We start from the raw sequence: 128822 nt of genomic DNA on the forward strand, positions 1-128822 counted from the left end.
ACAGTAAAAAAAAAAAAAAAAAAAAAAATCACTAGTCTCTCACATGTGTAAGCATTTAACAGCCCACATAGCTCTTTCATACCAATTATTTCCCTTAATCTTTGCAACAGTCTTGGGAAAGATGTAGGTCAATTTACCCATTCTGTAGATGAGGAACCAAGTTCCAGACAGATTAAACAACTTGCCCACTGTTACACGGGAAGTTGCTGCTTCGGGGTCAAATGCTCTTCCTGTCATTTGCTCCTACCAGTGATAGAACTAGGCAGGAGAAGGGTGAGGAGAACAAAGAAGATAAAAGAATATGCCAAATCCTAGGTTGAAGGAAGTTTGGCCTTTCCATCTTGAGGCAGCTCAGTGAAGGGCAAAGAGCATGAATTAGGAGTCAGGAGACCAGGTTTGGGGTCTCAGCTCAGCCTAGCCTTCCCAAAGCCTTCTCTGAGGTCCTTAGCTGGGACACCACCCACACCATCCTGGAAGGGCAAATGGAAATTGCATAGAGTCTTTGAAGCCAGTCAGATCCAATTCATTCATTCATAAACATTTATCAAATTCCTACTATGCACCAGGCACTCTTCTGGGCCCTGGGAATATAATGGTGACCAAGACAGACATGGTCCCTGCTTTCTTGCAGCTGACATTCACCTACTGAGATCTACCAAGTACCTCACCTCCGTGAACCTTGATTTTCCCATTTATCCAATGAGACTATGTAAACCCTTCCTCGCAGGGTAGTTACGAAGATTAGAGATCATGATAACTACCATTCATCAAAGGCCAGGTGCTATGAAATAGGTATTGGTATCCCTGTTTTACAGATGAGGAGACCGAAGTTCAGAGAAGTATAAACTTAAGCAAGTCACATGGCTAGTAAGTGGCAGAGTTCAAACCCAAATCTGTCTGACTGCTGTACAATTTTGCCTGTAAAAATCTCAGATGGTGCCCCCTCCCCCCTCCAAACCACAGGTGCTCAGGAAATGGAATCCTTTCTCAATCCTTGGATCTTGCTGGAGACCTGCCTGAGTCTGGACACTGCAGGGTTAAAAACTGGGAAGCACCAGGGAGCTCACCCTGGACTGGGGGTTCGGTTGGCCTCACCCACCCACCTGGAAGAGAGGGTCTGGCATGGAACTGGTATGGAGCAGTGATTGGAACGCTCAGCTGTGCTCTCGACCACACTCACTCCATCCACGTTTTCTGGATGAACTGTACAGTGACTTTGTGCCTCACTTTCTTGATTTGTAAAATAGGGTCCCTTCCAATTCTGAAGTAGGTATGAGCTGTGAGTTCTAACTCCTAAATAGCTCTGAAATTTACCCCCTCCTCCCCATGCCTTTTTCTAATCTTCTGCTCCCCATGAGATCCATTTACTAACTCTAGCCTAGATTATTAAAAGAGCCTCCTCAAGATATCAAGGTCTCTATGTGAATTTATGGAGATATATATATATATATATATATATATATATACACACACACACAGAGAGAGAGAGAGAGAGAGAGAGGGAGAAAGAGAAATATAGATGCATATTATGTGCTTAATACATATGCATGACAATAAAATGATATATTCAAAATAATGATAATTCCAAATGAATTACGATAGTAGTGGATTATAACTCATTAAAATAAGAATCCGTGACTCCACACTGATAGAAATAAATAAAATGAGGGAAAAGGGAAAGCTCTTCCTTCAAAGAATGATGGAGTTAGAAAATCATCAATAGATGCTCAAACTTTTTCCAAATAAAAAAGCAAACCCTGAAAACGTAGCTATAACACTTAGTGCCCAAATCTTGGTTCCTAGATGCCATCGTCAACCAGGCATTTCCAGGTCTCCTTGGAAAAAATGGTTGACTCCAGGGCTGGGGCAGGGAAAGTACAAGATGAGCCTGGAGCATCTTGTGGTGCCAGAAAACAAGGAAGTGCTCAAGGAAAGATGGAGACCTGCCAAAAGGACACAGGAGCCAGCTTGGAGGGCCTCTTGCTGGCCAAATCTGGGACATTTTGAACATCAAAATAAAGAATGACATTAATGTGTTATAACTCACTGAAAATGATAGACAAGCATGGTCCATGAGAATATAAATACATAAACATAGGAGAAGGGAAAGCTCTCCTTTACACTGGAGGGCCAACTAATCCATGTCAAAAGAATGATGGCATTGGACAGTCACCATTTGGCAACCTCAAGAATCATCAGCAAATGCTAAAACTAGTGAGTGAAAGTTTGAGGAGTAACAAGACAGTTACATAATGCCAATGCATCTCCCCTCAAGATACTGACTAATTACAGAGGGAAAAATAATAGCTTTACAACAGAGACACTACGTAGCCCAATGTGTCACCTGGTCTTTCTTCAGCTTCTACGGAGACCCCGGAGGCGCGAGGCCTGGGTGAGAAAACCTGTTGGCAACAGAGGAATGAGGATATGGGGGCTGCTCACCTCTGCTTTGGGATGTGCCATGCCCACCATCTGGGCTGCCCTCTCGCATTCCTTTCTCATTATTCTGCTAACATTACATACTCGCACACCTCCAGGCTTTTGCACATGCTGCTCCCTCTGACAAATGCCCTCCTTTACTGGGCTAATTCCTACTCACCCTTCAAGACTCAGCTAAAGGAGCGGTTCCAGAAACGCTTACCTGACCCCTGCCCCAAGCTGGGTTTTCCCTTTCTTTGTGCTCCCACACATGCTGTGCTTCCTTCTGGGACTGCACTTATTACTATATTGTATTGACATCATCCCCCCAGGCTGTCTACTTCTGAAAGTCTTGTCCTGCATTGTCCAATATGGTAGCCAGTACCCACATGTGGCTATTTAAATTTAAATTTAAAAATTCAGTTCCTCAGTTCAGTTGCAAAGAGCCACATTTCAAGTGCCCAATAGCCACATGTGGCTAGGGGTTACCATACTGGACAGCACAGGTATAGGACATTTCCATACTCACAGAAAGACTTATAACAGGACAGCACTGGTCTAGATAAAGATAAGAACTCCGTGAGATTCTAGGACCTTTGTCCTTTGTTGTGTGTCATCCCTCCTCATCCACATTGCCAAAGAGATTGGCAGTAGAACGTTTGAGGACAGCCAGTGAACTCCTTGTCTTCAGGTCCTCAGGGAAGTGGGGAGGTGAGGAGCCCAACACCCCTCCACAGTCTGGATGGTGAGCCTCCAGGGAGAGGGGGAGGGTCGAGCAGGGATGGCCCAGTGCTGGGACTGCAGTGAGGAAGGGAGGAGGAGGAGAAGGTAGGAGAGAGCTGAGAGAAGCATGAGGGGGGGTTCCAGAGGGGCCTGAAAGCTTGCATCAATCAATAAATCAACCAATGCCAAGACACTTTAAGATTTAGCTTAGAAAGAACTATTCATTCATTCAAATCAACAAACATTTTAGTGTCATCTGTGCTGTGCCAAGCACTGTGCTGGGCAATACTCTGGACAGAGGTGATTCAGACCAGTGTCATATCTGTGCCAGCTATGGCCTAGTGGGGAAGATAGATAATGATGTGAGGGATCTCAGAGAATGTGATCAAGGGCACTTTGTGAGGGATGGGTCCTTTAAGGCCAGCTCATAAGAGTGAGAAAACCTTCATCAGGGATGTTAGGGGAGTACATCTGGCAGCGGGGAAGGCACAGGTAAAATACTGAGTTTGGAAATTACACACAGATCTTCTCAGGGAGTGGTGAGTGGATGGCCAAAGTGTAGGCGAGAAATGAGAGGATTACAGAGATTGGCCGGGGCCACGTGGCGGAGGACTTCCAACGTCAAGGCAAAGGAGTTTGTACTTGTTTCTGTAGGTGGCCGAGAACAGCTGACTGTGTGTCTGGCAGGAGGTAGGCATTTCACATCCATCTATTAACAACTGCCCTGTAAGACTATTATCCGTATGCTACAGGTGAAAGACCAGGCTCTGAGAAGGTGACTTGCCAAAGGCAACAGTCAAGTCTGACTGAGTACTAAAAGCTGAGCTTTGGGAAGACAAAACGACCATCAAGCTGAAGGTGGGAGAAGTGGGAACAACCAAAGGCAGTCCAGCTTGGTCCACCAGGGAAGAAACAAAAAAACTGCTGACTGGACTTGATTCTGGACCAAATGCTTAGATGGCCCCAACTGCTGCTTTTGCTTAAATGTGCGTATGAGGAAGAAAACAAAGACATTGATCCCAGCTGCTTAAGAGTGGGGCCATCCAAACTGCTCCCTCTTAGAGGCCATTCCACACTCTAAGAAGGCCCTCCAAATATTTACTGACTGCTGCTTCTGGGGACCCTGCTGACCCTAACCAAGAGCCAGTGTCCCCCATTCCTCCTAGGCTCTGCCGAGACCCAGGACATGATTAGTGGTGCTGGAAACATGTCCATTTTATAGGGAGGCAGTTTTGGGCACTGGAAAAGGGCCTGGACTAGAAGTCAGGAATGCCCCATCCTGACTTGCTGTGTGACCTTGGGAAAGACCCTTCCATTCTCTGGGCCTGACCCTTCCTCTGTAAACTAAATAGAGCTCAACTATTTGTTATCTAACATCCCAAGTACGTACACAGAGCTCTTAAAATGGATGTATCTAGCCCTCACTTCCTGGCCCAGGTCACCATCCGCCCCGCCCCCCACACCCTTAAGGACACAAATGTGGCCCAGCTGTGGGGAAGGAGACAGGGCTCCAGGGCAAAGCCTGGCCAGTCACAGGAAGGGTGAGAATAGATGCCACAAGAGTAGAGGAAGTATCCAACCTGTGAAAGCAAGAGAAGGGAACTGACTTGCTGTGCACCTACTCCATGCCGGCTGCTGGACATTCGTTACCTCATGCCTTCATCACAATCCCACGTGGCAATGGCTTATCACCCCAAGTTTTCAACTGAGGAAACAGAGACTCAGTTTCCCGAGGGCGCTAGGAAGGGGAAGCCCCAGGATCTGAACTGGATCAACTCCAAAGCCCAGACCCTTGCCGCTCTGCTCTGTCATGCAGATCGTTAATGAAACGAGACAGGAAAACCTCCCTCACCCCCACCTCCCACCCAACCAAAGCATCTCACCCACCCAGTTGCCTGAGCTTCTACCATCAGCGCCTCACCTCCCTGGGCTAAGGCCTCTCTCCGGGGTCTCCACTGTGGGGGAGGGGGCACAAGTAGGAGGCAGAGGCGGGAGGTGAGCACAAGGTCTTTTATGAGGCATCAAATATACATTCTTATATACAAGGAGGAAAAAAGACAATGCCTAAACCCCAGCTCCTCTCCATACAGCCCCTCCCGCTGCTGCCCTTCCCCACCCCCAAGCCCTGGGGTCCCTGGCCCTTCATACAGCCAGGGTCTATCTGTCTGTCTGTACTGCAGCCCATGGTGGAGAGGGGAGAGGGAGGCAGGAGCTGAGAAAGGAGCTGGATATGCGGGGCAAGAAGAGGAGCTGGGGCTTGTAAAAAATATATTTATAATAAATAAACAGGGCTGTAAAAGGGCTGGAGAGGCAGCGGAGAGTTTGACGGACAGAAGGACTCAGGCATCCTGGCTCCCAGCCCCCACTTTGATGGCTCCAATCTCTGCCTCAGGAAGGACATCTCAGGCTCACGGTGGCCCTCTGGGAGCCCCTCTCCCCAGGGCTGATGCTGGGTGCCCCGCCCCAGCAAGGTGTGTGTGGGCAATATCTATAAAGTGCATTGTCTTCAGCTGTAGGTGGGGTAGGTGTGAGGGAATGGGGGGCATGCAATATGGGTGAGGGAGGGCAGCGCCCTTCTCATCCCAGACCTGAGCCCCCCCCGCCCCAAACCTGTCTGGACTTTGATCAGGATAAGAACGTTGCAAGGAGAGGCAAGGTCCTGAAGCTGAAGAGGTCTGGGCTGGGGCCCACTGGAGAGAGGGCAGAGATTGGCTCCAAAGAGGATGCACTGCCCCACCCGGGGACCAGCATAAGTGGGGGCCCACCCACCGCGTGCACTGACACTCCATGTCCTCCAGCAGGTGGAGAGACACATGGAGGTGCGTGGCCAGGCCCTGAGGTCAGAGAGAGGGCCGAGTCAGCTGAGGTTTGGCCACAATTCTACAGAGCTCCCTCCTGGCCCTACGCGGCCAGAGGTGCCCTGGGGAAGCCTTCACCCTCATTGTTCCCGACACCTGCCCTTCCCTACCAGCCAGAGCTGACAGGGAGCTCACACTGGCCCGGAGGTCTGAGGCCACCCAACTAGACCTCCAGGGAAAGGGAGGGGGGAGGGTGAAGAGAGGAAAGAGGACGAGGATCTCTGAAAGGTCCTCACCACTCCCCAGAGCTTGAGAGCCTTGCGTATAGGCTTCAAGTGGCAAGGAGTCTCGAATCTGGAAGGAAATCCCATGGAGACTGTTGGGGGTTAGAGGAGGGGTCCCAAGGCAGGGAGGCAGTGGGGAGGAGGACATGTCTATGTGTATATATGTTTTGGAAAAACTGAGGAAGCAGAGAGGGTGTGAGGCCCCTCTCCTGCAGATTCCCCAGACCTCCCTAGTCCCCAGCTCACACTCTCCCTTCATCAGACCACGGTGCTGATCCGGCTTGGCTTGGCCTTGGGGTTTGCAGTGGGTGGGTTGGCCGTGCCAGGGGGCCCAGAGGCGTGCAGTGGGCCGTGGGGGGAGGTGGGCGGCAGGGGCGAGTGTGGGGTGTGGGGTGAGGGTGGGGGCAAGGGTGGGTAGGAGGGGTGGGGTGGGATGGGTGAGTGCGGTGACAATGGTGACTGGGGGTGGTGGGGGTGGGAGTAGGAACCCCCTGGTGGCCGGGATCCAGGGCCCCCAGCGGCCCCTGCTGCTGGCATCATCTGTGGGTGGTGGCTGAAGATGAAGTGCTTGGGGCCCTGTTTGTGGGCTGGAGGGTGCTGGGGGGCAGGACTGTACAGGGGCAAGGGGGAGGTGGGCTGGTGCAGGGGGTGGCGGCCATGTGGAGCAAACTGAGGGTGTCCTCCAGCCCCCCGTCTGGGAGCTCTGCCTGGCCGGCCCAAGGTATAGTGCTGGGGGCCTGGGACTGGGCCATGGGCATGGAAGTGGCGATGCGGCCCCACGGGAGGAGCTGAGGCAGGAGGCGGTGGAATGGAGCCCAGCTGCGGCAGGGGCGGGGGCTGCTGAGGAGGTGGGGGGAGAGGGGGCTGCTGGGGTGGGAGGTAGGGGGGCGGGGCCGGGCCCGGTCCTTGGCAATACTGGGCATGCAGGGCCTGGAGCTTGGACTGCCCATCAGGCAGCACCCCCAGGCCGCCGTGGCTGTGACCGTGGTGGTGGTGGTGGTGGTGGTGGTGGGTGGAAGAAGCAGATGAAGAGGAGGCAGAGGCCTGGCCTGTTGGCGGTGGTGGCATCTGGAAGGGCCCCTTGCCCCGCTTGCTTCCAAATAGGGAGCCCAGGAAGGATGAGGAGTTGGAGACGGGCCTCTGGCTCTTGTACTCCTCTGGCGGCGGGGGTGGGGGCGGAGGTGGCATCCTCTGGTGAGGGCGTGGACTGCTAATAACAGACCCCTGGAAGGGGGGAGGGGTGGAAGTCAGGCCGGTCTAGATGTCCTAAACCCCCAACCCTAAACTCCACCCGGTCCCTGAGGGCTGGAGCTGGGGAGACAGGACCCCCCCACGGCATAATGAAAACCAAGTCACAGTCCTGTACTTGTACATGGAGCACCCCCAGCTTGCAGAGCTCTGCTGTCACATCCACTATCTCATCTGAGCCTCAGCTGGGAGAGGAAGAGTTAGCAGTACCTCCTCCTCATCCCCATTTTGCAGACAGGGAGCATGTTAGGCCCAGAGAGACAGAGTGACTTGCTCAGGGTCAAAGAGCAGGACTTGGAGGTAAGAGCTTCTCTGGGCCCAACTCCAAGGGCATCACTACTTGGAGTCGGCCCTGGGGTTGAGACGGGGCTTGGGAGAGTGGAAGATAGACTGAGAGACAGGCGGAGTGAGGACAGACAGAGTTGAGGACAGATTGAGAGAGTGGTTGGCTGGGAGAGGTAGCCACAGGGTTCCCGGCAGGGAAGAGGGGGAAGCAACAGGTCCCCTCCTCTTCTGGGGCTCCGCGGGCGGCGGGGCAGGGCTCATGCAGAGGACAAGTGGGGCAGGAGCTGGCACTTACTTCGATGGTGCTGTCCAGCGATCCCACGCTGTTACGCCGCCCCCGCTTCCCTGCACCCACAAGCAAGGAGCCCAGCGTCAGAGCAGCAACCCCCCCTCCCCACCCTGCTGGGCTCCAGAGCTGGGCACCAGGTCTGGGCCCCTCCCGGGGACAGACACCCCTATTCCCTTTCCCCTGCTGAAGAGGGGGAGGTGGGGAGGAGGAGAGGTGGAGGACGAGGAGCGAGAGGAGGAAAAGATGGAGGAGGAGGAGAGGTGGTGCTGGACAGACAGAAGAGGAAAGAGAGGAGAGGTGGAGCGGCGAGAGAGCGGGGCTAAGACCGTGGCCCCATTCGCGCTCCCTGGCCCAAACCCTGGGCTCCGCCTGTTCTGACCCAGCTCCCAGGCCCCCTGCGGCGCGGCACCCAGGGCTCTGGATGAAGGCAGGGTGCGTGCACATGTGGCGGGTGCAAGGAAGGCTGGCAGTCAGTGATAGGAGGCGAAGAGGACACCCGGTCCCACGGCTCCCCAGCCTGGGCAGGGGCCCCGGGAGACTTGCCTGCATCAGAGAGGTCTCGCAGGGAACTGCTGAGCGCTCCCCGTTTGAGCCCATCGCCTGCCCCATACGTGTCCTCCAGGCTGCTTCGGGCCAGCGTGCCGTTCACCGAGTCCTTGGCCCCTCCGGGCTGTGAGGCGTTAGGCCGCATCATACCTTTCTGCTTCTCCAGCTCCGCTGGGTGGCAGGTGGGGAGACAGGGAGCGAAGGTCAGGGACAGGAGCGAGAGGCCACCTGACTGACCCCAGCCCTCCGTGGGCCTTCCCCCTCCTCACCTGCTCTGTCCTCAGGCCTCTTGCTTCACCCCCTGGACAGCCAAACCTCAGCTACATCTCCTAAGCACTGCGGCGCCCAGCCCGTCTCGTGCCATCTCCTCTGGCTCAGTCTCCCCTTGTCCCTCTCAGTGTCTGCTGCTCCGGCTCCTCTCCCCTTTCCTGCCTGGTCTCCCAGACCACCCCTACCTTTCAAAACTGAGCTTTACATTGGCTGCTTTGTTCCCAGGAGGGGCAGAAAGGCCCTTCGAGCCTATGGTGAAGGGCACTCACTCCAGAGCCCTCTCCATTCTCAGATACCTTGTTCCAGAGCAGAGGGCTCCTGGAAGGACAGGAGCAGGAAACCAAAGGGAATCAAATCATCTATCATGTGCCAGCAGTATGCTGGGTGCTATGCGTACTCGATCTCTCTCAATCCTTACACCAGTTCAGAGGTAAGTATTAGTAGCCAGTTTTCAGAGGAAGAAACTGAGGATCCAAGAAGTCACAGAGATTGCCCAGGGTCATACAGCTGGAAGTGGGGGAGGCGACATTCTGGAAGCAGGTCTGCCTGAGTACAGAGCCCATACTCTCAGCCTTACACTCCTGCCTCCTTGCGGAGGTCACGGAGACTTCTGTCTATCACCCTCCCCTCAGCCTGGCATGCTCACCCTCTCTCTGAATGCCCCCAGGGTCTCAAGGATCTGGAGAGCTGAATGAGTGACCCTGCCTTGCTGAGGAGCACAGCAGATCCTGGAACTGTGAAGGCCTCACCGAGGAGCTGTCCGCCGCCTCTGTCTCTGTCTCTGTCTTTCTCTGCCTGCCTCTTTCTCCTTAACACCATGTTACTTAACTGTGACTGCTTAGCCTGGAGAAGAGAAAACTTAGAGGGCATTGGGAGGAATGAGATGTAATCACTATTTTCCATCATATATGATCAAAATGACTTGATATGGCCCCTGGAGGCTGGGGGAATGGGTCACCAGGACTCAGCTCGGGAACTACAATGTGGGGAGAGGAAAGGAGAGGCTGGGATGGGGGCTGACATTTGTCGGACACCTAGGATGTTCAACACTCATGTCCTACGAACATGTAGGACACACATTCCACCTTATCTCATTGAATCTCCACAACTCTGCGAAGGAGATTTCACCACCCCGATTTCATGTATGAAGAAATTGGGGCTCAGAGAGTCAGGCACCTTGCCCCAGTTTACCCAGATAATAAGTAGCATACCTGGCATCTGAACCTAGAGTCCTACCTCCAATACCCTGATTCTTTTCCCTGCTGCCTTTCAATAGAAGGAAGAGTTGGCTCATAATTAGGGCTTGGAGTAAGAATCTGAGGCTGAGAGGTTAATGAGCCCCTTGTCACTGAAGCTATTCAAGCAGAGGCTGAAGTGTTCCTGGAATGAGGGTAGGAAGGTTGGACAAGCTAACCCTCAACTCTGAGCTTCTCAGAGGACAGGATTCTTAGTGTTTGCAAGGCACTGTATCAGGAGACGGGGAAGGAGACGTGGCTGGGCTACTCACACTCCACGCGGTATTTCTCCATCTCCTGCACCTCAGCGATGGATTCTCGCAGGTCGGATGTGAAGCGCAGCCGGTCCTGGAGGCTGGGGGCATTGAAGATGATGAGGACTTTGCGCTCCCCGCCAGGTACTGCAGACAGCAACTTGATCCCAAACTGGTAATCTGTGGGGAGAGGGGAGGTCAGGCACCTCCGTCAGGACTGAAGCAAGGTGGCTCATATGTAAAATAATTTTTTTCTAATGTCCAACTCTGACCCAGCCTCTTCTCTGCATGAGCATCAGCAGCAGCTCCCCTTTGCTCCAAAGCCCCCAAACTCCTGGTAATCATGGCCCTGGGTTGTAAAGGCAGACTGAACTCTGGCTGCTCTCTAGAACCCCTTTTCTCATGCCTCTACCTCTACTCACATTGCTTCTGCTGCCCAGAAGGCCACCCATCAAAGCTCCTCTGGTTTAGTCCTTCAATGCATACCATGATCGCCATGCCTCTGGCCCACCAAAAAACATACATGCTGCAGTTCTCTGCCAGACCATGAGCTCCCCAGGGCACAAGTCATACTCCACCCTGGCCTGTCTTACATCCGGGGACCAAGTAGGTGCTTTGGAGACCTTAGCCCAGTTGTAAAGGAGTCCCAAAACTGGAGGTTGGTGTGGAGAAAGGATGAGCATGAGGGCCACGGCAAAGACTCTTGGGATGCTGGGATCCAAGAAGGGACTCACATGAATTCTGGAAGAGCTGCATGTGCATTTCCACGAGGGGAAAGGACTGACGGAAGCTGTACGTCACCAAGATCTTCTTCTTCTGGAAAATTTTGGTGACCTTCGGCAGGGGTGGGGAAAAAGACAAGAGGCAGGGTTTGGGGTGGGGAATTTCCACATGGCACCTATTGCTTGCAGCTGCCCTCCCCTCTACCCCACTGCCACTAACAGACATATACACACAAACACACATACCCACAAGCTGGGGCGAACTGAAGCTTGTGGAGCAGAACAGGAAAGACGGGAGCAAAATGCAAGTTCCTGATGTAATGATGATGCACAACAGGCACTTTCGATTTTTACAGGAACTAACTGAAGGCTGCTCCCTCCAGGAAGCCTGTTCTAACACCTCACATAGATTTCCCGCCACTTTCTGAGCTTCCAGAGTGCTGGTTCAGTGCCTTTCACTGCTAGGCTTTAGGAGAGTACTCTGAGTGTGTGATTGCTGGACTGGGAGCGCCAAGAGGAGTCTGGTTTTCACGTATCTTGCCCACCTGGACCAGACCCGGGGCACATTAGCAATCTTCAATAAAGCAATGTATAGAGCTAACAAGTCTTCTTCTCAACAACCCAAGGTCTTTGTCAAGTACTTGGGCACTCTGGACTGAGCTAATATAAGTTGTAAACACCTCAGACCACCTGCAAATGGTGTTTAAAAGCACATGATTTGATTTCAGGATGGTTACAGTGCACAGTTATGCGAAGCATCTTTTTAGCCCTTCAGACTGTGAGCTTCCCGAGAACGAGGACCGAGTCTCCTTCATCTCTGGGAACACAGTGCCTAGCATGGGGCTGGGCACCCACAGGTTTCAGCACGTGATGGATGGTGAAACATTTACTCAATACCTGCGTGGGCCAGGCCCTCCTCTGGGTTAGGCTAGTCCGCATCTAACCTCTTATTTCATCCCCATGACAACCCTGAGATAGGGATTAGCTCTACTTCATAGAGGAGGAAATAATGGCTCAGAGAGGGCACTGGAGGAGCTTCATCTAAAGCAGCAATGCTCAACTAGAGGTGACTTTGCCTTTCAGAGGACATTTATCAATGTCTGGAGACATTGTTAGTTGAGGAGTACTACTGCTACCTAGTAGGTAGAGACCAGGGATGCCGTTAAACATGCTGCAATGCACAGGACAGCGCTCACAACAAAGTATCCCACATCTGCCCCAAATGTCAATAGTGCCGAGGTTGGGAGACCTGCTCTAAAGGACAGAAGACCAAGGGAGGACAGGTCACTGTCCTCAAACCCCTGAGGAGCTGTCTCAGAGCAGAGGGAGAACACTTGTTCTCTGTGATCCCAAGGGTTGAGTGAAGATTATTGAAGGAAACCCACTGGGAGACAGATTCTAGCAGTCAGAGCTGTCTGAATGGGAAACTGGCTGCCTTGGAGGAAGGCAGCCTTCTGTGCCTGCACTCATGCAAACAGAGGGCCATGCAGGAAGCTGGCTCCTGCGTGGGGTAAGAGGTTGGACAGGAGACCCTGAACTTCCCTTCCCACCTGCAGAGTCCTAAGAGTCCTAGTTCTAAAAGACACACGTCTACACTGGTGATGGGCTCGGTTTTAAGAATCACTTCAAGTCAACCGACCACCGGAAGGTTTCAGACTGACCCCAGGGTCACAGGTTCACTTCCTCCAGCCAACTCACTGGGCTATTGAGGTGGGCAGGGACTTTTTCTACCACTTCCCAGATTGTAAGCCTGTCATCTGCCCTGGTCCTCACATTTTCTGCCCCCGTGTGGCTGCCACTACCTCCAAATGGATCCTCCAAATGGTGAAGTAAAGGAGGGGCTGAGGCACTCAGATCACATGGCAGAGCTCCTTACCTGCCAAGCCTCCACCCACCAATGTTAATATGGTTCACACCAGACCCGGGGTCCAAGCTCACCACCTTCCCTCCTTCTCCCTTCAGTGCTCATACCACAAGGAGATCGTTGAAGAGGAAGACCTCTCGCTGATGCAACCCTAGCCTCTGTGGGCGGTTTGGATCTGGCACCTCATAGAGCTGGCAGCAGCACACCAGTCGACGGTGAGGAAGAGACAGGACCTAGATAGGCATGAAGAAATAGGTGTCCGCAAGGCCAGCCCACCAGCTTCAGGCATCTTAACATTAACTGCAAGAGGAAGTTCACCTCTGGTACATATCACTGTCACTCTGACACACGAGTCTAAGCAACTAAGCCTCGGCTTATCTTTGTCCCGGCAGCTCCCTGTGTCTGGAATGCCTTTCTTGCCCAGCTCCCTATGGCCACATTCCATCCCTCCTCCAAACCCCAGTTCTAGGGTTCTCTTTTCCAAGAAGCCATTCCTGATCTCCCTGGGCTGAAAATGACCTCTCCCTCCCGTGTACTCCCCTAAATTAACCTAACTATAAGGTGAAGGTATTGTGTCTTTGTCTGACACCTCCCCACCCGGTCTGGGAGTGCTTCCAAGGACAGAGATCACATCTTATTCATATCTGTGTCCCCAGTGCCAATCGAAATGCTGGGCTCAGTGGAAAGGCACCTGTAGATGTTTGTTGACTAAAAGACTAGAGTGTGTTCTTGGCTTTGGTCATCAGCTAATTATTATCTTGGCTGCTCACTCGGGATGGACAGGCAAAACCAGAGGTGTGAAGGATGCTAATGTTTATACAGCACCCATGATGTGCCTTGCCATGTGCCACATGCATTCCCATAGAGCATCTCACTCAACCTGCCCCACCACCCCTGAGGAATGCATCACCACCCACTCCATTAGGCAGTTGAGGGGAGCCTGGGGCTCAGAAAGGGGCATGGACTCACCTCCCAAACCCTGTCCCTTCTGCAGTCTCCCAAGGCGCTTACCGGTTTCTTGCCCACAATCATGCGCTCCACGGCCTGCACCTGGGACACGTGGTCGTCGTTGGTCCGCAGCTCACGCCCCTGGATGCGCTGGTAAATACCCACCAGGAGGTCTCGGGGGATGTCTTCACCATTGTCAACCCCTGGGTGGAGGGAATACACAGGAATATATAGTATACATGTGGGGAGTGGGTGGCAGGGATTCTCCACAACACCCCACACCCAAGCGTGCGCCATAACAATGGCCAGGACTGGAGGGAGTGGGCACCCTCGGTCCCTTGGTCAGGATCGGGCCAAGAAAGGCGCCCTTCAAGATAGTCAGTTGCTTTCTTCCCCAAGGTGGGGATTTTATCTAAACAACTCAGAGTACAGTGTGACTAAAACAATCAGACACTTTTTTTTGGCCTTTCTAACTAGCAAAAATAATGTTAAATGATAATATCCAGTGTTAGTAAGAGTTCAGGGAAGCAGGCAGATATACTGACGTTAACTATTTTGGAAGGTAATTTGGCAAGCCTAAGTATTCAGTGATTCCTCTTCTAGGAAACTACTCTAAGGAATTACTCAGAAATATGTGCAAAGATATATGTATAAGTACAACTTATGGGAAAAATTTGAAACAACCTAAGTTCTAACAGCAGAATACTTAAGTAAAGTTGAGTATACCTGTTTCATAAAATAATTTACAGCTATTAAAAATTTGATGTTTATCAAAAAAGCATGAGAAAATTCCTGTAGCAAGTTAAGTGAAAAGAGCAAGATAATAAATTGCATGTACAGCCTGATCTTAACTGTAGAAAAAGTTACATATGCACAGGAAAAAAAGACTGGAATACACCAAAATATCAACCATGGTTGCCTCCAGGGGGCAGAATTTTGGATGGTTAAAATTTTTAATAACTTTCTATATTTCTAAAATTTCCAGAATGAGCAGGTATTTATTTCATTTGTTTGTTTGCTTATTTATTTAATAATTGGAGGGGGAAATATATACACATATACACACATATATAAAATATGTATATGTATATATGTATACATATACACACATATACATACACACACACACACACAAAGAGAAAGAGAGAAAGAGAGAGAGCTAGAGAGAGAGACAGCGAGAGGGGAAGGGAGAATGGATGAAATGAATGAAGGAACGAACGAACGACTAATGGCAAGATTCTGGGAGACAGCTCCAGATGGCCTCTGATCTGTCTAATTCCCTCCTCTCAAGTCTACCATCCTTCTGATTGTCTGCTGAGCGAAACCCACTCACTCTTCTCTCTAAACCTTCCGCTAAAGAAAATGTTTTCTCCTTTGGAAATGCCACACCTCCTCCTTGGACACCAGGTGCTAAAGGAACAGCCTTTATCACACCGCCTTTTTACCTCAGCTGCCAGAGAGCTCAGAGCCCAACTGTGCAAACCGCGACAGTCAGCAAATTTGTCTTGTCTGTTTGTTTTTCCTCAATTATACTTCCCTCTTTCATTTCTGTCTAAATAATCCTAACATCTGTGCCATTTTTAGTAGGCTGCTCTTTGGTGAGAGGCAGGGCTTGACATCAATACAATAAACTGAGAAAAAAGGTGAAGGTGACACCTTTCATCTGGCACTCAAGGCTGCTGGATACTGCTTCCAACTGACCTTACCAACTGGATTGTCCACCCCCTCTTGATTGTTCTCCAAACAACTTAACGTTTTCCTACCTCTGTGCCTTTGTTATTCTTACTGCTAGGTAAGCCTCCTCTATCACTGTTCCATCACATTATCTGTGCCTTCAAGAACCACCTGAAAATGAAAATACTGCTTCCTCCAGGAAGCATGTTGGAGGTAGGCTCTCTCTCCCCTGAGCTCTGACTGTACTTTTGGCCTGACATCACAGTTCACTTCCTGTCTTGTGCTGGGTATCTCTCCCACAAACCGGGAGCCCTCTTAGGGCAGGGACTGTGGCAGATGCCCCTCCCCAGTCCTTAGCGCCCACCACAGGGACTGGGACACATGAGGCACCCAGTGTCAACTGCCTGGCTGGTTGGTGGAGTGAATAAATGAATGCATAAGTGGAGGAAAGGGTACCTAAAATAAACGAGCCTTTATGGGCATAAATAAACAAGGGAGGGAAAGAGGGAGTGATGAGTAAACAGACATGTGAGTGAATCAGTGTAAGTTCCGTAAGAGCCAGGGCTTGTACCTCCTGTTCAGGACCTCCTAATCAGTCAGTATTCAGTGTGGGAATGAATGGATGGACAAATGACTATTTGAGTGAATTAACAAGTAAATGCTGTGGGCACATCCAGCCTTGGCAGAAATTCAGGTTAATTTCCAGGGAGGAGATGTGATCTCCCTCTTCCTTCCCCACCCCTGCCACCCAGCCCACTTTCCCTTCCCAGGTAAAAGATAGGGAAAGCTGATGGGGAGGTCTGGGGTCACCTCTCAGGTTCTTGATGAAGTCATCTAGTTTCATCTTGCGTTCAGCCTTGACGCTGGGACTGTACATGTCGGTATTGAGGAGGATGATGGCAAAAGCAAGGATGAAAATGGTGTCTGGATTCCGGAACTGGCGCACAAGAGCTGGGTTACACACACAGTACCGCTGGCTGCAGGACAGGAGGGGTCAGGGCCAGGGTCAGGCACCAGTAACCTCCACCTACCCACTATCCTCCCATCTGGCACCACCAACTCCTTCCTCCAAGACATACTCCCAAACCCTTTGGGTCTCTCGTCTTTCTTCAGAGTTTCCTCAAGACTAGCATGTAAAAATCACAACCGCTACCTTTCATGGAGTTTTGCCAGGGGATTTATGTACATTATCTCATGTAATCCTATCACAGTCCTGCAAGGTAGCTAGTAGCAGCCCCATTTTACAGATGAAGTGACTGAGGTCCAAAGAGGTAAGGTAACTTGCCCAAGGCAACAGAGCTGATAAATGGTGAAACCAGGATGAAAATGCAGATCTTTCTGACTACAAAGCAAATCCTTCTCCCATGTTGGGAAACAAGCTCTCAGTAACTCTTCTGTTTCTCCTCTAAATACCTCAAAGTGGTGGAGCCAGGGTTTATACCCAGGTCTGATGCCTGATCCCCGAAGCATTCGCAGAGGAAGATAATAGTTAAGGGCATGGGTCATGGAGTCAGACACACGAGTTCAAATACTGGTTCCACTGCTTATTCACCACATGACTCTGGGCTTGTTACTTACCTTCTCTAAACTTCCTATTTCTCATCTGCAAAATGGGAATAATAAGAGAAGCACCTACCTCACCAGGTCGTTGTGAGTATTCACTGAAATAATCATGTAAAGTGTCCAGCTCAGCACCCAATATCTGGCGAGCACAGTATCAGCTCAGTGAATATAAGCTGTTGTTGCTGATGCTGTTGTCACTTGTTGGATGCCCATGTCCCAGATGCTGAGCTGGATACTTTAGGCACATTACCTCTGATCCTCACAACTGCCTTGCAAGATAGGATTTATAACTTCCATTTTCTGGTTAAGAAAGTATAATGCTCAGAGAGGTGATTTGTAGACACATCCTACACTGCCCCCCAAAGTAGGGAAGGGCAGCTTCAGGAGTGGGAAGTGGGCACACCTGAAGGCTTCGATGAGTCGTTCCACTTTCTGGGCCTCACCCTGAACCCGGATATGGGATTGGAACTTCCGGAGTGCATCATCCAAATCCATGGAGGAGAAATCCATCTCATCCACCACACAGCTGAGGAGCAGAGAAGGGTGTGTGAACTCTCAATTTCCCTGCAGAAAACCCCTGACCCACCCTGACCTGCTCCAATGAACCAACACCCCCACTGATAGACTTCCAAAATCTGGACCTGTGGCCTAAGCAAGTACTTATGAGGATAGAACGTCTGAAATGGAATCCATCCCAAAAAGTCCAGGCCAGACACATGGTTACTAATGGTCTGTTCCGTCAACCCACTCATATCAGGGATGGGAAAACTGAGGCTCAAAGCAGGCCAAAGGACAAGCATGCCTTGCCTGGGGCCACCCAGAAGACTTTAGGACTAGTTCCAAGAGAGATCAGATCTCTTTGCGGCAGAGAGGTATGGGAGCAGGAAGGTCTATTCATCCTGTTTTGCAAAGTTTATCTCCCTCCTGCCCTCCTTTTCCAGGGACCCCTGGCCCAGTCTGCCCCAGCCTGGGGTCCTCACTCCAACACATCTCTGTTGAACTGCTTCTGCCGGTTCCCTAGGAATTCCCCTATCATCTGTCGGCTCAGGCCTTTCCGTTCCAGGATGAAGTGAGCCACTCCCACCGGCGTGTCTGACAGGAAGCCCCGCTCGATCAGATACTGGATACCCTTCTCTGGCTTCCTGCAGAAAGAGGGGAGGTAGATGAGATGACTGTCCTCCTGGAACTCTGCCCCCGTCCCATTTCTTGAACTAATTTTGGGCCCAACCGTGTCCTCAGAGAACTAAGGAAATCGAATATATAACTTGGTCCACTCCCTTCATGGTACAGGTGAGAAAACTGAGGACCAAGGAGAAGAAGACAGTTTCCCATTTCACAGTGCTTCAAAATTCCAAGGTATCCTCAACCCAACTTCCTCCTGCACTGGAGCCACACTACAATTGAAAGAAAATTAAGATCTAATGAGAGCCTGCTGTGTGCCAGGACCTTTGATATTCCTCACAGGCACTGAGGAGTCCTGGGAGAAAGCCTGAGTTCCAGGCTAAGTCCTTCTCCCTGAGTCACAGACCCTCAGAGTAGGAGAGAAGTGAAAAGATTACTTTGTCCTCATCCCACATCCCACTCAGACAGGTATCACCCAGCCTCTGTGAGTGTTTCTATAGACAAGCTGCTCCCCATTTTCCACTAGGCCATATCTGGGTCTGAGCTATCCCATATTCAGAACCCCAGAGCCTTAGGGTCCTACGAGGCTAGAATTTGGAAGACTTTGGTGCCACAGGAGTCTCAGATCCATCACTTACTACGCATGACTTGGGACAATTCCCTTTACTTCTCCAAGCCTCAGTTCCTTCTCTATAAAATAGGGACACGACTGCCAACCTTCCTGAGTTATCCTGAGAACTAAATATAGAAGGCCGTGTCTCATAGGCTATGAAGATGTTAAGCATTTGTTTTCTAATTATTTTCTAATCAAACGTCACACTCCCATTCCATTGCTAAGCACCTGGCACAAGACCAGGTACCTAGAAAGAGCTCGGTCCTGGTCACTGACTAGTCCAACACAGCACCCTGCCCCCAACACCTCAAATATCCACACCCTGCTAGTTAATAGATAGAAACACTGAAGCCCAAGGAAGGGACACACCTTGCCCAGGGCTACCCAGTGAGTCTGGCCCAAGTCTCCCGTTTCTGAGAACAGGGTTCTTTATACACCACATCGCTTCCCTACCAAAAATGGAAGGTGGGCAACCCAAAGTTCAGAATCCATCCTATAGACAGAGAACTAGGGCCCAGAGAGGGAAGCATCTCACCCAAGATGACACAGCCAGCCAGAAGCAGAACTAGGACCAGAACTGCCTCTCATGGGGGTGGGGGCAGCTTTCTACTATTGTCAGCCTATTGCCAATTCTTTTCCCTGAACAGCTGAAGAGAAACACCATCCACAAAATGAGAGGATAGTGGCAGCAGGATCACTGCCTCCAGGGGTCAAAGTGTCCGCAGCAGGGTAGGAAGGGGTGAGGGAGTGGGAACGGGAGCACGTACTTATTGAAGAGGTTGAGGCCGATTCGGTAGTGCCGCCTCTGCACCACGTCATTGTTGAAGGCTGGCGAGTCCCAGCTGTGCCTGGTCTCCCGCTGGTAAGTCTGCTTGCACAGGCCGGTGGCTGGAGGCTCCCTCAGGCTGTCCCGCGAAGAGGAGCCAGAGCTGCAGTTGATGGTCTCGTTGGAATTGCTGGAGCTCTCAAGGCTCTCATTATCTCCACCATCAGAGTTCTCGCCTGCTGCCTCGCACTTCCCCAACCTCCGACCCCCAGCCACACCACTGGGCCCAGTGCCACTGTTGGGGGCTGGTGGCAGGGGCCCTGGCGGGGCTGGGGCTGGGCCCTCCGGGGCTGGGTAGTGGCGGTGTGGGATCGGGGCCCTGCCTGGTGGCCCCTTGTGCTTCAGGGTCCCATGGGGGCTGCAGCCATCAGCCTCATACACGAGCTGACGGTGGACAGAGCCGCGATCTGAGCGGTCACTCAGGTCCACGGAGCTGTCACTAGGAGGCTCAATAGTAAGCAGGGGAAGGTGGGCAGCTCGCAGCCGGAAATCCCGGCATTCCAAGCACCCAGGACCCCTGCGAGTGCCTTCCTCACGGCTACCATCTTCCCGGGTCCCTGGTGGCACTGGTGGAGGAACTGGTGGGAGAGGGGCGGGTGCCCAGAACTCAGGCCGGCCCTGGGGTGGGGGCTCTGTGCTGGGCAGTCGCTCAGGGGATGGCGGGGGAACTGGGTCATCCAAGTAGAGGGGAAGGTCACTGAAGGATGTGGCCGAGCTGTCCTCTTGCTGTTCCTTTGACTCTCGCTTCTCCAGCTGGGCTGACCCTGGCTCCTCAGACATGGGCCCCGATGGGTGGCAGTTCAAGGCCTCGTCAATGGATTCAGCCAGAGACTTTACCTGTATGGGAGAAAAGGGGAGGAGGGAAAGGGAGGAAAGATGAAGGATGGTGGGATGGTGGAAGGGTGGGAATGAGGGAGGGAGGGAAAGAAAAAGGGGGGAATCTTCCTGGTGGGGCAGCCAAAAAAAGGGCTTCCCCTCCCCGACCTCCACAGATTCTCTGCAGCATATAAAATAACTCCCAGGGAGCCACTGTGAGCTCACAGGAGCTGGAACTAATGCCCACAAGTTCCCTTCTCAGATATCCCAATACCTCCTTCATGTCCATGTAGACCCAAGCCAAATGCCACCTCCTCCCTGATCCAAGCCACATTCCTGCCTCTGCCTTCCCTTAGGGTAAACCAAAATCCCAGCTGCCTCTGGGCTCCCAGAGCCCTCTGTCTGGTTCTCTCTTAGGAAATCCATAATATTTAGCCTCGAGAATCTGGACCATGGCTGGTAACTCTGCCTATGGTTTTCAGCCTCCAAACTGGCCCCTAATGATCCCTGCCTCCTGGTATTCACACCCTCGTGTACCATAGTATCCCTGGGTTGGTCTATGGGACTGACAGCATCCGGCAGCAGTGATGGGATGTCACTTCTGAGATTAGGTTATGAAAGACTGCAGCTTCCATCCTGAGCACTCTCGCTCACTTGTGCTCCCTCTCTTAGACCCCTCACTCTGGGGAAAGCCACACCGTGAGCAGTCCTATAGAGAGGCCCACGTGGTAAGGCCCTGAATCCTCCTGCCAACAGCCAAGAAAGTGAGCTTGGAAGCAGACCCATCAGCCCCAGTCAAGTCTTCAGAGACTACAGTCCTGCCCTACAGCTTGATCACAGCTTCATGAGAGACCCTGAACCGGAACAGCCAGTCAAGCCACTCTGAGATTCCTGGCCCTCAAAAACTATTTGTTGTTTAAGCTACGCCTTTACATTCAGTTTTAAGCTGCTAAATTTTGGGGTCATTTGTTATGCAGCAATAGATAATGAATACACTTCCCCATCAGATTTGAATAGCACTGAGAGTTGGGCCCAGGCTGGATTGTGAGCCCAATGCTCCATTACCCCCTTGAGGGATGGGTCCAGGCCAGGTTTCTCTCTTTTTAGCTCAGCTCGACACACATTGCTTGACACAGAAGAGATGTTCAATTAAATGTGTTGTATGAATGAATAAATGACTGATTTAGATCTTCCCTTTAATACTTCTTTCCTTCCCTCTACCCGCCCCTGCCACCCCCCCGCCCCCGCCCCGGCCCCAACACACCTCCAGGGAAGCATGCCCAGGTTTATGGCAGGGCCAGATCACAGAGGTTAGAGCAGAATAATTTCTTCTCTTATAAACTTTCTTTTATTCAGTCATTCAACAATTTCTGCCAAATACCTCTTTGGTTTTAGGAAGGAAACTAACATGTACTTAGCAGCTACCATGTACTACGTGCTTTCAGATATACTACCTAGCTGAACTGAACCTTCCAAACAGCTCTAAAAAGAAGGTCTTATCTCCATTTTATTGATCATGTTTCAGTGGGGTTAAACAGTTTGCCCAAGGTCACATAGCTCGGAAATAGCAAAACTGGGATTTGCAGCTGATCAGCTATGCTGACATACCACAAGCCTAGAGTGATCTCCTACCACTATCACTGCCGGTTACATTCCCACCCTTTCCTGCTTTTGCTGATGCAACGCCTATGCAAGCAACACCCTCCCGACCATCTCTAACTTGCTAACTCTTAACTGTCTGCTAAGGCCCAGGTCCAGTGCTGTTTCCTCAAAGAAGCCTGCCTGGTCCTCCCAGAAGAAAGTTTCCTCTCCCTCCTCTGGGTTCCCATGTGATCCCTTCTCATGGCTCTGAGCACATTCTTTCAGGAGACAGTCCTGTGCACATGTGTCTGCTATTTCCTACTGGCTTGGGGAGATCCTTGAGAAAAAGAACCCTGGCCGGTTCATCTGTCTCCCACATGGCGCCCAGCACAGAGCCTGGTCCATGGTCGTATGGTATAAGGGAAACCTTTGGAACCAGTCAGAGCTGAGTTCCAATCCAGTTTGGAAGTCACTTCACCTCTCAGGGCCACAGAGCCTCAGTCTCCTCCCCTGTAAAACCAGGATAACAACACCGGTCTGGAAGGTCATTATGAGGCATATACAGCACCTGGTACAGGGTAGGAGCTCATCACCTGTTAGGCCTTTATCTGATAGTGGCTCACGTTCCCAAGAGTGAGAACTTTAATTTTCTTATGTGTTCTAGACACCCAGATTTTTAACTTGCTTGTTTAAACGATATAATTTTTCTCTTGCCAATCCTTTCTCATTATTCTCACAGTCCCTACGCAGAAGGTAGCTATTCGTTGTTATCAAAAGCTTGTTGGGCAACTTCTTTCGGTTTGAAGTACAGGTAAAAAGGCGTAGGAGTAGCCAGAGCACAGGGATGGGGAGGAAAGGCTCTTTTCAGGGATGCTGACCTGTTTGGAGAAGGAGTCCTCAAGCTCTGTGATGTCATTAGAAAACTCTCCAGATGTGGTGACGGAGCTTCCCCCACCATCGATGCCCCCTCCACAGGAGCCTCCATATGGGAGCCCCCGTTCAAGCCGGTGGCTCCGGGCACCAGCCATGGCACCCTCGTCCAGCGAGGCAGGCTTGCCCTCGAAGTACGCGGGGTTCTGTGCCTTCTCATATTCCTCAAAGGAGAACTGCATCCGCATGTTGGAAAGGATGATGCGGCGGGACATGCGGCTCTCTGAAGCTGAGCTGCGGAGCCGCTCAAAGTTCTTGTTCATGCGGTACTGACGGAAGGCCGTCTGGATGGTCCTGGCAGCCCTGCGGCTCAGGAAGGAGCCCCCATACTTCCTCTCCAGCATTTCCACCTGGCAGGGGAGGGTGGAGGGGAACAAGGTCAAAAACTCACTACAGCCTCCTCATCTCCCTGGGCCTCAACCACACCACCGCTCGAGTCACAGCTAACTGCTTACAGCTGCCTGGATGCGCCAGGCTGGGCTCTCAGTGTCGTGTTCTCACTTTAATCTCAGATAGCACATGTCACACGGGACTGAACTGTGGTTTTTTTTTTTTTTTTTTTTTTTTTTTGCGGTACGTGGGCCTCTCACTGTTGTGGCCTCTCCCGTTGCGGAGCACAGGCTCTGGACACGCAGGCTCAGCGGCCATGGCTCACGGGCCCAGCCGCTCCGCGGCATGTGGGATCCTCCCGGACCGGGGCACGAACTCATGTCCCCTGCATCAGCAGGCGGACTCTCAACCACTGCGCCACCAGGGAAGCCCCTCTTTTTTTATTTACAAGAAGTAGACATTCAGTATTTTAAAATAAGGAAAGAAAAAACACAGAGAAGCCAAAAAAGGAAAGAAAGGAAGACATAAATTGAAAACAAGAAGGAGGAAGAGAGAGGAAGAGAGGGAGGGAAGAAAGGAAGGAAAAAAGGAAAGGAGGAAGGAAGGAAGGAAAGAAAATTGAAAGAGAGAGGAAGAAAGGGGGGAGGACAGGGGAGAGGGAGGGAGGGAGGGGAGGGAGCAAGGAAGGAAGGGAGGAAGGAAGGAAGGGAGGAAGTTTGGTTCACCTAAAGTCCCAACACCTGGCATAACCACAATTACATTTTGGGATATGTCCTTCCAGTTTTTTTCTTTTGTACATAGTATTTTGTGTCCCCTTTGTAGCTAAACAATACCTTGTGTGATACATGTGATATTTTGTAACACACTGTTCTGAACTTGTCAATTTATGTGTGTGCTTCTCCCCTTACACTGAGATTTTTGAGGACTAGGTCCAGGTGTTTCATCTTTACATCTCCAGTGCCCAGCATGGAGCTCCCTCAATGTTTGCTGAGTGAATACAAGACTCAGTGGATGGATGGTGAATGGGTCAGTGAGGCCCTAGTAGGGTGAAGGGTTCTGGAGCCAGTCTTCTCCTGTTCTAGTCTCACTATCCCTCCCTGGACACCACCTTTGAGTGCCACATTCCAATCCCTCCCTTGGTCCTCTCACACCCCCACCCCCACCCCCACTCCCGGCCAGAGCCATCTCGTCGTCGGCACCTTCTTGTCCTGCAGGTCTGTGGAGAGTTCATAGCTGTCCGACAGGGCCTTGGAGCGCTTTATCTCCTCTTCTTCCTGCTTCCTCAGGGCAACACTGGCTGGCTGGAGGCGAGCCCGCTGAGCCCAGGGAAGGCCCACCCCAGCAGGGGGGCCCCCCATGTGGCTGCTGGTGGGGGGCAGCTGGCTCAGCCGGTAGGGGGGTTGGCTCCCGGGACTATCAACCGCTGTGCTCAGGTCACTGCCTGGGGCATCACCCTCCACACTGTGGGGATGAGATAAGATGAGCCAGGATGTGGGAACAGGAGACAGGCCTGCTGGGCCAGACTGAGAGTGGGTGGACCAGATCCCTTCCCACAACCCCATCCTCCCCAGCGTCCTCACAGATACAAGGACCCCAATACTTAAAGGCCAGAGGGGAGTCCTACCCCCCAAGTAGTCTCCTCACTGCCCTCACAGTCCTGTCCTCGCCCCTTCAGCCCTGTCCCCTCGCAGCTCCATCCTTTTAGACTCCTTTCCCTCCAGCCATGTCTTCTCACAGTCTTGTCTCCAGTCCTACTCTACTCTCACAGCCTGGTCCCCTCGTGGCCATGTTCCCTCACAGCCTTATCCTCAGACCAGTTTCCTCCCACTCTTGTCCCCTCAAGTTCCTTTTTCTAATCATCTCAGCCCCTAACAGCTCCATCCCAAAACCCTTCCTCCCCCGAGGGACCAATTCCCTTGTATCTCCACCCCCCCAGACCTCTTCCCCTCACAGCTCTGTCCCCAAGAGGAGACAAGACGAGACATGCATCCCTCCCAGCCCTATCCCCAGCACCATCCCCGATCAGCCCTGTCCCCAGGCCTGAGGCCCACTCCCACATCCTGCACATCTAGGCTCTCCCCTGCTCGCCCAGCCCTGCCCCCTACAGCCCTGCCTCTGCCCTCAGAGGCCTGGACTCCGGGCTTGGCCAGTTCCCAGGGTTCCCTGGCCGCCAGGACATGGGCTCAGTGACAGTGGGAGGCACCTCCCATCCAGCATCCTCACAGGTAAAGAGCTGCCCTGCGGGGCAACTTCCTTGTTCTCCTCATGGCCTCCTCTGTTCAGCTGGGGGAGGGGCACAAGGGTCTCAAGGCTGAAGAGTGGTAGGAGCTGGGCACTGGGTCTTGCCCGCCCTGGTTACCCGGAGCTGTTGTTCTGCCACACCTGCTCCCACGGTGCCATGGCAACCAGGCTGCCAGGGAACTCAGGTGGCGACAGAGCCCAGGCGCCCTGAGCTGGGCAGGCACGATGAGCAGCCGCAGAGACAGGAACACTGGAGGGGGGTTGGGAGGGGGCGACAGGCAGGGGGAGGCATGGGGGGGGTTGTGGGGAGAAGAGATGTGGCGGAGGCCGGCAGGCACGGGGGTGAGGGGGCTCTTGGCTGGCGAAAGGGTTAAGGGGCCATTCCCCAGCCCCTACTTGCAGAGGCCCAGGGCGCAGAACCAGAACGGGGGCAAGCTGGGGTGGGTGGAGGGGGGCTCCATACTGTTTCAGGAGCTTGAGCTACAACGGGCCTGCCAGCCTGGCAGAGAAGAGCACTTTGGTCTGGGGGCTGGGTGCGGTGGGTTACAGCGTTGGCGCTGGCTCTGTCCTGGTGGGGGCTCCCGCCCACTGCTCACCCTCTACCCTCCCAAGTGTTAATCTGCTACACTGTCAGGAGCAGGGCGGAAACAGACTGAGGGGCTGCCCTGCCCAGATGCTCTCTCCTTCTGGTCCTCTGGGGCCTGTGAAGTCCCCCTTCAGGGGTCAGACCCAGCCCAGCGCCCCCCAGGCATCTAAGATGCTCCTCTTCGCCCCTTCAGGACTGCAGGATCCTGCCCACCAACCTCTCAAACCTCTCCCCTCCCAGCACGTGGCTCCCAGTTTTGATCAACTGTCGTCTCCTTTGTTCACGAACCATCCATGGTTCCCACTGCCCACAAGAGATAGCCCAAGTTCCTTATTGTGGCATTTGAGGCTTCTCCAAGATACTGTAGCTAATGTTTAGTAAGGCACTGTTCTTACCACCTCACATTTAATAACTTGTTTACTCTTCAAAACAACCCTATGAGGTAGGTATTGTTATTCGTCTTCATTTTACACATAAAGAAACTGAGAGGTTAGTAATGTATCTGTGGTCACACAGCTATTAATGATAGAGCCAGGATTCAAATCCAGGCAGTCTGACTCCAGAGCTCACAGTCTTAAACATTAAGCCATACTGCAGGGTTGGCTGCCAGTCCCCCACCCCATGAACCCTTCCCTCCAGCCAGCCCAAATCCTGTTTCTCCCCAATACTCCTGTCCTTTCCACCTCCCAAACTGCTCATACAGTACTTTCTACCTGCAATGCCATCCCTATCATCTTCTGCCATCTGCAATCTGAGAACCCCCCCACACCCTAGTGCCATCAAGATTCAGGTCATATGCCACCACTAAGAAGCCCTCCCGAAGCCCACCTCTAGCCAGAAATGATTGCTGATCCTGTTCAGGGCTCCCACACACAGCACATGTCTGTCCTTCTTTTTATGGAGCAGGTTAGCTTTGGCAAAGCGTGACAGCTATTTGTGTTCCTGACTCCCAGAATCCCAGCACAGGAAGAGAATTTGGTAATCTCTCCGCTAGCACAGAGCACAAGGCCTGGAACAGAGTAGGTGCTCAATGAAAGCTTCTGGGGGGAGGAAGTCAGTGAATGAGCTCTGGCGGCTGCGGTAATATATCCTCTCACCTGAACTTTGACCTCAGCCTCCAGTCTCCTCTTCCCAATCCGTTCTCCATCCTGTGGCCAGAGAGAGCTTTCCAAAGTAGAAATCTGACCATTTTGCTCCCCCACTAAAACCCTTCCATGGCTTCTCATAACTCATTCAACAAACAACAACTGAGCCCCTTCTACATGCCAGGCACAGTGCTAGGTGCTGGAAATACAATTGTGAGCAAGACGTGTAAGATTTGTTCCCTCGTGGAAGTGACATTCTAGTGGGAGAAGAAGACTATAAATATATACTATCATTTCAGGTAGAGAGAAGTGCTAGGAAGGAAAATACAGCAGGGTGATTAAAGGTGCTGTTTTAGACGCGGTGGTCAGGGAAGGGCTTTTTGAATAAATGGCATATAATCAGAGCCCTGATGGAAGTGAAGGAGTGAGCTGTGTGGTTATCTGACACAAGAGCAGTCAAGACAGAGGGCAGAGCCAGTGCAAAGGCCCTGAGATAGAACTGTGCTTGGCATGTTTGAGGAACAGCCAGGAGGCCAGTGAAGCTGGAGCAGAGTAAACGAGGGGAGAGTGATAGAAGATAAGATCAGAAAGGTAATTGGGGCAAAATTGTGAAGGGCATTGAGCCCACGAAAAAGGCTTTGGCTTTTCCTCTGATTGAGATGAGCAGAGGAGGGGCGTGATCTACTTAGGTTTTACAGGAATAATCATCCATAGGATAACCTCCAGCTTCCTTACCATAGCTGAGGATGGTTCTCCTGACCGGACCTCTGCCTCATATACCTTCTGCCCCTTTACCCCAACCTGGCTACCTCCTGCTCACCCTTCAACATTTAGCTTGGGTGTTCCCTTCCATGCCTGCCTGAGCCCTTCACACAGGATTGCTTACAGGCTCCTCCTCTGTGCTGCCATAGGACCCCAGAGTCACCTCTATCCCTAGGGCAAAGGCATTAATTAGCTCATTGAAGCCTTACAATTTACTGAGGCAGGCACCATTAGCCCCATTTTATAGATGAGGACACTGAGGCAAGAGGTGATGTAAACTTGCTCAAGGTAACACAGCTATTAAGTGAGAAAGTCAGGATGCAAACCCAGGGCCCAGGCTGTCTTCTCATGATATAACATCTTGTTGCCTATCCCCACTTCTAGCCCCTTGCTGCCCCTGGCCCTCTACCCTTTGGCAGTTCTCCTCTCCCTTCTGTTTTGGTTGCAAAGGTAATAGTGGCAGGAAGGTCGGGCTGTCAACACAGCCCCCCAAAAAGGACAGAGCTGGAGGGCATCATATACACTGCTAAAGAAATGGGACCTGGGGACGTGGGATCCCTTAACTCAGAACTCCCAAACACTCAGCGCACTTACAGCGCACCTTCCCTGCGTCAGGCACTTTCTGCACATTATTTTAACTGCGTGGCAAATGCTGATCACATGGAAAAAATCTCTCTTCTCTTTCTTACATCTCACAATAGACTCATATTCATTCTCTCTCTCTCTCTCTCTCTCTCACACACACACACACACACACACACACACACACACACAAACACACACACAGAGAACATGTTGTGCAATAAGAAGCTGGGCAGACCTAGGTTCAGGTCCTGACAGCCATTTATCCGCTGTGTGAGCCTGGGTGTGTCCCTTTACCTCTATGCACCTCAGTTTCTCATCCGCGTGGAGCTCAAAATGCAATTCCCTCTTTGGATTCCTGCACTTCAGAAAGGGCCTGGGAGATCTACCTCTCTGGGACTCCTCCCAGCCGGGAACAGGAGCAAAGAAAACACACACGCGCGCACACGTGCACCCATGTGTGCTGTCTGCTGGGCTATTCTGTGAGGGAAACTGGGGAGCATCCTCTGCAGCGGGGGGAATAAATCACGTTACACAACTAACCACAGTATAAAGCCGAAAGTTCTCAGGGCTGGGGAACAGAGGAAGTGCTAGGAGAGCTCAGGAGAGATTCCTCCTGCTGCGGGGTGGGGCAGGGGTGCTGAGTGGAATAAAAATAAACTCGCACTTACAGCGCACCTTCCCTGTGTCAGGCATTTTCTGCACACTATTTTAACTGCATGGCAAATGTGAAGGAAGAATTAGGATTCCGATTTTGCAGGTGAGGAGAAGGCTCTGAGGGGGAAAGTGATGCCAAAGGTCTCAGGACTAGCAAGTGGCAGAACAGGGATTCAAAGCCCAGAGCCTGTGCTAGTTCCTCTGCTGCCTCGAAGGCTTCATGGGGCAGTGGTGGGGTGGGGGAGCTACTGAATAGGGCCTTTCATAGGAGGAGTTGGTAGAGAGCAGGAGTGAGGGACCTTGTGAGCCAAGGCATTACGATGGGGAGAAGCGGGGCAGAACGGGCAGTAGGGATTTGGGGTGGCCTGCCCTTGGCGGGGGCACTGACCCACTCTGGCTGCTGCTATTAATGGGAGGTATCTCTCTCTCCTTCCCTTTATTGGCACTGACCGGAGCCAGGCAGCCAGCAGGGGATGGGATCAGGATGCAGTTGCCATGGAAATGAATGGGGGCTGTTGCTATGGATACCATAAGATGAGGGCAAGAGGAAGCTAGGGATGCTGAGGACTATCCCCATGACAACTTGGGCTGAAAGCGGGGTGGGGGGGACCGGAAGTGAGAGACAAGAAAAACAAGACAAGGAGGTCAGCACACCTAGATGAGGCCAGGGGCATTGGGCTCTGGAGGAAGACTGGGCAAGGAGACCAGACCGAGCGGGGGGTGGGGGCAGAGGGGCAGAGGGACTCCAGTCACCTCCCTCTCCCCCGACAGCTTTTCAACAAGCTGTTTCTGCTGTCCAATCCCAGCGCCACAAAGACTCCAAACCTGAGGCCAGCCCGGCTTGGCACAGGGACTGGCAGGGGAAGAGGAAGCCATCGGAGGGGCTGATTTGGTACCCAGCGGGCAAACATAGGCTTGGGAGCACACAGATCAGGGTTTCAATCCTGGCTCTGCTTCCTTTGCAGCCCTAAATATAATAGTTGTCATTTACTGAGGACCTACCTTTAGCTAGGCCCAGCAACTCTGCAAGGTCTGGGTTGTTCCCCTTGAAGGGGATAACACAGATGAAGAAACTGAGGTACAGAGAGATGAAGTAATTTGCCTAAAGTCTCAATGCTCAGCAGTGGTGGTGCCAGGAGTCGAATCATCGCTCATGCCTGTACCCACCAGCCCAGCACTGAGCAGTTCCTCTGAGGCAGAGTCCTTGCATTCTCCAGCTCCCTGTGCCTTCCCACAGTCGCACACAGAGGGCCAGATGCTGAGTAAATATTTGTGGAGTGTGTGAGTGACGAAGCGATCCAGGAGGAAGCAGGAAAGACTGAGGTTAGATGGAAGAAGTACCTGACTTTGAGAGCAATGACTCACTGGTTTGGCTGGCCAAGCGTAGAAGATCCACAGAACTGGGATGGACTTTTCGAACCATCTAATTCCACAGATTCAAATTAAGGCTCAAAAAATCTAAGTGACTTGCTTGCTCAGGGTCACACAGGACAAGAACCCCAATCCCCTATCTTCCAGGCCAGCGTAACTTTTTAGCTGAATCCGTCCAGTCCCCACCCCCGCCCCCCGGCACCTTTAAGCTCCTAGATGTTGGTGGCAGCAGGCTCCTTGAACTTTCTAGGCAAGGTAAGCTGATCCACAGCACCATGCCTGTGCCCAGGCTCTTACTTTCTTCTGCCCAGGATTTCCTCCCTCTCCCCTCTACCTGCAGCCTTTGTCAGTCTGGCTGAGCTTTTCTGAATCTTGTGGCGCCCTGTGCACAGGCACACACGTTTCCCTCACAACAGATAGAAACCTTCCCCTTTCCCATAGCACAGGCCCTCAGCCAATTCAGTTGCCTACACAGGAGTCTACACCCCCATGGTTCCCACAATGGCTATCTGACCTTTAGTTGAGCCCCTGTGCCCCCTAACCTCTTTCTATCTCCAATCAAATGAAGGGTAGAATGGTCTCCCCCTCCACAGCCACAGGTCACCTAGACTCACACGCCCAGCTTGAACCGAGCAATGTATGTATCATTCCCCAACACAACCCCTGGGGCTTTCCACCAGGTTTTGGTCCATGCTGTCTCTGATTCCTTAATGCCTCACCTCTCAAACTATCTATCCAAACCCTTCCCGGCCGTCTACTCCTGCCCCTGTTCCTCCAGCAATCCTTGGACACCACCACCCCCAGCTCATCTTGACATCTCCCTACTCTTTGGGCCAGGAACATATTTTGCTCATTACTGAAGCCATATCTGCTCAATCACTTCTGCCCTTCACACCCTGCCTACTTTCCCAAAGGAATTCTTATCTCCCCTGAGAGATGGAGAACTTATGGAGAACACAGCCACTGTCTTACTTTCGGTCCCTCACTGTATTTAGCTTGAAACCTTGTACACAGTAGGTGTTTGAGCAATGCCTTCTGGAAGAGTAAATAAAGGAGAGAGAAAGAGAGAGGGAGGGAAGAAGGGAGGGGAGAAATAAATGAGAATTTGAATGAGTGAGTAGCTGAGTTGAGTGCCTAAGTGAGTCAAGCAACAAGTGAAGAGTGAGGCGAGCCTCTGGAAAACTACCAGGGCATGTGATGGGGATGCTGAAGGGAGGGGGGAAACAAAGGAGAGGAGGGACTCTCACCTGGGCCTTAATCAAAACAAGAGCCGCCAATCAGTACACACTTGGCAACTGTGCTCTAGACCCTATGCTGAGCTCCTTGTGCTTTTTCTTGCTAATCTTCATGACAACGCAGAGAGGTAGATCTATTCTCACTGTACTTGGGAAGAAAATGAAGCTCAAGGAGAAGAAAATACTTGTTCAAGGTTATACAGAGAGTAAGTGGCAGAACCATAAGGTAAACTCAGATTTGTCTAATGAAAAAAAAAAAAAAGGCTCAGAAAGGGAAAGCAGGGGTATGAGCCCACCTGGGAGTCTCCTGGCTTTGCTCCTAACACAGACTCATCATGGAAGGTGTGGGTTCTACAGCGCATAGAGGACACCTTCTGCCTTCCTGCCAACAGCCTCTGGGGATTCTTAGAACTAGCTTTTGGCAGGTGCAGGAAATACTTAGGGTTATTGCATCTGGGGGCAGTGGCTTTCCCTCAGACTCAGAGATCCCTAAAGCTGTAGAATCAGAACCTTGAAAGTACAGAATCAAGGACTATTAACATCACAGAATGTTAAAATCACACCATCAGAATTTGTTCTAAATGGTAGAATCATGAAATCTTAAAACCACAGTATTGTAGAATCCCCAAATCACAGCATCATAGAAAGAGAAACCACAGAATTGGATGGAATGTGTCACTGAATTATCCTCTCTTAAAGTCATGCAATCATAGTTTCTTAAAATTGTACCATCTCAGATTCACAGAATGTCAGAGCTGGAGGAGCCCTTGGAGATCCTCTGGTCCAGCCTCCCTCCTCCTTTTACACATGGGGAAACTGGGTAGCAGGGAGGCCAAGCAACGTGTCCAAGTTGACCAGCTCGCACCACCTCAGGCTGAAGAAGGCGCTAGGCTTGCACATGGTGAGAGCGCCACATCATTCATTCATTTACTGAGTGCCTTGTGGGTGTTGACAATAAAATCAAACCCTACTCTCTCTCCCAGCCCCTGTTCCCAGTCCTGGATAGGAAAGAAGGTAAGACCCTGGTGGGGATGGGGAGAGGGAAATGGGGTGGGGTGGAACATACATCAGACAGAGAGAAGAGATCAGCTTTTATTGATGGAAATTCTTTTGTACACAGCGACACGCACTCTGAAAGGCCTTTTCCTCCTGATCATATTTACAGAGCGCTATGGGAGTGGCAGGAGGCACGGGACAAGGCCTCCAAGCAGTAGAAGAGATGGCAGCAATGGCCACAGCGAGGGAATGAGCAGGCTGGGTCCCGACCCCGTCTGGTCCTCTAAGCCCTAGGCACCCTGCATCTCTGTTTGTGCTCACAGAGGACAGAGGTAGGTCCTTGGGATGTCATTTGGAGACCTCTCCAGGAGTGGCAGGCTCCAGGGTGCCTGGGAAGTGGGGTGCAGGTATGGGAGGGTCCAGGTTTCAAGCTCCAAGCTCCAAGCTCTGCTGCTCCCACATTTTAGTCAGACCTAGGGCTCCAGCCTTTATAATTTGGGGGCTGGAGTCCAGGGGAGACAGCAGTGAGGGTGGGAATTCCAAGAAGGGGGTGGGTGAGGACGGGGCACTATGCCTGCCCATCTGGTTCCTGAAGCAGGGACGGGGTCCCATGGGGGATCGAGGGGGCAGGGGGCAGGGGGCTGGTTAAGGCTTTTGCTTCTGCATAGAAAATGACCCTTGTCCTCTCAGTTACCGAGAGGAGGGACTACTGCACTCGGAGGCCGGACAGCAGAACTGATGAGCGTCTTCCTCTTCCTCTTCCTCAGTCTCCTCCTCCTCCTCCTCTTCCCTGGGGCCAGGAAGGGCAGGGTAGAGGCCACAGGCGGCGGGTGACAGAGAGAGGCAGAGGCATTAGTTTGCAGAGCAAGGGAGACACAAGAAGGGCTGGAACCAGGGAGGTAGGGCTAGGATGGGGGTTGGAATGGGGAGGCCAGTGTGACCAATGGGGCCACATCCATCTCAGTCTCCAAGGAGCCTGTTGCCGGTCCCCCTCCTGGAACGGCCCTCCCCCACACTCAGGCTGGGCTCAGGCTTAAGGTTACACCCAGAGTATGTAAACTCCCTTTCTGACCTGACAGGTGCCCAACCTTAATTTTAACATAAATAGTAGCAACCAGCTCTCTGCTGGCACTTTGCATGCGTCATCTCATTTAACCCCTGCAACAACTGTGCAACATTTTAAAGATGAGGGAATTCAAGCTCAGAGAGGTCAGATATCTGCCCAAGGTCACACAGCTGGGTGAGCGGTAGTCAGGATTTAAACCTGGAAGTTCTTGGAGCTCCAAGTCTCAGACTCTTCCCAGCAGGTCCTTTGGGTGAACTTGGTACTATCTCTAGAAATCCACTGTGCCCTTGAAGGACAAAGATTTGTATTTCCTGAAGGCTTCAGCGTCGGGAATGTAGGAGATGCTTAGAAATGGTGCGTGGAAAGTCCACAGCTTTGGAAGCAAACAGACCTGGGTTCCAAGGCCAGCTCTACAAGTGCTTCTAGGCTGCGGCCCCAGGCATGTTAATGCCCCTCTTAGAGCTTCAGTTTCCTCATCTGTAAAAATGAGGCTTATGATGCCAACCCCACAGGATTGTTCAAAGGACTGGAATACATGTCAAATGCCTGGCAAACAAGAGTGATGGGAACATGGTGGTGGTTATTGTTAACTGCTCATGAACTGAACCTAATTACCAAGGTGGCCGTTTGCACCCACACAGAAGCGCCACAGCGGCGGGGAGGAAACATTGCAGGAACAAGCACCTGTTCCTCGGGTCCTGCGGAGCAGTACCGGGGCCAGTCTGCATGTGGCAGTCACTGGAGCTGGACTACATTTTCATGGGGTGGATGGACAGGCAGGAGGGCTGGGGCGGGACCAGGTGTCTTGGGAGTGAAAAGGCTGATCTTCTAGGGATTTCCAAAGAAACAGTCTCAGCCCACTCCCAGACCCCCTTGGCTCAGGAGATGTAGGAAATATGGAATCCAGGATGCTGGAGGATTGGGAAGACATGGGAAGGAAAGAGAAGGCAAGGGAAGGCACTGCTGTCCATCTGACAGACAAGCGCGTGCAGGGGTGCGCACGCGGGGACACACACACACACACACACACACACACACACACACACACACCCTCCTCATACTCAGAGCTCCCTCTGACACATTGTTCCACAGAGTCACTGAGTCAGCAAAACCACATGAACCAGTGCTCAAGTCCTGGGCAAGTAGCTCCTCCTTTCAGAGTCTCCCATTCCTCTTCTATAAAAGGGGAAGGAAACTCCACACCTCTCAAGGCTGTCATGAGGAACAAATGATCTTCCAGTCCCCCTGCTCACTCCCCTCCTATCCAGGCCAGGCCCCTGCTACCCTTCACCCTGACACTGCAGTCACCTCCTGATTTCTTCTCCCTACTCTTTTGGACCACATTAGCCTTCCTAAAGCCCACCTTTGAGTGTGAATCTCTTCTGCTCAGACACCCACCTTGGCTCCCCTTAGCTTCCTGGATAAAGTTCAGATTCCTCTACTTGGCATTCAAGGCTCCCCCACCATATGGCCTCACCTGGCCTTTCCTGTCAGGTGGAAAAAGCCCAGGCTTTAGAGTCAGACAGACCTGGGTTTAAATAACAGCCCCACAACCTACTAGCTGGGTGACCTTTAGTCCATTTCTTCACCTCTCTAGGACTTATTTTCCTTATCTGCAAAATGAGGAAATACCTATTCTCCAGAATGTGGTGGGGATTAAATGAATTCAAGTATGTAAGGCACCTGCCACAGGGTAGGTTTGGTGCCTCATATATGGTAACTATTACTGTTACTGTCAGCATCAGTGCCATCAGTGTTATACCGCCCAGCCCTCATCAAACTAGCTTGTTCGTTATTACATCAGCACGTCCAGCCTTTTCACGCCTCTATGCCTTTGCTGACTCTGTTTCTTCCTTCTGCACAGAGCTTTGCCTGTTGAAATCCTGTCTGAACTTCACAACCCAGCTCAAATGCTGCTTCCTGCAGGAAGTCCTCCCTGACTTCCAACCAGAAGTATTCTTTGCTTCCTCCTAGCTCCAGCATCCGTGCTCTTTGTCAGGGACCTCCATGTGTTGCTTTGAACTTTTCTGAAGCATTTCTTTCACTAATCCCCTCAGCGCCCTTGAATTCTCCTGACCACCACTATCTCTGCTTTCCTTCCCTGTGAGAAAAAGAGGGCCCCTATACTATTTAAGGCCAGTCCCTACACCCAGGCTCTGGAGCCCACCCCTGCTACCACCTCCATAACAATCATCCCCTCTCGCTCCAGTATTTCAACCTCTCCCTCTCTGTTGCCTCCTTCCTACCAACATTTATAGAAGCTCAAGTCTCTCCCATCTGGGAATAAAAACCCTCGATCTGCCCCCACATCTCCCTCTAGCAATCAGTGTCCCTCTCTCCTCTTCACAGCTAAGCTTCTTGAGAAATTCGTCTACACTGGCCATCTCTACTTCAGTACCTCCCACGGGCTCTTCAACCCACTGCAATCTGCCTCGTGCGCCCACCAAGCCACAGAAACTCTTCTTAGTAAGGTCGCCCAGGACCTCCCACTGGGCAAAGCCAATAGACTCTCTCCCACCCTCATCTTACTTCCCCCAGCTGTAACATTTGCCACTCTTAACAAGCCCCCCCGTGCGCAGACGGCTCTTTCCTTCCTCTGCTTCCGTGAGCCCACTCCCTGCTGGTTTTCCTCCTACTTCTCAGACCACCCCCAGCTCCTCTTCCTTTCTCCATTCCTTATGCGTTAGTACCTCTTCCCCAGTTCTGCTCTGGTCCTCTTCTCTTTCATTCTACACTCTCTGTCAGTGATCTCATTCCATTCCATAACTTCAGGTATGGCTGAGGACCCCACATCTCTCTCTCTCTAGCATGGATCTCTCTCCTGGGTCCCAGACCCATCAAGCCTAATTAATGCTTGCTGGAAGCTCCACCAAGATGGCCCTTAGGGCCTTCAGAGTTCACAGGGACCTCTAACGCAGCATCTCACCGCTGCAAACCTGTCCTCCTGCATTTCCCACCTTCGTGAAAGGCACCACCACCCAGTGGCCCAAGCCCAAAACACACCTGGAAGTCACCCTAGGTTCTTCCTGTTCCCTTACCAAGTCAGCCACTGAATCCTGCTGATTCTACCCCCTAAATAGCTCTAAAAGACTACACATGATCTGGCCTCTGCTAACTCATCATCTACTCCCCTTGCCCCTCGCCCACTCTTTCTCCAGTCGTACTGGTCTCCCTGCCGTCCCTCAAACATAACAAGCACACTCTTGCCTCAGGGCCTTTGCACTCGCTGGAACATCATCCCCCAGATAGGTGTGGCACCAGACACATTCTATATATTTAGTTGCTTATTTATTTAGTATCTGTCTCACCCACCGTAAGATCCATCAGGACAGGCATCTGTTTTGCTCAGTGCTATATCCTTAATGCCCAGCACAGTGTCTAGCACTCGATAAATATTTGTTGAATGAATGAGTCCATTGCCAGGCCTGAACACAGGCAACTCACCGTGACCACCCTCAGTCATCTCCACCCCCCACTTCCACCCCCATTATCTATTCAGTCTCTCTGACTCCAGCCCTCTCTTCTACCCCATCACCTCTCAAATCCACCTCCTCTGCTCCATCCCCACAGCCACTACCTCAGCTTACCTCTCGGATTACTGCAAAAGCCTCCTCCCTAGTCTCCCTTCCTTCTAAAATGCTAATTTGATCATGTTACTTTCCCTCCTCAAGAACTGCTCATGGCTCTCCAGCTGCCTACCATGAGAAAGGACCCTGGGCTCCCCAGACAGCTGTTTGAGGCGTGTCTAACCTCCGCATCAGTGTTCAGCCTTACCATTTCTCACCTCCAGGCCTCTGTGTTCACTCTCAGAGCATCCTCTCCCATCTCTACCACTCAAAATCTTTACAGACCCTGGATGACTGGCTCAAACACGACTTTCTTCAGGAAAATACCTGACTCACAAACCAGAAGTAATTCCTCCCCCAAATACATAGAGAAATAAGTGTCTCCAGTGTCACTCAGAATCTCCGAGAACCAGGAGTAGGATGGAAGTTAGTAATTATATCTGAGACCACGGACTTTGGGTGCTGGGCGAGCCTTAATAGAGGTTCCCTCCTCCTCCTGCACTATTACCCTGGACTCATGTCCCTCTGGCCCTCTGCTAACACTGATCCATCCTTGCCTCCTCCCTTTCTCTCACCTGCTGTTGGGTCTATCTCTCAAAGAATTTAGATTCCATAATTTGAAATTAAAATGGTTCTTTGCGAATGGTGCCCACGGGAGTAGTGCAACATAGTAGCCCTGCTCCAAGCCACTTCTTCTATGCCAATATCCCAGTGTAGGCCTTCCAGCTGGCCTCCATGCATACGATCCATTTTTCATACCGATTGCTAATGTGATATGTCTAAAACACAAATTTTACCAAATTTCTCTCCTATTTAGAATCCATTCACATGATACTTCATCACCAGCAACATTGGTTCTTAACCTTTTTTGGAGGAACCCAAAACCCTTTAGGCATTTAATGAAAGCCACAAACCACCTCCCCAACAGAAAATGCACACAACTAGACACACACAACATTTTTCATTCAATTTCAGGAGGTTCATGGGCCGCCTGAAGCCATTTGGGACCCATGCAACCCAGGCTCGTAACAAACCTCTGGCTCTTCCCAACAACATCCAGGTTCTTTTGCATATGCTGTTCCTTCTGCCTGGAACATTCTGCCATACTTCACCCTTCTGCCCCTGACTGCCTCTGACTCATCCTCTAAGACTCAGCTCTTAGGCTGAGTTGGCCTGCACCAGCCCTAGGTGGGGCCAGATCTCTTCCACTGGGCTTCCACAGCAGCCCCCCACCCTGTGCTCTCCTCTGTCATAGCCCTCCTCAGTCTCCCCAGCTGACTGGGAATTTGTGGAAGGCAAGAACCATTACCCAGCATAGGCCCTGCCATAGCAGAACTCCCTAAGTGTCTACTGAAACAAACACTAATAACAGCTGCCCTGTTTTGAGTACTCATTATGTGCCAGGCACTCAACAACATGAATACTATTTATGATCTCTTCTACTCCTCAATAAATAAACCCCATGATGTTGGTATTCTTTTTAACAGATAAGGAACTAGGCTCAGAGATGTGAAGTGAGTTGTTTAAGGTCACCCAGTTAGTGAGTGACAGAGGTGGGATTGAATTGAGACATGTTGACATCAATGCAAGTATTGGTCCACCATGCTTCCCTGCCCTGCACTGTGAGATTAGGAGATGGTATCAGTAGCAGAATAGGACCAAGAACCAGGGCCAGAATGCCCTCTGGGCTCCATTTCCCAGGGCCGCCTACTCTTATTTTCCCTCCTGTGTCACCTTCATGTCAACACCAGGGACCTGGCTCTCTCTTTCTCTCTCTCTCTCTCTCTCTCTCTCTTTTTTCTTTTGGCCATGCTGCGAGGCTTGTGGGATCTTAGTTCCCTGACCAGGGACTGAACCCGGGCCCCAGCAGTGAAAGCACCAAGTCCTAACCACTGGACTGCCAGCGAATTCCCTGGCTCTCTCTTCTTATGGTGTGATCCCCTCCATCCCATGTACTACTCTCAGCCTCCTCATCCCAAAGCCCCAATGTGGTCCGGCGCATCCTTTGCTCCAGAACCATCCCTAGACACGTACAGCTTTTAGATCCAATCCAATCCAAGGCTACATATTAGCTACGAGGAAAACAAGACATGGGTAGTCCCTGCCCTTCAACAGTTGATAGTCATCCAGGAGTTTTTACATGTACCTTCTCCAATCCTAAAATCAGCCCTGAGAGGTAAATAGGCATTGTCCTCATTGCACAGATGAGGAAATAGAAGTTCAGAGGCTTGCCGAAAGTCGAGCTTGGAAGTAGCCGAATTTGGACTTGAATAAAGATACTGACCCAACTATTTTCCCCCATTAGGTCATCCTGCTTGGAAGAGCCAAAAAGTAGGCAACCATTTCCGGCAGGATTGGGGGATAAAGGAAAGCTATTACTTTTTCAAGACTTAGTACACATGTCCCCTCCTGTAGGGGACAGGTGGGGTTAGGTACCCCTCCTCTGGCAGCCCTCTGGGCCTACTTCTGTTCTATCCCAAACCACACTATGCAGTCATTGTCTATGTGTCTCTCTCTCCCTTCTAGACTTGAGCTCCCTGACTGTAGGACCAGATACAGCTCATTCCGATATACCACCAAGGTTCAACACAAGGCCTAACTGAGAGCAGGCAGAACAAATGCTTGCTGAATGAATCAGGTGGTATTTGAGCAAGTTATTAAAAGGAAAAACAACAGGTGGATACAGGAAAAAGGTATAGAGGAGGAAGGAAACAAGTTAGTAAAGGCAAGGAAATGGGACCAAGAAAAAAGGCCAGTAATTTTAAAATTGTGACAGGGTATGTATAACATTTTTTTCATTGTTGTTATGGGGGTTTTCTTTTCCTTACAAAAATGGGATCATACTATAAGCCCTGTTCTGCAATTTGCTTTTTTCATATAACAATAAGTCTTAGAGGTCTTTCCAGGTGAGTATCTAGAGATATATCTTTTTCTTTTGATCTGCTACAGAGTATGGATGGATCATGAAGGAAAAGCTGTTTCCTACTGATGGACATGTAGGTTGTTTTAATTGCTTGCTATTATAAACAACACTGTAATGAACATCTTTGCATATGTCTGAAAGTAGTTTTGAAGGACTCCTAAAAGTTGAATTGCTGGGCAAAGGGAATGAACATTTTGTTTAAAGTGTAGATAAAAGGTATTTCCGTGGCTTTAACATTTTAATAAACTGGCTAAAAATAAAGATTATTCCTACTCATATAATCCTGTCTTTATTTAAGAAGCATATATCATGCAACCTTTTCATTAAGAGTTGGTTGAGAATGCTACCCTACAAAAGGGCGTGTGATAGAGTTGCACAGTATGTCTTATGTTTGCAGCTGGGGTTGGGGCATTTTAGAAAAGGCCTCTGGCTGGCCAAATTGGGGTCTACCTAGTAGTAAAACTCTAGAGAAACCTAACTCTAAGACATAGTTCTCAGCTTGGAAGTATATGCACATTTAAGTTTCTGGGGGCAGCTAACAAACTGGTCCCATAATAAAATGAAACCAATCCGTACTCTTATCAAGGAATATGAGAGATTCTGTTTCGTCACAACCCTTTCAATCTTTTAAATTTTGGTACTTTAAAATTAGTACTTCGCTGTTGTTTTAGTTACATTTCTTTGGCTATTTGTAAGGTTGAACATCCTTTCTCACTCATTAGCTGTCTACTTCTCTGAATTGTCAAATCACGTTATTTCTCCACTTTAAATGGGTAGGGCACCTTTTTCTTATTGATTTCCAGGAGACGATATAGACAGAGATATTAACCTTTGCCTGATGTCTATGTAGCAAATACTTTCTTCTAGCCTGTTGTTTCTGTTTTAACTTTGTGTATAGTATCTCTCGCCACACAGAAGTTCTTAACTTTAATGTAGTTGAAATTATTGCTCTTTACTTTATGGCTCCTGAGTTCTTAAACCCTGATCAGAAAGGCTTCTCCACCCTGTTATAAAAATATTCTGGATTTTCCTCTGGTACTTTTACAGCTTTATTTTTTGCATTTGTTTTTGTACAAGGTAGGGATTTAACTTAAATTTTTTCCAAATGGTAGCTAATAGTCCCATCCTATTTACTGACTTCCCACTGATCTGAAATGCATTCTTTGTCACAAATTAAATTCCCATATGAATATATGGGTTTGTTTCTAAATTCTCTATTTTGTTCCATTTATGTATTCCTCTATTTCTGTGATGATATAATATTTGTAATTTCTGTAGATTTATGGTAAGTTTTTATATCTAACGGGGCAAGTCCCCCCTCATTGTTCTTCTTTTACAAAATTTTCTTAGTAATTCATGGGCATTTACTCTTCCAAATGAACTTTAAAATCCAATTGCACAATTCCCAAAGAAAATACCACTGAAATTTTAATGAGAAATACATTGAATCTTTTGATCAAATTGGGGGGGAAAATGTCATTTTAAACCATACTGAATTCTTCCCGTCCAAGAATAGGATATGACTCTTGATTTATTCAAGTCTTATAGCCTTTGACGAAATTTTAGTTTTCTACAGAGAAGTATTTTAAATTTCTTATAAATTCGTAGGAATTTTATCTTTTTTTTTTTGCTATTGTGAATGGGAATCTTTTTCTATTATGTCTTCTAATTAGTTATTGATGGTATTTAGAGAAGTTGATGGTTTGGGTGTATACTTATCTTGTATCTACCCATCTCACTGAATTTTCTTACTAGTTCTAATAATTTTTCCTTTTATTCTCTTTGATTATCTAAGTAGACAACTATATCATCTTCAAATAATGCTAATTCTGACTCTATTTCTGATATTTATACCACTTATTTCTTTTTTTAATCCCAATGATTAAAACTTCCAGAAAACACTGGTTAGTGACAGTGATAGTAGTCATCCTTATTTTGTTCCCAAATTGAATGGAAATTTATCTAGCACGTCATTGTTACATTTGATGATTGTTTTTGGTTTCTGATAAAAATTCTTTCCAAGTTAAGGAGGTTTTCATTCATTCCTAGTTTACTGTACTAGTTATCTATTGCTGTTTAACAAATTACCCCAATGCAGCAAGAGATAACTAAGGCACTAAGGGTTTTTAAATCAAGAATGGATGTGTGATTTTGTCAGATTATTTTTTCAGCATTTATGGAGATAGAGTAAAAAGATTGTATAACTATTAGTATAATCAATTACAATAACAGCTTCCCTAATGTTGAACAATCCCTGCACTCCTGGGACAAACCTTCACTTGTCACGATACAGTCTTCTTTTAATATACTGATGGATTCAGTTGGAGAATCTGTAATTTAAAACATGTGTTGCTCTATTAATATGTGAGGCTAGACTATAGTTTTCCTTTTTTTTGTCTAAACCTGTCCAGTGATACCAGCCTTCTAGAATGAACTAGGAAGCTGTCCATCTTTTCCTATTAGCTGATCTTTCAATATTGGATAGAACTTCCATGATACCTGAAATTCCATAATACCAGCTGGGCCCGGTACCATTTCTGAGGAGAAAACTTTGACCATCTTTTAAACTTCTTCTATACTGTTCCATTCTATTCAGGTTTTCTGCCACTCCTTAAGTGATTTTGGTAATTTATATTTTCCTAGAAAACCACCCATCTCATCTAGATTTTCACATTTATTGGTATAAAATTACACAAAGCATTTTCTTATGACTTTTTCATATACTCTGAATCTGTGGTTAAATCCCCTTCATCATACCTTATTTTATTTATGCTTTCTTGCCTTTTTCTCAATCATAACTGCCAGAGGAGGGTCTGTCTAGTTTGTTGGTCTTTTCAAAAAACACCTCTTAGCTTATCAAACCTTTTGTTTTCTATTTCATTAATTTCTGGTTTTATATATAGTAATGACTTGATTCTGCTTTCTTTTGGTTGTTCTTTTTCTAGAACTTTCTAGACTCTTGATCAGAATAATTCGTTCATTTAAACTGTCTTGTTCTCTAATAAAAGCATTTAAGACTACAAACTTTCTTCTGGGAACCCCCATGGTCATATCCCATAGGTTTTGATCTATGACATTCTCAATTGACATTTATTCTAAATAGTCCATAAATTCCATTCTTATTTCCTCTTTAACACAAGTATTTTTAAACTTTCAAATGGACCTAGCCTTTTTGCCATTGCTATTAATATTTTATTTAATTGCATTATAATCAGAAAATGTAAAATGTGTTTTCAAATTAACTTGGAAATAATCTCCTTCCCCAAAAGTATAAGCAGATTGTTCTCTCTATCTAAACACCCTTCCTCATCCTATCCAACTGACAAACTCTTACTCATCCTACAAAACAGCTCAAATGTTATATATTCTAGGACCAACCACTCCCACTTGGCGGGGGCGGGGGGAAGGTATCTAGAGAAGGATTTTTAAGGAAGGACAAGCTACAAACAGGCTGTGAATGTCCTCTTTGGTCTTCTGGCCTGGTCCCCCAGTCACTCTCCTCACACGCTCAGACACCCATTCCACAGTCACTCCAGAGGCTAGAGGGAGATGGGGGAGGGGCTGGCAATGATATTGATATTTGTCTGGAGGGGTGAGGGATTGGGGGAGGGGTGGGTCTAGCTCTTACCTGCTCTCTGCCAGCCTGCCTGAGGGGGTAAGCTTCATGGAGTCAAGGACCTGAGTAGGACAGCAATACTGGTGTAGAGTATGAGACGCTGTGGACCTGAGAGACAGCAAGAGACAGAGAGAGAAAGAGAGACAGAGAGAGAGACAGGGAGGGAGGGGAGAGGCAGGGTGGGGAATGGGGACAAGGAGGTGAAAGTGAGTGGGGTAGGGGAAAGGGGAAGACTGGGAGGAATGGGTGGTGGAGGATAGGGAATGGAAGAGGAGGGGTGGGAGGGAGGGAGGGAGAGGGGGAAGGCAGGCAGGCAGGCAGGCAGGAAGGAAGGAAGGAAGGAAGGAAGGAAGGAAGGAAGAAAAAAAGAAAAAACCACAAAGTCAAGAAAGAGAGGACGGCACTCGAACCACAAACAGAACACAACGACAACAGGGGGCAGCAGAGACGAAAGAGCTGGGCTGGGCCTCCTGTGTTCCAGGTGACTCCGTGGGGACCTCGGCCTCAGAGACACTGGGACACCACAGTAGGGAAGGGGGAAGGGAGCCCTCCTCACACCAGACGCCACGGGTAGGGAAGAGGGGAGAGGGAAGGGTGGATGAAAGAGAAAGGGAAAAGGTGTATGGGGGGGGGTTCCCCCTTAGAGAAGACCCCTCACAAGAAAGGAGGGAGGGATGGGGAGAAAAGAGGCTCTGGGTCCAAAGCGGGGGAAGAACCCAGGCCAGGGCGGGGTGGGGGTGGTGCAGGAGACACTGGAGGAGGAGAGGGAAAGAGACAGAGAGAAACCGAAAGAGACAAGACAGAAAAGGAGAAAGAGAAGGAGGAAGACAGTGAAAGGGTGAGACAAAAGACACAGAGAGAAGACGGGGAGAGGCAGAGAGTGCCAGAGCAAAGGACAGGAGAGGCGAGGGCGGAGGAGAGCTGACAAGGTCTCAGTGGTCTTGGTGACAGGATGGGACTCGGGCTGAGTGGGCGAGTGGGGCCCAGCGAGCCAGAGGACAGGGTGGTTCTTTGCTTCTCAGGCCAGTGCTGCGCCCCCAGCCTGGGGCAGGGCCCAAGCTCCGCCCCCCAGCGCTGTGCTCCCACCCTTAGCGTGGGGTCCAAAGGCCCCTCTGCCTCCTGCTTCCCACGATTAAAGTCCAGAGAAGGGGAAGGGGGAGAAGAGACAGCAGGGTAGTGAGGCCGAGGGCCCTGTCCCTGCCCTACCCAGCACAGGGCAGATACTGGGAGTGAGTGCCAGGTCAGCCAGCCCCTGCCCCCCACGAGCCCCTGAAGGCAGGTTGTGGTCAGGGCCTGGCCATTCAAGAGCCGAAGTAAAGGCCAGGAGATGTGGCTGCAGGCCAGGCCAGCTGCCCACTATCTCGCTTGCTGCGAATTGGAGAGGATGCCTAAATCTTAGAACCTTAACAGAGAATCCTGGAATCTGATACTCTTCTTATCAGAGCCTCTGGAATAATTGTCATCAGCAGAACGACTGTTTCTCAGGTGCCATCTAAGTGCCAGTCACTGGCCCAAGTCCTTGACTCATTAAACCTGAGACTCAGAGACCCTTAGGCTGCTGGAATGTTGGTATCAGAGAGTCTCAGCTGTTGTGGACAGCCCCGCAGCGCCAGGCTAGGTGCCAGGGCAGCCACCAATCACACCCCTCACAGGCCACCGACTGCGCTGCTCAGGGCTCCAGGGTTCTTACAGAGCTGGGCACCCAGATGCCCCTGGGCTCACCCACTTGAGCTGGCTCCCTCCCCCAAGCCAAAGGCCTCCAAGAATCCAAGAGGAGAGCCAGGAACCAGGAAGCCAGGAGGCTGCTGAATCAGCAGCCCAGGGACCAGGTCCAGGCCTGGGCAGGAAGGGAGGGGGTCGGGCTGCAGGGTTGGGGGTGGGGGCCAGGTTCCTACCTGCTACTCCTCCCGGGGGGCTCCATGGGTCTGGACCTGTCCCGAGGGCAGGGCCCCTGGCCAGGGCGGTGCCTCCACCGCTGTTGCCACCCCCTCCTCCCCAGCCCTTCCCTAGAAGGAGGAACCAAGGAGGCGGGGCCAGGCCTGCTGGGCTATAGGCCAGACTGCAACTGGAAACTTTGCTCCTTCCCCTGCTCCCCCAGGAGGGCTGGGAACTCCTAGTACGAGGAAGCAGCTTTGAGAGCTTGAAGTGACTCCTCTCGGCCAAACCTCAGGCTGTGCTCACTATATGCACCTCTGTTGGAATCTCCCCAAGTACCCTGTCAAGTACATGTCACTAGCCCTATTCTCCCGAAGAGAAAATTGAGATGTAGAAACATTAAGTAACTCGGCACAGGTAATAGAGCTAGTAAGTAGCAGAACCCCAAGATCAGGACCTGGTTTGGCCATTCCCAAATCAGGACTCTGTCCCCTTGGCCATATTGCTGCCCTGTGAATACAGAAACCTTTCTATAGAAGCTTTTCACAAACATTCTCATCTTCCACAGAGTTAAAGAGACTCTGTGTGGTGGTTATGCTGGGATGCTCCAGTTCAAGTAAAATTCAAATCACCCATCTGGGGAAATCAAGATGAGGGCCCAGCCGATATTCTTGACCATTGCAATAAGCTCTCACTTTCTTCTGCGTTGTTTTCTGAACTGGCTAAGAGAAATGCTCCCTAAAGAGAAAAGCAAAAATCAGAAGACACGCCATTCACAATCTAGAGGCTGTTCTTCCAAGGAAATTGGCCCACCTGATTTTACAGAGGGGGAAATTGAGGCCTGGAGAGGGGAAGAGTCTTACTAAAGTTCATACAGCCAGTCAAACTAGAATCCCCATCGACCTACCACAGTAATCTCTCTCTCCTCCTTATGTGGGGGGCTGGAGAAAGGAGACAATTTGGAGGATTTGAAGGGTGTGGGGTTCCTGAAGACCTACCACAGTAATCTCTCTCTCCTCCTTATGTGGGGGGCTGGAGAAAGGAGACAATTTGGAGGATTTGAAGGGTGTGGGGTTCCTGAAGAGTACCCCAGATCCAGCTCAGAGGGCTCCTGTCCTTTCACAGCCCCAGAGCCCAGGCCCCTGGCTGTTCTGAGCAGAAGGCATCCCTGGGAGGGGCCAGGGGGCCAGTGATCTAGAAGGAATAGGAGTTGACAGGCAACAGGCCAGCCTTCCTGCCTTCCTGCCTTCCTGCCTCCCTGCTGGGGCAGCTGGTTCCTCTCAAGAAAGCCAAAGCTGCTGAGAGAGATAGGCCCTATGGACCACCGCAAAGTTGGCATCTATGGGCTCTTCATGGCCTCTTCTCCCTCTGCTCTGGTCTCAGCCCCTGCTTTTCTTTCTCTCTCCCTCAGCAACTCTCTTGGCTCTTGTGGCAGCCACACCTTGTGCCCATTTGCAGTTATTGTCCTAAGGGTGGCACCTGTGGCCCAAACCTTCACCTTGGCCTGGCAGAAGTTGAGAGACAGAAATTCTAGTCCTGGCCCTAAGGCTGATGCTGTGTGACCTTAAGCAAGCCCCTTCCCCTCTCTGGTGAGGCAAAGAGCTTACATTTTGGTGCCTGGCAGAGCTGGGTACAAGTCCCAGCTCTACCACTTTTCAGCTGGGTAACCCCTCTGAGGCACGGTTTGTTCATCTGTAAAAGGTGAGTGGCAACTCCTATCTCACAGGTTCTTGTGAGGTTTCAATGAGACACATATGCACATGCTGAAAAGTCTCAGTCTGAGCCTGAGAGAGTATGATCCTTCTCCCAGGGAGGTAGGGGAGACTCTTGGGAAACCTGTTTGTTTCAGGCAGGGGAAGATTTCTAGGAAGATACCTCTTCATCTGGGCCACTCTTGGAATTCAGGCATATCTGAGCCTGTTGGGGCGACTCATGTGATAACCCTCTAGGGGCTGAAGGGAAGAAGGAGCTAAGGGTGAGGAGCCTGACCCAGCCGCAGGGCACTGGCAGGGCCTTCGTTCACTTACACTACAGATCCTGTGAGCCAGGCACTGAGCTGGGGGACAGATACGGCAGTGACTAAGGGCAGTCAATGTCCCGATCTCATGGAGCTCATATTCAAGTGAGAGGAGACAGACATTATTCAACCACTAATGGAATTAAGCTGGGCAAAAAGTGGAGGTAGTGGGGGAGAGTGTTCCAGGCAGAGGAAACAACTTGGGCAAAGGACCTGAGGTGGTATTTCCAGGAACTACAAGGAGGCCAACGTGGCTGAGTGGAAAAAGCAAAGGGGAGATGAGCGAGACTGGAGATGTAGGCGGGGGCCCAATCATGCAGAGCCTGGAGGTCCTGATAAGGTTTCAGTATTTATACTAAGAGGAATTTGGAAGCCTGTGGTTCACGGATAGGCCTGGGGCGGGGAGTGTCTCTGAAGCCCCTAAAGTTGTATGAAAAATATGAGTGAGTATGAGTGCATTTCCGGGGAGAACATTGCTTTCATTAGATCCTCAGATGGGTTTGTGATCCCAAAAGGGCAGGGAAACTCCTTATATGAGTCCATTCACTAAGTGCTGACTATGAGCTAGTGTCAGGCATCCCAGGACCTTCTGTGAGCTGCCCCTCCCCACCACTTCCCCGTGGTCTCAGCCTCCCCCCACCCCACCTTCAACCTGTGCTCCACCCAAACAGAAGTGCCTACATTCTCTGCCATACTCTGCTGTCCGCCCTCACCTTTGCCTCTGCTCAAAAGACCGTTCCCCACCACCCTGCCCCCAGTGCCACCTCCCCACCTCGTTAGCTCCCCCTTGTTCCTCACAAGTCTGCTCAGAGGTGGTGCCCTCTGGGAACCTGACTCTGGGATCCCTCCCCTGTGTCCTTCCCACCCTGCGTTTCTCCAGCGCTGTCTATTCACATGCCGTTGCCCCTTCTGGTCCAGGAGCTCGGTGGGGACAGACACCATGTCTTATTCATTCCAGTGTCCCCAGCATCCGGCACAGGGCACCTAGTCAAACAGGTCAGCAGGTATTGAGAGACAGACAATCCACACTGAGGTAGAGGCTGCAAGATGGGCTGCTGGACACTAGAGGGCACTGTGGCCACTGGAATCCTGGCCTGCCGCTGGCACTAGCCAGGCTGGCCCAGGCTGGCCCCTGGGACCAGGCAGGCGGGGGAAGCATGGAAACTCTGCTCCTGGGTCCTGCAGCTCCTTGGCTCTGGGTCCAACTGACCGGGGTCCCAGTCCCAGCTTCCCAATTTACCTTCTGCCTCCTTTCCAGATTATCTCTCATGACAGCGTCATCCCACTGCAGATCCAGTTACAGTTCTTCACGAATGCAAGTACCAAACACTGCTCCACAGCCCTGGCACACTTTTTTGCTCTGTCTGCAACACTCTCCACTTCACCTCACACACACACCCCCCACCCCTCACCAGGCTAACTTCTACTCATCCACCAAGTCACAGTTTAGATGTCAGCTTGGAGAAGCCTCCCTGACCCTCAGGTTGTGTTGGGTACACTTCTGAGGTTCTCCCACAGCACCCTACACTTCGCCTGTAATTGTCTGTTTCCTTATCTGCTTTCCTACCAGACGGTGAGCTTCCTCAGAGCAGGATTCTATTATTCATCATTGTATCAACCACATTTAGTTTAGCACAGTGCCTGGCATGTTGTAGGTACTCAAGAAATTGTCCCATGACTAAGTGAATGGATGGATGGACAGATGGATGGATGACCTCGGGCAAGTCACTCTACCTCTCAAGGTTTCAGTTTCCTCCTCTGTAAAGTGGATCCAATCACCCTTACTTGGCAGAGCTGCCAGAAGGATTAAAGATAAGGTGTGTGGAATGCTCCTTAACAGTACCTGATACATAGTACACATTTTCTGAATCAAAGCATTTATTAAGTTGAAGGAGGCTTTGCCCTGAGCCTGGGATGATCTCTCCCACTCAGGCTTACCACCTATATGTGGAAGATGGACTTAACAATAATAAGAAAACTATCATTTTTATTAAAAAATAACAACAGCACCTGCTATGTGCCAGGCCAGAAGTAGGAGCTCCCTAAGGAGGTGGGCAGTCTCCAGTCTCGGCCAGAGGATGCAAGGCCCGGGCCGAGCTCAGAGCCATGGGCATTGCCCCTACATCTGGAGAACAGTCATTACGTGCACAGCTGGTTCCAAACTCTTTACTCATAGGTGAAAACCTGTCTAAGGTTCCCTCTGTAATTAATGTAAAAACTGCAGGGTTTGTATTAATGGAAAAGTAAGCTCGAGCGTCAAGTTGATAATATTGATAATGTGTGCTTGTAATTCTATACTGAAGATAACTATAAATTCAGTCACTGCACTAATAAAATGTGAAAATTCCTGAAACAACCAAGAACTTGGTAGCAGCTGTACCATGAGTAGCATTATGCCAGTTGTTCTGAGACTATGAAAATCACCGCACACTGGTGGCGATGGTAATATTCACTGTGCACTTAAAGGCTGTTTGGGCACAAAATAAGGGGAAAGTTTTAGATAAAACAGGGCATTTTGATGCAAGAGCATGGAACTTGAAAGCATAGTGAGCAAAGGTCAACTTGCATTAGAGTAGGAACCAAAACCTTGATGGACGAGCAAGCTTATAATCGTGGGCCTCTGAGCAGACTACTCCCCAGGCTCTGACCTCGCTTGTGAACACATAAAAGCTGTGGGCACTGTAGAAGAAACACCAAGTCCAGAGTATTTGACCTCTACCCTCACCCACTTCTAAGAGAATCCACTCCCACCTACAGCCCCTTGCCACCTCGTTTACCACAGGATGGACAGAAACGGTGCTGTTCCATGGGGGTGGGCCCTGAAGCTGGAAGGTCACATAGCTTCTAGGTTGGCGGCCACATCGGCCACCTGAGAGCAGAGGAAGCCAGTCCAGAGAGAGGAGTCAGTGACAAAGAGATGACAGGGACCAGGCAAGTCATGAAAGATGGAGAGAGACAACGCATGAGCCAGGGAGATGCAGAGAGAGAGAGAGAGAGAGAGAGAGAGAGAGAGAGCGCAATTTTCCTCCTTGACTTCTTGGTCCCACTTCCAGTTGGCATGAGGCCTGGCTATACATCATTTACTGCTCTTAGATTCTGTAAGATGTAGCCTCACAATAGTTTCCCCCCCACCACCCTTTATTCTTGAGTGCGTTTGAGTGGGTTTCAGTTCCCTGCAACAAAGTGTACCCAGACTAAGACAAGGGAAAATTGGGGATATAAGTGCAGGGCTTGCATAAGCAAAAACGCATAAAGAACACTTAGGTAGGGAGGGGTGAATGCAATTATAAAGCGTTTGTGTTTGTTCACCCAAATGCTCCCTCATTTCCTGACAGTTGCGACCACAGATACATGCTACAGTCGCACACTCACATACACTGACATTCAGTGGACACCGAGACAAATGCAGCAACAACCAGATCTGCTTCTATGGAGACACCCTGCCGTGCATGGACACCCACCAGCACGCAGCGCTGCCCCTGCGTTCCTCACACCCGCACAGATGTGGAGCCACACCAAGAACACAGTGGTGCTGCCCGGGAGGCTCGGGCCAGGAACCGAGGCTCAACTGGGTTCTGAGCAGCCTCCCTCCCCAGCTGCCAAGTGACTCATCCCCAGGGCTGCTAATTAAAGCCAGGACAGAGGGGACAGAGAGGAGGGGAGGGAAAGAGAGAGAAGGCAAGTTTATTTTGGTGCCAACCAGGCATGCAGCCAGCTTAGGGGTCACCCACTTCCTGGGGCTGGGCCAGGCCGGGGCAGGGGAACACTAACAGGAAGGGGAAGGAGGACCCCCTTACCCCTTCTTGCCCCTCGTGAGCTTCCTGGAAAAAGGTAACTCCTTTGGGAAAATTACCCATCTCCCTCCCCCCCCCACCTCCCTCCTCCTCCATCCCACAGTCAGATTCAAGTTCTACCCCCTCCAGCCTCTTGTCCTTACAACTGGCTTCTCCTCATCAACACACTCCCATTTGGGCTTGCCAGAGCTGGCTCATCTGTGTCTGTAGCCCGCTTCCATCTCCCCCATGGATCACCCAACACAGGCCTGGTACATAGGGAATGCTCTGTTCGTGCTTCTGGAAAACAACTGGGTTAACCCCGGTATAGCATGGTGACCGCAACTCTGATGGTCTGGAATCCGATCTGGGCTCTATGGGGGGGGGGGGGGGGCGGGGGTAAATTATTTTAACTCTGAAAGCCTCAGTTTCCTCACCTGTAAAGTGACTAGAATATATACTCTATAGGATTATTGTGAAGATGAAGTGAGAAAACACAGGTAAAGTGCCCGGCATGGTGGCCAGCATATATGGGCTTTAGCTATCACCCAGTATGTGCTGCTGCCGCTGATAAATTATGCCCTGCCTCAGGCCTGGGGTAGCAGCAATTATACAGAGCTGAGTTCCAAGCCTGGCTCCACCACATAGGACCCAGGGGAACTCAGACAAGCCACATAAGCTCTCAGAGCATTGGCTCATATGTAAAATGGGGATTCACAATATGACACCATAAATTTACTGTAATGATTTGAGCCTGTCAAGGGGAACCCAGCTCTCAGAAGTGGCTCCATGCATTGCAGCAGCGATTACTAAGGATAGCAGGAGGAGCGCAGACCTGTGGGGCCAAAGAAGCCCAGGAGCGAGGAAGCAGTCAGGGAAGGCACCCCAGAGTGCACAGGGCTGGAGTTGGACCCACCAGAGCCAGAGAGCATTCAGCAGGCGGTAAGTGACAAGGTTCCAGGAAAAGGAAGTGGTGGGAACAGAGAGCTGGGCAGGGCAGGCAACCAGGCTGCGCTGAACAGGAGGCAGCACGCGAGGGAAGATTTGGAAGCAGCTGGGGCAGCTCTGGGGACTGGCAGTGTCTTGGACATGTGGATGCGGGAGCCACGGAAGGTCTGTGAGGTCTCAGCTACCCCAGATTGCCAGGAGGTCAAAACAAGAAAGAATCTTAGAGATTACCTAATCCAAACTCCCGTTGGACAGATGGGGGCACTGAGGCCCAGAGTGGGAGGCCTCCTCTGGGAACAGAGCCAGCATTGGCTCCTCCTCCCACTTCTCCTCCCGACAGCAGCGGCTCCTGTTGCCATGGGGACGTCCCTGGCTCTGCGGGTGTCAGCAGCTCCCCCGCCTCCTCCCTCCTTCCCTAGCAACAGGCCACCTCCTCTGGCTCTCATCCTTGCGTGCCTGTCAACCCCGGCCTGGTCCCCAGGGCCCCCAAGTTCCAGCCAGACCCTCACTGCAGCGGTAGCACCTCTAGGCCTGGGCTCCCTCCTCTTCTGGTGGTGGAGGTGTCAGCCCCTCCTGCCCCTCTGTCTTCAAGTTCTGCACCTCTCCACATATCTCAAGCTTGACTGCCCCATAAATGACAATGCATTGGGTTAGGGGATGGCGGAGGGCACTACAATATGTTGAGCCACCATTTTATGCTGAGCATTGCTTTAAGTTCTCTCATCAACCCAAAGAAGTCAGAATTATTGACCTTATTTTACAGATGAGGAAAGTAAGGATCAGAGAAGCCAAGTGACTTTGCAAACAACACACAGCTAGGAAGCAGGCTCTGCTGAGAGCTAGTTTGTGACCTTGAGCCATCGCCAGTCCCTTTCTGGACCTGGATTTAAGGCGCCTGTAGGTCTGACAACTTCTCATGGATCTACAGGAAGTCCAGGCACCTTCCTCTGGCCACAGCCCTTTAGCAACACCAGCTGTTCAGCTCTAATTAGACTCCACACTTCCTCTGGCACCCCATACCTGGAAGCCCTCATGCCTGGGCCCTGCTACGGGGGGTTTTCAATCCACCGACCCTGCTCATTCCTTCCCATTCCACTTCCACAACAGCCGAAGTCTAGCTCCTTTCCTTCGTGTTCCTTCTACCCTCCTAAACTTTCCCCTCCACACACACAATGTTTATTAGATGACAACCCTGGGGCTCCAGGGGGGAAAAAGATCTGTTCAAAGTCACATAACTAGAAAGCGACCTGGCCATAAATGGAACCCTTTGCCCAGATCCAGTTGCTGCCCTTTCTGTGCTGCAGAGCCCCACCTCTCTCCTCCAGCCTCCCCCAGCTCCCACTGATGACAGAAGGTATCTGTGACCCAGTCCCGACCAGACCAGTTCTGAACTTTAACACTTGCTCCTTTCCTGCCCAGATCTGTTTTAGCCCGACTGACTGCCCCCACCCAGCCCCCCTCACCTCCGATGCCTGCTGGTTTCATTTACAGGGATGCCCTCCTTACACAGTCTGCGTGTCAGTCCTCCATGACCCAGCTCAGACACCACCTTCTCCAGGAAGCTCTCCCTGACCCCTAACTGAAGTGAGCTCAAGAATTCACATGCGGGTCCTGAGAGCATCCTCAGATGACCCCACCCAGCTCTGGTTCCAAGTTAAAGGATCTTCCCACCATATTTGCAAGATTTTGCCCCACAAGTGCTATTTTAGGCCCCTTCCACAGTCCAAGTTTGACCCTTGCTTCCACAGTTGCTGAGTCTGCAAGGTCCCTGTAGCCTCCTTGACTGTAGGTCCAGGGTGGATGTCGGGAAGTACATCTCAGTAAAACAAATACCAGCTTTGGCAGCAGACAGCCCAGGGTATGAGTCAGAGTGATGCCACCCTGCCCCATTGCTCTTATTTCCTTGGGCAAGGCACTGACCCTCTGTGGAACCTCATTTTCCTCATGTGTAAATCAGAGATCCCAATCCATGCCTAATAGGGCTGTTGTGAGCATTAAATAAGATCATATTCAGAGTTCTTAGTATGTGAGGAGCAAATGATAACTGCTATGATTACTAATATTAGGATGAGGATGAGGATGATTATTATTATCTGCAAGGCTGTCGAAAGCTCCTGCAGGGATGGCGTGGGCAGGGCTCTGGGCTTGGTGCCAGGCAGACCTGGGTTTGAATCCTGGCTCAGCCATAAATAAGTTGCATGGCTGTGGGCAAAACTCATAACCAGCCTGAGCCTCAGTTTCCTTAACTGTAAAATAATGATGATAAGGGCAGCCCAGGTTCCACCTACAGTGTCACTGGGAGGATCAAACAAAAGAAAGCCCCTGACAACTTCTGTAAGTTGTAAAGGCCCAACGTACATCATCATATGATTTATGATTATAATAACTATTAAAACCCTGAGCTATAGGTCCTAGGAACTCCCCTGTCGGGAAGAGCTAGAGACGCCTTCAGTCGCATTCCTTGACAAGTCGCAGGCATATCAACGGGGATGCCTGGGGGCCTGTGCTCAGAGTCAGCCCAAGCTGTCTTTCTCCAAACCCACAGTGGGGCACTGGGATCAGTGTCCTTTGCTAGACCAGTGCCTTCCTAAATGCTAGGACAGGCTGTTCCCAGGCCATACTCCTTGGCTGCATGCCAGGACTAATTGCATCTCATCATATACCCCTTGCCTGGACACTAGGCCTGACTGTATCTATCACACTTCCCCTGCTTTCCTGCTGGCCGAAGTGTGCTCCCATCCCACATCCCCTACCTTGGCCCAGGGCACCAGTGTGCTCATCCCATCCCCCCTGCCTGGGATGCAAGGACACAGCATGTCTCATTACGCACCTCCGTCTGGATGCTGGGATCCTCTGCCCCCCTCCCATGTCCACTGCCTGGATACCAGGACCTGGGCTGCTGCATATGGTTGGACAAGCAGTGCCTTGCACAAGGGTTCACAGCCGAGAGGGCATGAGTTGCGGCTGAAGTTCAACCTGTGCTCTACTCACTGAGCCGGGAACCCTGGTGAGGGGCTGCAGGAGCCCTGTGGAAAGGGAACATTCCTCCAACTGATCCACGCAGTGGGTTCTACTCTTCACATAGGTGTTATATATGTTAGTTGCAGCCCTGGCTGGAACCGAGTGAGCCCATCTCATGCCTCTGCTGCCTGGACCCATCTCATTTCAGAGGCTCACTGCATCACCCCTGGCCTGGATGCTCTCTGACTGGGCCCTACCCTGAGCCCCGCATCATTCCCACATAGTCCCTATCCTTGACACTTGTGTTTTCACGAAGCTTCTGTTGGGTTAAGGCCTGGGAAATGCACTAATAGTCCTTGTCCCTAACCCCAGTTTTACCCCCAAATGGCAGATTGATCACACCCTGAAAACTTACTGATTGATGCTTGTAAACCTTTTTCACCAAGCATGCAAAAAAAAAAAGAGGGGGCGGCACTTGTTACACTTAAATATAAGGTATATTTAAGTGTAACATTACCTTAAATATAAGGTATATTTCTAATGACTGGAATGTGTCACATCAAAAGTCCATCCAAACCACACTACTCAGGGCTAGTGCAGGTCAGGGTGGAGCACAAACGCCAGACCAGGGAAGCCCCATTTCTATCGTGTCCCCTTCTCCCGGGAGGGGAGGGGGAGAAGGTCCTGGGTCCAGAGCTGACCTCTCTGCAGGTCAGCTTTCCCATCTAGGTAGCTCCCATGAGCCCCTCCAGTGTTCAGCCGAGCCCCCAAATCAGCTAGGGTCAGAAAGACTAAGGAAGAGTTTTCAACCCCCTCCCTACGCTTGCCCCCTCCCCACCCCTAATACCAGTGGGACAAAACCCCTGGAGTTGGCCCCCGCCCCTCCCATGGATCCCGAAGTGACAAGCCAGAGGCCCCCACCCCAGTCCCTGCCCCAACTCCCAAGCACTACTAAAGAAAGGAGGTACTGACCTGACTGTTCTGGAATTCTCACCATCAGATCTGAAAGAGAAACAGAGAAAAAACCCGACAGTCAGCATATGCCCTCTACTGCTCTCCTCCCTCTGCCCTATGCAGCAGCCCTGACACCTAGCACGCATCGTGAAAACAAAGGGTAGGGCATTTCGTGCAGAGAGAATGGCCAGTGCATAGGCCATGAGGTGGCGGAGGGCCTGGCCAGTTGTTGGGACACGGAGGAGGAGGACAGTGTGGCCGGGGTGGAATGAGTGAGGGGAAGAATGGTTGGAGGTGAGGTCGAGGAGGTGCCAGGAACCAACCATGTTCTAGCCTAGTGGATCATGGTGAAGAGCCTTCCTCAGAGTGGCTGAGAGGCAGCCTGCAGCTGTGGCCAGGGGCAGAGCCCGAGGTTTAAACACAGAGAGACCAAGCCTCAGATACTGGCTCTGCCACTTACCAGCCCTGTGACCTGGGCAAATCACCTCCCTGCTTGGAATCTGAGCCTCAGTCTCCTCACTTGTAACACGAGGCCAATCCTTGCAGGGCTGTTGGGATGATTAAGCCCTTTGCAGCCCAGCAGACAAATGCCAGGTATTATTAACAACATAGAAAAGGCTTTGCCAATTGCCTGGTCCAACCTGCTTATTTTCTGGATGACAAGAATGAGGCTGAGAGGGGTGAGTGAGTCAGCTGCTGGGCTCCTTTCTACTACATTGGTCTGCCTTCTTCATTGTGAGGCCCCCTCAGAGGCAAAGGAAGGGCAAGAGAAGAGAGTGGCACTGGGGAGAGCTTTGAGGGGACTGAGAGAATGAGTGAAACCCGACCCACACCCCCTCCGGCTGTTCCTCCCTAAAAGAATGTGTGTGTGTGTGTGTGTGTGTGTGTGTGTGTGTGTGTGTGTGTAGGAACAGTGGAACTGTCCTTGGGGGTGGGGAAAGGGAGGAAGAAGGACCAGGGCACTTGGAAGAAGCGGGGAGAGTGTGTGAAGTGGCTTCCCTGTCCCCTCTGTCCTCTTCTTCCTCCTTTTCTCCCCTCCCTCCCCCACCCCCACTCCCACTGCAAACTTCGGAGGAGACAGACATGAACACATCATAGGCTCTGTCCTCAGGTGAGAGAACCAAGAAGGGACCTTAGTGAGGGGACCTGAGTTGGGGGAGAGTAGTCTATACTGATTGCAAAGTGAGAGGGACACGCGGGGAGGGGAGAGTGAGTATTTGTTGGAAGAGTGAATGGAGCACCCACCGGCCAGGTGGGGCAGGCAAGCATCTGGGTGCAGGAGCGCAGGCAGTGGGTGAGGCCAGTGCTTCCAGTTCTGCTACTTACTAGCCATATACTCCTAGGGAAGGCACTCCCCGATGTCCAGCCTCAGCTTTCTCACTTGTAAAATGACATGACAGGGGAGGGGAGGGGGGCAGGAGGGTGGGGTGGCCGTGAGGTTCAGCCTGGCACAGTGGACAACAGTGGGTCCAATCGTTAGCCTTTGCAGCCCCCTAAAGGGACAGAGGAGCAGGGCCACAGAGCACCTTTTCACATTTATTAAAACTTTCCATCTCACTCTGCAGCAACAAGATTTCTTCTCAGGCCTGGCTCAATTATTCACAGGTACCAGATCAGATGGGCTTAATTCAATGACTCCCCAGCTGTCAACAGAATGGAAGTTAAGCCCCTCAGCCTTTCTCCCTAACACAAACCCTCTGCTCCAGGCAGGCTGGTCTCCTCGCCACCCCACCCCAAAACCCCCAGCACACACGTATTCAAACTACTATATACCAGGCCCCGACTCAGGAATATAAACCCTCAAGTTGCTCACAGACTGGCCCCTTGCCTCAATCTATTATACTTCAGAGCATAAGCCACATATATAATCATCTCCATTGGCATGTGAACAATCACCGGGCACCTACTATGTACCAGGCAGGGTGGCAGGCTCTTTTGGTACATGACCTCCTTTGATCCTGCAAAGTGGGAATTACTCATGCAATTTTAAGATGATGAAACTGAGACTCCAAGAAGTTGAAATGATTTGCCCCACGGCACACAAGTAGGGGCAAAGCTTGGCCTGGACCCCACAGCTCGCGCTCTTACTACCACGCTCCACTGCACCAGCAGCTCAGTGCTGGGCACTTACGCATCGTTAAGGTGAGTTTCCTTATCCTCGTCCCCCAAAGTCAGGACAGGCACTTCCTGACAGGCTCTTTCTTAGGAGAGATTACCAGATGTGTACTTCTGCTCCAAAAGCACTTCTGTATGATGTTACAGTCCTCAAGATGGCAGCTACGGGGAGCAAAAGAGCTCCACGCCATGAGGCAGAGTGAATTAGCCAGCTCTCCTCACTGTGGACTGATTCTTACTAGTTCGAGGGTATATGGCATCTTATGACCCTCAATGCGGGGGTGCATGCCACCTCAGGGGTTTACAGGCTCTTATGCGTTTAGTATACAAATTGTTATTTACATCTAGATAACCATCATCATTAACACTGTGCTATCCTACACCTCTTCAGGACTAATGCCCAGCCCAATGGTCAATCCACCCCTTACTCCATGAAGCTGGACCGCCATTCTTTTGTGAAGTAGCACAGACGTAGAAAGAATGCTGGGCTCTATTATGGCTCATTCCCTAACTGGCAGCATAGAATTGGAGAAATCACTGCTCTCTGGACCTTGGTTCGTCATCTATAAAACAAGGGGGCTGTGTTATTTGAGTTCCAATCTTCAGGCCCTAAGATACTTAGTTTCTTCAGAATCCCAAAGTTTCTCTCTTTTATCAATTGGGTTCAGCTACCTATGGGTAGAAACAAAGACCCAGGGTACCAGACCTCCCTTTATCAATCCATGTCAGGAAAGGAGATGGATTTCTTCTGCTACTCCTATGGCTTTCTCCCAATGGAAGGCCACTTCAGACCCCAGGGTTCTCAAAAGGCTTGTCTAAGCCAATTCCCATCCTCAAGAGTAATGCTCAATAAACAGTAACTGATTGAAGCCTATGAGTATAGTGACCATATTTTCTGAACCAAAAACGCAGGCATGTAATGAGACCAAGGATTCTGACGTTGCTGCTTCCAGGTACAAGGGGCAGTCTGGCAGATGGGAGAATAAATGGCAAAATATCGACAGTTCTTGAACCTTTGGGGGACTTATGGTGACAACAGGGCAGAATAACTCAAAAGAATATAAGTCTTTGAGTTGCCATACTGGGGTTTCTGCTTTCACCTCCTGACTGGATTCCCTGCCTCTCATTTTGACCCTCCAAGCTATCTATAAACAGTGCCTGGGAACACAATACGGTGCCTCTCTCCCAAGAACCTGGAATTGGATAAATAAGGTTGTCCTCTGAGACCTAAACTAAGAAACAAAAAATGCATCAGAAACGAGATATGCAAAGTTACCTGAGAAAGAGAGACTGTTTCTCAAGCCAGCATTTGAGCAACATGTCTACAAAATCAGGTGTCCAACAGAAAGGAGATTGGACACGAACAGAAGTACATTTTTTAAAGGAGACTTGAAGAGCTGCTATGTACAGGGCTCCTCCTAGAAGTGTCCTGAGGAGAAAGAGGTGGGTACCCTGGCCCAGGGATCATACAAGTCTCTAAAAGCTGAGAACCAGCCCCGGGGCAGCCAGGCAACTGATCTCCCAAACATCAACTTGTCTAACTGCAAGTCTCTTCAATGGGCAACCACCTTCTCTCACTGGCTGCTAAAGGGACATCTCTCAAGCACAAATCAGTTGATGTGGTTCTGCTGCTTCAAACATTCAATAATTTTCTCACCGATAGTTTTCCCACAGACGATTTTCCCACAAACTTCCGTGCCAGTCGAGCCCCAAACTCTCCAAAGCTCTAAATCTTACTCCGCCCTCCCATCTACTTTCTTAAACATCTGGTATTTGTTCCCTGGAACACTCTTGCTCCCCTTTATGTTTTTAAAAATTATTTTAAATTTTATTAAAGTGATATGTAAACTAGTTTAAAAAGTCAAATTCTGAAAGGATCTTAAAAATAAAAGTTTCCTTTTCAACTCTCTTAGTTACCTTTTTCTGAGTTTACTTTCATATTTCTAAAGTATACGCTTATATTGCTAATCCATTTTTGGCATTTGTGTGTGTGTGTGCCCTTTAAATATTTTTTTTAACCAAAGTAATACACGCATATAGATTTTCAAGTCACATAGTACTGCAAGGATTAAAACAAAACAAAACACACAAATTCCCCACTCTACCCCTCCTCACCCCCAACTCCCACTCTCAGAGACAAACTGTTTTCAAGTCTTTTAACTACTTTTTCGGGTATTTACCTCCTCATTTCTAAGGAACACATGCGTACTTCTATTTCTTGATTTACTTTTTTCAGTTCTGTATATCATGTACTGAATTCTTACCGTGCAGAGAGAGGGTGGGGCTCCCTAACACACACAACCACCTCTAGCCCCCAGTTCTTATGCGGGTGCACTGTCCTTCCTTCCCATTCTACCACTGTAGTTATAGCACAAAGTTTTGGTTAAATCAATATTGGTGGCTTACATTATTATGACTGCATTGATATTAATAATGAGTAAATCATTTGCTATAATTACATTTTCCTTCCCATACAACTTTTTCTTTTCCCTGGTGTTGATGACTATTCTTTTTTTTTTTTTGCTTGCTTAGTTTTCTTCATGTATATGATCAATTCTCCCCAAACTCTGTGAGTAGTGCATTTCTCTTCTCAATGTGTTCTGACACATCAGGTAATCCATCAGATTTTTTTTTTCCTTTGAGACATCATTCTCGCTGCAATCCAGACGGGTTGCTCTCCAGGCCTGCACAAGGTTGCCCATAGATCTGCTCCTTTCTCCATCACTCTGGGATTCCCTTCACCTGTCTTCTGTGTTAATTTCCTGTTTCCTGGATTCCTTGGCCTTTTTTCTGAGTTTATGCCTGCATTTTGCTGGAGCACATTCTCCAGTGCTTCCTGAGAAAGGAGGCCTAGGACATAAAATCTTTAGCTCTCCTTTGTCTGAAGATGTCTCTATTGCACCCTCACCCTTGATTGATAATTCAACTGAGTATAGGCTTCTAGGTTGGAAATTATGGTCTGTCAGAATTTTGAGAACACTGCTCCATTGCCTCCTAGCTTCCAGTGCTGCTGTTGAGCAATGCCATTCTTTTTCCTGATTTGTACATGATATATTTTTCTTCTGGAAGCTTTTAGGATCCTCTCTTTACCCCTGGTATTCTGAAATTGCGCTGTGGCATACCTTGGTGGGGTTTTTCTTTAATCATTTATGTTGCTGGTTACTCGGTGGGATATTCATTCCTTTAGTTCTGGACTTGTTCTTGTATCACGTCTTTGATCCTTTCCTTTCTGCTGTTTCCTCCATTCTCTATTTCTGGAACTCCTATTGTTGGATGTTGCAGTTCCTCAACTGATCCTCCCGTGTTCTCATCTTTTCTCTTCTGTTGTCCATCTCTTTGCCTTGTTATTCTGCTTCCTAGGATATTTCCTCAACTTTATTTTCTAATCCTTCTCTTGAAATCTTTATGTTGGCTCTCACTATCTTAAATTTCCCAGGTTTCTTCCCCTCCCTTCATTACCTCTGTTCCTTCCAAGTTTTTTGGTTTGTTTGTTTGTTTGCTTTTTGGGTCATTCTTGCAGGTTGATGGGCTTCCTCAAGTACCCTTGTACTATCTGATCATCTCTGGCTACCTAAGGCTTGTTTTTTTTTTAATGCCAGTTACACTGAGGTTTAATTTACATAAAATGAAATATACCTACCTTAAGGATCCTTGGCTGGTGAGCCCTGGCAATCAGTTCCCATGATGGGAAGCTCTGTGTGTAGATGGAGCTGGCCAGGTGATGGGCTTCACTACAGAGTTTATGGGCTGAGAGCCTGTTCTTTTGTTGGAGGACTCCCACATGTCATCTTTTGGAGTTCTCTGTCTGGGGCCTTTCAGTTTCCCCAGAGAAGAATCTTTTTCTGTCTCATGTGCTCCTGACTTTGGTGTTCTGGAAGTAGGCAAGTGGAAGGAGGCTGGGGTTCCACTGCTTTAGGGTACAGATCCCTTTGCTTGCAGCCCTGTTTCACCCCCATCCTCCACTGTGCCTGGTGTCCCCAAGCCTGGAGGCTCCTACTTCAATTTCTCCAAAGAATCACCCTCCATCTATAGAGATGGAGCTGGGGAGGGGTGTCACGACTGAAAGGGATCGGGGAGGGGCCAAGAGGGTCTGTTCACAGACTTTCAATATTCTCCTTGCTTTCTGCAGTTCCATGCCTCATCCTGCCTTCTGTGCTTCACGGTACCTCTGATTCCCAAGCATTTCTGGGGCTTGCTGGGTGGAATAGTTCACTTCTGGTCAGCACCCCAGACCTTGTGTTTCTACCTTTTTTATTCCTTTACTCATATTTCAGTGGGATTTGGGGAAGCAGCAAAGATAAATAACTTTACTCAATTAGTTGTGTTTAACAGGAAGTTCCCCTTCGTATTCCAGCCAACTCTTATTCATCCTCCGTGACTCATTTAGGCAAGACCTCCTCCAGGAAGCTTATCTTAATGTCCCTAAATTGGATGAGGAGCCCCTCCTCTGTTCTCCCACAGGATCCTTTTCTTGCCTCCATCACAGCTCTGATCAAACTGTTTTGAAAGTGTCCGTTTCCATGCCTGATTCTCCCTGCAGACTGAGGCCTCCTGGCAGTCTGGGGCCATGTCTTAGTCATGCCTGTGCCCCCAGTTCCCAGGGTCTGGTCCACAGGGGTACACAGTAAATATGTGATGCAGGGCTTCCCTGGTGGTGCAGTGGTTGAGAGTCCGCCTGCCGATGCAGGGGACACGGGTTCATGCCCCGGTCCGGGAAGATCCCACGTGCCGCGGAGCGGCTGGGCCCGTGAGCCATGGCCGCTGAGCCTGCACGTCCGGAGCCTGTGCTCCGCAACGGGAGAGGCCACAGCAGTGAGAGGCCCGCGTACCGCAAAAAAAACAAAAATAAAAAAGTGATGATGGATTGAATTAATAAATGAATGACTATACGTATGAATCAGACCCAGCCAGAGGGACCATCTAGAAGGGGAAATAAGCGGAATACAATTGTTCTTATACGAGGCCAGTTCCCTAAAAGCTCTAAGTTCCCTAAAAGCTGTATGTGCAAAGATGCCTACTGCAGCATGATTTAAACCTGTGAAGGACTTCCCTGGTAGCACAGTGGTTAAGAATCCACCTGCCAATGCAGGGGACACAGGTTTGAGCCCTGGTCCGGGAAGATCCCACATGCTGTGGAGCAACTAAGCCCATGCGCCACAACTACTAAGCCTGCGCTCTACAGCCCACGAGCCAGAACTACTGAGCCCGCGTGCCACAACTACTGAAGCCCGTGCGCCTAGAGCCCAGGCTCAGCAACAGGAGAATCCGCCGCAATGAGAAGCCTGTGCGCTGCAATGAACAGTGGCCCCGCTCGCTGCAACTACAGAAAGCCCGCAGGCAGCAGCAGAGACCCAGCGCAGCCATAAATAAATAAACAAACAAATAAATAAAAACCAGTGAAAAAAATAGGCCCAGCATGTTGAGAGGATGGTTAAGTACATTATGGTATATCAGTTGCCATTAAAAATGATGCTTCTGAAGAATATGCAATTACATGGGGAAATGTTCAAATGAACAAAGCAAGAAAAAATTGTATGTGCTGTATTATTTCAATCAGATTAAAAGAATGCAGAGAACAGGGAAATACATCAAATGTTCAGAGTAGCTGCCTCTGTGTGTTGTAATTATGGGTAATGTTTTTCTCCTCTACTCTTCTAAGTTTTTATAAATTTTCGAATGGAAGAATGCATTAAGTGTATACTTTTAAAAATTTCCTAAGAAATGAAGTATCCTGAGATACTTATGAACAAAATATTGTGAAGGGGACCCAAGGGTCTGTGTACACTTCTAGCGGCACTTGCTGGGAAGGCTCCGTTCTTCACTGGCCAGAGACCCGGAAGGCCCAGGCCCATGGAACACCAGCCCCACTGCAGCCCCCACCCCCACTGCAAAGCAGGACCTAGTTCAGGAAGCCAAAGGAGGAGGATCACAGAGCCCAGCTTTTTACAAATTGCAATATCATAGGCTGTACTGGGAAACAGAAGGTTTACCCTACACTGGACATCACACTTCAGAGGCCTCTCTCTGTGAGGTAAAGGGTCTGTGGGGCCAAGAGAATAGGCCCATCAGGATCTCTGGCCCTCTCCCTTCTGGACTGCACTCAGGTACCTGGAACCCAGAATTCTCTGTCCATATTTCTTGAGCTTACTTGCAGGAATTGTGTGGTCTTATTATCCAGGTCCATCTGCTAGGCCCAGTGGGTGGTCAATGGGAAGGGAAAATAGACAGGGTTTGGATGTGGGCTGGGGTATCCATACACATCTCAAAGCTCCATATGAACTACAGGTGGGAAGAGAAGGGGGAAGGGCCAATGGCCTCAACTGGTACCTTGCATGGGCTGCACAAACATAGAGGCAGGCAGGTCCATAGGTCCCTAGGCCTCAAGGTTGGTAGAAGGGCCTACCTTGAGTGTTAGACAGATCTAGGTTCAAATCCATTTATTTGCTGTGCAACCATGGATGAGTCCATTCCCCTCTCTGAACCTCAGCTTCCCCAACTATAAAATAGGTATAATAATTCCAATCTCAGAGAGTTGTTGTGAGGCTTGCTGGGGGCACAATGGCTTAGAGGTTATGAGCACAGGCTTTGGGTCAGACAGGCCCAGGTTTGAATCCCAGCTCTGCCCTTCCTAACTATGTGATTTACATCTCTAAGGCACAGTTTGCTCACCAATATGATAAAGAAAATAATAGCACTAACCTGATAAAGTTGTTGGAAGGATTATGGTTGTAATGAGCATGTAATAACATTAGAAAATGCTTAAATGAGAAAAGGCTGCTTTTATTAATGGGCGTGCAAATATTGGCTATGGTAGGATTGACCAGACTTCTGCACTCCCATCCTCCTGCCCAGCTTTATTTTTCTCCATAGCACTTACCACTATTTGACATATTTTTGTATATTCTTGTTTATTTGTTTCTTTTCTTTCCCCACCCCCTACATTCACACACTAGAATGTCAGCTCAGCGGGAGAGAGGTCTGTTTTGTTCACTGTTTCCAAGTGCCTGTATCAGTGAGAGACTGAAGATGTTCCTCAACAGTCGAGTAGATATCTGCCATGTAGACAGGGGTAAAAGGTATTCTTGGCTAAGAGAACAGCCAGAATATAGGCATGGACCCATAAAGAAGTCCACTTTGCCGAGGGTATCCTAGATACTTCAGTACAACTTGAATGCAGGTCAGGAAGGGAACAGAGTGGCTAGAAAGATGAGTGGGGAAAGCGGGAGGGGGGAGGGCAGGGGGGGGCAGGGGGATGAATTGGGAGATTTGGATTGACTAATATGTATAATATTGTATAAAATACATAACTAATAAGAACGTGCTGTAGAGCACAGGGAACTCCACTTCGCTGTACAGTAGAAATTAACACAACATTGTAAAACAACTATACCCCAATAAAAAATAAATAAATAAAAACTAAATTTAATTGAAAGGTGAGCGGGGCTGTGGCCTGACCCAAAGGAGCATGCGAGAGCTTCCCTAGACCACAGTTGGTGTGAAAACCAACTTGTGACAGCCAGGAAGTGGAAAAGCACTAGGGGAGAGGCAAAGATGCCTCCCAAGTTCAACTGCCACCTAAATCATGATGATGTGAAAGGCCAAAGTTAAAACCTTTTGAAAGATAATTCAGGTGGAGGGAAGACTCCTTTCTAAGGGGCCATCTGAGCCAAGAATCAGACCTAGAAATGACAAACAGGCAAGTATAGAAGTCATGTGGATGAGGTAATAGTGACATGCAAAAAAATCTTATAAGGTTAATTAAAGAGAAGAAAAACTAGATGAACCACAGGGCAAATCAGAAACCTTGTTGGATAATGTAACCATTTTCAGCATTTTTCACATGATATTGAATGGATCCACATGATCCACAGGCCAAGATCGTGGTGGGGAAACAAAATGAAAGCCCATGGTGGTTTCAGTTGCTAGTTATCTTTCTGTTGATGATTACTCTTCCTCTAGTCCTTTGTTACCACTACTCATTGAAAAGTCCTGGGATGACAATGACGATGATGATGATGATAAAGATTGCTGCATCAGAGGAAATATCTGTCTATCACTTTTCAAATTTCTTTTTCAGAAAATAAAGAGGCAAGTATCCCTTCACATTTTTATTTTAAAGAAAAGAAAGACAGGCAGAGACTACAACAAAAACAGCACTGAACACCAGGCAAGAGTGTGAATCTCATTGTATAATTGCCAGGAAGCCCCTGGGGGTCTCGAACCAAGCAGTGACAAGGTCAAATGCTGCCTTCCTAACCTCCCGCCCCTTTCAATCACTAAAGCGAGCTTTATTTGGTCCTTAGCATTTCCGCCTTCTAATAATCCAAAAAGAATAAAGTGATTATTAAGCACCTACAATGGTCCAGGACTTGTGTTATCTTCATAACAGCTGTGCAAGGTCATTATTATTCTTCTCATTGTATAGATGTGAGAACTGGGGCTCAGAGTAGCAACGTGATTTACCTAGAGTCACACGGCTAATAAGTAGTGGAGCCGAGACTCAAGTCTAGGTTTGTATGATTCCAAAGCCAATGCTTTTCACTGCTACAGCTGTGGCTTCCTTCTGTCATGCCAGAGCTAGGCAGCACTTCATCTCCCACAGCTTGACCTCTCTCCCTCACCTGGCTCCAATCTCCCCTCCACACCATGAGCATTCAGGGGGTGCTTCTGGAAGAGACAATCATTCAAGGATGGAAGGCGGGGCACCAAAAAGGGAAGGTGGGGTTAGGCACAGGTACTGCAGCCCAAAGCAGCTCAGCACTATCACAAAGAGAGAGAGAGAGAGAGAGAAGGAAAATGGAACTGGCTCTTCAGCCCTCCCTTCTTGCTTCCCTCTGCTGGCGGCAGAAGGATGGAGGTTCAGCCATGATGGCAGAGAGAGTGGGCGGAAGGGGAAGCAGCAAGAGCAGCCTGCTATTGCAGAAGCCTCAGCTCAGCCTCAAAGCCCCCTCCTGTGTGCTTGGGGCCCATCTCTGGCCCACCTGCTCCCACTGCCTAAGCAAAGGAGGCTAGGCTGTTCTCCAAGCACCCACCCAATCCTGCCAAAGCACAGCTTACAGCAGACCCAGACCCTCTCAAGTCACAGTGAGGGCACCCTGAGAGGTGGAGGGACTAGCCCGGGGGTTCAGAGGAAGGCAGTGGCAGGATGGGGGTCAGAACCCAGGTCTCCAGTCCCTCAGCTGAGGGCTCTCTTGATTGCGTGGTCTAGATGGCAGAGGTTGAGGAAAAGGGGTGCTCAGGAGGCTGCCACAGGAAGGCTCATGACAGGGCTGGAGCCAGAGGCAACACATGCCAAAATGAGGCCATACAGGGTTGGGTATTTTGGGGGTTGACTAATAATTTCCATTCTCAATCTGGATTGAGAAAGCAAAACAACCATTTTTTAAAAGTAGCTTTAGCCTTAGTTTGGACCTCAAGAGCATAAATCTTTATCTCTCTCTTCTGTCAGGACCCTGCTGAAAAGAATGTGAAGGAATAAAATAAGGTAAGAAATCATAACAGTGAAGAGGATGGGAGAGGGTGATATCAATGGGTGAGAGATTTCAACCAATTTCTGGGAGCGAAAAACAAAGAGAAGAGTGTTCACAGTTGAAGGAGAGCCAGCAACGCCACTCAGGGGGTTGCAGCTGGAGAGGGAGCCAGTCAGGCCAGCAGAGGCCCAGAGAGAGTCCAGACTTGAAGATGGTAGGTACAGGGGAGGGTAGGAGCAATCGGGGGCTGAAAACGGGGGGATAAGCTGAAGGTAAGTACATGAAATCCTTCCCTGTGCCCCCACTGACAACTCCCAGGTCCAAAACACAAGCTGCCTGGCTTTCATCCTTAGGCAAAATATCAAAGGAATTAAACTATCTGGGATTACTCAGGGCACCTAGTGGCATGTTGGTGCTCCCAGAATAAAGTGCTTTTCATTCTGGCATTTGGGGGGCACCCATTACAACTGCCAGCTCCCCGGCGGCTCACCTAAAATAAAGCCAGCGAGTGGACAAGTCAGCTGGATATACAGACATCTCACTTTGTATCAGCTCCTTCACAAACTATAAAATAGAAAATATGAGAGAAAAGGTGAGCAGCCTAGAGGATCAATCCAGGAAGTTCAACATCCAACTAACAGACATTCCAGAAAGAGAAAACAGAGAAAATGAAGGGCAGGAAACTACCAAAGAAATTATGTAAGAAGAGACAAGGTGCATCAAGTTGAAAGGGCTCACTGAGTACCAGGTAGGGTGAATGAAAAACAGACCTTGAGCTGAGTGTTGGTTTTACAGGCGTGTTTGGCTTGTGGAAACTTGATCATGTGATATGAGCACTTTTCTGTATACATATTTCAGTATGAAGTTTTTTTAAAAATCCCCCTCCTAAAAAATTTTCAAATAAAATGTCCCCAGAAGATGTGCTATGATTATCCTGTGGTTTCAAGGAGCACCACACAACAGTAAGTTTAAGTAAGTACATAAATAAATAAATAAATCGATCGATAAGGTGGAAAGCCCTGATCCAAATATGAAACAAAGTAAAAAGCGGCATGACTTTGAGCAATTCGTAGAGCATAAGAAATGAAAATTCATTTGATCTTGATGCTAGGAAAATTTTCCTGGGAGTACAGAGGTTGGGACAGTGGACCTGTGGGAAGTGAGGTGTAATTATAGTACACTATTTAGCCCTGCAATTAATAATATGACATAGTCATAATCACATAAACACCGTGTATTGGTGGTCAACTTTTAAAGTCAATCTGTCCAGAAAATCACTGAAGACCTAATTATTGTTACATAACAGAATGCAAATGTAGTCAACCTTGCTGGATGCAAAAGTACAGAACACAGAAAGTGGGAGGTGGAAAGGTGGAGGAGAGATGGAGGGAAGGATGGGGCACTAATAACTATATCTTACAAACCGAGTGGTCAAGAGATACTGTGGAAAATTGATGGAATAAGAAATTACAGTCTAAGTAGTATCTAGAAAAGTTACAAAGGCAACTAATAGAGGAACCAAAATAGTAATATAATTATTAAAGCTTGGAAGGGGGAAAAAAGAGTCAAGTGTTGTAAATAAGCTAAATTCTCACTTGTCATAGTAGAAAGAAGTCAATAGATGATGTTTAAAGTTGATAAGTGAAGAAATAACCAATGTTTATTTGGAGATACGAAGTCACCATCAGAAAGCCTCAATGGTAAAAGTGGTCACCTCTGGGGGCTGGGAAGTGGGGGGCAGGGAGACATTGGCTTATTAGTATGCATGTCCTTGTGTACTATTTGCCCTTTTAAAATTATGTATATGGGGACTTCCCTGGTGGTCCGGTGGGTAAGACTCTGTGCGCTCCCAATGCAGGGGGCCCAGGTTTAATCCCTGGTCATGGAACTAGATCCCACATGCATGCCACAACTAAGAGTTCGCATGCCACAACTAAGAAGTCCACATGCCACAACTAAGGTCCCGAGTGGTGCAACTAAGACCTGGCGCAGCCTATATAAATAAGTATTTTAAAAAATAAATAAATAAATTATGTATATGTACTGCTTTGATTTAATTTTTCAAAACAAGTCCCTCCTCTTTCTTTGGACCTCAGTCTCCCACACGGTCCATACAAAATGGGGAGGTTGATGACTCTAGGTGATGTGAAGTCTTGTTCTCCAAAATCCATGCTTCTTTCTAGAGCAGAAGCAAGACAGGCCAGTGAAGGACCGACTCTTTCCTAACTAACCCCTCGACTCCTCACAGTATCATAAACATCCGTTACAGATGCCTTCTCAGGTGCCCCAGCCTGCACCACCCTCTGGTCGTCTTCAAACCCCACCATCACCAGTCCAGCCTCACCAGCCTTCCATTCATTCAACTATTTACACCCATTAGTTATTTATACCTGCCTGAGTCACAAAGGAGTTGAGGTGGCTTACTCTAATAACACAGATAAGGAAAGAATAAAAATTGAACTAGAAAATAAGAGCTCAGAGAAAGAGATCAACAAAGATGCTAGAGATGTACTTCAAATTAACTGGTAGCTGAGGCAGAAAGCAAGATACAATGAGCCATGACAGCCTCATATTAGGAAGGAGGAAATATACCAGTTATCAGGGGAAGCAAACCTTTGCCGAGCACTGAATTCTTCAAGTCATTGTCCATTGTCCATGGGAGATTTCATGAAGGAGAAGGAAATGACTGTTTTTGATTTGTTTTTGTTTTATTAAACTTCAAGTTGTCCTATTGTAATGATGTGCTATCCAGATCTGGATGACTTATCTCCTATAAAAACTGAAGAATCCTAGGTAATATCATGATTATGAAATGAGGTATAAGAGCATATGTTTTGGCACAATCATGAATTATGTCATTGCTTTTCTTCCCCCGGAAATGACTATTTATTGAGCACCTACAATTATCAGGGAATGCCATTCAAATGATCTTGGCCAATCCTGAGAGATGGGCATTGTCATCCCATTTTACAGATGAGGAAACTAAAGCTCAGAGAAGGTAAAATGACCTAGCTGAGGTCATCCAGTTGGTTGGGGCAGAGCCGAGATTCAAACTTAGGTCTGTCGGTCTCCAAAGCTCATTCTTTATGTATCATACCGGGGGCCTCAAAACAAAGCCACCCAGGCTAGAGACACCCTGCCTAAGGCAATGGGGACACAGTGATGACACAGGCCCGCCCTCTTCCATGAAAACAGAAAAAGGGGGATGACAGGCCTTGCTGTCAAGCCAGAAACTGCCTCTGAGCTGCCTCAGTTACATTAAATGAGGACCTGCAAGGCAGAAAGCAGCAAAAAGAAAGCTGGGCCTCGGTGGAGAAACGGAAACCACAGACCCCAGCTATGAATCTACCTGATCTGATTTCTGAGGGGCTGAACCAGAGCAGAGGGTCTGACTGCCACTGAAGCAAGAGATCCTTTACTTAGGTGATGCCTACTCTTTACCGTTTCCTCCCCAGCAAATCAGTCAGCCTCCTGGAGGCCTGGTTTTCTCATCTGTAGGACAAAGATAATGATCCCTACAACCTTCACAGGATTTCAAGGCATAAAATAGCACATTTAAGGAATGATGCTTTAAACACTGGCATTAACACTAGAGTGGCTTTTCTAATCAGAGCTCTTCTGCTCACACGTTGAGTGGCCTCCTACAAGTCCTTTCTTTAGGCTTCAGTCTTCTCATCTGTAAAATGAACATCCTGATTTTTAAGGGTCCCTCCAGCTGGAAGGTTCTTCACGTTTATGCTGATATTATTAAAACCCTACTGGTCATGAGTGGCTGCACTCCCTTCTGTCACAGCACTTATCAGTGTGTTGCCACTGTCTTTCTCCCCCAGTAGATTCTCTCTACTCCCACCACCCAAGTTCAGGCCTTATCACTTCTCATCTAGACTGTCGCACAGCCTCATCACTGAATGCCCTCCAGTCTATCTTCCAAATTGCCCTGTAGTAGGATCTCTCCAATACACCGCTCTCAACACGTCACCCCATACTCTACAATACACACCTCTTCCCTCAGCTTAGAACTCTATGTTGGTTCCCAATTTGCAACAGAATAAAGCTCCTTATCCCGCTACTCCAGTGTCCTCATGATCTGCACCAGCCAAGTCGTCAGACTCTTCTCTGGATCCTCCCTGCCTCCCTGTTTGTGCTCTAGTTTGTACTGACCTGGTAAAAGTGTTCCCCTCCTCACCTCCACATACCCTGCTGGTCTCATACTTCTGTACATTTGGTCGTGCTGTCCCCTCCGTCTTGACCTCCCTTTGGTTCCCAATTCCCACCGACCCACATGCCGTCCTTCTTCAGCCAGCTAGCCCCTACTCATCCTCCAAGCCTCAGATCAGGCATCACCTCAGTCTGGGTAGATGTCCCTCCTTTGGGCACCTGTGGCCTCCCGTGCTCCCCTCTGGCATAGCACACAAGACACCACGTTACATTTGTCTTCTCCACCCAACTGTGAGCTCCCTGAAGCCAAGAAGCATATACTATTAATCACGGAACTCCCTGCCTGCAATAGCACAAGCTGTGGCACATCCCAGGTGCACAATATTCACTGGATGGCCCTCTATCTCTCAGAAATGTGATGAGCTCCCACATGACCTCTCGCTCCTGCCCTTCCATGGCACGGAAGTTTGCAAAATTATTATTGTTAATAATAAAAATGCCTATCACCAAGTAAACACACACTCTCTGCTGAACACTTCTCTGTCATCTCACTGAATTCTCACAACAATCGTGACAAGATGGGTCATTTATGAATTGTCTAGCATATCAGATGTACAGTTGTGAGGCATGCCTCCCAGTTTTGTAAGGAAATTTGGGGGAAAGAAGAAATTAGGTACTTTTTATCACAGATATAATGACAATAATTCTAAAGTGGTTCTATAGAGGAAAATATTGGTTCTATTCAGGTGAATGCAGTATATTGCATCTGGAATCCAGTAGAAAATCACAAGGCCCAGCCAGATATGCAATCTTATTATCCCTTAAAAAAAAATATATATATATATATATATGTGTGTGTGTGTATGTATCATCACATAGCTACAAAGAAATACATTTGATATTAGTGAAATGGTACATATCAGGTGATAATTGTGATAAATTTCCCTCTAAAATGTTAGAGGAATCATCGTGATCTGTCGTGTAGCCCTGGCTTGTCATGTTTGTTTTAAAAAGGATGTGATGCGACAATCTTGGCTGGGTTGCTTTGTCTGCTACACTCCACCTCTAGAGGGCAGGGCAGCCTCACATATTGTTTTCCACCCTTATCCCTCGGTTTTTTCATCCTGATCAGGACCTTGCTGGGTGTGTTTGGCAGCCAGGAAACTTTCTGATATATTTTTGTGGGGCTGGGGGGAGGCGGGCAACAGGAATCGCACCCATCAGAAAATACAGTTTTATCCCCATTGACTACTTGAGAAAACGGAGGTTCTGAAAGTTAAGTGACTTGCCTAGAGTCACAGAAATTCCTCCTTCCCACGGCACCACATTTTTCTCCAAATGCGAAGGTCCCAGAGAGCAGCTCCTAAGTGCTTAAGAACAGGCGTCCCGGGACTTCCCCAGCAGTCCAGTGGTTAAGACTCTACACTCCCAATGCAGGTGGGCACAGGTTCAATCCCTGGTCGGGGAACTAACATCCCGCATGCCACACTGTGCAGCCAAAACAAAAAACAGGCATCCTTGCGTGAGTGCTTTTCAACATGGATGCCTGAAGAGAGACCTGACACCACAAGGAAGTGAGGGTAACTAGCAAATGATCTTGCCCTAAATGACTTACCACAACAGAGGAATAAGTCATTTACTCCTCATTCCTCCCCATGACAAGTGTTGATTCTTCTGCCAGGGAACATAGCAGAGAATGAGCTAGAAGGGCTGTGTCTTATTTTGACTCCAAGACGCCGTGCCTAGCCCAGGGTCAGAGCCCAAAAAAGATTTGATGGGTAAATAAGTAATTTCCCACTGGATGAGGCAGAGGGCACACAGGTCCTATGCAGGCCTCTTTGCTCCTTTCAGGACAGAAGATCCCGCATTAAGGGAGAAGAGCATGGTATGACATGGCCATGGCATGGGAGGGACAGGTAATGATGAGCAGATTGGCCTAAATGTCTCTGAAGTCTCATCTGACTCTGCTACCCTGACATCCTATGAACTAGGAGACTGGTGAGTGGGAGGAACACAGAGGGCAGAGGCCAAACAGCTCCAGGGAGCATGAGGGAAAAGCCACAGAGAAGCCAAGAGAACCTTGAAGTTGAGTCATCTCTCTCTACAGGAGTCCTGAAAGGAAGAACACCTTAGGCACCCCTGGCCATTAGTGCACCGGGACTTAATCTGACAATCATTTGTCTACTCAACATTTACTGCGCAGCTACTATGTGCTGTGCTATGTTTTTCCAAGCTTCTAGCTCCTTCAGTTACACCCACAGCACCTAGCAGAGGGACTGACACAACGTGCACATGATATATGTGTATGAAATCTTAATCTGACGGAGCCCTCAAGCTAGTAGAGATGACACGAGATGTAAACAAATAAAGGTATAAAAGGGGGCAAAGTGCTCATTTCAAGGGTCAGGGATAGACCTGTGCACAAACACGGGAGAGGCAACAACAGTGGAATGCAGCCTGGGCACTGGATGGAACAGCCCGGGAGAAGCGAACAACATGAGCAAAGACCCAGAGGCTCTCGGGAGGCTGAGTGGGCTGACAATGGGGCACACAGGCCAGTCTGGCTGGAACTCGGTCTGTGTGAGGGGGACTGTAAAAAGATGAGAGGAGAAAGGTGAGATCCTAAAGGGCCCGTGCGTGGCAGGCAAAGCAGTCTGAACCTTCTCCTGCAGGCAGAGACAGCAGGAAACTGCTGGAGCCCCACAGAAAGCTTGGTCTGTCTGTACCTCATCAGGGGCCCGAGGGAACAAGAGCAGGAGGGCATTGATTAGGAGACTGTGGTCAAAATCCAAGAGGCTATCAGGAGAGGTAGCTTGACTCAAGCAGTGGTCCCAGGAGCTCTGCTGGGGGAAGCCCAGAGCCACATCCAGAGCATCTTTACCGTCTTCACACCCGCCTGCAGGAGGCATTGGTGGACCAAAGGCTCAGGAGCCAGATAGTTCTGGGGCAGGTCTAGGGCAGGTCATCGCACCTCTCTGACCTCTCGTTTCCCTGTCTGAAAAAAGAGGATAATACCAATATCCACCTGGCATGGACTCTGTGCAAATGAGATAGGAAGCAACATGGAATGGTGGGTGAGAACGTTGTGGATGGACTCTGGAGCCTGGCCACCTGGGCTCCTTCTAACTCCTTCTCAGTTCTGCTACTTATTCACTGAGTGACCTTGGGGAAGTTACCCAACCTTTCTGGGCCTCGGTTTCCTCATCTGTGAAATGGACTTAATAACAGTATCTACATCAAAGGATTCATATGGCGATTGAATGAATTAATACACAGAAGGCACTTAGAACAAATAGTGCTTGGCACACAGTAAATGCAGGTTAAAAAAAGACATTAGCTATTGTTACATAAAGCCACATAGGGTGGTGCCTGGCACATAGAAGGCTGAGGCTCACTCAGCACATGTGCGGCCCCTTCTCCATGCCCCAGGCCTCCCCTGTGCTCCCAGCAAATTCAGAGGCCACCGGAGGCAGAGGTGAGACAGATGAAAGAGTAGCAGAGGGCAAGCCTGGGTCCGGTCTTCCTCCCACCTCCCCCTCCGTCCTTCACCCACTCTCTTCAAAGCCCCCTGCCCAGGTCATAGACCAGTGGCCTGGCCTCCACTCCTCACTGCCCTTCCTACTCATTTTGTCCTAAGCACTGGCACTACAGTGGGTCAGGTTTGGCCCCCTGTGTCCTTGGTCAGGGAAGGGGGTGGGAGGGTTCTCAAGCGCAGAGAGTCTGGTGTTTGCTCAGCCTGGGGGCCCCTCCTGCTCTGTGCACACAGCCAAGAAATGTTTGTGGATGACAACAGCCCCATTCTCGCCCCAGATCTAGACTGAGAAGCAAGATTCCTCCAATTCTCATTCAATTCGACATTATCATTGCCTCCCACATGAGTATAATGCTCCCAACACAGTGGGGGGAGGGAGGGAAATGGTATTCCCTCCTGGGAAGAAGGAAAGACCCCCACCCCCGGCCCAGGAAAAGTGCCCAATACCCCAAAGGAGACAGACTTCCCCAGGGCCCCTCCCTGGGCTCCCTCCCTCCCTCCCAGTGCCCTCAGCCCCTGTGGGGAGCGCACTGACACTCCAGCGCACACACAAGACAACCCGGCAACTGTGTCTAGAGCCTAGACCACGCATTGTCCTGGCTGCTGAGAACACCAGGCCAGTCCTGCTGGTTGCTGTCCCCCAACGCAAGCCAGCCTGCTGGGGGGGGGGCGTGCAGAGGATGAAGAGTTACCACCAAACCAGCTTCAGCCCACCACCGCCTACGGCAGAGCCAGAGCTGGGCCCAGGAAAAAATCATGGGAAATGCAGCTCTCTTCAGCGTGGAGGACTCAGCAGTGGCCCCCAGCACGCCTGTAAATCATTCCAGGCGCCAGAACGGAAAGGGGGGGCCAGGCCAAGATCAACAATGAAAACAGAGCTCTTCTCTAACCATGGGGAGTGGGGGTGACAATTCCAGGGAAAAAGACCTAAGCATTGCAGACCAGCAGCTGCTAAAAAAACAAACAAGCAAGCAAAGACCTCATGTACAGAGGCCCAGTGGCCAGAAGGAGGTCGGGCCTCATCGTGCGCTATGCTGCACTAGAAAGGCCACACCCAGAGCACAGCAGAAGGCAGACTGGCATCCGGGAACCTGTCCAGAAGAGACAGTGCGGGAGGATGTGGGAATCCTGGGGGGATGACATAGGTGGGGGTGGACGTGACAGCTGCTATCAACTGCGGTAGAGGGCAAGTTCACAGGCTCGGGAGTCTGTCTCACAGATAGTGTGACCTCTGGTGTGTTACTTCACTTCTCTGAGCCCTCGGTTTCTTCAGCTGTAAAACGTGGGTTGTGGTGACAGACGGACAGCGTCGCTGGGCAGAGGGGCCCTTCAACAAGCAGCAGCTGGGCCCAGGCCCCTCTGTCCCCTCTTCCTCCACCAGAGGGAGCCTGGGGACCAGGAGCGCCCAGCATGTACCAGCTCTACCTAGCCTCCCCCAATGCTGCAGCCTCTGCTGCTCAACACCCACCCTGCCTGCCCTGGCTTCCAGCGGCAGCCTCTCACCCACTCCTTACAAACCCAGAACAGGCCTGGCAGGGGAGTAGCTTGCAGCAGCTGTGGCGACAACAATGGCTAGTGCATCAATACGCCCTCCTGACGCCTGGTCGAGAGAGAGGGAGGGAGAGCAGAAAGAAGGGAGACAAGGCCTTCTGCCCTGCCCCATCGACTCCCCCTCTCATCACTCATCCCAGAGCAATCTCCCCTTGCTCAAATCCTCCAGATACCTCAGGCTCTCCTGGCCTTTCCCAGTTGGTGACCTGGCCAGGTCCTGAGGCCAAGAGACTCCTTCAGGCTGGAAAGCCCCAGTGGAAAAATAACAGGCCTCGGAGACAGGTGGACTTGGGTTCTAGCCCCAGGCCTATTAGGAACTGGCAGTGTAATCTTGAGCATGTTCCCTTCATTTTTTTGGAGCCTCAGTTTCCCCATCTCTAAAATGGAGTTGCTAGTGCTCACTGCACAGGCCTTGTTGTGAGGACCAAAAGAGGTAATAATGGGTGTACAGTCAAAGTACCGTCTAAATCCCTGTATTAATCCAGTAGGAAATGTGAAGCGAGGGAATCCAACAAACAGCCTGGAGGGTGCACAAAAAGAGGGAAAGACTGAGAGGCAGGCCTGCCCAGATGGCAGAAGCACAGAGCTCAAGAGCAAACAGGCTTCCAGCCAGCCAAGAGATTCAGACCCACATCTGCAGGATGGAGAATCTGAGAAGAATGGAATCCTAGAATTGGGGAAGACCCAGGTCATTTCATTGGGCTTTCCACCAGTTCAGGAATTATGCTTTCTCCAGCCCTCCCCGACCCCCTTGAGGCAGTCCACTGCATCACCAGACAGCCAGGTTGGAAAGTTCTTCCTGATTTATCCCAAAATTTCCCATTGCTCCTGGTTCTGCTCCCTGGAGCCACACATAATGAGGCTGCTTCCTCTGTCACAGGTTTGACCACTCTGGAAAAGTCTTCGGCAGCCAGGCTAAAGGACCATAATGCCCATACAGTCTCCCTCTGTCCCCACCCCATCATGGCCCTCTCCTGAAAAGGCCTTGCTTGGTCAGTCGACCTGGCCCCTCCCTCCAGTGTGGGGCCCCAAGCTGCACACAGTCAGTCCTCCTGGAATGGGCTCCCAGCAGCCCTGGCTGGGCAGAAGAGTCCATCTCCCTCTGGGGCAGCCCACACCAAACCTCAACTGAGGGTGCACTGCAGTGAAGCCCAGCCGAGCCCTTGAGCTGCAGCTGCTGCTCCTGGGGCCCAGCCATCTCAACCCAGCACCCCAGCCTGCTGCCTCACCACGGGGGAGTTGCAGAGAGCTGTCTCCCAGCAGATTTCCTGAGGCAGAAGGCTTCCCCACCCCCAGCCCAGCCTCCAAGAGACACTCCACTGGTTGTGGCACATGGTAGGACCAGCTGAGCAGTGAGAGGAGGGGGAAAGCTGTCCATTCGCTAGAGGACTTCAGACTTGCTCTGTAGTGGTGGCTGGATTAGTCATAGAACCATCAAATCTAAGCTGGAGGGGCCCTTGAAGAGCATTCAAGGCAGACCTTGCCTTTTAAAAAGATATGGGAGAACTGATGGCCTGAGAGAGGAAGGGACTCAGTCAAGGTCACAAAGCCAATCTGCAGCAGAACTGGAAGGGGAACCTGGGTTTCCTAACTCCCAGGTCAGTATTCTTTCCAATCCAGCAGAAGAGAAATCAGGGAGCTTTTAGGGCAGCCCTGTGAGCCTGCACGCCCTTGACTCTCTTGGCCTGACATTTATCCCGACCAGCTCACCGTGGTATCTGCATGGAAGAAGTGGACCCAGCCCATGCCCCACCAACCCAATAGATGTTGCCAAGGTGTCCTAAATAGGCAGACACACAGACCCCAGCACAGAAACTGGCACTGATCCAACAAGAGGGAAGATCTGTAGACTTCCCTTGCTGGTATGCTCTTTAATTGGGTGGTTTTTCCTTGAGGGTGGAGAGGGGGTGGTCTTTGAGGAACTAGCCAAGGGCCGGGCCTCCATCTTTGCTCCCCCGACCAGGATGTGCTGCAGTTCCCCTCAGAGGGATAAGAGCCTCCAGCAGCCATTCTGGTCCCCACCTGCCTCTCTGCGAAAGGATGGAGCTGAGGCCGCCAGAGGAGATCAGATCAGGCCTGTGCTCAGGACCCGCAGAGGAGACCCGATGTGGGGGGGGGGGGGCTTTCTTTCCCTTGGGGCTCTGATCTGACACCGTCGGAGACAATAAAAATCCCAATCGGCACATCCAAATAAAATAAATAAATGAAAAGCCATCCTCTGGCAAGAATATAGCGAGGGGGTGAAGAAGTGGAGGGGGTGATGACTGCTCCAGGCCCTCACTGGCCACGGTTTTGAGAAAGAAGAGACGCCTGCACTCATCGGGCCAACCCACTCTGGGGTAGCTAGAGAAGGGGTGTCGGCTGCACGAGGGGGACCCGGCTTCTCCCGGCAGGTTGGGACTGGAGAGAAGGACATGGAATCAGGCACCGGCTTCTTACTTTACCAGCCGTACAAGTTGGAGAGGGAACTAGCGGGGAAGAGCCAGGGAAGACAAACACGCGTTCCTTACTTTCTCTGGAGGGTTGTGGCCGGGCTGGTGCTGGTACTGGTACTGTGGCCGCCGCCGGCCCCGGGGCTGGAGCTCCTGGATGCGCCACGGCTCAGCTGGCCCCGCTCTCGTGATGGACGGGGCCCCACGCCCACCGCCGCCGAATAGCCGGATTCCTTCTCGCGGCCCGGGTGCGCTGGCCCGGCCTCCCGCCCGCCACGCTCGCGACCCAGGGCTGGGTTCTCGTGGTGCAGGTGGCACTGGGCCACGTCGCGCTCGCGGGCAGAGTAACCAGCAGTGTCCTGGAGTGGGTAGGAGGCGTCCCGCTCCTTGTCCCGATACACAGCCTCCCGGTTCTGATAGGCGCCGTCCCGGTTCGCGTAGCCTACGTCCCGGGCCGCCTGGTGGAACTGGCTCTCTCGCAGCTCGCGGTGGTGGAACTGGGTCTCGCGCAGGTTCTGGTACTGGCTCTCGCGGCTCGGGCTATCCCGCGCGCCGTGGGGGTCCCGGTGCAGCTCCCCGCGGTGCAGCTGGCTCTCCTCTCTCAGGTCGCGGTTCTCCTGGGTGAGCTGGTCCAGCTGGCCCTCCAGCTCTTCGATGCGCCGCCGCTGGGTCTCCAGCAGCTGCTGCTGGCTCTCTATGATGTTGTTCAGCTCCAGCAGGTACTCCACCGCCCGGTTGGGGCTCTCGGATCCCGGGCCGCCCGGGGGACCCGACCCCGCCTCCATCCTGGCGGCCCAGGGGCAGGGGAAGGGGCAGGAGAGCCCAGTCCCCGCTCGCTCACGGCGCCACCCTCCCCCGGGCCCAGCCGGGGGAGGGGGCCGGCGGGACGCGAGGGCGCGCACCGGGCTCGAGGGCCCGGGGGCCCGGGGGGGCCCAGGAGACAGCGCTGGGGCAGGCGGCACGGGGAGCAGGAGCTGAGGTTGCCGCTGCCGCTGCCGCCGCCGCCGCCAACCGCCACGGCTCTCGAGGACGCGGCCCACGGCGCTCCGCCCGCTGCGGAGTCACTGCGCAGCGCGGCCGCGCGGGACCGCCCCGACCGCCGGCCCGCCCCTCGCCCCTGCCCCCACCCCGCGCGCCCGGCCCGCCCCCGAGCGTCCCACCTGCCACCGCCGCCCGCACCCGAAGCCGGACCCGCCCCAAGGCACCCGGGCCAGCCCCCTCACATTCCACCGGTCCCAGAGTCTTCCCTTAATGCAGCCTGAAGAAGCCCTCCATCCCAGTCCGTTCCAATGTCCCTTGGGTCCACCAGGCCCAAGATCCTCGTCTAAGACCTCCCAGAAAACTCCATCCCAGGCAGCTCCCAGGTCTAGGCATCACACAGACTCCCCATCCCCTGGGTCTGCCAATCCCAAGTGTCAGATTCCCCATCCCATCCAACCCCTGGACCTCCTACCTCAGGTGACCTCTCTCTAGCCCACAGCATGGGCAGTCCCAGAATCTCCCACCCCAACAAGCCCTGGGACACCCCATCACAGCCAGTCTTAGGATCAAAGCCCCATTCATTCATTCAACCCCCATTTTCTGCTCTCCTTTGGTAATGCCCACCACCTCCATTTACTCCATCACCTCCATCCAATGAAACTGTACCCATCTTTCAAGACTTATATGCCACCTTACTGAAGCCAGCCCTGGTCTCCCCAGCCAGAATCGCTCGCTTCCTCCACACGTCTTTTGTGGCACTTGTGGGACAAGTGGAACTCTGCTTGTCCACTTGTGTCAATAGCGCATTCGCCCTTTTTGTTCTTGTGTCATGTCCTCTGCCAGACCAAGCTCCTTAAAGCCAGAAACATGTCTTCATTCATCTTTGTGAGCAGGTTGGGGTAGAAGAGAAAGCTTGAGTTTTACAGTCAGACAGAACTAGATTTAACTTTCATCTTCTCTCTGAACTTCCATTTCCCTATCAATAACACCTACCTCACAGGAGTGGTCTTGGGAAACAGCATGTAAAAACATTTGTCACAGAAAAGATAACACAGAAAATGGAAGAAAATATTTGCAAATGATATATCTGAATATGTAAAGAACTCTAAAAGCTCAACATCAAAAAAAAAAACCCAGTTTTTAATGGCCAAAGGACTTGAATAGATATTTCTCCAAAGATATACAAATGACCATTAACCACATGAAAAGATGCTCAACATCATTAGCCATCAGGGGAATGCAGATCAAAACCACAATGAGCTTTCCATCGTAACTTAAAGGGAATCTTTCACAATGTCCAGAGCCCTTGATATCCTGAGATGAAGGAGGATGTCCTTAAATTCCTTGCAGCAGGAACCCACTTAGGTGGCACCAACCTTGACTTCAAATGGAACAGTATGTCTACAAAAGGCAAAGTGATGGTATCGACATCACAAATCTAAAGAGAAGCTTCTGCTGGTGACTCGTGCCACTGAAAACCCAGCTGATGTCAGTGTCATATCTTCCAGGAATACTGGCCAGCAAGCTGTGCTGAAGTTCGCTGCTGCCACCAGGGCCACTCCTATTGCTGGCCGCTTCGCTCCTGGAATCTTCGTTAACAAGATCCAGGCAGCCTTCCGTGAGCCACAACTTCCAGTGGTCACTGATCCCACCGCTGACCACCAGCCTCTCACAGAGGTGTCTTATGTTAACCTGCCCACCATTGCTCTGTGTGACACAGATTCTCTGTGCCATGTGGACGCTGCTACCCCATGCAACAAAAAAGGAGCCCACTCAGTGGGTCTGATGTGGATGCTGGCCTGGGAAGTACCATGCATATGTGACACCATCTCCCATGAGCATCCACTGGAGGTCATGCCTGATCTCTGCTTCTACAGAGACCCTAAAGAGATCGAAAAGGATAAATAGGCCACTGCTGGAAAGATGTGACCGTGGAAGAATTTCAGAGTGAATGGACTGCTCCAGCTCCTGAGTTTACTGCTACTCAACCTGAGGTCACAGGCTGGTCTGATAGTATGTTGGTGCCCTCTGTGACTATCCGGCCATTCTCTGCTGAAGATTGGAGCACTCAGCCCACCACTGAAGACTGCTCCCAATGCTCAGGCCACTGAATGGGTAGGAATGACCACTGGGTAGTTTGAAGCTGCTCTTCCATAGGCTCTTAAACAGAAAATGGAAATAAAGTTGTTGAAAAATAAACATCAGTTTCTTAAAACACACACATACAGATGCCACTTCACACCCACTATGATAGCTAAAACAAAAAGGACAGACAAGGAGAAGTATTGGTGAACCTGTGGAGCGATTGCTGGTAGGAATGTAAAATGGTTCAGTTGCTTTGGAAAACAGTTTGGAAGTTTCTCAAAATGTTAAACATAGGGTTACCATATGACCCAGGAATCCACTCCTAGGAATATACCCAAGGGAAATGAAAAGTGTTTACACGAAAACTTATACATGAATGTTCATAGCAGCATTATTCATAATAGCCAAAAAGTGGAAACAATTAAATGTTCATCTGTTGATGAATGGGTAAACAAAATGTGGTATATCTACACAGTGGAATATTGTTCAGCCATAAAAAGGAATGAAGTTCCAAAACATATAAACAGCCCATCCAACTCAATGTCAAAAAAGCGAAATAATTTTTTAAATGGGCAGAAGACCTGAATAGACATTTTCCCAAAGAAGATGTACAGATGGCCAACAGGCACATGAAAAGATGCTCAACATCCCTAATCATCAGAGAAATGCAAATCAAAACCACAATGAGATGTCACCTCACACCTGTCATAATGGCTATCATCAAAAAGACCACAAATAACAAGTGTTGATGAGGATGTGAAGAAAAGGGAACCCTAGTATAATGTTGGTGGGAATGTAAATTGGTGCAGCCACTGTGGAAAACATTATGAAGGTTCCTCAAAAAACTAAAAATAGAACTGCCATATGATCCAGCAATTCAACTCCTGGGTATATATATCCAAAGAAAAGGCAAGCATTACTTTGAGAAGATATATGCACCCCAATGTTTGTAGCAGTGTTACTTACAATAGCTAAGATATGGAAGCAACCTAAGTGTCCTTCAACAGATGAATGGATAAAGAAGATGTGGTATATGTACAAGATGGAATACTACTCAGCCATAAAAAAGAGTGAAATTTTGCCATTTGCAACAATATGGATGGACTTGGAGGGTATCATGCTTAGTGAAATAAGTCAGACAGTGAAAGACAAATACTGATGATATCATTTATATGTGGAATCTAAAAAATAAAACAAAGCAATGAATACAACAAAACAGAAACAGACTTACAGTTATAGAGAACAAATTAGTGGTTACCAGTGAGGAGAGGGAAGCGGGGAGGGGCAAGAGAGGGGTAGAGGATTAAGAGGTACAAACTACTATCTATAAAATAAATAAGCTACAGGATATATTGTACAGCACAGGGAATATAGCCAATTTTTATAGTAACTATAAATGGAATATAACCTTTAAAAATTGTGAATCACTGTATTGTACCCCTGAAACTTATATAATGCTGTACATCAACTACACCTCAATTCTTAAGAAAGGAGTGAAGTGCTGATACATGCTGAAACATGGATGAACCTTGAAAACATTATGCTAAATTATACGAAAGGAGACACAAAAGTCCACATGTTGCATGATTCCATTTATATAAAATTCCAGAATAGGCAAATCCATAGAGACAAAAAGTAGCGTAGCGGTTGTCAGGGGCGAGGGCATGGGTTGGGGAAAGAAGAGTGACTGCTATGGGGTTTTGGGGAGGGAGAATGAAAATTTTCTAAAATTAGATGGTGGTGATGGTTGCACAGCCCTGTTAATTAAAAAGCACTGAATTGTACATTTTAAAAGGGAGAATTTTATGGTATGTGAATTGTATCTCGATAAAGCTGCTTTTTAAAAACACTTTGCACAGAGTCTAGCATGTAACAGCAACTACAGTAATAATAACACATCTATGGTGCTTACCATGTGTCAGGCACTGTGCTAAGTACTTTACACGCACGAACTCAATTTGCATGACAATCCTACGAGGTAGATAATGTTATTACCTCCACCTTACGGATGAGGAAAGTGAAACCCAGAGGTTGAATGACTTGCCCAGGGTCACACAGAGGCATAGCCAGGATGCTCAGATGTTTCCTCCTCATTTCTCTGTATCTTTCCTTATACTCTGTACAAAATAGGTGCTCCATAAGTGTTAAATTAATATATCCATCAAATACTTCTATTCATCCAGCAAACATTTACAGAGCATTTATTATGTTCTAGGCAAACCTGCATTCCCATCCCTGTCCCTGCTTCTCTCATTCAGATTCTCTGCAAGGTAGGAGGCAGATGGGTATAAAGTTTCAGTCACAAAATATTTATTGAGTGTTTACTATGTGTCAAGTAGTATTCTAGACACTGAGGATATACCAACACACAAAACAGACAACAGTTCCTAACCTCATAGAGCTGACATTCTACTGGGGGAGAGAGACAATAAAGAAATAGAATAGGTAGAACATGTTGGATGGAGTACTGGGTTGAATAGTATCCCCCCAGACTTGATGTCCACCCTGTGAATGTGATCTTTTTTGGAAATTAGGGTCTTTGCAGATGTACTCAAGTTAAGGTGAAGTCATATTCTATTGGCATGGGTCCCAATCTAATGACTGGTGTCCTTAAAAGAAGAGGGAAATTTGGACATAGACACACACACACACACACACACACACACACACACACACACACGGAGAGAGAGAGAGAGGGAGAATACAACGTGAAATGGAGGCAGAGTTTGGAGTCTCCAAGCTAGGGAACACAAAAGATTGCTGGCAACCACCAGAAGCTAGGAAGAGGCAAGGAAGGATTCTTCCCTCTAGCCTTCATAGAGAGCATGGCCCAATTTCGGACTTCTAGCCCCCAAAACTGTGAGAGAATAAATGTCTGCTGTTTCAAGCCACCCAGTTTGTGGTACTTTGTTACGGCAGTCCTAGGAAACGAACCCAGATGGTGCTAGATGCTCTGGAGAAAAACAAAGCAGCAAAGGATGATGGAGAGCTCTGGGCGAATTACACATGGCCTGTGCCCTAAGGGAGCTCCCAGTCTAGTCAGATTACAATCCTAAGTCACAAACAGGACTAACAAAATGGAATGTGCAAAGAACAAAAGTGGAGGCACCAGGAGTAGGGTGCTGGGAGGTCTTTATGGATGTGAAGGTATTTGAGCTGAGCTGAGGATTTCAACAAGTGGAAGTGGTAGAGCTGAGAAACACCTGTTGAAGGGAGCCACATGCCATGGCAGGAAAGAAACAGAGTCGGGAAAATTGTGTGTTTAGGGAACCACACGTAGTTTGAAGAGAGAAGGAGAAGTGCACGCGTGCGTGCGTGCAATTGTAAGAGATAGAAGGAGATGGGAAGACATGGCTTGATTCCGCTTGGAGAAGACTCCAAAGCCAAACTAGAGCATCTGGACCTTCTGTTATAGGCAATGAAAAGTCATGGAAGGTTTTTGAGCAGGAGAGGAACATGTTAGGAGGGGAGGGGTTCCTGGACGTGGACATTAAGTGTACCGAATATTACACACTACAAAGTGGGTTTTTATTGGTTCATTGTTGTCATTCACCAGAGACTGTGGCACTACCTTTTTTTCCTGCCTGTTGTCTCCCAGAGTCGTTTCCCAGAAGCCTCGGTCCCTCGTGTGATTGTTGCAATTCCCCTTACCCCAGGGCCAGCTTTGCCAAGGAATGCAGAGCTAAAGCAGGAAAGAACCCTGAAAACCACATCTCACTGCTGCCAGTATCCAGTCAACAAGAACTCATCATGATGATGAGAGCCATGAAATATTTTCCTCAGATTTGAAGGCGGCATCTGTTCAAATTGGTTTTTCCTATTGGATTCTCACAGCTCTACCACAAGCAGATCTTCTCCTATACTGTTAGCTGCCAGACACAAGATGGGAAAATAAAATTTTTTAAAAAAATCATCAGCCTTTTCCCTCAAAGACTTTACAGTCCAGAATATCCAACCTGAAGCTTAGAGTGCTTAGAGATGAACTCATTTTTCAGATGAGAACACTGAGGACCAGAGAGAAATGATTTGCACATAATTGCTGTGTGACCACTAGGCTATAACTCCTTACTTGGGCTATTTCCTGAGGTCTGGTATTCCAAAGAGTCTTAAGATCGAAGACTGTAAAGAGAAGAATGGTAAGAAAGTGACCATCTGTAAGGCACATAGAAGGAAAAAGGAACAAAAAAAGAAGGCTCATCCCTGTGGGGATCCCTAAAGAGATAGCGGTGCTTAAAACTGAGACAGCATTTTGCTAATTAATTAATTATCCTTCCAGCCCCTTTCCCTCTAGTGGGGGAAGAGGCAAGATGTATGTAAAGTACCTGTCAGGCTTTGAACAGTCTCACAGAAAGCAATCCTAATAGGCCAGTCTGGGTTTCGTTTAAGGAAAATTTTCTCTCTGAAGATGATTTGTAAGCTCAAGTCTGTCAGAACATAAAACCACATAACCCAATGCATTTCCAATTTTGTCCTAGCTGCCATAAAACTTCGAGCCAAATTCAGAGTCCAATTATAATCCAGTTCATTTTAGGTACCTGGCAACATCTATTTGTGCTTCCTTTACATGGTCTCTGGTCTGTTTTCTTCCACATTTTTATCCCTAATTGTCTTTCTTTCATGTTGTAACTGATGAGTTGCCTAATATCCTCTTTAAAGTAGGTGGGATATAAATCTTACATAAACTAAACTATATTACAAATGCTAAGGGGATTTGAACCAGTGAAGAACATTTGAAGGAACAGAGGATATTAGGCCTAGAGGAGAGCACGCTTATGAAGACATGATTCCTGGCTTCAAATATCCAATAGGCTGTCAGTGGGGGCAATGTAGGGGAATTATTCTGCTTAGCTCCAAAGGGCATAGCCAGAAGCAATGGGTGAAAATTACAGGGAGACTCCCAGAGGGAAGAAACATCTCATAGGCGAAGCCTAGTGAAGAGGGTGAGTTCACCATCAAAAGGAGGTCTTCAAATAGTGGCCAGACGGACTCACTTGGAGGGTCTATTGCCTAGGGAATGTAAACACTGGATGGAGGGGTTAGATAAGATGATGTTAAAGGCCCTTTGCAACCCTGATATATGAACACAGTTCTAGATGTAGACAAGAAGACTGGGGGGAGGGGGCAGGTGGGGAGAGGAGAGAGGAAAGAAAGAAACAAAGGTTCATGGAATTCTGAAACATTCTCCCCAAAAGCAGCGAACCCTAACTGCTCCTGAGACCCTTGTAAAAGGGAGAATGGTCCATAAACAGAACTCAAGTCTATATTTCCCCAGTCCTATTCTATGTGACGCCTATAAGGCAGGAGAAATGGAAGCATTGCTCTACTGTTCCCACTGCCATCTAACCAGCTGGTATTCAAGGAAGAGCGGGTCAAGACTGTTAGAGCTAGAAGGGGCCTTAGGGATTTTGGAACCCCAATCTTTCATTTTAGAACCAAAGGGAAAGAGGGCCAGAGAGTGGAAGGAGCCTGTCTACCTGTCAGCCACTTCACCTGACCCTGTGCTGCTGAAGGGCAGAGACCGCTTTGTTTACCTTTCAATCCCCCAGCCCAGCCTGGCCCCAGGTCCTTGCACATGATGTGTGCACAGTAAGCAGTTGGAAAATCAAATTACCCAGAAGGGATGGAACCAGAAGTTAGTTTAGGTCTTTTGACCTCCAACCTATGATGATTTCCATGACCAAATTTCATCCAATTCAAGTCCCCGGGCATTTATTTGGCATCTCTGTATGCCAGGCCTGGAGCTATAGCAAAAGATGAACAAGAGGCAGGTTGTGCCCTGAAGAAGCAAACGGCTCCTCCTGGGAGCTGGGCTCTTCCCCTCTCAGGCCCTGCACACCTGCTGTTCTTTTGGCATAGAAAGCTCTTTTCTGCTGCCTTTGCCTACTTACCGCTTATTCATTCTTCAGATCTCAGTTCAAATGTCAGTTCATCAGCAGCGCCTTCTCTCACTCCCAGATGAGGCAGATCCCTCTGATATATGCTTTTGGTGAGTCCTCCTTCCTTGAACTTAGCAAGTGTGTAATTACACATTGATTTGTGTGGTTCTTTGTTTGCTTCCCTCCTACCTCCCTCACTAGACTATTAGCTCTACAAGGGCAGATATTCCGTCTGTTTTGCCCCCCACTGTACCACGAGTCTGGCAAAAAGCCTGGGACATGGTAGGTAAGCAGTAAGCAATCCATGTTTGTTGAATGCATGAATCAACAATCTAATGGAGTATATAGATAGATAAATTACAACTACAATTTGATGTGATGACAGCTATAAGGTAATATAGTAATCAATTCTTTATTTATTTATTTTTAAAATATTTATTATTTGGCTGCACCGGGTCTTAGTTGCAGCATGTGGATTTTTAGTTGCAGCATGCAGGATCTAGTTCCTTGACCGGAGATCGAACCTGGGCCCCCTGCATTGGGAACACAGAGTCTTAACCACTGGACCACCAGGGAAGTCCCACAAATCAATTCTTTAGGAAGGAGAAAGCCAGCTCCTGTATCAATGGAGCTGGCCTGGTGGAATGTATATACTGCCAGGTAGTCAAAGCATGCAAGCATAGCACAGGGAGATCAGCTCAGTGCTTTGTGAAGACCTAGAGGGGTGGGATAGGGAGGGTGGGAGGGAGGCTCAAGAGGGAGGGGATATGGTGATATATGTATACGTATAGCTGATTCACTTTGTTGTACAGCAGAAACTAACACAATGTAAAGCAATTATACTCCAATAAAGATGTATTTTTTTAAAAAAGCATGCAAGCAGCAAAGCCTTGTGAATGTTCCTGTTGTGTTCAGACAAGCCAACACTATGTGCCAGCATGTCCTATGTCACCAGTACCCTGAGAAGCAGGGTAGTTCTGCCACAGTGAGACAGACTAGGCAACTGACTGCTGGTTGGGGTTTGGGCACAGTTGGCAAAGTCAGACCACGTGGGGCTGGCAAGGCCAAAAGGAAGCTCCTGGAATTCAAGGTCCACAGATCTTTCTGTTCCTCAGTGTTCTCTACAAGAGAAAGCCTGAGAGGATTGGTTGGTCCTGGAATGAGGGGACACTTCCGTACCTTCTTTTTTTGGTGGGGGTGGTTAGACCTACTCCCAGGCATAAGAGTGTGTTGCCCTCTAGTGGTAATAATAATGGTAATGATAACAATAATGATAGTGATAATAACAAGTAGGGGATGTGGGCCTTGCTGAGGTGACCAACTATACCAGTTTGCCCAGGATCGTTTCAGCGCTGAAGTTCTGCTTCCCAGGGAACCTCTGAGTCCCAGGCAAAATGATACAGTTGGTCATCTAATCCCTTGATGGTGTTCAACACATTCTGGATACACATGATCTCATTAGATGGCTCATAACTGCCGCCCCTCCCCGCCCAAGGCCAGGAATCAGGATTCAGGCTCCACAAATCTGTAGAGCTTTAGAGATTCTGCTTATTTTCCAGATGAGGAAAGACGGCCCAAGAGAAAGGAAGTAACTTCCTTTTTCAACATCACATTACAAAATGGCAGAACTGGGATCAGCATCTAGGTGTCCAGACCCACAACTCCGTGCTCTTGGCCTCTGCCTGGCATGTCCTCACCTACTTTATCAGTTTGTCTCTGTCCCACATCCTCCAGGAAGACTTCTGTAAATTACTCACCCCTTAATTCTTTCAGAAAGCTTCCCCCTCTGAAAGCCTGAAACACTCATTTGGCACTTAGCATGTGCTATAAGTACTGGGTTTTTTTTTAATCCTTTAAATGTATAACTAGAAAAAAGAAAAGCTCCTCAGCTCCCCACCCCCAGCCCCCGGCCATACTGGAGAGGAGAGCAGCCTCTGGGTAGAAGAGTCTCACGGGTGCCCATAGTTTGTCCAGGGCCCTGAGGAAAGGGCATTTGGCATTGCAGAGCAAGGAAAGAAGCAGAGAAAACCTTTTGCAATCACCAGCTGGGATGAATTTGAGAGCTAAGAGTTGAACAGAGGTGAGAAGGAGTCCCTGCAGCCTCAAGAGGAAAGAAGAGAGTGAGAGCCTTCCTCGCCCTAGTGATACTATCAGGGGATGGGCCTTAGTTTTCTTGTTACCAGAATTGCAGTGTCCTTCTCTGCTCCCCTGGTCCCTGACAAGGACCCCCAAATCGGCTCTTGCCTCTCCCTTCCACTGAGACAAATTTGCAAACTCCCACATCTCTGTGGAAACGGCAGAGAGCAGGAGAGAAGAAAAAAGGAGAAAAATCCACCCACATGCCAACAAACTGGAAAAAAAATAACCCAGGCCTTGTCTCACTCAGCTGTTGGCTTGCTGCTCCCTCCCACTGTGGCGGCTGCTCCTGCCTCCTGGACAGGGACCTGGCTCTGTGCAGTCTCCCTTCCCACCCTGAGCTGGCTTGTGTCAATCCCCCTCCCTCCGCCCAGCTATGGGGAGAGAGGGTCTTGGAGCCCAGCGTAGAAGAGCTGGAAGGAAGGACTGATAGAGCCACCAAACGCTTGTGGCCAACTACAAACTCAGTTCCCATCACTGTTCTCCCAAACCATGCAGGGGACCCTCTTCTCATCCCAGGGAAAGAAGTCAAGGAGCTCTCCCTCACCAGGCAACTTTTTCCACAGATGCTGTCCCCTGCCTCCTGCCAACCCGTTCCTTCTGCTGCCTCTCTCTACCATTTCATTCCTACACTCTGTCTGCAGTCTAACCAACTCCCTCTACTCCAACCTTTTCATGTCCTACCCTTTCTTCACCTTCTGCCCCAGTTCTGGGAACCATATATTTTTAAAAAATGGATGTGCTGATAGGAAAGGAGAGCTCTGGAAATCATCACTATTAGGAACTATTGAGGAAAACAGAGATACTTAGCCTGCAGGAGAGATGATATGGGCTCAAAGAATTATGGAAAGATGGAACCACAAGGACCTTTTTGGATAACCTTGTCCAACCCTTCATTTTCTAGGTGAGGTGACTGAGACCCAGAGATGGAAGAAGACCTGGACTGTCATGAAGAAGAAGGGACAACTTTGGTCTGTGGGCCTCCAGGAAACCGAAAGAGAACCAGTGGGTGAAAGCTATGAGAAAGTAGATTTAAATGACAGTTTTGTTTCTTCCTTCCAAATCCCTATTCCTGTTATTTCACTTCCTTCCCTTACTGTGCAGGATCTCCAATTCAATGCTGAACAAAAGGGTTGACAATGGGCATCCCTGTCTTGTTACTTATCTTAAAGGGAAAAGTTTCAATGTTTAACCATTATATGTGTTTGCTGTAGGATTTTGGAGGATGCTTTTTTTCGGTTTAAGAAAGTTCCTTCTTATACCTAATATGCTTAGAACTTTTTTTGTCACTAACTGGTGTTAAATTTTATCAAAGCCTTCTCAGCATCTTTCGTAATGATCATATGTTTTTTTTTCTCTTCTAATCTGTTTATATGGTCAAGAATGCAGTGCTTAGCTCAAGAGAAAGATGAAATTTCTAACACAGAAAACCAGCCAAAGAGCCATCAGCTGCTTTATGGATCAAAGTAGTCAGCTCCAAGTCACTGGAAATGTTCAAACAGAAGTGCAGCCATTCAATAAATATTTAGGTGCCAGACTCTGTTCTAAATGCTGACAGTTCGGTGATGAAGAGGGTCCCTGCTCTCCTGGTGGTCACATTTTAGAGAAAGGATGACAGATACAAACAACCAACAAATACAGGAACAGGATCATTTCAGAAAGTAAAAGTGCTTTGAAAACAAATGAAAATAATGTGCAAAGGTAGTGTGACTGGGTAGGGCTGGGGAACAAGATTAAATAGAATAGTCAGGAAAGGTCTCTGGGCAGATTTGGGATATATTTTTACCTGAACAGCACTATCAATCAACTTGATCACATTGTCACTTACAGACTACAAGATTAAATAGAGTAGTCAGGGAAGGTCTCTCCGAGGAGGTGACAGTTGAAGTGAGATTGAATGACAAGAAGGCAATCATTTCAGGAAGATCCAGAGGCATGGCATCCCAGGCAGGGTGAAACACAAGGGCAAAAGCCCTAGAGTGGGAATGAGCTTGGTGTATTCAAGGGATTTCAGGAAGAAGTCTGACTAAAGAGAGCAAAAGGAGAGACTGGTACTAAATGAGGCAGGGGAGAAATTCTGGAGCAAGCCTGTGTAGGACCATGTCAGCCATGGGAAGGTGTTTATTTCAAGTACTGTGACAAGCCATTAGATGGTTTTGAGCTGGGATTGACATGTCTATGATCATTCTGTCTGATGTGTGGAGAATGGATTATAGTGGGGGCAAAACTGGAAACAGGTAGACCAGTTAGGAGGCTAACGATGAGAACAGTTAGGAGGTCTAAGCAAGAGACCATGATAGCTTGGGCTAGGATAGTGATTATGGAGAAAGATAAGTGGAAAGATTTTGGATCTGTTTTTTTTTTTTAAACATCTTTATTGGGGTGTAATTGCTTTACAATGGTGTGTTAGTTTCTGCTTTATAACAAAGTGAATCAGTTATGCATATACATATGTTCCCATATCTCTTCCCTCTTGCATCTCCCTCCCTCCCACCCTCCCTATCCCACCCCTCCAGGCGGTCACAAAGCACTGAGCTGATATCCCTGTGCTATGCGGCTGCTTCCCACTAGCTATCTACCTTACGTTTGGTAGTGTATATATGTCCATGCCTCTCTCTTGCTTTGTCACAGCTCACCCTTCCCCCTCCCCATAGCCTCAAGTCCGTTCTCCAGTAGGTCTGTGTCTTTATTCCTGTCTTACCCCTAGGTTCTTCATGACATTTTTTTTCTTAAATTCCATATATAAGTGTTAGCATACGGTATTTGTCTTTCTCTTTCTGACTTACTTCACTCTGTATGACAGACTCTAGGTCTATCCACCTCATTACAAATAGCTCAATTTCGTTTCTTTTTATGGCTGAGTAATATTCCATTGTATATATGTGCCACATCTTCTTTATCCATTCATCCGATGATGGGCACTTAGGTTGTTTCCATCTCCGGGCTATTGTAAATAGAGCTACAATGAACATTTTGGTACATGACTCTTTTTAAATTATGGTTTTCTCAGGGTATATGCCCAGTAGTGGGATTGCTGGGTCATATGGTAGTTCTACAGCACTATCAATCAACTTGATCTCACTGGCACTTATAGACTACTCTTTCCAATAACAGCAGAATGTACATTCTTCTCAAGCTTGCAGTGAATGCTCACCAAGATAGTCCATATTCTGGGCCATAAAACACATTTTAACAAATTTAAAAGAATAGAAATCATACAAAGTATGCTCTCAGACCACAATGGAATTAAACTAGAAATCAGTAACAGGAAAATTTCCAGGAAATCCCCAAATGTTTAGAAATTAAACAATATGTTTCTAAATAACATATAAGTCAAAGAAGAAGTCTCAAGAGAAATTTTTAAATATTTTGAGTTAAATGAAAATGAAAAATACAATTTATGAAAATTTGGGGGCTTGTGGAAAATCCCGAACAATCTACCAAAAAAAAAAAAAAACCCTTCTGGAGCTAATGAGGGTGTATATAGATAGCAAGGGTACAGAATACAAGGTCAATACACAAACATTAATTTCTTTCCTATATGTCAGTAGTAAAAATTAGAATTTGAAATTTTAAGAAAATGGTACTACTTACAGTAGCTGCAAAACAATGAAATAGGTATAAATATAATAAAATATGTATAGTATCTGAATGTGGAAAACTACAAAACACTAATGAAAGGAATCAAAGAAGATCTAAATAAATGGAGAGATATTCCATGTTCATGGATAGGAAGTCTCAATATTTTTAAAATATCAGTTCTTCCCAACTTGATCTATAGATTCAACATAATTTTGGTCAAAACCCTGCTAAACTATTTCATAGATATAGACAAAGTGATTCTAAAGTTCATATGGAAAAGCAAAAGACCTAGTGCAACCAAAACAATACTGAAGAAGAACAAAGTTGGAGGATTGACACTACCCAATTTCAAGATAACTACAGTGCCAGAAGCTACAGTACACAAGACAGTGGAATGGAATACATTTTAAGGTAGAGCTAAAAAACTTGTTGATGGAGGGATGGGGTGAAGAAAAGAAAGGAATCAAGAAGGACACGATGGGAGGAAGATTGGGTTAGATATCTTTGAAAATTTCTTCCAAATTTTGTTTTAATAAAAAGCTGTAAGGTCGATGATTCCTTGACCTGACCCACGTATTTCTCCTAACCCACTACAGTTATACTTGGGGCTGGGGTCTCCCTAGTTATTGACCCCATACCTCCAATCTCAGCTCCCCCCCCCACTCCCCTTTCCTCTTCTTTGGGGGGTATGCTGGGGACGCTGCAAGTAAGAGCCAATGAGCAAGGTGAATGCTGCAACTAGTCTTTTTATTTATTTATTTATTTGTTTGTTTATTTTTGGCTGTGTTGGGTCTTGCTGCTACGTGTGGGCTTTCTCTAGTTGCAGTGAGGGGGGGCTACTCTTTGTTGTGGTGGCGGGCTTTTCATTGCGGTGGCTTCTCTTGTTGCAGAGCACGGGTTCTAGGCACGGAGGCTTCAGTAGTTGTGGCTCATGGGCTCTAGAGTGCAGGTTCAGTAGTTGTGGCGCACGGGCTTAGTTGCTCCGTGGCATGTGGGATCTTCCTAGACCAGGGCTCGAACCCATGTCTCCTGCATTGGCAGGCAGATTCTTAACCGCTGCACCACCAGGGAGGTCCTGCATCTAGTCTTTATTCTAAGAGGCTTCAAGCTCTGTGGTCAAAGTCCGATTACCCTATAATTAATGTGTTAATGAAGCAAGAGGGAGAAGGTGGGGAAGAGAAAGAGGAAGAAAAGGAGAATGAGGAAAAGAGAAAAGGAGAAGTTGAAGAAGAGATGGGAGGGAAAGGAAAAGAGAAAGAATAAATGGTCTGTTGGCAGAAAGGGGAGAGAGGAGCAGGCCTTTATGGCACACAGGAGGCCCCTGAGGCAGAATGCACCCAGCCCTGCTAGCCTCAGTCCATGTCCTCCGCAATAGCCCCTTCTTATTTGTGGCCCTAAGAGAGCAGAGAGACTGTTATATGGAGAAGTAGGTCTTTGTAGTGACCGCATGTGGTCAGAGTGGGCGGGGTGGGGGGGATGAAAATAAATGGATGGATTTAGAGCAATGGTGTTTAACTTTTTTGTTGAGTCACAGGCCTGTGTAAGAATATAATGAAAGCTACGGCTTGTGCACTCTCCCTAGAAAAATGCTAATACACACAATCATACCAAATTTTGCCTGCAATTCAGCATGTGCGTGGATCCTTTGAAACCTTCCAGGGTCCATGAACTCTTGACAGAATTCTGAAAAATAGAATATTTAGGAGGTAAAAATCAGCATGATTACTGAATGGATTTCATGTGGTAGTTAACAGAGTGAGTCAGAGAGGAAGTCTGGATTTATGACTGAGGTGGCTGGATGGATGATGGAGCAATTCACTGACACAGAATAAAGAGTAGAACCAGGAGAGTGTGGTGTCACAGAAACCAAGGGCAAATCATCTTCCAAAATGGAAGGAATGGTTAACATGCCAAATAGTACACAAAACAAAGTCTGAAAACCAACCACTAATTTAGCAACAAGATCACTGGGAGTCTTGTAGAGAACATGGAGTTGTGGGGGTGGATGGAAAATTACAACGGGCTAAGAAGGAAGGAGTGGAAGGCAAAATGCAATGGGTTAAGAGGTGATTAGAGGAAAAAAAGATAAAAATGAAAACAGTGAACAGGAAGTATGGACAGGAGTGCAAATAATGTTCTCAAGCTGTTCGCCCATGACAGTGTTAGAGATACACTGCAGAAGCTAGAGAATGATGAGGTGTGCTGAGGCAGTGTTGTTGTTATCTTTTTGTGTGTGTGTGTGGTGAGAACATTTAAGTTCTACTCTCTTAGCCAATTTCAATTATACAATACAGTGTTATCAACTCTAGTCATCATGTTATACATTAGATCCTCAGACCTTCATCATATAGCTGAAATTTTCTACCCTTTTACCAACCTCTCCTCATTCACCCCCCACCCCCCCAGCCTTTGGCAACCACTTTTCTACTGTCTGTTTCTATGAGTTTAACTTTTTTTTTTAAGATTCCACATGTAAGTGATACCATGCAATATTTGTCTTTCCCTGTATGGCTTATTTCACTTAACATAATGCCCTCAAGTTCCATCCATGTTGTCGCAAATGGCAGGATTTCCTTCTTTCTCATGGCTGAATAATATTCCTGTGTGTGTGTGTGTGTGTATCACATTTTTTTCATTCATTGATGGACGCTTAGGTTGTCTCCATATCCTGGCTATTATGAATAATGCTGCAGTGAACATGGGAGTGCAGATATCTCTTTGAGATCCTGTTCTCATTTCCTTTGGATATATACCCAGATGTGGAATTGCTGGATCATAGAGTAGTTCTAGTTTTAATTTTTTGAGGAAGCTACACACTGTTTTCCATAGTGGCTGCCCAATTTACAGTCCCACCAACAGTGCAAAAGGGCTCCCTTTTCTCCATATCTTTGGTGACATTTGTTATCACTTGTCTTTTTGATGATAGCCATTCTAACAGGTGTGAAGTTATATCTCACTGTGGTTTTGATGTGCTTTTCCTGATGATTAGTGATGCTGAGCACCTTTCATGTACCTGTTGACCATTTGTATGTCTTTTTTGGGAAAATGTCTATTCAGTTCCTCTGCCCATTTTGTTTGGGATTTTTGCTACAGAGTTGCATGAGTTCTTTACATATTTTAAATATTAACCCTTATCAGATATATGATTTGCAAATATTTTCTCCCATTCTGTAGGTTGCCTTTTCACTCTGTTGATGGTTTCCTTTGCTGTGCAGAAGTTTTTAGTTCCATTTACTTATTTTTGCTTTTGTTGCCTTTGCTTTTGGTATCAAATCCAAAAAACTCATTGCCAAGACCAACATCAAGGAGCTTACCCCCTATGTTTTCTTCTAGGAGTTTTATGGTTTCAGGTCTAATATTCAAGTTGTTAATCCATTTTTAGTTGATTCTTGTGTATGTTGTAAGACAGGGGTCCAGTTTCATTCTTTTGCATGTGTCTATCCTGTTTTGTCAGCACCATATACTGAAGAGATTACTCTTTCCCCATTGTGTATTTTTGGCTCCTTTGTCACAAATTACTTGACCAATATATGCATGGGTTTATTTCTGTGTTCTCTGTTCTCTTCAATTGATCAATGTGTCTGTTTTCATGCCAATAACATACTGTTTTTCTTCCAGTTTAATTGAGATATAATTGACATACAGCACTGTATAAGTTAAAGGTGTACAACATAATGACTGAACTTTTAGGGTCTAATAGCATGCTGTTTTGATTACTATAGCTTTGTAATATAGTTTACAATTAGAACATGTGATGCTTCCAGCTTTGTCCTTCTTTCTCAAGATTGCTTTGGCTATTTAGGGTCTTTTGTGGTTCCAACAAATTTTAGGATTGTTTGTTTTGTTTCTGTGAAAAAAAGATTTACTGGAATTTTGATGAGGATTGCATTGAATCTGTACATTGCTTTGGGTAGTATGACCTTTTTAATAATATTAATTCTTCTAATCTATGAGCATGGAGGATCTTTCCATTTTTTATGTGTCTTCTATTTCTTTCATCAATGTCTTACAGTTTTCAAGGTACAGATCTTTCATTTCCTTGGTTAAATTTATTCCTAGGTATTTTATTCTTTTTGATGCAATTGTAAATGGAATTGTTTTCTTAATTTCTCTTTCTGATACTTCATTGTTGGTGTATAGAAATGCAGCTGACTTTTATATATTGATTTTGTATCCTGAAACGTTACTGAATTTGTTGATTGGTTCTAACAGTTTGTTTGTTTGTTTGTTTGTTTTTGTGGCATCTTCAGGGTTTTCTATACATGATATGTCATCTGCAAATAGAGGCAGTTTTACTTCTTCCTTTCCAATATAGATGCCTTTTATTTCTTTTTCCTGCCTAATTTCACTGGCTACAACTTCTAGTACTATGTTGAATAAAAGTGGTGAAAGTGGGCATCCTTGTCTTGTTCCTGATCCTAGAGGAAAAGCTTTCAGCTTTTCACCATTGAGTATAATGTTATCTGTGAGCTTGCCATATATGACCTTTATTATGTTGAGTACATTCTCGCTACACCTAGTTTGTTGAAAGTTTTTATTTATGAATGGATGTTGAATTTTGTCAAATGCTTTTTCTGCAACTATTAGGATGATCACATGATTTATATCCTTCATTTTGTTAATGTGGTATATCACACTGATTGGTTTCTAGATGTTTAACCATCCTTGCATCCCTGGAATAAATCCCACTCAATCATGTTGTATTATCCTTTTAGTGTGGTGTTGAATTCAGGATATTGACCTATAATTTTCTTTTCTTCTAGTGCCTTTATCTGGTTTTGGTATCAGGGTAATGTTGGCCTCATAAAATGAGATTGGAAGTGTTTCCTCCTATTTTTTGGAAGAGTTTGAGAAGGATTGGCATTTATTCTTCTTTAAACGTTTGGTAGAATTCACCAGTGAAGCCATCTGGCCTGGGGCTTTTCTTTGTTGGAAGGTTTTTGATTACTGATTCAATCCCCTTATTGGTAATTTTTTCTATTTCTTCATGATTCAGTCTTGGTAAGTTGTATGTTTCTAGGAATTTATCCATTTCTTCTAGGTTGCCCAATTTGTTGGAATGTAATTGTTCATAGTAGTCTATTATGGTCCTATGTGTGTCTGTGGTATTAGCAGTAATAACTCCTCTTTCATTTCTAATTTTATTTATTTGGGTCTTCTCTCTCTTTTTCTTGGTAAGTCTAGCTAAAGTTTTGTCTATTTTATTTATCTTTTAAAAAATGGCTCTTAGTTTTATTGATCTTTTCTATTTTCTTTTTTGTTTCTACTTCATTTATTTCCACTCTGATCTTTATTTCCTTCCTTCTACTAACTTCAGACTTAGTTTGTTCTTCTTTTTCTAGTTCCTTGAGGTGTAAAGTTATATTTTTTAAATTTAAGATCTTCTTTCTTAATGTAAATGTTTATCGTTATGAACTTCCTTCTTAGAACTGCTGCATCCCTTAAATTATAGTGTGCTGTATTTGCATTTTATTTGTCTCAAGATATTTATTTCTCTTTTAATTCCTTCTTTGAGTCATCGGTTGTTCAGTAGCATGTTGTTTAATCTCCATATATTTGTGAATTTTCCAGTTTTCTTCTTGTAATTGATTTCTAGTTTCATACTATTGTGGTTGTAAAAGATGCTTGATATGATTTCAGTCATCTTAAATTTATTAAGACTTTTCTGTGGCCTAACATATGACCTATCCTGGAAAATCTTCTATGTGCACTTGAGAAGAATGTGTATTCCAATTCTGTTGGATAGAATGTTCCTGTGTTGTTCTTAAAAAAAAAACAGCTTTATTGGGGTATAGTTACATAGCATAAAATTCACCTGCTTTAATTATACAATTCAATTAATTTTAGCATATTTACAGAATTGTACTACTATCACCACAGTCCACTTTTTGAACATTTCTATCTCTCCAGAAAGATCCCTTGTGCTCATTTATAGTCACTCCTCATCCCCACCCCCAGCCCCAGGCAACCACTAATCTACTTTCTGTCTCTATAGATTTGCAACTTTTGGAAATTTCATATAAATTGACTCATAATATGTGCGGTTTGGGGTGTGTCTGACTTCTTTCATTAAGCAAAATGTTTTTAAAATTCATACATGGAGTAGCATGTATCAATACTCTACTGCTTTTTATTGCCAAATGGTATGGATATATCACATTTTATTCATGCATTCACCAGTTGGTAAACATTTGGGTTGTTTACACCTTTTGGTTATTATAAATAATGCTATGAACATCCAAGTACAATTTTTAATGCAGATATATGTTTTCATTTCTCTTAGGTAGATACCTAGGAGTAGAGTTTCTGGGTCACATGGTAAGTTTATGTTTAACTTTTTAAGAAATGGAGGCAAATATTTTTAAAATAGAGGTAAAGGACTTCCCTGGTGGTACAGTGGTAGGGAATCTGCCTGCCAATGCAGGGGGCAGATGTTTGATCCCTGGTCCAGGAAGATTCCACATGCAGTGGAGCAACTGGGCCCATGCACCACAACTACTGAGCCTGCACTCTACAGCCCACGAGTCACAACTACTGAAGTCTGCGCACCTAGAGCCTGTGCTCTGCAACAGGAGAGGCCACCACAATGAGAGGCCCATGCACCACAACGAAGAGTAGACCCCACTCACCACAACTAGAGAGAGCCCGAGCACAGCAACTAAGACCAAACATAGCCAAATAAATAAATAAATTTATTTTTAAAAAAATAATAAAATAAATGAATAAAGGTAAAATGCACCAAACAGAAAAGTAAGCATTTTAAAGTGTACAGTTCAGTGAAAATACATAGATAGTGTTGTGCAACTACCACTTTTATCTAGTTACACAATATTTTCATCACCCCCAAATGGAAACCCTGTACCCATTAGCCAGTCACTCCCCATTCCCTCTTTGTGCCCAGCCCCTGGAAACAAACAATCCACTTTCTATAAGAATTTACCTTTTCTGGACATTTCATGTAAATGGAATCATACAATATGTGGTCTATTGTGTTTGGCTTCTTTCACTTAGCATAATTTTTCAAGGTTCATCCACATTGTAGCATGTATCAGTACTTCATTCCTTTTTATGGCTAAATAGTATTCCATCATATGGGTATACCACCACTTTGTTTATCCATTCATCAGTTGATGAACATCTGTGTTGTTTCCACCTTTCAGCTATTGTGAATAGTACTGTTATGAACATTCATGTACAAATATTTGTTTGAATACCTTTTTTCAATTTTTCTGGGTATATACCTAAGAGTGGAACTGCTGGGTCACGTGGAAATTCTATGTTTATCTTTTAGAAAAAGTGCCAAACTGATTTCCACAGTGGCTACACCATTTTACATTACCATCAGCAATGTACAAAAGTTCCAATTTCTCTAAATCCTTGCCAGCACTTATTTTCCTTTATTTTATTAGAGCCATCCTAGTGGGTGTGAAGTGGTATCTCATTGTGGTTTTGATTTGCATTTCCCTGATAATTGATATTGTGAATTTTTTCCCATGAGCTTCATGGTCATTTGTATATCTTCTTTGGAGAAATTTCTACTCATGTCCTTTGCCCATTTTTCAATTGTGTTGTTTATCTTTTTGTTGTTGAGTTTTAGAAATTCTTTATATATTCTAGATACAAGTCCCTTATCAGATGTATGACTTGCAAATATTTTCTCCTATTCTGTAGGTTATCTTTTCACTTTTTTAAAAAAGATTTTAAAAAATATTTATTTAATTTATTATCATTTGTTTTTGGCTGCATTGGGTCTTCGTTGCTGTGCACAGGCTTTCTCTAGTTGTGGTGAGAGGGGGCTACTCTTCATTGGGGTGTGTGGGCTTCTCATTGCAGTGGCTTCTCTTGTTGCGAGGCACGGGCTCTAAGCGCATGGGCTTCAGTAGTTGTGGCACGTGAGCTCAGTAGCTGTGGCTCGTGGGCTCTAGAATGCAGGCTCAGTAGTTGTGGCGCACAGGCTCTGCAGCACGTGGGATCCTCCTGGACCAGGGCTCGAACCCGTGTCCCCTGCATTGGCAGGCAGATTCTTAACCACTGTCCTACCATGGAAGCCCTCTTTTCACTTTCTTGATGGTGTTCCTTGATGCACAAAAGAGTTTTTTATATAAAGTCCAATTTATCTTTTTTTCTTTTGTTGCTTGTGCTTTTGAAGTCATATATAAGAATCCACGGCCAAATCTGAGGTCACAAAGATATACACATATTTTCATCTAAAAGTTTTATTGTCTTTGTGCTTACATTTAGGTATTTTATCTGATTTGAGTTAATTTTTGTATATGGTGTAAGGTAAAGGGTTCAACTTCATTTATTTTGCACGTGTCTAACCAGCTACCCAGAACCATTGTGGTGAGGCTGTTCTTTCCCCCACTGAATGGTGTTGGCATCCATGTTGAAAATTAATTGACTATAGATGTTTGGGTTTATTTTGGACTCCAGGTTCTATTTAATTGATCTATATGTCTATCCTTATGCCAGCACCACACTGTTTTGATTACTGTATCTTTGTAGTAGGTTTTGAAACTGGAAAGTGTGAGTCCTCCAACTTTGCTTTCCTCTTTCAAGACTGTTTTGGCTATGTGAGGTCCCTTGCAATTCCATATAAATATTAGGTTCAACTTTTCCTTTTCTGAAAAAGATGTCAATGGGATTCTGATAGGAATTGCATTCAATCTGTAGATGGCTCTGGGTAGTATTGCCATCTTAACAATGTTAAATCTTTCAATCCATGAACATGGGATATCTTTCCATTTATTTAAGTCTTCTTTAATTTCCTTCTGTAATGCTTTGTAGTTTTCAGCATGCAAGTCTTGCATCTCCTTGGTTAAATTTATTCCTCTGTCTTTTATTCTTTTTGATGCTATTATAAATAGGTCAATGGCTTTTTTATGATACAAGAGACTTGAACATGTTTAAAGGCTGAGTCAACAGAGAGAGAGATACTGAAGATACAGGAGGGAGAGGGGAAACTGATATATCAAGGTTTTCCTGAGTGGGGAATGGGGCACAGAGCACCAATGGAAGGATTAGTCAGCATGAAAAAGGGCACCTCTTCCACTGTGACAGGGGGGAAAGAGCAAGGATAGGTCAGTTGGGGATGCTTATGAGTTTGCAGGTAGTTTGTGGCAAGAAGCTGAGAACATTGCTGTTTGGGGGTTTGTATTTTAAGTGCAGTAGGAAGTGAAGTGAGGAGGGAAGGGAGCGGAACATGTAGGAGGGCTGAGGAAATGAGGATTTAGCAAATCTGCCGTGGAGGCTTGGAGAGCAGATGAGGGAAACAAGATTTCCAGGGCCCAGTAGAAGTTGGGGACCATGACTTTTAAGTGGCTCCCATCTGAGCAATTGTGCAAGCCTAGGATTGACACAGAGAAGGTGGAAAGTTGTATTGATCTCGGGTTGAGGATGTGCTGGAAAAACAACAAGGCATGTAATTGAGGGCATTATTGGCTAGAGAATGGCAGTTTGGGTAGATTTCCACTTTTCAGGGGAGAGAGGTAAGTTTCAGTTAAGTCAGGAGGTAAAAGTTGGTCAGTGAAGGATCTGAAGACTGGAGTGAACATTTGTTATTTTGGCTGCTCAACATCGAACACTTTTCCTATTTGGGAGGAAACCCAAGATAGGTTTGGAGGCAGGGCCCTACCATGCACTACTGAAACCAGGGAAGGCGGCACATATTTCTTCTCCCCATCCCCTGGTGGTTAGTGAATGGGCACATGACCTCAGCATGGCAAATTACATGATCCTGCCTGGACCTTTCAGTGTTGAAGGAGCCGTACAAAGTTATGCTGGGTCAATTAATGATATTTTCAACCAGCTGCTGGAGAGTTAAAAATCTGATAGTATAGCAATAGTATCAAGTGATAGCAAGGTCCAGCTGTAGTGAAAAGTGTTAGTTGGCAACGGGGGCAACAGCGTCATCCTATCAAACAATTCCTGCAGCAAAATCTTTGCTGTGTCATATCATGCCACTCTTGGTTCCTGATCCTGCCTGGTTCTCCAGGCCTCTCATGGAACCTGTGGATTACTTGATGCCCTTTTCCGTTATTCATGATAGGTAGCTTATGCTTTGATAATAAATAAACCCCAAAACTCAATGACTTAATACATATGAGTTTATTTCTTGCTTGTGCAAAATCTATTGCAGGTCTAGTGGCTTTTCAAGACAGCTCCTTTCCAAGAGGTAACTCAGGGATACAGGCTGACATCTTGTGGCTGCCTCATCTAGCACCTGAGGCCCCCTGGTTGCCATAGCAGAAGAAGAGGGAGCAGGAGGACTGAGCACCAGTTCTAAAATGCACAGCCCATTGGCCAGAACTAGTCACATGGCCCCATCCAACTCTAAAAGGACGAAATATGGGGGAGCTTGTGGATATTCAGCAAACAGTAAATGACTCTGCCACATCTTCCAGTAGTTTCATATTCTGCTACAGTTAACCAAAGTTATTACTAATACTGTTTGCAATCAATACCCATGCCTAGTAAAGGATATAGGTGGTTAGAGCATTTAAAAATATATATCTTTGGGCTTCCCTGGTGGCGCAGCGGTTGAGTCTGCCTGCCGATGCAGGGGACATGGGTTCGTGGCCCGGTCCGGGAGGATCCCACATGCCGCGGAGCGGCTGGGCCCGTGAGCCATGGCTGCTGAGCCTGCGTGTCCGGAGCCTGTGCTCCGCAACGGGAAAGGCCGCAACAGTGAGGGGTCCGTGTATTGCAGAAAAAAAAAAAAGTAAAAATATATATCTTCATTTTTCCTGATTATAAAAGTGATACATACATGTTTTAAAAATTTGAACATTACATAAACATTTAATGTAAAAAGTCCCTCATAATTTCACACCCCCAAGATGACTGTTATTAATAGTTTGTTATATAGCCTTTCTCTATATATTTTTCTATGCTAAGAGTAATGTTCTATCAAAACTAGGATCATACTATAGTTACTATTTGCAAGGGCCTTCTTCACTTAACTCTGTATATTTGACCTTGTTCCAAGGCATACAGATCTAAACTTTTCTTGTTCTTCCCCCCCGTTTTAATTTAAAAAAATTTTAATTATACAGGTATTGATAATATAGGAGTAGGTTATCCTTTTAAATTTTTTAAAGCTTTAAGGTGAAGCAAAAGTTCTTTTTGACCACCACCCAATTCTAATTTCTTCCCTGCCTTTACAAGTGTTTGAATGACTCCATTATATGAGTGCAACATAATTCTGCAATTCCCTTTCAGTGGACAATCAGCTTTTCCTTTTTACTGTGGGTTACATGCAAATATTTTTCCAAGTTTATCCTTCAACTTTACTTATAATGTCATTCACTAAAGTTTACATTTTTCTATGGTTAAATTTATCTATCCTTACATTGTTATCTGGAAAAAAAGTGAGAGGCAGAAAAGTACATATAGTATATTACCATTTGTGTCAGAAAGGAGGGAATAGGAATAAATATTCATATTTGCTCATACTGGCATAAAGAAACATTGATTGAATGAATGAGCAAGAAGTTAACAGAAATGGTTACCTATAGGGTTCAAGGGGGAAAAGGTGAATGGGGACAGGGTGCAAGCAATGCATACCAGTGTACACTTATTTATACAGTTTTTATTTTTTAACTATATGCATTAGACTTCCTACCGCTGCTGTAACAAATTACTACAAACTGAGTGGCTTAAAATAACACAAATTTATTATCTTACAGTTCTGAAGGTCAGAAGTCTGAAATGAGTCTTTCAAGGCTAAAATCAAAGACTGCAATCCTTCTAGAGACTAGGGGAAAATCATTTCCTTGACTTTTCTAGTTTTTAAGGCCACCTGCATTCCTTGCCTCATGGCCCCTTCATCTTCAAACTCAGTACTATAACATCTTCAAATCTCCCTCCTTCTCTCTCATCTCTGCATCTGTTGTCACATGTCCTTCTCTGACTGACTCTCCTTCCTCCCTTGTGATTACACTGATCCCATCTAAATAATCCAGGATCATCTGTCCATGTCAAGGATCTTTTTAGTTCATTCCTTTTTAGTACTGAGTAATACTCCATTCTTGGGCTGTACCGCATTTTGTTTATCTATTCACCTGTAGATGGGCTTTGGTCCAGGTTTTTTTTGTGATTATGAATAAAGTATGGGTAGTTTTTGAACATTTATATTTTTGATACATCTGGAATTTATTTTAGTGTAAGGAATGAGATAGAGGTCCAACTCTGTTTTTGCCAAATCACAAGCCAATTATCCCAACACCACTTATTGCATAATCTAGCTTTTCACGGATGATTTAAAATATCATCTTTCAACATACTAAATTATCTATAGACTATTTTTTTCTTAACTTACTATTGTATTCCATTAATCTAGCTGTCAGTTTTGAACCAATACCACCGATTTTTAATTCCTGTGCCCTTCTAATGCTTTTCAATAATTCATAAGACTGGTTGGTACTCAATTTTTTTTCAGAATTTCCCTAGTTATTTCTAAACGTTTATTTGTCTAAAGAGATACACTTCAGAACTTTAATGTCAATTAAAATTGTTTGGATTGAATTAAATTTATAAATTAATTTGGGGAAAATTTACATTGTCTGTCCATCCAGGTACTAGGTATGTCCCTCTGTTCAAATATTTTATATCCTCCAGCGGAGCTTGTTAGCCATATGATGAGATTCCCAGAGGGTACGGTAGAAAGGTTTTAGAGGAAGAGAGGCAGTTCAAGTTTGGTTCAAGGGAGGGAAAGCACAGAGTTGTATACAGGAGAGAATATATGATTAAAGGAGCATCTATAAAAGATGGTTACTGTATTAGTTATCTGTTGTTGAGTAACAAGGAATCACAGCAGCCTTTATTCATCTCATAGTTTCTGTGGGCTTAGCTGGGTCCAGGCCCTCTGTTGGATCCTCTGTTTCAGGGTCTCTCACAAGACTGCAATCAAGTTGGCCAGGGCTGGGGTCTCTCTCATCTGAAGGCTTGATGGAGAAAGGATCCACCTCCAAGATCACCTGTTTGTTGGCAGATTTTCAGTTCCTCAAGGACTGTCGGACTGAGAGACTCAGTTCCTGGCTGGATGTTGGCCTTCACTTCCTAGGCAGATGAGCCTCCCCAGTATGGCAACTTGCTTCATCAAAGCCAGCAAGGGAGAGGGTCTGCTAGCAAGATAGAAGTCACATTCCTATGTAAGCAATCCCTAAGTGACATCTTATCTCCATTGCCACATTTGATTGCTCAGAAGTAAGTCCTTAGGTCAGCTCACACTGACCTAAAGGGAGGAGATTTTTACACAGGGTGTGAATACAAAGAGTCAAGGATCATTGAGAGGTCATCTCAGAGGCTACCTGCCACAGTTACTAAGAAATGTAAGGTATGGTAGGTTTGGTAGCATTAGCTAACAAAACTTGTGAAAGGAATGTCCCAGAAGCCCCCTGGTACATGGGGATAAAGAGGGACACAGGTCTTCAGGGTTCTCCTATAATCTAGATCAATTGCATTTCCAAGAGAATTGAGATATCTGGTGGAAGAGGAGACTCCAGGTGCATTAGGCCAGCTCGATAATAACCATTTCCATTTCTGTAGCACTTCACGGTTTACACGTCTGCTTTTGGAGCCATTATTTAATTTGATTCTCATAACAACCTTATGAGGTAGCCAGGTTCAAAGAGGCCACATGGCCACCTCAGATCTCACAGTCAACAGGTGGCGGAGCTGAGACTAGCGCCCCAGTCTTCAAATTCCTAGCCTGTTACACCAGAGTGTCTTCTCCCAAAACACAAAGGTATGCTGTTTTTCCTCTTCAAAGGCTTCTCCTATCATCTTCCTCCCTCTCTGGGTTCTTATTGTGGCTCAGTTATTATTAGCCAGTCAGTCAACCTTGCTGCACCTTCCAGAATTACTGTGGGGATCAGAGGTAATGTTGTAAAGTTCTCAGCCCACTGCCTGGCACACAGTAAGTTCTCACTAAATGGAAGCTATTATCTGCTATTATTTTTTCAACTCTTCCAGGCCAGCCTCATTGCCACTCACCTTCAGTTCTGCTCCTTCCCATGAATCTCTGTAGTACCACATCTCAAGGTAAATCTTGCTTTCAAAAGACATCAATACCCAACAACTTTTAAAAAAATATTTTTTCTGATCTAATATTTCCACAAGGGTGTGTGTGTGTGTGTGTGAGAGAGAGAGAGAGAGAGAGACACAGAGAGACACAGAGAGACAGAGACACAGAGACAGAGACAGAATGCACAAGTGCATGCTCTTTGACTAACACTCAACAACTTTTACAGGCAGTCATTGCCCATCTACCAACACTTCCAACAGGGAGTATTTGGTTGTCAGTGGTGTGGCTTCAGCTTTCTTTCCCCCTAAATAAAAAAGCAAACTCTTAAAATATAGGTATAACACCTAATGCTCAAATCTTGGTTCCTAAATGCCATTCTCAACTGAAAAGGACCAGGTCTTCTAGGGAAAAATGGTTGATTCTTGGGCTGGGGCAGGGAAAGAGCAAGATGAGCCTGGAGCACCTTGTGGTGCCAGAAAACAAGGAAGTGCTCAAGGAAAGATGGAGACCTGTCAAAAGGACAAGGAGTCATCTTCCTGCTGGCTAAATATGGGATATTTTGAACATTGAAATAAAGAATGATCTTAATGCATTATAACCCACTGAATATGATAGACAACCATAGGTCCATGAGGATATAAATAAATAAATGTAGGAGAAAGGAAGGCTCTCCCTTACACTGGAGAGCCAACTAATACAAGTCCAAAGAATGATGGCATTGGACAGTCACCATTTGGCAACCTCAAGAATCATCAGTGAATGCTAAAACTGGTGGGTGAAAATTTGAGGAGATGAGGATATATATATATATATATATATATATATATATATATATATACACACACATATATAATCTCAATGTATCTCTCCACAAAATATTCACCAATGACAAAGGGGAAAATAGTAGCTTTACAGTGGAACAACACAAATAGTCATCATGTGCCTCCGATATGATGCACTGAAAAGGACACAGCATCCCTTCTGTGATATTCCTACCAAAGTAAAATCTAATCATGAGGGAACATCAGAAAAAACCAAATTGAGGGATAGTCTAAAAATATCTAGCCGGCACTCTTCAAAAATGTCAGTGTCAGAAGACACAAAGACTGAAGAACTCTTCCCTACGGAAGGGGACTAAAGAGATATGACAACTGAATGCATATGGTTCAGTTTTCTTTCACTATAAAGGACACTGCTGAGGAAACTGGTGAGCTCCAAATAAGTTCTGTAGATTATAATTATAATAGTATTGTATCAATGTGAATTTCCTGATTTTGATGATTGCTCTGTGTTTATGTAAGATAATTTCTTGTTTTAGGAAAAACACATGGAAATATTTAGGAGTAAAGGGGCATCACGTCTGCAACTGACTATGAATTAGTTCACAGGAAAAAAAATATATGAGGCAGAGGGAGAAATAGAGTAAGATAAGTGTAGTAAAATGTTAACACTTGAGGAATCTGTTGTTTTTTTTAAATAAATGTATTTATTTATTTATTTATGGTTGCTTTGGGTCCTTGTTGCTGTGCGCGGGCTTTTTGTAGTTGTGGCAAACGGGGGCTGCTCTTCGTTGAGGTGCGTGGGCTTCTCATTGCAGTGGCTTCTCTTGTTGCGGAGCACGGGCTCTAGGCACGACGGCTTCAGTAGCTGTGGCACGTGGGCTCAGCAGTTGTGGCTTGCGGGCTCTAGAGCGCAGGCTCAGTAGTTGTGCACGGGCTTAGTTGCTCTGTGACATGTGGGATCTTCCCGGACCAGGGTTCGAACCCCTGCCCCGTGCATTGGCAAGTAGATTCTTAACCACTGAGCCACCAAGGAAGTCCCCATTTGAAGAATCTGGATTAAGAGTATACAGCAGTTCTTTGTACTATTCTTGGAAATCTTCTGTAAGTCTGAAATTATCTGAACAAAAATTTAAGAGAAAAACATCCTAATTTTAAAAACACGGTTAAAAAACATTTACAAAAAACCTAGAGCTAGTATCACACTTAGTGGTGAGAAACTAGATTTTTTCCCACTAAGATCAGGAAAACGGCAAGGATGTCTGTTCTCATTACTCCTTTTCAACCTTACACCGGAAGTCCTTGCTAATAGGCAAGAAAAAAGTCCTTGCGATAGGCAAGAAAAGGAATTAAAAGGTATACAGATTGGGAAGGAAGAAATAAAACTGTCTTTGTTCACAGATGACATAATTGTGTAGAAAATCACAAAGAATCAACAAAAAGATGGCTGGAACTAATAAACAATTACAGCAAGCTTGTAAGATACAAGGTTAATATACAAAATCAATTGCTTTCCTATATACCAGCAATAACCAATTGGAATTTTAAATAAAAAACCCAATACCAGTTATATTAGCACCAAAAAACTAAACACTTAGGTATAAATTTAACAAAATATGTACAAGATCTATATAAGGAAAACTATAAAACTCTAATAAAAGAAATCAAAGAAGATAAATGGAGACATATTCCATGTACATGGATAGGAAGACAACATTGCCAAGATGTCCATTCTTCCTGAGTGGATCTATAGACCCAATGCAATACCAAGCAAAATCCCACCAACTTATTTTGTGGATGTCGACAAACTAATTCTAAAGTTTATCTGTAAGTGCAAGAGACCCAGAATAACCAACATAATATTGAAGGAGAAAAAGAAAGTCTGAGGACTGACACTACCTGACTAAAGCTCCAGTAATCGAGACAAATGTGGTATTGCTGAAATAATATAGATAAATGGAACAGAATAGAGACCTCAGAAATAGATCTACCACAAACATAGTCAACTGGTCTTTGACAAGGAGTAAAGGCAATTCAATGGAGAAAGGATAGTCTTTTCAACAAATGGTGCTGAAACAACTGGACATCCACATGCAAAAACATTAATCTAGACAAAGACCTTACACCCCTTACAAAAATTAACTCAAAATGGATCATAGGCCTATGTGTAAGATGCAAAACTATAAAATTCCTAGAAGAGAACATAGAGGGAAAATCTATGTAACCTTGAGTTTGGCAATGACTAAAAACAACACCAAAAGCACAACCCATGGAAGAAAAAATTCGATAAACTGGGCTTCGTTATCAGTGGAAGACACTTAAAAGGAATGAAAAGAAAAGCCAGAGAATAGGTGAAAATATTTGCAAACCACATATCTGATGAAAGGCTGGTAATCTGAATATACAAAGAACTCTTAACGCCCCCCCCAAAAAGAATCCAAGTTATAAATGGGCACAAGATCCCAACGGACACCTCACCAAAGAAGATATACATATGGCAAATAAGCACATGAGAAGATGTTCAACATCTATGTCATTAGGGAAATGCAAATTAAAACAACAATAAGATACCACAAGAGACCTATGAGAATGGCCAGAATCCAGAACACTGACGCCACCAAATGCTGGTGAGGAGGTGGAGCGACTGGAACTCTCATTCGTTGCAGGTGGGAATGCAATATAGTACAGCCACTTTGCAAGACAGTTGGGCAGTTTCTTACAAAACTAAACATACTTTTGCCGTACAGGCCAGCAATCATGCTTCTTGGTATTTACCCAAATGAGTTGAAAACATGTCCACACAAAAACCCGCACACGAATGTTTATAGCAACTTCATTCATATTTGCCAAAACTTGGAAGCAAGCAGAATGTCTTTTAGTATGTGAATGAATAAATAAATTGTGGTACATCCAGACAATGAAATATTATTCTGCGATCAAAAGAAGTGGGCTATCAAGCCATGAATAGACACAGAGGAACCTTAAACACATAGGGAAAAAAGCCAATGTGAAAAGATTACACATTGTATGGTTCCAACTATATGACACTCTGGAAAAAGCAAAAGGATGGAGACAGTAAAGAGATCAGTGGTTTCCAGGGCTTCAGGGAAAGGGAGGAAGGGGTGAATGGGTGGAACAGGGGATTTTTAGGGAAACTACTCCGTATAACACTGTAGTGGTGGATACATGTCATTATATATTTGTCAAAACCCATAGAATGTACAACAAAAAGGGTGAGCCTTAGTGTAAACTACGGACCTTAGTTAATAAAAATGTATCAGTCAATTATATCTCAATAAAGCTGGAAAAAAGAAAAAATAACAATGTATCATTATTGGTTCATCAATCGTAACAAATGTACCACACTAATGCAAGATGTTAATAATAGGGGAGACTGGGTTGGGTGAGGGGGGTATATGGAAACTCTCTGCACTTTCCATCCAGTTTTTGTGTAAACCTAAAACTGTTCAAAAAAATAAAGTCTATATATAAAAAAAGGAATGAAGTATTGATACATATTACAACACGGATGAACCTGGAAAACATTATGCTAAGTGAAAGACGTTAGTTGTCGAAGGTCACATACTGTATGATCCCATCTATAGGAAACGTTCAGAATAGGAAAATCTACAGAGACAGACAGTGGTTTCCTAGGGAAGGGGAGATGGGGGCTTTGGGGGTGACAGCAAATGGGTACAGGTTTTTTGGGGGGAGTAAGGAAAATATTCTAAAATTGATTGTGGTGATGGTTATACAACTCTGGATATACTAAAAGTCATTGAATTATACACTCTAAATGGATGAATTGTCTAGTGTGGAAATGATATCTCAATAAAGCTGTTAAAAAATAGAAACACAGCTATGCACACAAAGGACACACAGGGAAGTGCTAACAGTGGAGATCCCCAGTAGAGAACGGGGGAACTGAGGGTGGGGTGAGAAAGAGACTTATTTTTCACCGTGTACCTTCATGTGTCATTTGAAGGTTTTATCCTGTGCGTGTTTAACATAATCCTAAATTCCCCTCAAATACTGTTTCCAACAAGCCTACCTTGCTTTTCCTAACTGCATTCAAACAACGATCTCTCTCAGCTCGGTCCTTTGTGACCACCTAGAGGGGTGGGCTAGGGACGGTGGGAGGGAGACGCAAGAGGGAGGGGATATGGGGATATATGTACAGGTATAGCTGATTCACTTTGTTATAAAGCAGAAATTAACACACCATTGTAAAGCAATTATACTCCAATAAAGATGTTAACGAAACAAAACAAGACAACGATCTCTCTTATGCTATCTCTCAAAGTAAGACACAGAGAAAATCAAACCTAAAACCTGGCCAAACAGTTCTAAAGGAGGAAAGAAAAGTAATAAAAGGAATGCCAAAACCCATGCAGAAAGGAGTTCCATAAGTATACCCACTCAATGGAATATCGTGCGGCCATTTGAATGATGTTTATAAAGACTTTTAATGGGGAAATGCTTACGTAAAAATGGCAATATAGGGCTTCCCTGGTGGGTGGCACAGTGCTTGAGAGTCCACCTGCCGATGCAGGGGACACGGGTTCGTGCCCCGGTCCGGGAAGATCCCACATGCCGCGGAGCGGCTGGGCCCGTGAGCCATGGCCGCTGAGCCTGCGCGTCCGGAGTCTGTGCTCCGCAACGGGAGAGGCCACAACAGTGAGAGGCCCGCGTACGTACAGCAAAAAAAAAAAAAGGCAATATATAATTGACTATACAGTCTGATCTCTAATATGGTTTTTAGGCCTAGAATACACCCTAAATGCACCAAGATGCTAACACTGGTTTTCTTTGGGCAGTAGGATGTGGCTTTTTTCCCCAAATTTTCATCAATGAGCATGTATTACTGTTGGAGGGAGGGGCGTTTATTTTGTTGTTTGGGGACTTCTGAGCAGAGGGTGAGAGAGAAAGAGAGAGAATGTATACATATATATATATATATTTTTAATAGAAGCATATAAAAATATATTTTTTAATGGAAAGTGCCCAGTGTGGGTCCGGCATTCTAGCTCCGGACCCTCCAAGGCCACACTCCACCCTTTCTTTCAAAGCACAGTCCCCACTGGTCCCTCCTATCAGCCAGGCCTCTCTCAACCCAGCCACTCTTGTCCCAACCCCTTGCTGAAGCCATGATCCACTTCGCTTCTGAACTTTCCTCATCCCCTTTCACTGTGAAGCCTGACATTCCTATGCAAGTCCTGCCCTTGCTGCTGATTAGGTGTCTAAACTTCTGTAAGTCACTTCCTGTCTAGGAGCCTCAAGTTCTTCAGAGATGAACCGGGATATTAAGTTTCCACATAAAGGGGCTGCTGTGACTGTTAAGAGGTTATGTATAGCAAGACCCAGCAAGTAATAGAAGCTCAATAAACGTTCACGCTCCAAAGCCCCGCCACCCCGCCTCGATACGTCTTGGTGTCACCACAGCACAAGGTCACAAGTAGGTGTTCAGGATATGATTTCTTCTCTCTCTCCTGCCTTGACAATTGCTTCTCTAAGACGCCGGTTCGAGGCATGACTCCACCATTAACTACCGCAAATCTGTTGTCTAAAGGAGATGTTGGGGACAATGTGGAAGTGACTTGGAGTTGATCAGGGTTGGAGTCTCACCATTGCTGTACTTAGCTGTGTGGCTTTGGCAAGTCATCTAAGTCTCCCTGTGCCTCACTTTATTTACCTATAAGGGGGAGGGGAAATAAGAGCGCCTGCCTCGGTGGGTGCCCTCACCTTCTATCCGCACTGCACCCCGTCTCTCCCACCACAACTCACCTCCCTGCTCACTTGGCTGGTTTGCCTCACCCTGCATCAGCTGGTGAACCAAGCCACGCCCCCTCCCGGAGCAGCCACGCCCCGGAGCTGAGAGGAACCTGCCAGAAAAGAGGGACTTCACTCAAGCCCAAAACTTTTGGGCAGGAGTGCACAACCACGGAGCTGAACCCAAATTTCGTTCGTCATTCAACCATTCACGCACCTGAATGCATGCGATGAATATTCGCTGACCCTTTCTCTAGGACCAGACAGGTGCTGGGCTTTGCTGGAGACAGAGTCAGCTGCCCTCTCGGAGCTTCCCGTTTGTAGGAGAGAGAACCCCAGACATCAATTCCACAAAGGGCAGGGCAGAGTGGAGCTCTGGGGGCTGTGGGAGCCCAGAGAACAGGATCCAGCCCTGCTTAGGAATCAAGGAAGGCTTCTTGGATGAAGTGAAACTTGAGGTGAGTTCATTAGGATTGGGCCTTCTATGCGGGAAGGGCCTTCCATGCGGGAGACATTGCACAGACACCGAAGGGAGAGCCTGGTACATTGAAGGACCCACGTGTAGTCAGTTCAGTGGTCAGAGCACAGTGTGTGAGGCCAGGGTGGCAAGAGATGAGGCTCGAGAGGCTTGGCAGGGGTCAGAACTGTGGGTGGCCTTAATTGCCCAACAAGGAGCTAGAATTTTATCCTTGTGGGGGGATGGGGTGTCACAGAAGGAAGTGACGTGTTGACTTCTAAACCAATGTAGTCTCACTGCTAGTGCCCAGAATAGTAGGTTAAAGGCGGCCAGTCTGGAAGCAGGGAGCCGGGGAGTAGACTTGGGGTCATTCATGTGAGAGGTGCTGAGGCTGGAGCAGGGCAGTGGCAGAGGATGAGGAAAGAGGGTGGAGTATTTGGGAGACAGAAAGGAGAATCAGCAGGACTTGGTGAGGGATTGGCTTTGAGGAGAGAAGGGGAGTTTGGGTGGCATGTAAAGCAGAGGAAACATATAGCACATGTGCCAGGGAGTGATTGAGATCATGGTGGGAGGAACTCTGAGGGCTGAGAATTCAGCGTGGGATAGCAGGGGCAGAAACACCTTTCTGGAGGAGGAAGGGTTCAGGCTAAGACTCACCATGTGTCCTTGAGCCAGTCGCTTTATCTTCCTCTGGTCCTTTAGGTTCCCACCTGCTAAATTGAGAGACAGAGAATGATCATTCTGAGGAGTGAATCACATAAAAGAATGTCCAGGAGGTGCCGAGCCCTGTGGGTGATTTGGAGGGGGAGATGTGGGGCAGGTGTGTTTGATCCACGGTGAGGTGGGTCTGGGCTGCCATTTGTGCGACAGCATTGCCATTGGCAGTGGGAAGCACCTAGTTACAGAAGAAGGAAGTGTGTGGGGAGGGGATATGTGACCTGAACACATGTGTGTTGGATTTGTGAGCGTCAAAGGCCAAGGCAGTCAAATCACTCTTACCCTGGGAGGCCGTATCTTGACAGTCAGGAGCGAGGGACTTCTCTGAACAGTGAACCCCAGACTGCTACTTCCTCAGGAAATACCTAGACCAAAGCCTCTGGGTTCAGATCTCAAGTCGTCACCCGAGTTGCCGTGTGAGCCTGGGTCAGTTCTAACCCACTTTGGGTCTCAGGTTTTCCATATGAACAACAACGACGATAAAAGCATATGTGTGTTGGTGGAGAGGAGGATGAAATGTTTTCAGAGGTCCTCTCCAGGTTTGTTATGCTTCAGTTCTATGATCCTGAGTCCTTTTTAAAAAATCTAGTCCTGTCTCCGTCCCTGACTTACTGTGTGGCCTTGAGCCAGCTGCTGGACCTCTCTGGGCCTATTTTCACATCTGGAATATCAGGAGATTGGGCAAGAGAGTCTCCAACATCCAGTGATTCTCCCTGGAGGATGCTCACCCTCTTCTCCAGCTGAAAGCTTCAGACAAATCAGAGGAAAGCGAGGCGCTGGTCACAGACGACCCCCTCCTTCCAAACCTTCCGTCTTCTCCCTACTGTCAGGAGCTTGCAGCACCAGCTCGCTTGCCAAACTTGTTGCTATGACAACGGGTTACAAATAACTCAGAGGCAGACAAAGATTTTAACCCAAGAGCTGCTGCGCCAATGGGTTCTTCCTCCCTCCCCACATCAGACTGAGGGAATAATCTGACAAATTCTTTGGGATCAAATCACTCACCTGCTCACAAGCCTGCCAGGGCTCCTCGGTGTCACGAGATTAAGTTCTGGTGTCTGAGGCCCTCCTGGAACCTGATTCAAATCCCTCCAATTACATTTCCCACTTGCTCCCATTAAAAAGTAGTCACTCCCATTTTTGAGCACCTACTGTCTGCCAAGCCCTGTGTTGGATGCTTTACATACCGTAGCTAAGAAAATCTTCCCAGAATTCTATCAGATAAACATTATTATTCCCATTTTGTAGAGGAGAAAATTGAGGCTCACAGATGTGACTTGAATAAGGTGGTCAGCGAGTCAGAATTCAACCTCAAATCCACCAGATTCCCAAACCTGGGCTCTTTTCATTGTGGTTCACAAATGTTGGTCTACACACTTGGGGCATATTCAGACAATCTGGGGCAGTTAAAAATTCAGATTCTAACTTCCATTCAAGAAGGTGGAACATGTCTGTCTCCTCTAACTCCTGAGACGTCATAAAATAAGAGTAAAGGAATCACGTGTATAAACCCACATCTCCAAAGAAAACTGGAGAAGTTTCCATCAATCAGGGAGAGATTTTAGCAAGTTTCTGGCAAGCAGAAAGGGGCTGGAGGGGTGGTACTGAGAAAGCCCATCAGGGAAAGGTGAGGCACAGTCCACACATGGGAGGGGATCCATGAGAAGAGCACTGGTCTATCCAGCAAAATTCTGGCGGGGCGGCTGTGGTGCAGAAAACGTATCCTGACAGTGGGAGTGAAGTGTGGAGCCCCCAGCAGGGGGAGAATTGAAAGTACGTGTTGGAACAGTTGACTCCCCCACCCTCCCTCTAACCTTCCCTGTGCTCGTGGGTAGAAACCACAAGAGCCAAACATCTATACTCAAGCAGAAAACAGAGAGTTCCCCCAAAGAAATCAAACAGTCCCAGAGCAAAGCCTCCACTTTCTGGACATAGAGATCCTCCAGCAGGTGGTCCCCACCCAGTCACCTTAAGGGGAAATTTAATAGCAGACTTGACAAACCCCTACTCCTTCCACAGGCTCCCAACCAATCAACTTTTTATTGATTTCGTCTTAAATCAATGGGCTGAGAGGTTTGAACACTTGTGGGGAAATATGCTGATAGGTTTATGAACAAACTGATAAAACAAATGGTAAAAGCTAAGGCTGGGCACGTTTCAAGTGGAAAAAAAAAAACCAACCCAAGCAATTATTAAATTCAGTGACACACCTCAAACAAGGCTAACCCCCACCCCCGAATCCAGGTAATAATAGTACATTTCTTGGCTCGGTTGCAACTACTGATTTGCTAGGAATTGGGATATAAACATATTGGAAAAGTGAAGGGAGGGAAAATAGGAATGTGTGTGTGGAGGGGGATAAAATCTTCTTCTACCATAAGAAGCTGTCAAGAGATAATGTCTCAAATTGCTAAGTTAAGAAATAGTAGCATAAGCACATAATAGAGAAACATGGTGGTCCTTCAGTGAAAAATCCTTTCAGCTACAAGTAACAAAAAACCCAACTGACAGTGGCTTCAACACATATAGCATTATTTATTCATTTGTTTATTTATTTATTTTTCAGGAAGTTAACTTATATTTACAAAAGTGTGGCATGTGTTCAGCTGCTCAGTGATGCCATTAAGGATCCAGGCTCTTTCTAACTTTTTCTTCCTTAATGTGTGGAGTCTACATCCTCATGTTCATCCCCTCATGATCACAAGATTTCTGTCACAGCTCCAGGCAGCACAGCTATATTCAAGGCAGAAAGAAGAAGGAAGGGGACATTGTCAGATATGTGTGTCTCAGGAAAACAAAAGCCTTTCAGAAGGCCCCAGCAAACATCTCAGGGCCATAACTGGAACACATAGCCATCTCTAGCTTCAAGGGGGGCTAAGAAAGTATCTGACTCTTCAGCCTCTGAGTGGGAGATGCAAGGGAGAAGGGGGTTTTGGAGTAGTAAGTGACAGAAGAAAAGCCAAAGACTGGCAAAATAAAGTTCTTGCCTCTAGGGAGCAGGACTTGCAGTGGGAAGGAGTGGGACAGGATATTGCTGGGGTTTATTATGAGCTCTTTAGAACATTTTTATTTTTCAACTATGCGCAAGTCTTACTTTGATGAAAAGTAAAAACTTAGAAATAAAGTGCTATGGTTTCTATGAAAGAAAAACATTTTAAAAATAAAAACTGGTGGCAGTTTTCTGTTTCCAGAGAAAAGGACATCCATTCACCTTAGAAGCAAACTAACCAGAATTGGGTCTTTATTGGGCTAAGGAATCTCGGGTATCCACCCACTGATCTTACAGAAAATTGTGCCATCACTATTAACCTGAATGTGGCTGCTGGAAACCGGTACAGCACTGTGTAGCAGTTACATGGGTTGACTGTGGTTAGACAGTCCTGGTGCAATTTCCTGTCTGCTGTTTTATTGGCTTTGTGACCCTGGGCAATTGACACCTGGGAGCCTCACTTTTCTTCTTTAGGGAATGAAGGTAATCCAAGTGCCTGGTTCAGAGTAAGCACTCAGCAAATGTTACCTACTGTGATACAAATGTTAAGCGTCCTGAGCAGTGACATAATTTGGGTGTACTACAACAGTATTATGCTTGTACTGAGTTCGTTTCTCTTTTTTATTTTTTCTTTTTGTCCTATTCATGGGCTTGGACTGAACTGTCCCCGAAAATTATTTTTTGTTCCTGAGAGAAGTGCATGCATATTTTTGCCCAGGCTTTTGCTCACAGGAGATACGCAGTTTGGACCATCAAAAAATGTGCAGGCTTGGATTGCTGTTGGCTCCTATTGGAGGACGGACTGTAAAAAGGAACTAGTCTGGATTATTGTTTCCACAACATATATTGCTATTTAACATTAAAGACAATCCACCCTATGAAATGTGCTGCTGACTACTGTGACTGCCTTGTGTAGGACACAGGGACTAGGTCACCACTGTGGGAAGTAGGTGTGAGAATATCCCAGAAAGAAAATGGATATGGGCAGTGTCGTGCTGGTGCAGGAAATACAGTTGGCCTGGGAGTGGGGAACAGAACAGTGACCTCCTCTCTCTGATGTCAAGGTGAGAGCTGGAGATCTGGCCTCCAGGTAGGGAGCATATGGCCAAAAACCATCCAGGTGGTGGATAATAATCTTTCCCACAATGATATCAGGCTAGGGGGCTAAAGAGAGGGACAGCCAATAAGTGGTCCCTTTCAGAGGAGCATGGGTGACATTCTTGTGGAGAGGTAATATCTGGTATCCATTTACAGATTTCCTTTGTGGTCTGGTAATTATCATCTGTTATCCCCAAGACTCCTGTAAAATTCTATTAAGCACACATACAGAGAAGATATTGCATCCACTAAAAAACAAAACAAAACAAAACGATGCTATGAAAAAGGCATCTTTGGAGAATAAGAAAGAGTGCTTAGAAATTTTAAATGACTGCCAAAAATAAAAATCTTCAATAGAAGATAAAGTCAAGAAAATGTCCCAGAATGCAGAACAAAAAGGCAAAGATATGGAAAATATGAGAGAAAATAAAAAGAAAATCACCCAGGAGGTCAAAATCCAACTAACAAGAGGTCTAGAAAGGGAACAGAGAAAATAGAGGAGAGAAAATTTGCAAAGAAATAAAACAGTGATTTCTTAGAGGAGGCATACCTGAGTCTTCAGATTGAAAAGGCCCAACCACCAGGTGCCCAGTAAAACAGATGAGGAAAAACACACTTTTGGGCTCATCATTGTGATATTTCAAAACACTTAAGTATGAAGGGAAAAAAATGTAAGCTTCCAGAGGTAGGGAAAACAGCTCGCCAACAAAAAATTAGAACCCGGCTTCTAATCAGCAACACTACATGCTAAAAGCAATAAGTGCAACATTCAGAGGAAAAATATTTTTAACGTAGAATTCTAAAGACAAACTATCATTCAAATATAAAGGTAAAATAATGCTACATTTTCAGACATGCAAAGACCCCAAAATTTACCTTCTTAGGAAGTTACCTGAGGATGTTCTCCAACAAAATATGTGACGTATCAGTCAGGATTGTTGGACGCAAGTAAGAGAAGCTGACTCTGGTTAACTAGACAAGAAAAGGGATTTATCGCAAGGTCATTATTGTAGCTCACAGAAGTCTGGAGAATCGGGCAGGAGAAGCCACAACTAAGGCCATGCTGGGGGGACAGCTGGGTTTGAATGCTGCTACTGTCACTGCTAGCCCCACTGCTGTGACCCCTGGACATGACCCCAGCATCACATGCCACTGAAGATGAACTCTAATCATCTTTCTGTCTGTTCTCATTTATTTGTGGTCACCTTCAGCATTGTGTTAATCATGCTCTTCAGTCCATGGCACATTATTTTCATCAGTCCATTCAAGGCCCCTTTTTTGCTTGATTTCATTGTAGTATTATTTTTCCCTGTCAGTCCCCACCCCACCCCAACTCCCACTCTCCTGCCCACCTCAGTGAACAACTCCAGTGTTTGTCATGTATATACACTTCCAATCCATCTCCCACAGATCTCCTTAGATATATGCACAGCCATCATATTATACAGTGTTGTTTTACATTTACACAGATGGTATTATGCTGTAAGTCTCATTCTCTTTTTCACCTTTTCCATTCAACACTAGGTTTTGGAGACCTATCTATGTGACTATATGTAAATTTAGCTATTTTCTTTTTAGAGTTTTATATATTCCATCTTATGAATATATCAGTTTGCTTATCCAGTCACACGTGATGGTCACCTGGGTTGCTTCCAATTCTTCACTATCACAAACAGTGCTGCAAAAAACCACCTCAACTATATTTCCTTAATGACCTGTGTAAGAATTCTCTGGAGTATATACCCAGGAGTGCAATTGCTGGGTCGTAGGGTATACACCTACTGAATTTCCGGAGGTACTGCCAACTTAGTCTCTGGAATACCTGTACCAGTTTACACTCCCACCCACACTTTTCCTTTTCCTCACATCCTCATCAGCACTTGATAATATCTGACTTTCTACATGTTGCCATCCTTTTATTGATTTCTCAATGTTATTTTAATTTTCATTTCTTTAATTATTAAGAGAGTTGAAAATCTTTTAATATATTCAAGTTTCCTCTTGGGTAAATTCAAGTTTCTCATTCTGTTACTCTTCATATCCTTTGCCTATTTTCCTATTGAGTTTACTATCTTCTTTTTCTAGTTATTAATCTTTTGTCAGTTTTGCTCATTGCAAATATATTCTCCTAATCTGTCATCCACATGTTAATCTTGTATATTTCTGTCTCCTTTGTGTTGCTTACTCTGGATTCAAAGCCATGAACAGAGTATTCAGCCCTTGCTGCCTGGTGGGCAGGGAAAGGAAATCTGACCACCTTCAGTTTCCATAGAGGAAGTGGGGGCCTGCCTTCCACCGAGACTCACACGATGGGGAATCCCCCCAGTCAGGATGGAGATTTAGATACTAGGCAGTCAACAGAGTTCACTCCTTTGGTTGGCCAACATCCACATATACCCTTCTTCCCAGACTTACTCTAAAAAAACGCTTTCACAATATAGTGCCTCATATAACCAAAAAATGCACTCATTCCTTCTCTGAAGGGTGAGACCAGCAAGTATAAGTTATAATGGTTTCTGGTGTAGGTGATATAAAACCCAACTCAAACTGGTTTAAATAACACAAGAATTTATTGGCTCGCTTAACCGACAAGCCCATAGGCAGGGAAGACTTCAGGCCTGGTATGATCAGGAATATGGTTCCATTTCCCTGTAATTCTCTTGGCTGTGCCTTCTCCATTTGTCAGCTCCATCCTCAGGTAGGCCTTCCACATGTTCACAAGATGGTTAACAGCAGCGACCAGGCTACATGCTTCTTTGTTCATGTCCAAGGGAAGACAGGCTACGTCTTCCCTCAAAAACTGAACAAAAGCTTCATTATGACTGGATCATCTCTGAACCAATCATCACTGTGGCAAAGGGAAGAGAGAGATTATCCATAAAGTTCTATACCTAGAGCTGGCAATGGGGTCAGTCCCACTCAAATTGCATAGTTGTTGTACAATGGGGGAGGAGAGGAATGGATGTTGGAGAACAACTACAAAGTCCACTACAAAGGAGTAAACTAAGAAAGAGGAAGATATGGGGTCCAGGAAAGATTGTGTCCAACCCAGAAGAGTAATGAAGGGACGTCCCAGGATGACAGTTGTGCTGCAGGCCTATAGAGCAATAAGTCCAAATTGGAGCAGAAGACGGAGGGCTCCAGGAGGGAGGTATCTGGGAAAAAAGGGGATTCAAATGATTTTATACTTTCCTTAAGAATTTGGAACAACTTAAGAAGGAGATAAAGCCAGACAATGCAAGGAAAAGAGAAAGGCAATTAGAAACTCCAGGAAAAAAAAATTGTATAAGAAAAGAAATGTAATCCAAGTACACTGATTGGAGCATTAGGAACAACATTTACATAATCATAATAACATAAACATTTTATTGACTTTAAGCTTTTAGAATGACCTGTCAGCAAAGTATGGATGACTTAATTTTGGTTATAGAACAGAATGTAAATATTATTAATCTTGTTAGTATAGAAGTAAAAGTATAAATGTTGATAGAGTGAAAGAGGGAATATAAGTCTATTACTTAAAGGTACAAAGGTAAGAAATAGAGGATATATAACTAGTGATATGTTTATATTGGGGCATTGGAGGAGGGCAGTTGGGTGGTATTAATAGCAGGAAGTCAACAGATAATGTCTGAAAGTGATAAGTTGATAAATAGAAAAAATTGTATATTATTTAGAGATATGAAGATTATTATCAGAAAAGTAAAAAATAAGCAGTTATAAGTAGACTAGTTGATTTCCAGGACAAGATAGTAGACTTACCACATGTTTATCTCCACTCCCACCTGAAACCTTGCTAAAATGATAGTAAAGGAATTTTTAAAAAGTATAAAAACACAATGATGAAGAGAATGTCCATCAGGAGCAGGTCCATCAGCAAAAGAGAGATTCCAACAAATGTCTGGAAGATAGGAAGTAAATGGAGAAATGGTGACTGATGAAGCATGGTGGAGGAAGCCACAGCCTGGAGTATGCATGGAGGTGATGCCACCGAGGAAGGAGTTGATCTTTCTCTGCAGAAGCCTGGAGTGTCTTGGGTCTTAACAATGCCAGGTATGGTATAGAGTGGGAGTGAGATGTGGGGCTGAAAACAGGGAGATTAACTGGAAGGCTGTATATCAAACTGTTAACCCACCACCCTGTGTACAATTCACAGCAGCCAGGTGTCTACTCATTAGGCAAAACCAGAGGTTTCTTATTGAAGGAAACTGAACAACCTTGGAGAAAAGATCTTTGCATTTTGGCACAGCATAGTAGTCAGCTATTCTCCAATCATCCTAAAGGTAAGCCACCAGTCACCTAGCTCTGTACCCCATATACAGAGCTTCCAATCAAATTTTATTGCTACATTCTTAAATATGAGTAAACAACTATTGATCACCGGGTATTTGAGAAAAGACTACAAATTGAAAGAGATCAAAATACACAAATGAGGGAAAACAAATCCCAAAGGAAATAAATATTTCAAAGAACACAATGAAATATAAAAATACCTCTATTATTCTCAGAAAGATTCAAGATAATAGTGCATCCATTAAACAAGAACAGGATGCTATAAGAAAGGAAAAGATAACATGAATGGATATTTGGAAATTTTAAAATGTGATTGGCAAAATGAAAAGGAATGTTAATAGAAGAGTTGGAAAATAAAGTTAAATCTTCTTCCAGAAGGTAAACAAAAGAGAGAGAGAGAGAACTAGGAATGGAAGGGAGAGGGAGGGAGCGGGGAAGTGTGGCAGCAGTTGAGAGAACAGATAAAAATACAAAAGATCAATTCAGAAGGTCTAACATCCAACTTTAAGGAGTTCCAGGAGAGAACAACAACAATAACAAAAACAAAAACAGAAAAGAGGAATGTATCAAAGAAATAATATAAGAGAATTCCCGGAGTTAAAGAACTTCAAAATGAAGGGACCTAACCAATGACCATCACAATGAATGACAAATCCCCAAACTTAAACACATAATTAAGAAATTTTAGAACACCAAGAATACAGTTTTAAAAAAATAACTATTTAAAGGTGTGTGTGGGGGTGGCTGGAGTAAAAGTACTTTCCCCTATTCTCCTCCCCAAGTACAGCTAAAATCCTGGGATATTACATATAAATATAAGAAGACTGAGAGGTGGAGAGAAGGCAAACCTCCTGGGGACCTCAGTAGCAGAGGAGCGACATGGTAGTGAGTTCCCTTGGTTTGCTTTTTGCCTCACATAGCCAAGACTTGGTGCTGGAGAAGATGGCAATTAGATAATAACCACTCTACTCCAGCCAAACACAAAAGAAAAAACTGTGGCCCCACCAGCAAAGGCCAAGTGGGGAGCCTAGACTTCTACCTTTGCTGGCTATAAAGAATAACTCTTCCCCCTTCTCACTGGGGTGCTGTCAGAGAAGGCTGTGTGGGGAGCCAGAACTACCACCCTCACCCAAGAATCATGAGGAAACCCTCCTTCTGGGGTGTGAACAGAGATTGAGTGAGGGTCCTGGACTTCCATGCCCATCTGGTAGTAACAAGGCAGTGTCCCCTCTTTCACTGTTGGAACAGTGTCTAAGGAGACAAGCTAAAACAATTAAATAATCCTTGTATTGGACTTCCCTGGTGGCACAATGGTTAAGAATCTGCCTGCCAATGCAGGGGACATGGGTTCGATCCCTGGTCCAGGAAGATTCCACATGCCATGGAGCAACTAAGCCCATGCGCCACTAACTACTAAGCCTGTGCTCTAGAGCCCGTGAGCCACAACTACTGAGCCCGCATGCCACAACTACTGAAGCCCGTGTGCCTAGAGTCCGTGCTCCACAACAAGAGAAGCCACTGCAATGAGAAGCCTGTGCACCGCAACGAAGAGTTGCCCCCGATCGCCACAACTAGAGAAAGCCTGAGTGCAGCAACGAAGACCCAATGCAGCCAAAACTAACTAAATAAATCAATTTATTTTTTAAAAAAAATCCTCGTATTTAACACCATACCCAAAGTGCCCAGGCTTCAATAGAAAATCACTTATGTTACCAAGAACCAAGAAAATCTCAACTTGAATGAGAAAAGACACTCAATAGACTCCAACACCAAGATGACAGAGAGGTTAAAAATCATCTGACAAGGGTTTTTAAGGAGACATCATAAAAATGCCTCAATGTACAATTAGGAATATGCTTAAAACAAGTGGAAAAACAGAAACTGTCAACAAAAAAATAGAAGATATAAAGAAGAATCAAATGGAAATTTTAGAACTGAAAAATACAATAACCCAAACAAAAACCTCAATGGATGGGCTAACAGCAAAATGTAGGGGACAGAGGAAAGAATCAGTTAACTTGAATATAGAACAATAGAAATTACCCAATCTAGAAAACAGAGAGAAAATAGACTGGGAAAAAAGTGAACAGAGACTCAGGGACCTGCGACACTATAAGAAAAAATATAACATTCATGTCACTGAGATCCCAGGAGAGAAGAAATAGAGATGGGTAGAACTATGTAAAATCAATTAGACTCAGACTAATATTAGGCTTCTTATCCTCAAAATTGGATGTTAGAGGAAAGTGGAGCAACGCCTTCAAAGTTCTATGGGAAAATGATGTTGAACCTCAAACTTTAGGGGACATCCCTGGTGGTCCAGTGGTTAAGACTCTGCGCTTCCACTGCAGGGGGCATGGGTTTGATCCCTGGTCAGGGAACTATGATCCTGCATGCTGCATGGCCAAAAAAACCCAAAAAACAAACAAACAAAAAAACCCAAAACAAACTTCTGCTGAGTATAAGAATGGAATATGGATATTTTCAGATATGCAAAGACCCAGGAAGTCTACCCCCAACACAACCTTTTTGAGAAAGTTACTTGAGGATGTATACTATCAAAACAATGGAAAAAATAAACAAAACAAAAACCGTGGGAACCAGTAAACAGTAGATATAACCAAGGAAAGCTGTGAAGGAAAGTCTCAAAATGACAGCCATGCATCAGGCCTAGAGAGCAACTAGTACAGATTTGAGAAAGGAGATGGAGGGCTCCAAGAAAAAGGTCTTTTTCTTTTTTGGTGGGGGGGGGGTGGACTTGATGTACTTAATGTAATAGAGATTTTGGGAAAGAAAAAAATGGAATATATGAAAAAGTAAAATAGTGAAAGAGAAGCAAAGAATTAGAAACTTCAGGAAAAATGAAAAACTGCTACAAGGAAAAAATTATAAAAGTACATAATTGGGACTTCCCTGGTGGTGCAGTGGTTAAGAATCCACCTGCCATTGCAGGGGACACGGGTTTGAGCCTTGGTCCGGGAAGATCCCACATGCCGCGGAGCAACTAAGCCCATGCACCACAACTACTGAGCCTGCGCTCTAGAGCCTGCAAGCCACAACTACTGAAGCCTGTGCACCTAAAGCCCGTGCTCCTCAACAAGAGAAGCCACCGCAATGAGAAGCCCACGCACCACAACAAAGAGTAGCCCCCGCTCGCCACAACTAGAGAAAGCCCGTGCACAGCAACGAAGACCCAATGCAACCAAAAATAAAAAATATAAATTTATTTTAAAAAAGTACATAATTGGCTCTGCAATGAACAATTAGTCATATTAATATAATAACTGCTTATTGCTTTTAAACTTTTAGAATCAAACTATTAAACTGTAGACAAAACACACAGAAAAAGCCTTAATCATGTTTACAGAACAGAATTCAATGTTACCAACTTTGACACATAAAAGACCAGATGACAGAAGTTGAGAGGTTGAACTGTGGGGAAGAAAGCGAAAAGATATTCTCAGCTAACAAAATTCTGGTCAAGAAAAATTGTCTCATGGAACAAGGAATCACAATGTTGCTTAAATTCAGAAAAGTATCTAATAGAGAAACTAAATTATATCAAGAGTTGAACTTGGTGTAAATTATCTAAATCCTCATCTGTCATAGCAGGACATCAATGGGTAATGCCTGAAACTGATAAAAGACAAATCACATGGCATAGTATTTAGATATGGAGATAACAATCAGAAGAAATAACTAAAAGTGGTTGCTAATAACTAAAGCTGGTAGAACGGTGGTGGGGATGTGTGGGTCAGTAGACTCTTTTCATTTCCTTTTGTACTAATTTGAGTTTATTGATTTGTTTTCTGAACAACGTGCATGCATTACTTCTATTTTAAAATGAACGTGTATTTAAAATTAATTTTTAAAAGCAGAAAAAGGACACTCCTCCCCACCACTTACTCCCTCCCCGCAAATTCCCTTGTCCCTGCAGACCTAATGGCAGCAGAATTTACAAATATTTGAGAAACCTTGAAGTCTCCCTTCCTGCCTCTCCCTTAAATGCAGCTCTACTGCAGTCAAACTTGAATATTCGTTAGCCCAAGCTTGCCATACTTATGCTCATCTCCTTGCTTGGAAAAAAAATTACTCCTTATCTCCACTAGTTGGAGTCTTCCTTATTCTTCAAGGCTCAGCTCAAATTCTACCTCCTCCAAAAAGTCTTCCTTAGTCCCCTGGCAGAACTTCCTTCCTCCTCGGTGACTCCCGAGTCTTCATTC

At 47.0% G+C, this 128822-nt stretch overlaps 1 protein-coding gene across 5 annotated transcripts; it reads right to left on the reverse strand.

Moving 5' to 3' along the window:
- Positions 1-5197: 5197 nt before the first annotated feature.
- On the reverse strand, positions 5198-80815 carry IQSEC2 (IQ motif and Sec7 domain ArfGEF 2). Of its 5 annotated transcripts, XM_032620202.1 has the most exons (15): positions 79890-80815; positions 56572-56601; positions 24539-24800; positions 22958-23359; positions 19624-20519; positions 18102-18263; positions 17525-17647; positions 16369-16535; positions 13948-14087; positions 13044-13169; positions 11085-11184; positions 10369-10530; positions 8589-8762; positions 8052-8101; positions 5198-7447 (listed from the first exon to the last, which is right to left on the reverse strand). In XM_032620202.1, the coding sequence occupies exons 1-15, from the start codon at positions 80594-80596 to the stop codon at positions 6482-6484; spliced, it is 4467 nt and encodes a 1488-aa protein (XP_032476093.1). In that variant the 5' UTR covers positions 80597-80815; the 3' UTR covers positions 5198-6481. The 5 variants fall into 5 exon arrangements, with proteins under 5 accessions (XP_032476093.1, XP_032476088.1, XP_032476090.1 ...); XM_032620197.1 differs by lacking the exon at positions 8052-8101 and having other exon boundaries at positions 7305-7447; XM_032620199.1 differs by lacking the exons at positions 8052-8101; positions 56572-56601; positions 79890-80815 and adding an exon at positions 45921-46018 and having other exon boundaries at positions 7305-7447.
- Between the last annotated feature and the right edge of the window lie 48007 nt (positions 80816-128822).

Source organism: Phocoena sinus, chromosome X, assembly GCF_008692025.1.
Source record: "Phocoena sinus isolate mPhoSin1 chromosome X, mPhoSin1.pri, whole genome shotgun sequence".
Lineage (NCBI taxonomy): Eukaryota > Metazoa > Chordata > Mammalia > Artiodactyla > Phocoenidae > Phocoena > Phocoena sinus.

Coding starts and splice junctions, on each gene's coding strand:
- IQSEC2 (XM_032620202.1), bottom strand. CDS start 80,596: ATGGAGGCGGGGTCGGGTCCCCCGGGCGGCCCGGGATCCGAGAGCCCC. Junction 18,264..19,623: donor GGCCTCAACCTCTTCAATAA/GTACGTGCTCCC, acceptor CTCTTTCTGCAG/GAAGCCAGAGAAGGGTATCC. Junction 16,536..17,524: donor CGACTCATCGAAGCCTTCAG/GTGTGCCCACTT, acceptor CCTGTCCTGCAG/CCAGCGGTACTGTGTGTGTA.